This window comes from Stegodyphus dumicola, chromosome 11 (assembly GCF_044657685.1).
Source record: "Stegodyphus dumicola isolate Sdum_Otavi_A_Nest chromosome 11, ASM4465768v1".
Classification (NCBI taxonomy): Eukaryota; Metazoa; Arthropoda; class Arachnida; order Araneae; family Eresidae; genus Stegodyphus; species Stegodyphus dumicola.
Genome location: NC_140778.1, coordinates 20,321,409 through 20,465,587, shown reverse-complemented (window position 1 = coordinate 20,465,587; position 144,179 = coordinate 20,321,409). Strand labels below are relative to the sequence as shown.

Genomic DNA, 144,179 nt, shown 5'->3' with positions numbered 1-144,179 from the left:
AATAAAATAATGTGCATGTTTCAGATGTGCAATGTCAAAAAATTAAAACTGGTAAATTTGAGAACAAATATCCTCAAAATGTTTGACAACGAAAGTCCTCCGGACAATGCAGAATGAATGTCCTCAGGATGTGAAATTGGTGAACTCTTCAGGACATCTGAGAATCAACATCTTCAGGACATCCTGTCATATCCCGGGACATAGCGACTTTCAGGATGTTAAATTACGATCTCCTCAGTGCATCTGAGAATCAACATCCTTAGGACATCCTAAGTATGTCCCGGGATATTGCGACTTAAATAGGACATCCTGAGGATGTTTTGTGCTATGGGAGGAAAGGAGGTGTTGTGCAGTGTCACAACTGCCAACACTTCCACCACTCATCAGATGTTTGAGAATCGCTTTCACCAGACGATACTTTGCTCTGGAAAGCAATCTCTAGTTACAGTGTAAGCCACAAAAATATTCCGCCTCTTAACGGCCCCTCAATCGCATACACAGATATTGAGAAAGCTGAGTCCCTTGCGGATTACTACGCATCTCAATTTACACTAAACAACATCTCACACCCTCAAACAGAACTCACAGTCTCACAAACCCTTACACATTATTTTACAAATACACCCGCAATTCTAGTCAACCCCTCGAATGTCTTTGGCTATATCGAAAAGATGAAGAAAAAGAAAAGCCTGGAATTGACAACATCAGCATCAGCATGATAAAGAAACTGAGACCACTAATGTTCTGCAGACTTGTCAAAATTATTCAATTCATTCTCAAACTTCGATATTTTCCGAAGAACTGGAAAATTGCAATAATATCTGAAATTCTGAAAACAGGAAAGCCACCTGACCACGTGACATCCTATAGACCAATCAGCCTGCTCCCTATTCTCAGCAAAATCGCGGAAAAAGTTATATTGGACGCTATGAGCAACTACATGCACGAGAATAATATTATCATCCCAGCCCAATATGGTTTCAGGAAAGATCATTCAACTACCATGCAGTTATACCGTGTAATTGAAACAATCTCCTGTGGCCTACAAACCAACCTCCAAACACCTGCAGTCTTCTTAGATATAGCCAAAGCATTTGATCGTGTCTGGCTGGAAGGCCTACTTTACAAACTAATTACTCTGGAATTCCCAGAACACATCATTTCCATCATTAAATCCTATCTTGCAGATAGAACATTTGTCGTTCGCATTAACAAAACAAACTACAATAAAAGAAACATCAGAGCGGGCACGCCTCAGGGATGCCTCCTCTCGCCAACATTATTTAACATTTATGCTAACGATATCCCACACGCACACAACACTACTCTTGCCATGTATGCAGACGATACAGCGATTCTCACACAAAGTGCTACACTTAGCTCAGCAATACAACAGATACAGGAACACATACTTGCTATTGAGTCTTGGCTTACTGCCTGGAAGATCCAGATCAACGTAAGCAAATCCGAAGCAGTATTATTTTCAAGGAAGAGAAACATCAATGCCAGCATAACCATGTTCGACGAAAGAATCCCCTGGGTCAAGCATACCAAATACCTACGTGTTATTTTGGATAGGAGACTCACATTTTTGCCCCACATTAACCACTTAATTACAAAGTTTCGAGGTAGTAGACATACACTTGCCCCCTTAATCCCTCGAAACAGCGTTTTAGACTTAGACCATAAATTACTCATTTACACGGCCGTATTGCGTCCCATTTTAACTTATGCCTGCCCTGCCTGGGGATATCTATGCAAAACGCACTTAGAAAGACTAACATCACTTGAAAACAATACATTACGAATCATTGCAAAGGCACACTGGTATGTTAGGAATGAAGCCATCAGAAGAGAACTTAATGTCATGTACATTAATGATTTTATGAGAAAAATTTCAAAAAAATTCTACAGAAATCTTCATAAATCTAACAATCCTAGCATACCAGCCCTCACATACGATGTTAAGCTTACCGTCAATTACGACCCAGAGCTATATTAAGGACTGTGCCTTAATTTAAAATATTTAAAAAAAGTGTAAAATATGTAAAAAAATGTCAAAAAAAAATATTATGAAAAAAAGAAAAAAAAAAAAAGAAAGAAAGAAAGAAAATTGAAAACGACTGAAAAGGAATAAGAAAATATAACTGACTGAAAAAAAGATTGTAAATAATTAAACTTCTACTAAATAATTACATTTTCACTATTCCCACCCATCACACACACACCTACCAATTAACACTGCTTGCATGTGATATCCCTCAGCAAAAACAGAATCTCTCGACTCCAAGACCAGCTACTGGATATCCAGCATCACGTGACCGCCAGCCCACCACCTGCTGCAAGGTTCTTTAATATACTAAGGTTATCACTTCATACTGATTCACTTCAGATTTTAGCAGAAGTGCGTATATTTTCAGTATAATGTAAAAGTACTCTTATAATCCCTTACACTCAACAAGATTTCTATATAACATTTATCCTGACGTGATTATTTGCTATAGTAAATAATCTTCGATATTGGCATCCTATTCTTCCTTCCATACATTAAAAATGGAACAATTAAAATACATTTTCTTACACATATACGCACAATTATAATAATAATAAATTTGCCCTACATCTTAGTTTCGGCCCACCAGCGGCCGAGCGGTAAAGTCGCTGAACACTGGTAGTTCGGTCCGAATCCCGCGAATGGGCTGGCTGCATGGGTGTTTTCGTGGTTTTCCTCATGCGTAACGTGTATACGAGCCAGTTTCCCTGAGAAGGTCCTCCACGAAGGCATCACACCTATTATGCAGATAGCCCTAGTGTGCTTTGCCATAATTAAATACACCACCACATCTTAATTTCAATTCAGCCTGTACACAAATTAAATATTTTTAATTACTAATGTATTTTTATCAGGTTATTTCTTAAAATACTTTTGTTATACTCGAAATATGTGTTCAATATTGAATTATTTTTCTTTCTCTTATAATTAAAAACAAGTTATATGGAATCAAAAATAAAACATATGCAGCAGTTAAATAAAACTGAACCGAATATCTTACTTACTCTTTCGCTATTTGTATTCTGGCATTATACACAGATTTGTTTTCCTTCAGGTTCAAGCATGTGTAAGTTATATCAATTAAATTACATCACACATACCTGTATGCATCAGTTAAATAACACTGAAGGAAATATGTCACTCACTCATTCGATGTTTGCATCATAGTGTGGTCGAGAAATTGTTCTTTCCTCACGGTGAGGCATGTATCAGTTTACTTAGTTCGCAAAGCTTAACCCAGACGCTGCTTCAATGCATAGAATTACGTTTGGGATGTAAAGAAAGTAACCAAAACATGTAAATGAAGTTGCATACGCGAATTTATTAACTAATCATTCAGGTACTCAGTATTGGTAAACATGACACTGAGTTTAAATATCTCACTACGATGTAAGTCTCATACACAAAATGATGATTATGATAAAAAATGATTTAAAATGAGAAATTTTTCAATTTAAATGTAAAATAGCAGTAAAATGAAAAATAAATGTAAAATTACATCACATTTATGTATGAAAATTACATAAATTCATTAAAAAAATAGTTATTTTATCTGGTTGTAAAGAGTGTTTTCCGCCAAAAAACGTATTAACGTGTATAATTCTGACACAACGCTATAGCACAATTTGCCACTTCCGCCTAGGTATAATAGCAAATTAACAACACAAATCAAATCAAACTGTTGATGCAACGAAAGTAAACAAACGCCAAGAACTAACGCTGTCACCCACATGACGTCATGCGCATGTGGCATAACTTTCTCCCTGCACTGCGCATCGCTCTTGGGCCCCCCCCTGCACCTGCTGCTCCCAGTTCCAGCCCAGAGCTCGCAGTTCAGCCCAGAATCCACCGATAAAAGACGCTAGGACACTGGCTATCGCACGCCGCCGTGAAAAGCTGCCTCTACGAATTCGACCTCCGGCTTCTAATTGCAGTTGCTTTTTATCATCCCAAATCTCGATAACATGCCAAAAATCGGACAAAATTGCTACCATATATTGCTTATCAAAAAGATATGCCTTTCTCAAGCTACCATCTCAACAGTCGAAAAGTGTCTCAACGTAGATGGGGATAGGACACTTCAGGCCAGGCGCCAGAAAAACAGAACGTTTTTGTTCAAGGATGATACATAGGCTTGTTCGCGATGTAGGTCTTATCGACTGTTTACAATTGCAACAGCCTATTTCACTTACTTACAAAACTTCATTTGACCTTTAATTCAGTAATTTAAACCAGATTTAAACCTTAATTTGTTAAAGTATATATATGGTGTGGTGGTAGTAGTTTTATGGCGCAAAGCTCAATTGGCCATATGCGCCAAACACAGGATTCTTTTTTAACATATAAACTAAAGGAAAAAAATATAAAGACAACAGCACACTTTTAAAATCGAGGCAAGTAAAAAGATATTTAAATGATGGGATGAAAATGCTGATTATGACTTTAATAATGAGATATGCAGTATAGATATAAAATCCTAAAACATCTGATTAATTAAAATTCCAACATAAAATCTCAGGACAAAAATCAAATTAAATAATGGAAACCTGTTTCCTTGAGGTAGTGAAACAAATTATTATTGACCTCTCTTCCGATTAAACGGTCGAGAGGCAGGTCGCAGCTATTAAAATACTTCTCACAAAGGTTATTAAAATATGAACATTCGATTAAAATGTGATAAACTGAAAGACAAACATTACAAGTTGCACAAATAGGCTCGTTCTCAGCTTTCAGAAGGTAGTTATGTGTCACTCTACTGTGACCAATTCTAAGGCGAGTCAAAAGAACTTCTTCCCTGCGATTGCTAGTAGTATCCCAATGCTCTATTTTAGGCTTCACCCTTCTCAACTTATTATGAAGTTGAGTGTCCCAAAGTTGCTGCCATTTCTTTCGGATCTTCTTTTTTATGACACAACGGATATCTTTAAAAGGGATGAGGCGGCCAGACATTTCAACAGCAGATTTCGCTGCGATGTCCGCCAGCTCATTGCCCTTTATTCCTGTATGTCCGGGGACCCAGCAGTACAGAAGTTCAAATCCACGACATGTCAATTTAATATTCAACTTGAGAACAACCACTATCACAGGATTCTCAGTGCTAGAAAAGGATTCTAAAGCTTTTAATGCACTGTAGGAATCCGTATATACAATGAATTTTCGATGGTGCAGCGTTGAGATGTACAAAAGCGCATAATATATGGCAGTCAGTTCGGACGTTAAGACAGAGGAAGCGTCGTGTAAACGTCTGCCTTCCATGAGGTCACCAATTATAAATGACATGCCAACATGGCAAGCTGACTTAGAGCCATCCGTATATATGGGAACATAACTCCTGTAACTCTGCCTGTGCTCAGAAAAAATTTGTCTGTAGATGCTCTCATTAGTAGTTGCTTTTCCGTAATTGTGGAAAATGTCAAGAAGGTGGATTTGTGCATTTTCCCAAGGTGCAATTTCAAAATGCTGTACTGCCTGTGGGGAAATATCAGACAGGGAGAATTCTTCAATGAGGGGACGAACTCTAACAGGAAAAGAAGGCACACAGGATGGACGTGCCTCAAATAAAAGGTCACAGCTATTGTCACATATACACAAGTTATAAGGATGGTCAGGTTGAGATAAAATATTAAAATACTGTAAAAGAGACAACTCCTCACGCCTCAAACGGAGTGATGGTTCAAACAGTCAACATAAAGGCTCTGCACAGGAGACGTCCTGAAGGCTCCAGAACAAATCCGTAGAGCCTGATGATGAACAGGGTCTAGTTTTAACAACACTGAAGACCGAGCGGATCCATAAACAGCTGAGTCGTAGTCTAGTCTAGAGCGAACAAGAGCTCTGTAAATGCGAAGCATGGAGCAACGCTCTGCACCCCAGGAGGTGTTCGCCAGGACTTTTAAAATATTCAAAATTTTTGTACACTTTTTTCTCAAGTTTAGGACATGAGGAAGGAAAGTCAATTTTTGGTCGAACATCATCCCTAAAAATTTTACCTCAGATGCTACTGGAATCACAGACCCATTAAGGTATAATTCAGGCTCAGGATGGAGACCTCGCTTTCTACAAAAGTGCACACAGACAGTCTTCTGTTTCGAAAACGTAAATCCTTGTCTTTTTGCCCATTCCTGGATAACGTTCAAAGCGATCTGGAGCTGTCTCTCTACATGTTTCATATCTACACCTCTACAGCTAATTTGTAGATCATCAACATATAAAGAACCTGAAATGGTGGGAGGAAGTTGTTTTAATACAGAATTTATTTTTAGGCTGAAAAGAGTTACACTGAGCACACAGCCCCGAGGCACACCCTCTTCTTGTTCAAAAACATCAGACGAAACAGAGCCAATCCTTACTTGAAATGTTCTAGTATTCAAGAAATTCTGAATAAAAATTGGTAGGTTGCCGCGCAAGCCACTCTCGTTAAGATCCCGAAGTATACCGCATCTCCATGCCTTATCATATGCTTTCTCAATGTCAAAAAATACGGAGACAAGGTGACTCCTTCTTACGAAAGCTTTTCGAATGGATGTCTCTAAAAGGAGCATATTATCTACGGTAGTTCTCCCCCTTCGAAACTTCTTCGAAAACCGCTTTGATAAGGCGATATAATTTTATTCTTTTCCAAGAAGTAGACGAGGCGGCTGTTTACCATCTTTTCAAAGAGTTTGCAAACACAACTGGTAAGGGCAATTGGCCGATAGTTGGAAGGATTTCTTGGATCTTTCCCTGGCTTCGCAAAGTACGCTCCTTCCACACTCTATTGTAAAGTGTGAGAAGGGCAGTCAGTGACTTATAGGACATATGCTTTAGCATTTCATAATACACGCCATCCAGACCCGGATAAGACCTATGTGTCTGCAACAAAGCTCTCCTTAATTCCAGCATAGAAAAGTCTCTATTGTAAGGCTCAGAGTTGGAAGAGTTGAATGCGATGGGATTTATTTCAGAGTGATGCTTGATAGAGAGAAATGCACGTGAATAGTTTCTGCTGGAAGAAACGGCAGCAAATGTCTTACCAATAGTATTCGCAATTTCTTCTATGGAGATAATCACTTGGCCATCTTTTTCCAAAAAGGAAAGTGAGTGGTCTTTATATATGCCGCATGCTTTTCGAACTCTTTCCCAAACTCGCTTACTAGGCGTGGAGGATGTTATTGACGACACATACGAAATGCAAGAATTCTTTTGGCTCTGCCTCCTTACTTTTCGTGCATTTCCTTTGGCTCTTTTAAATGCTATGAGGTTTCGCAGAGTAGGATATCTACGAAAAATACCCCATGCCTTTTTCTGTTTTTTCAGTGCTTCATGACAGTCGCGATTCCACCATGGTTTCGAATATTTAAATATTTTTCCTGATGTTCTAGGAATGCAGAGCATAGCTGCCTCAATAATAGTATTTGCAACAGCATCAACAGCATCATCGATATGCGCATCGTCTACCATTTCATCTGTCAGCTCTGCAATGGAAGAGAAGAGTTCCCCGTCTGCCCTATCTAGTATAAACCAAGGGAGTCTAGACATGGGGTTTGCTCCTCTTCGTGCAAGAGACACAAAAATGGGATAATGATCGCTGTTGTAGAGATCACTTCCGACACTAAAAGTGCAAAATGGCAACAGAGATGGTGAACAGATGGCAAGGTCGAGAGCGTGGAATGTCCTTGAAGGCTCATGGAAGTACGTATCTTGCCCATTATTTAGGAGACAAAGGCTATGATCTTCGATCATCTGCTCTATTTGTCTTCCTCGGCAATTTGTATCTTTACTTCCCCAGAGTGGACTATGGCCGTTAAAATCTCCTATTATGATAAAAGGCTCAGGCAGCTGCTCTATTAGATTATTTAAATCTTGCTGATAAATGTGCTCATTTGGAGGCAAATACAGAGAAACCACTGAGACAACAGTATGAAATTTGGCTTGAGTTGCGACAACTTGGAGGGATGTCGTCAAAGAAGTGCATTTGATGGATAATCCAGTGAGGTGAGGAGGAATTTGATTTAAATCATATCAAAGACGGATTATATCGAGATGAAATACTACATTTAGTAAGGAATTATAAGCCGAATAAAATAAAAACATCTGCCCTAAACATAAGGAGGGTGCTGACAGATCAACTTCCAGTTCCTTACCTCTGCAGAGCAGCGTGAAATTGATAAACATATTTCGGAATTGTTAGAGAATTAAAGGATAATGTTTTATTCATTTTTTGCAGCAATTCCACTTTTTGTTTGATGGACATCGAAAAGGAACAACGCAATCTGCAACATTAACTGAAATAGATAATTAGATAATTTTAGCTTAGCTTATACCGTCCGTTATACATTAAACGTGCATGCATAAACGTATTATGCACATGCGTCAACGCACATGCATAATACGTTTACGCATAGAATGTTTGTAGCTTTGAGGTCCGGATTATACATCATTCCGGATTAAAGACTTTTGACTGTATAAAAAGTAGTTACATATGAAAAGTCCTTACAATAAATTAAAAATATTTAGACGTGCTTTTGTCAGAGTACCGCCGCCCCTGATTTTCACTGCCCGTGTACTTTCATGTGGTACACGTGCGCCTGCACAAAACTATATTTACATTTTGTGTTAACATACAAACAACCAAGTTTAATAAAATGCACTTGCAAGCTATAGCATGCATATGGTGATTAAATATTTAACCATTCTTAAGAATTTCAGAACAAGAAGAATTTGAAGGTGGTAAAATGAAAGTCAGCATACTCCACAGGAACCAGATGCCAAAACTGAATACTTAATAATAAGCACTAAACATGGACATATAAGTATAAATGGTAAAACTGGGTATTAAAGTCGAATTTGCCGCACTTTAAAAAAGTTGCCAAATCGGTTGTTTTCGCTTGTTTTAGAAATTCGCTAACTCATCATATTGCCATATTAGATGGTTGCGAATTTGAATTAATCCTGGAAGCATGCAAAAAATAGATCATGTTAGATGTAAATATCTAAACAGCCTGCAGACATGCAAAAATATGTAAGAAAATAACAAAAAAGAGGGAAGTGCAGAATCACCCACTGCTTGAGGCATTTTAAGAAATATACATACTCCATATCCATGTACACATCGACATATTTTCACTTAAAAAAAAATTCCAGAATTGCACAAAAATGGCATTGTGCACTTCCTTTACTTTATCCATGTAGATTGACCTATTTTCACTTAAAAAGTCAAAGAAAATTGACAAAAATCGAATTCTTCTTACTTTTGTATAAAGCGCTAAACATATAAGTGGGTGATTCTGAACTTTATCCAAAGTATTTGAAAGTTAATTAAAGCCCTTATCTTGCAACTGAATTAAATAAGTAAAATTCACACACTCAACTCTTTCAACGGCAGCAATTTTGCTCACACAATCCACGAGAAGCACAATGGTAATGACGAAAATTTAAAAAGTCCACTTAAATGCTATAAACTGTAACCTTAAATCCTAATAATTTTCATGACACCAAGAGCTTACTGGATTTCGCATCATTTGGCGACTGGACCGTCATCTCCAGTTCAGCCGTATAAACATATCTAAAATATTTGCATGGACCCATGAGCAAGAAAAAAGTATATACATGAAATGTAGAATCTCATACATTATTTGTGTTGTGCAGCAGTGGCAACAGGAATGAGACAAATTTTGGAATATAAAGTGATATGCTTATTTTAGCATCCATCTAACAAGTGTTCCTCCTGTACATCGATAAGAAGCTCTATTTATAGATATGTGTCCATCATGGAGCTCATCCAATCAGCGATATTAATTGAAATCATGAGGTGACGCTATCTCCTCATCAGGAGTATTCTTAAGGACTTTATGTAAAATGACAGATTTATCAGTTTGGCGATTTTGTGGGTGTGAACAGGTTAATATAATATATAATAAAGATAGGATTTCACCAAAATTTACGAACAGGGATGCAATTTAGGTAGAGAATCGCCAACACATTATTAAGCAATATGATTAGAATTTAATTTAACCAATTGATTTAAAAATATCATTACATATATATATATATATATATATAAAGCAATAACCTTGACATAATATTTTACAGATGAAATGTTATAAGTTACTTATCAGTTGCAAATTGGTGGTTTTCATGCCTTTATTTCAGAAAGATATCAAACTGTCGATATTTATTATAAATGTGTAAAAATTATCAACATATTGAAAGAAAATAAACTTCAGAATAGAAATTTGAATTAAAAATAAAGATTGCGTGATGAATTAAAAAAAAAAAAAAAAAAAATTCTTTTTCAAATCTTTGTCTTATAATTTTACACTTTTCTCCCTTCTCAAACACACAGCTATCTGTTTTTGTAAAAATAAATGGGAAAACTGGGTTCATGCAGCACTCGGCTAATGAGAAAAAGCATTTCCTCATTGTTCCATTAACAAAATTTTCATCAAAATTCTGTGTTCTTGCAGAAATTTTATCACAGAATTGTGGAAAAATTGCTTGCAAATTCTGGAAGGACATATTTTAAAACTAAGGAAAAAAATATTTTGATTTGTTTTAAAAAAACCATTGGACTTTGGAATAAAACAAAAAAGAATGCCCACAAAATGGCTTGATTGAAGGATTATTATAAGCATGACTGCTGGAAGAATTGTTATGCTCAATATTGTCAGAGTTTGGCATGTACTGAAATCGCAACTTGTAAGAAGGAGGCTGCATTAACACATAAACACCACAAAAAACAAAAACAAAAAAAAAAAAAACCATTAGTTCCTGAAGAAATTTTGAACTATTTCAAAGACATTACAAGCTGCATAGTGGCTTCAAGAAGAGAGTTCAAAATTAATGTTTTAAACATTCGATACTGAACATGCAAGCTTGCAAAAATCTAAATTCTATGCATTCACAACATTAAAAATGCTAATGAGGAGGGGAGAAATACTTAAATGCTACAGTACTAAGGATACCACAAAAATATTTATTTTCTATTTTTTTAGAAAAAAATAATGAAAATGGATTGCAGTGCAAAATGTGAATGAAATTTCCATTCAAATGAAAATGTTCAAGATTTCTAACGGGTAAAGTCCAGAATCACCCACTGCTTGGCGCGTTTCTAAGAATTACACATACTCAGTAACCATGTACACATCTATCTATTATCACTTGAAAAAAATCACAGAATTGCACAAAAATGGCATTGTGCACTCGCTTGACTTTATCCATGTACACATCGATCTATTTTCACTTAAAAAGTCAACAGAAAATTGACAAAAACCCAATTCTTCTTACGCTTGTACAAATCACCAAACAAATAAGTGGGGAATTCTGCAGTTTACCCTTTCAAACAATTTATAACATTATCTGAATGAAAGGAATGTGATATCAATAAAATTTTCTTATTCAGAATAATATAATGAATTTCTAACTCTTCATTGTTCGAATACGCTGTTTTAAATTTTCATTAATCATTAAATATTAAGGATAAGAACATGTTGCTTTAAATGAAGAGCACTTTAAATTGACTTGTGGCTTTTCTCCAAAACATCAGGTTTTTCTATTGTGGAAACAAATAAATGGTTTATTAACAATTGAAATGAAATGACAGGTTGAACATACCACATAGAAAAACATTTCTTTATAGCTTGGACAGGTCTGTATTGCACACATAAGCAAAGGTCCATATTAATCTAACTTTTCCATAAAAAACATTAGCCTTTTTATTATATGTAGACATGAGTCTTTCAATTTTTCTATAAAGCAAGTGATCTGTTACACATGTACCTTATAGAATTCCTTTCTGGTGTGAATAAGTATATGCTTTTTTAAACTAGAATTTCGAATAAATAACTTATTACATACGTTATACACATAAGGTTTCTCTTTTTTGTGTGAAGTATATGCTTGTTTAAAATTTTCTTTTGAGCAAATGACTTGTTACATTCCTCACACATACGAGGTTTCTCTCCTGTGTGAAGAAGTATATGTTTATTTAAATTAACTTTTTTAGCAAATGAATTGTTACATACCTCACAAACATGTGGTTTGTTTCCTCTGTGAATAAGTGTACGTTCGTTTAAATAACTTATCACATACCTCACACACATGAGGTTTGTGTCCTGTATGAATAAGTACATGCTTTCTTAAATTTGATTTTAGTGTAAATGACTTAGCACAAACTTCACACACATGAAATTTCTCTGGTGTGTAAATAAGTATATGTTCATTTAAACTAGGTTTTTGAGTAAATGACTTGTTACATATCTCACACACATGAGGATTCTCTCCTGTGTGAAGTAGCATATGCTCATTTAAATTACCTTTTTGAGTAAATCATTTATTACATACATCACACAAATAAGGTTTCTTTCCTGTGTGAATAAGTATATGTCTGTTTAAATCACATTTCTGAGCAAATGGCTTCTTACATACCTCACACGCACTAAGGATTTTCTCCTGTGTAAAGAAAGATATGGTTGTTTAAAGTACGTGTTTGAGTAAATGATTTGTTACATACCTCACACACATGAGGTCTCTCTCCTGTGTGAAGGAGAGTGTGTGAGGTATGCTTGTTTAAATCACCTTTTTGAGCAAATGACTTGTTACATAACTCACATATATGAGGATTTTCTCCTGTGTGAAGGAACACATGTTTGTTTAAATCACGTTTTTGAACAAATGACTTGTTACATACACACATGAGGTCTCTCTCCTGTGTGAAGAAGCAGATGCTTGTTTAAATTAACTTTCTGAGTAAATGATTTATTGCATACATCACACACATGAGGTTTCTTTTCAGTGTGAATAAGTATATGTCGGTTTAAACCGCTTTTACGAGCAAATGCCTTCTTACATACCTCACACACATGAGGTTTTTCTCCGGTGTGAAGAAAGATATGGCTGTTTAAAGAACGTTTTTGAGGAAATGATTTGTTACATACCTCACACACATGAGGTCTCTTTCCTGTGTGAAGGAGCATATGCTTGTTTAAATCACCTTTTTGAGCAAATGACTTGTTACATACCTCACACACATGAGGTTTTTCTCCTGTGTGAAGAAACATATGTATGTTTAAAGCACTTTTTTGAAGAAATGACTTGTTACATACCTCACACACATGAGGTCTCTCTCCTGTGTGAAGAAGCAGATGCTTGTTTAAATGATTTTTTTGAGTAAATGATTTATTGCACACATCACACACATGAGGTTTCTTTCCTGTGTGAATAAGTATATGTCTCTTTAAATTAGGTTTTCGAGCAAATGACTTGTCACATACCTCACACACATGAGGTTTCTCGCCTGTGTGAATAAGCATATGTTTGTTTAAATCACTTTTTTGAAGAAATGACTTGTTACATACCTCACACACATGAGGTCTCTCTCCTGTGTGAAGAAACAGATGCTGCTTTAAATGAATTTTTTGAATAAATGATTTATTGCATACATCGCACACATGAGGTTTCTCTCCTGTGTGAATACGTACATGTCTCTTTAAATCATATTTTTGAGCAAATGACTTGTTACATACCTCACACACATGAGGTGTCTCTCCTGTGTGACGGAGCATATGCTTGTTTAAATGAATTTTTTGAGTAAATGAGTTGTTACATACCTCACACATATGAGGCTTCTCTCCTGTGTGAAGAGGCATACAGTTGTTTAAATTACCTTTTTGAGCAAATGACTTATTACATATCATACACACATTTGATTTATTTCCTGCGGGTATACACATACTCATGTTTTTTTCCTGTATGTACAAGCAGATGCTTGTCTGAATGACTTGCGGTATACATCATACACGAGGTTTCTTTGGTATGTCAATACGATATGATTGTTTAAAGAACGCTGCATGCACATATGATATAAAACACACATTTTGAATAGAAGACACATCTGGTGCGATAAACACATGGCATGATTGTCAGGAAAAACAAGTTTGTTTATTTTGGACTAACATGATTTAGTCCATTCAACAACCTTGGAGACAAAGTAGACAGATGTCTTGTTTTGCACCGTCTAAGTCTTTCTGCAGGTGTGGGCGAAAAATGAGGCTTAGCTGCGAAGAAAAGGGGCAATTTTATATTCACACAGACACAAATCGAGTGTCAAGATGTAGAAACAACGTTTTACTCGACTTCTGATAAGAATCTGGAAGGAGGAGAAAGAGTAATATGGAAGGAGGTGTTTTATATTCAGAGGAAAGTAAAAAGGAACTTCGTACATTTTTGCACAAGTTCAAAAGGCGAGGAAGAAAAGATGGAATCAAATAAAATTTTAAATAAGTAGCTAAAAAATAATAGCCGGAAAGAAAAAAAAAAGAGAGAGAGAGAGAAGGGGCTTATATAAAGAAAAGGAAAATATTCTAAAATACAATTTGAAAATATCCTAAACTACGATTGTGTCCATGAGTGTAGTCAAAAGCTCTTTTCATTTAGGATAAATAGTGTCTCACAGGTATGTGTAGTGAGTGTGCTTAGAAAGGCTAACTAGATGTTAAAATGGGGGACGGGAATAAAATATTTATATATATATTTGAAAAAAAAGGACAGTGTTGAGATGCTTCGTATCAAGGTATTTAGCATGGAATACAAGGCAATATGTGTGCTTTCATCCTTAGATACGACAGCTAAAGACCTATAACATCAGACAAAAGTATATATTGTATTAACTAAGTAACTTTAACTATTATCGTTTCCTACATTTTTCAAAACACAGCAACAGACAAAAAACCTAAAGCCATACATAAAACAAGGGGTCACGTTCTTAGCCTGGCATCTTCTCACTCCTCCCACTAAATGGCACCCTCTCATTGGTTAAAATAGATGTCAACCACGCATGATGTTCAGATGAAGAGTTTAGGCTCCGGGTTACTAGAAGAAGAACTTTATGTTTGTTATACAGTCAAATGTCTTTAATCCGGACTAGTCGAGACTTTGGCGATTACGGATTATCAGTTTTCCGGATTATAGATCATCAGTTTAAATCTGGTAAGATGGCATGCAGAAATTATAAAATTTAAAATATGAAACCGTAATTTATGAAATAAAGAGCAATTATGATCTAAAGGGTATCAAAATTTACAAAAAAAAGCTTGCTATTTATTTGTTTACGTTATTAAACATTTCTGCTAACGCGCGCATGCGTAAAGCATACATTACGCGTAGTCGAAATTAGAAAATTGCAGCCAGAAGACTGTTTGATATGTATTCGTGATATTTAAAATGACAAGGAATTTGATTTAAATATTTAATGATATGATATCATATCAAAGATGGAGTACATCGAGATGAAATACTATTTTTAGTATAAGATATAAGTTGAGTAAAATAAAAACATCTGCCCTGAAGATAAGGAGTGCTGACAAATGAACTTCCAGTTCATGTTCCACTTTTTGTTTGATGGACATCGAAACATGCTTTCGCTTTGTAGATCCTTTGGCAGCTCCAGAATCAGAAATTCTTTTTGACATAATCTAAAGTTCAAGCTTACTTTTATAGAATTGCTTTAACAGTCTGCAAAAAATAATAAGCCAATAAGAAGATTGAGGAACAATGCAATCTGCAACATTAACTAAATTAGATAATTTTAGCTTAGCTTATACCGTCCGTTATACATTAAACACGTATGCGTAAACGTATTATGCGCATTATTAAACGCATATGCGCATGCGTAAAGGTATTATGGGCATGCATGCAGAAAGATTGTAGCTTTGAGGTCCGGATTATAGATTATTCCGTATTATGAACGTCCGGATTAAAGACTTTTGACTGTAGTAATGAAGAGCAACTCAAATGTCGCCAATATGTCGTGATTTTGGAATCTTCGCGCATTTTCTTTGTTCTTTAAACTTTACTGAAATTTTTTGTTCGTTGTTGTTCATATGCAGACAGAAATTTTCCATAAGCTAATCACTGATTTTAATGCTTTAACGTATTAAACGCTATTTTATAAGGAGAAGCATTTACAGTATACTCTGAAATATTTTTTAATCACTTAATACTGTAACAATAATTCGTAGCACTGAAATAATTTTTCAGTATTTCCTGAATTAATTTTTATCAGAATCACCAAAAGTTCTTCGATATGAAGCATGGTGTACGTATCCAAATGATCAGAAGGTTGTTGATGCGTGTTCCTTGAACTATTGCACCAAGATATTTTACTGTACATTTATTTACAATTTATTTACAAGTCGTATGCCACCTGGCATATTTACAAGCGTTATGCCTCCTGGCATGTACATGATAGACATATTCTGCCACCTGGCATGTGAATTGATACATCATACTAGTTTTCTGCCACCTGACAGATACGATGCAATTACCTCAATTAGCGGTAATACGCCCGACATTTTGGCGTGTCCGCTTCCCTTACGTTCTGTAACGCAACTAACTTTTTGTGTGGTGCGCCCTCTGGGCACAAATCACCGCAATCACCGAGGAGGCCAAAACATCCTTCCCCCCCCCGATGAATTACATTCATCTTAATACAATCTTCAATATATGCAAACAAGTAAATGAAAAATATAGAAACTGAAAACATACAAAAACCTTCAAAAAGTATAAAATTACATATCACACTTACCATTCTTCTAGCAAAACATCTTATATCTTACTATATTGAAACGTTAACTATGAGGGTTAAACTAGAACAAACAAATATAATTATTAGTACAATAAGAAATAAAAAATAATAAAACATATTCAATATAAACCAAACACTTAAGTTAATGTTCTTCAACTGGTAAAAGACACAGTTTGGTAATAGGACGTTTAATGTTCCCGTGCACAGTTTTTAGTCTAACCACTCGGACATTATTGTCTCTTCCAGGAAACACTTCTATTACTCGCCCGAGTTTCCAACGTAATGAAGGCATATTATCTTCTTTAATGAGAACCAAGTCATTTAGGCGAATATTTCTGCTAGGCTGTCTCCATTTGCTACGCTGCTGTAGTTGGCACAGGTACTCTTTAGACCACCGCTTCCAAAACCCTTGGAAAATCTGCTGTGTTAGTTGCCAATTTTGCAATGGAGACACTCGTACTTCGGTTAAATCTTGTTCCGGAACAGCTGTTAAAGAAGTCCCTATAATAAAGTGTCCAGGAGTCAAAGCTGTCAAATCATTGGGATCACTGGAGACCGGTGTTATTGGCCTCGAATTTAAGCATGCTTCAATTTGTGCAATTAGAGTTAGAAACTCTTCATAAGTCAAAATTTGAGTTCCAACACATTTCTTTAGATGCAGCTTCATAGATCTAACAGCTGCCTCCCATATACCACCATGATGTGGAGCAGCTGGCGGGTTGAATATCCACCTTATGTTTTCATTTGCTAACCACCTTTGAAATTCTGAGGTTGACTGGACAGATGAAACTGCTTCCTTGAGGATTTTATTTGAACCTATAAAATTAGTTCCACAATCACTTCTTATTTCTTGAGGTTTTCCTCTCCTCGAAGCAAATCGTTTTAGAGCAGCTAGGAATGCTTCACTTGATAAGTCGCTAGCAATCTCTAAATGGATAGCCTTTGTAGCTAAACAAACGAAAATACAGACATAACATTTAATTGGTGTTATACCTCTTCCCCTTTTCATTTTCACAGAAAATGGGCCGGCATAATGAACGCCAACCTTTGAAAAGGTTCTACTTGGAATCACTCTACTTGCAGGTAGTTCTCCCATTAATTGAATAGATGTTACTGCTCGTACTCTGCAACATTTTATGCATTTCCAAATGCATTTTTTAATTTCATTCTTTGCACTTATTATCCAGTATTTCTGTCTTATTGCGGATAACATTAAATGCAACCCTCCGTGTAAATGTTTTTCGTGATAATGCTGTATCATTAATTTTGTGAAGTGATTATTATTTGGCAATATAATGGGATGTTCACTTTCTCTGGTAATTTCTGCGTTTCTTAATCTACCTCCTACTCTTAAAATTTCGTTTTCATCTAGAAATGGATTAAGTGAAATTATTTTGCTTTTAGTTTTAATCGGTTGTTCTCTCTTTAAAGCCTTAATTTCTTCTGAAAATTCATTAAGTTGAACATTTCTTATAATAAATTCTGAAGCCTTCCGTAACTCATAGGCGGTAAGCACACCAGATTGCTTTTCACGAGCGGATTTACAGTTGTTCACGAAGCGCAGAACATAAGCCATTATTCCCAGTACTTTGGTTAAATTTCCGTACAGTTCAAGATTTAATAACGGTTCTGTAGATTCCACAAGTGTTTTCAAAGTAACACATTTACGTTCTTCACTAACGTTTTGCAAGTCAGCTTCAGTATTCATTTCGTTTATGTGATGCCGAATATCTACTTCTGAAAGTCAGGGTGGCCCAGAAAACCAATCACTATCATTAATTAGAGCTTCAGCATCCATCCCCCTCGTAAGTTTATCAGCAGGGTTTGTCTTCCCACTGCAAAAGTACCAGTTGTTTAAAATTGTTTTCTCCTTGATTTCTACCACACGATTTCTAACAAATTGTTTCCACTCGTTGGCAGATCCCTTGATCCAGTGAATGCAAATTTGGGAATCAGTCCAGTAAAATATATTTCCCTTATCCAACTGCGGAAATATCGATTGCAAATACGAAACTAATCTTGCAGAAATTAATGTTCCCAAAAGTTCAAGCCTAGGGAGTGTTACCCTTTTTAATGGAGCCAAACGGGATTTCGACACTATGAAACTTGTTTTACATTTATTTTTCTTCTTAAATCTAAAATATGCTACGGCACCATAACACTTGGGACTGGCATCAGAAAATATGTGAACTTCTATAAACTTCCAACACATATCACTGAAGTACTGTCTGGGAATTTCGAAAAACTTTATTTTTTCAACTTCTTTTAACCATTCCTGAAATATGAATTCTGTATCAAGGGGAACACTTTCGTCCCATTGAATACCCTTTTCCCACATAGTTTGCATTAAAAGTTTAACTCGAACAGTAAATGGATTCATAATTCCCAAGGGATCAAACAGCATACCACATGCTGCTAAAATGATGCGTTTAGTTACTTTGAGATTTTGTAACTTCTCAAACTGAGATACATCTATTTTCAAATTATCATTGACATTGTCCCAGATAAGACCTAAAACTTTCAACGGTACCAAAGAGTCTTCAGATGTTTCACGAGAGTCAATTCCATTAAGTTTCCATAGTTCATTCAGCTCAGGTGAGTTTGAAACCCATCTACGTAAATTCATACTGGCCTCGCTAAGAATGAAAATCATGTCCTTGCTTAAATGTAAGGCCTTTGCTACATTAACTGTCCCAGAAATTAAATCATCTACGTAAAGCTCTTTTAACATACTGCATGCCTCTTCGTAGGCATCTTCATACTTTTTTAAATGCAGTCTTATTGTAGCTGTTAATAAATAAGGTGAGCACTTGACCCCGAAAGGAACTCGATTGTGTTGAAGAACTTGTAAGTTGGGATTACTGTGATCGAGATTTGACCCTTCTTCATTTATCCACAAAAACTTTAAAAAATCCCTATCTTCTTTAGCTAAGCCTACATCTAAAAATGCACGCTGAATGTCGGCACAAAACGCAATTGAATGTACCCTGAATTTAATGATAATCTTTAGCAAATAAGGATTTAAATTAGGTCCGCTTTCCAAACAATCATTAAGTGATAAATTTCCCTTACTTTTAGAAGAAGCGTCAAAAACTATTCGAACCTTTGTTGAATCCTTCTGCTCGCGCACTACCGCGTGATGAGGCATGTAATACCCCGTTTTCAAATTACCATTTAAATACGTATCTACTCGTTCCACTATACCATCTCTCAAGTGTTTATTAATTATCTCATTATATTTTAAATATAGCTCGCTATTTTTCTGAAACTTATTTAAAAATTGTAAACGCTGTTTCGCGATTTCATAATTGTTATTTAAACCTTCAACACCCTCTTTCCACAATAATCGAGTTTCATACCTTTTATTCTTGTAAGTTGTGTTTCGTTCAAATGACTCTAAAATTTCTTTATCTGATAGAGATATTTCTTTATTCGAAGTTATCCCAATTGCTTCTAATTCCCATAATTTTTTAACTCTTTCATAATCTAAGTCCTCATTTATAACGGTTATATGATTAACTCTTGCGTCCTTACACTTTGATCCTTCGTCCTTGCCTTGAATCACAAAAACGAAAGTGCTTTCTGTTGCAACTAATTTTTTACAAATCTTGACGTTTCGTTCTCCTAAAATTTCCCAAATATAATACGAACCTATTAATACTTGAATTTCGTCACTCGTACCAGCATCTGCTAATTCTATTCCCTTCTCAAACGCCATCTTTCGTATCCACCGAGAAGGAACTTTTATTTGCCCTAGTGTTATAGAATCAATGACTATTGCGTTAATTTTTATCTTTTACTGGGATGGCTTACATTTTGCAATACGATTTCTACGATATCATACAAGCGCTCTTTTGCATCTTTGCATCCAAATGTGAAAATAATAAGCGCTTCTTTATTAATAATTTTCAACCCCAGTGAATCAACCACTTCTCGTAAGATGAATGACTTTGTTGACCCTGAATCTAGCATACAACGTAATACCTTTTCGTTCCCCCCTTTACACCTAACTGCTGCCGAAAACGTCTGTAAAAGAACGGAAGTCGGTAGTTTAATTTTGTTATTATTTTTATTACATAAGAGCGAAAGAGAAGCTTCAGGGATTGGCGTTTGTTTTGTCTGATTGGAAGTATCCGTCTCTAAATCTTTCGATGCGGCGTCACATATTAACGAATTATGTAAACCTTGGACATTGCACAGTCTGCACTTTTCATCTTTATGAGCACAGAAACGCCTTGGATGCCCTTTCGAAAAGCAAATAAAACATAAACCTCGAACCATTAATGCCTTTCGGCGAGCCTTTAAATCAAGTGCACAATCATGATTCATATGATAAGCAGATAAACAAAATATGCAGACATTTTGATTCTCTTTCTTAGGCGGGGTAGAGAACTTTCGATTTGGATTAAAATGTGATTTTTGAAAGTATTTAGAGGGAGTTTCGCTTCGACTAGTTAATACTGAAGCACCTTGCTTATTCGTACTGTAATCATTTCTTTTAGAATGCATGTAAGATTTATTTTGATAACCTTGATGGGAACTTTTGTTTCGTATTGATGTTTCATTTACATCAAAATTCTTAGAACGCGCTAACATCATTGATGTTTCCCTACATTCCACTACCGTTTTCAAGAACGTTAGTAGTTCATTAACATCGAAATTTTGTTTATCACTTCTTTTCCTAGTGAATTCTAGAGTTAAATTCTCGGGTATTAACTTTAACAAAATAGGGGATAATAAATATCCATAAGAACCACTAGTAACATTTAAAGAATTTAAATTCCTTATTTGTATTTCTATATCGTCACAAAGCTTTCTCAAAGAAGCCGTATTTCCGGAATATTTTACAGGTTCTAAACTCAACAATTTATTCATATGCGCATTAATTAGCAGGTCATCTCTGCCGAAACGGTTTTTTAGTATATCAACAGCCACCGTATAGTTTTCACTAGTAAATGTTAATCCACTAATAGCATTTAAAGCTAAACCTCCCAAAAGCGATTTTAAATAACAAAACTTGTCAACCGAACTGAGACTTTCGTTTTGATGAATGGAATTACTAAACTGATTCCAGAATTCAAGCCAAGAACAAGGATCACCGTAATATTTTGTAATCGTTAATTTTGGCAATTTTAAAGTATTAACTTCACAAGTTTTCAACTTCGGAGATATAGTTTCCTCACTAGAATTTCTAGATTCAACTTTACACGCGTTTTTTCTTAATTTTTCCTGAATTTTACATTTAAAACTTATAATTCTTTCCTGATATTCCTGCGCGGAAATTACTTCTGTTTCCAACTCCTGTTCCGTAATTATAAGTTTTTCAATCTCAGAATCGTATTGTTTCAACAACTGCGATTTTTCAAGTAACATTTCGAGTAATTCTTTTAATTTCTCATCCGCGGTTTCCCCTCTTCTAACAATGCAGAATCTATTTTACTCATCAACTTGGTAGTTAAGTTACGCGTCACCGTACGCAACTTCTTTGCCTTATTCATAGCCTCCATTTTACCATTAGATTCTATCAACTATAATAATCACCAAGATTTTTATTCAACAATTCTATTCAAAACTGGAAAAAAATGAAAAAGGGCCTACCTCGAATTTCTTCGCGTTAAATCCTGGCTTTTCAAGTCACGAACTCACTAATTTTCTTCGTCCACTCTTCATCTCCACAAATCAAGTCCGGTGTCACCAAAAAAATTGTACGTATCCAAATGATCAGAAGGTTGTTGATGCGTGTTCCTTGATCTATTGCACCAAGATATTTTACTGTACATTTATTTATAATTTATTCACAAGTCGTATGCCAACTGGCATATTTACAAGCGTTATGCCTCCTGGCACGTACATGATAGACATATTCTGCCACCTGGCATGTGAATTGATACATCATACTAGATTTCTGCCACCTGACAGATACGATGCAATTACCTCAATTAGCGGTAATACGCCCGACATTTTGGCGTGTCCGCTTCCCTTACGTTCTGTAACGCAACTAACTTTTTGTGCGGTGCGCCCTCTGGGCACAAATCACCGCAATCACCGAGGAGGCCAAAACACATGGTTTATTAATTTTTGAACAAATGTAGTTTCAAAACATTAGTCCTAATTTTATTTTCTAACATCTCGTAGTTAGATTGTTCTTTTATAATTTTGAACATACGTTATCTTTTCTCAAATAAAATTCCTAAATTGTGAATGATCAGAATAGCTCTTACTCTACACAGATTTCAGCAGGTTTTTATAACACAAAACAAGTATAATAATAAATGTTTAATAATTTTAATTTATCTTAATTTAATTTGATCCTGTTTTTATATTGTAACAGATATGCAACAACAAAATATCCTTGATTCAACTTACTTATGTAAACTTGTCATTGTGATATGTAAATTATACTTTATAATTGAGATTTTCATCAAATTTCTATGCACCTCATACAATTAGTTAATAATAAGTAAATGGTGTATCACGTTGTATATGGTTAAACTTTGTAAAGAATTAAGAAATCATATCGCATGGTTTCAAATTTTAAATAAACTGTTTAAATCTCCTTTAACTAGCAAATTAAAATGGTTTGGATCAATTTATGTTACTTTTCTTTTATATAAGTAATTATCGTTTCTTTTAGAATTTTCACTTCAATAACTCGTTTTAATAATTAAACATATGTTTGATTTGGATCCCATCAGTGGCCAAGCATTAAAGTTACTGAATACTAGTAGTTTTACTTGAGTTGCATTCCAATCGAAACGGTTGGCTACATGAGCATTTTTGCAAATTTCCAATGTGTAACTTGGATACCAGCCAGTTTCCTTTAGAAAGTCATCCATGAAAGCACTCCTCCCTTTTGACAAATAGCACATGCATGCTTTGCTGAAGAATTCTCTGTTGAATAGCTGCTTCATTTATAAAGCAAACTGAACTATGTTTGATTTGAGATTAATTAAAAAATGAAAGGCAACTACAATCTAATTATCATTTATTTTAATTTTTTAATTTTTCTCTTCCAGTTAAACAGAAAAATACAACTAATAAGTTAATATAGTATAAAAACTAATACATAATTATCATACTGGATATTTTCTGGGCACTTGATATAAGAAATACAAAAATAAACTGTTGATTGACTCCATAAAAATAAACAGATTTAAAGATTTTATTCCAGTTATTAAAAAATTAGTATATATATTGATTAAATCTGTGCAAATTAAAGATTAAAACTTTCATGTGCAAATGATTTAATAGCAGAGTAAGTAACACTGATTTCTTGAATTTATGGGTTCCTGTGCTAGGTGAGAAAATGCTGACATCCTTAGATCTTTGTATAGTTAATTTTCTTTTTCACAAATGTACATTAAGATGGTAAATAATGATTTAATGTTTCTACTGGGTTACTAGAACTTGTATTTTAAGGGTAGTAATGAAGATCATCTCAAATATTACCAGTTTGTCCTGATATATTCTTTGTAGATGTATTCTGTTCGTTTCAAAATGTTGTTGATCTTGTAAGATAGTTATAAAGTATTTTCTCCTGTCCTTCCACACGTCTTTATGGTGTAATTGAAAACATACTCGATGCTTATTCGAGAGGTCCAGGGTTCCTATGAGCATTGAACATTTTCCACACCTCCTGCTTCAAAATAATCCAATGATGCCTCATAGTAATAAATTGTTCAAAAGTAGTCAATAATTTTAATGCTTTTGCCATTTTTTAGGGAGAAACATTTATATTATAATGAGAAATATTTTTATAATCACTTTAAATTATTGAAAAATTAGTAATTATATTTGTTATTTAATAGCTGATTTAATAACAGAATTGTTAGTGCTGTGGTTTCGTTAATTTTGGTTCCATTTCCAGCTGAGGAGATGATGTCCTTAATTATTTATAATTCATTCTAAAAAAGCATTAGATCTCTGTATAAGCAAGTTTCTTATTCAAAAATGTACATTAAAATGCTAAATAATGATTAAATGTTTCTGAGTTAAATTATAAAAATAATCCAATTTCTCTGTGATGATCTTGCATTTCATTATTAGCTTAAAATGTATTATGACATGGATATGTCATAACACATTTTACTACACACACATTTAAAAAATAAATACCTTAAAACTTCGAAAGAGTTTGATATAATTAAAAGTTTAAGATAGTGTGGTATCTTGATATTGTGCTTACATCAAAATTTTAACTAAGCTTTACACATTTGAGCAATATAATCACAAATTAGATAACTGACCTAAATTTTTGTAACAAGATTTAATGATTATGAAAAAGCACACGAATGACTGAACTATCTAAAGATAAAAATTACCTTTATGGCTTGTATTCTATTTAGGACCCAGGAAAGATACAAAAGCACCTGTACGGCTATCCCATTTCTAATGCTTACAATGTGTTTTGAACTATTAGTGTGTGGATGGAGAACCCCAACATACTGATTTTTTTTAACCCAAAAGACTTCTCCTTATCTAAGAAATTAAAATTTTCTAAGAGACATATATTTCATACATAAAATATCAATAAAGAAACATTTAAGGGTTTTTTTTGCTGTTGTTGTTGTTTTTTGTTTAATATTAGATTTACTTAAAACATTTTAATGAACACTATATAGTTTTATATTTAGGTTCAAGTCATAGAATATCTAAATATTAATTCTGATTATTGATTTAGTCCGATATGTAGCTGAGTAGTTAAGACTGCTGAATGCTGAAGTTTGATCATAGTTGAAGGTACTGGCTGTATGATTTTTCCTGTGTGTAACGTAAATGTGAGCCATTTTTCCTTAGGGAGGCAGATAGCCATCATGTTCTTTGCTGTATTCAAATATCCTAACCTAAACTTTTATTCATTTTTTTAGTGAATATGGCAGATACAGTTATAATTCTTATGTTTTACAGTGCAAGGATAAATTGTTGGTAATAAAAATAAACTTTACAAATAAGTTTCATCTCCCCCCCATGTGTTTGCGTATGCATGCGTAAAATTTTGATTTTTCCATCTAAATTTGTTATTGCGCTTAATTATTAAACTTAAAATGTCAGTTTAATTCCACATATGTAACTCAAGTGCATCTTTATCAAACCACGACATTTTTTTAACTACAGTGTGTGTACAAAATTTATTTCATATTACTTTGGATACACTAAAATTTTTAATTCTATACTGACATTTTACCTCTGCAAGATGATTGTTTTCAGAGATAATCAAATGTTGAGCTTATGAGAAAACAAATCACTCGCTGTGTTTTAGATTAAGGAACTATTTAATAAAAAACATGAGCATTTCTTAATCTTTGTTTTTCTTGAACCTTCATTGGGCTACATTTTGTTATTCTACTGAAGTAATAATAATTGCCAGTTTTCAGAAGTATTTCAGAAGTTATAATTGAGTGTAGTGTAATATTTCATTTATCTTTTACATTAAAACATCAAAAATAATGAGCATCCTTTTTTATATCTTTATTTCATTTTGATAATGATTAAGAGATAGAAGTCTTCAAAGGAATATAACTGCAATTTGTTTTTAAATTTATTAAGATCTATAAAGAAGGGAATACAATATCATATATGCATAGGAATTTTGATGCTTGTTCAGTAGCAAGAGTTTTAAAAAAGGAAGCGAACGTTTTGACTGGCTTCCCAATGTAACTACTGCATAATATTGCACTCACTTCACCTTTCGAGGTTGGACGTCTACGTACTGAAATTGACATCGAAACAGCGGCACATGTTTTCACCACCAAAATTCTAGATTACATGTAACAAGCTGCCGTACCGTCAATAGCTCCTATACCCATGTACAACTTCCTCTTTATATACGGAATGTTGTTACCCAAAGAAATAGACTACGAATATCGTTCAAAAGAACATGTGATCCTAACACCAAAACCGACATCAAGAGGCTCGCACGAAGAATCAAAAGTCTTATCCAGGAACACAGAACTGAAAACTGGAACGCAAAAATAGACAACTTAAACTTAAAGAATGGTTCCTTCTGGAATTTCCTCTGTAGACAAAAAGGTACCACGATCACCTCTCATCCAATCAGAACTTCAAATGGATATGCATACACGAATCAAGAGAAAGCGGAGGCATTCGCAAATTACCTGACCCACCAATTCAATCCGAACAATTTTTCCCGCGACAAGGACTCGGAAGCACGTATTGAAAATTTCGTTCAGGAATGGATTAATGCTCCAATCTCAAGAAATGCAATTAACCTGGATCCCCCGTGAGAGGTAACCGATATTATTAAAAGACTTGGCTCCAAAAAAGCACCAGGAAATGATTTCGTTTTAAACAAATTGCTCAAGAATTTGCCGCACAACGTAATATGCAAGCTAACAGGCATCTATAAAGCTTGCTTAACGAATGCCTACTTTCCTGTGAAATGGAAACAGGCTAACATTTTTCTAATTCAAAAACCAGGAAAAGCAGCAAAGGAACTTTCAGGCTATCGGCCTATAAGTTTCCTCTCGTCACTGGGAAAAATATTAGAAAAACTCATTTGCAACAGGCTTCAACCTCATCTGAGCATCCTCCCTAAAGAACAGTACGGATTTAGAAAAGGACTTTCTCCGACCCGCCAGCTCATCAGAATTTCAGAGTTGATTGGTGCTGCTCTCCGTATTACGTTAAGTATTGCCATCCTTATGCTAGACGTGGCCAAAGCATTTGACCGTGTCTGGCACACAGGACTTATTTACAAATTGATTCAACGTAGCCTGCCCAGAGATTTAATTCTAATCCTAAAGTCCTTTCTTGAAAAACGAACTTTCTCAGTGAAGCAGGGCGACTACTGCTCCTCCCCGTGTTCTATCCAAGATGGTGTAGCTCAGAGCTCTATTTTAAGCCCCATTTTGTACTTGATATATGTTAATGATTTTCCAACTTTCTCTCAGGATCATAACTTTATGCTTGCATGTTACGCTGATGATACGGCGCTCATTGAAAGATCCCGGAGACCTAGCCACACACTACAGAAACTGTAAAATACAATCCCAGACATCGAAAAATGGTGTGCTACATGGAAAACCAGCATTAATCCTACTAAATCGCAGATTCTGCTCATTAGAAAATACAAGCTTAAAGACACCATCAACACCTCAGTAACCCTTTTCGGAGAGCAAGTACCGATCAAATACTCAGCAAAGTATCTCGGAGACATCGAAAAATGGTGTGCTACATGGAAAACCAGCATTAATCCTACTAAATCGCAGATTCTGCTCATTAGAAAATACAAGCTTAAAGACACCATCAACACCTCAGTAACCCTTTTCGGAGAGCAAGTACCGAACAAATACTCAGCAAAGTATCACGGAGACATCGAAAAATGGTGTGCTACATGGAAAACCAGCATTAATCCTACTAAATCGCAGATTCTGCTCATTAGAAAATAGAAGCTTAAAGACACCATCAACACCTCAGTAACCCTTTTCGGAGAGCAAGTACCGATCAAATACTCAGCAAAGTATCTCGGAGACATCGAAAAATGGTGTGCTACATGGAAAACCAGGTTTAATCCTACTAAATCGCCGATTCTGCTCATTAGAAAATACAAGCTTAAAGACACCATCAACACCTCAGTAACCCTTTTCGGAGAGCAAGTACCGATCAAATACTCAGCAAAGTATCTCGGAGACATCGAAAAATGGTGTGCTACATGGAAAACCAGCATTAATCCTACTAAATCGCAGATTCTGCTCATTAGAAAATACAAGCTTAAAGACACCATCATCACCTCAGTAACCCTTTTCGGAGAGCAAGTACCGATCAAATACTCAGCAAAGTATCTCGGAGACATCGAAAAATGGTGTGCTACATGGAAAACCAGCATTAATCCTACTAAATCGCAGATTCTGCTCATTAGAGAATACAAGCTTAAAGACACCATCAACACCTCAGTAACCCTTTTCGGAGAGCAAGTACCGATCGCAAACTCAGCAAAGTATCTCGGCGTAACCATTCAATAGGTCATTTACCTGGAGCACTCATATCAGAATCACCCGAGGCAAAGCATATTGTACTTATACGAAACCTTTACTTTCTTCTCTCGGACTACTCAGGCCTAGATCTGGCAAGAAAGAAAAGAATCTATACAGCGATTATAAGACCTATTCTTACTAAGGCTACTATAAAGGGGAGCTGAATCATCATCCATTTTGAAGCTAACTTGTTGGTAATCGCTATTGGATTTGCACTGATTTGTTGACATATTTGTGGATCGATTCCGACCTAATTTTCAGAAATATGGGTGGTTATGCTGCACCAAATTGTTCGAATCAGTCTCAAAATAACTTTAGGATATTTCGTTTCCCTAGAAATGAAGAAAGACGAAGAAAATGGATAGTTAATTCTCGTCGAGATCAATGGATCCCGGGCCCAGGAGCGTATCTTTGTGAGGTAAGTTCAGCTTCGTATTTTTCCATAGAATGTTAGAAAAATTACTCTTCTTGGTACTTTAAAATATGTATTTTCATTTAACTGTCACTTATTGACGATCAACTGATTTTATAAGTACAAAATCAACTGCGGAATGTGTATGTGTTTGTGCAGTAAAATATCGTTGTTTCTTTTGTTATCGTGAAAAGTTTATATCGTTTGTAAAATTTGTATCATACATTTCATGTAAACTTTGTGCTCAGTTAGAAATGTGATGTGCCTTTTTCTTTTCTTTAATTTTACTGTACGATTGGTTATTTAAAGTAGCATTCTATGTTTTGATTCTGATGTATTGTCGCCAAATCGGATATTTGGCGCCAACGTTAAAAACTGGATGGTATGATCCAAATAATAAATGATTTTGTTTTTTCTTTATAGTAAGGTAAATATATTCTGTATTTTTAGACATTTTTAAGAAGTTAAATATTAATTTAAATATTCGATGAATCGTTTTGATCCCATTATTATCCTTTATTGTAGTAGTAAATCTTAATGTATTTTTAACTATAGGTCCTTTAAATTTATTTTCAGTGTGTGAGCAGGAAATATGTTTTAAGTAGTTTTACAAACATGATTACTTTTTAAAAATTTTGTTTTATTTTCATAAAAAAATTAAATTTATCAGAAAATTACATTCTTAAATTAATATAATATATGTAACTGTAATTAAATACTAGTGCTTTTGATTTTAATGTTAAATTTCATACATGCTTGTGTTAAATATGCAGGTACATTTTGAAGAAAATCAATTTGAATGCTCTAGGCAAGATGGGCGTAAAAAACTCAAGCCCAATGCTGTGCCAACTCTTTACAATGTGCCTAATCCCCCACAACTGTTGACCCCACAGCGTCTAAAAGGCATTGGTTTACCAAAGCACCGTTCAGTTACATCCAATTTTTGTAATGTATGTGTTTTTTATTTTTATAGTTTTCATAAAAAAATATGTTTTTATTAAAAATGAACTAAGTTGCTTTATAAAAGAATCAAAATACTGAAATTAAGGCATTATGTGATAAAGCTGTAATTACAGTCCCTAAGATTAGATTAAAAAAATTAAAATTTTGCTGTTGTTATATATATAATTAAGTATGTACTTTGTTATTATAAATCATATATTGAAAATTAGGCATAAAACCTCAATTTGATGTAGTTTTTGGATAAAGTTTTTGTAGTGTTTCAAGGACAGTCATACATGGGTCTGGTTTCTTCAAATTTGCTTCTAAAAGAAAGAAACCTGTATCTGATTGCCTTCAAAGTCAAAAGAGTTTAAATCAAAATTTGTATTAAACTAAAGTTGCTTTTTTGCTTAATTTTAAATTCCAGATAAATAGAGAGAAATATGTATTCCAGATAAATAGAGAGAAATATGTATTCCAGATAAATAGAGAGAAATATGTATAAGTAAAAGAAATAATATTGAAATTAATAACTTTAATCTTGAGTAATACAATAATATAGTTATAATACATTGATTTAAATGTATATTTTAATGTCTTATATGTCTTGTCTGAATGTTGTTATTTTTTGTTTAAAGATTTACAAAACTTATTAGGATTATTTATATTATTTATTATTAAAATTACATTAAGTATATTTTATTTATCAGCATTTTCAGGTATCCTTACTTATATGTGTTTCATAATTTTTGCATCTTCAGGGTGGCTTGCTGCACAGTTTACCTTTATCAACTGAAGCGATTTCTGTTGCTGAACCATCTGTTGTAAGTCTTCATTTGAACAGTTATTAAATATTTAGTATTATAAACTTTTTCTAAAAAGCATTAACACTGTTTCTAAAATTTAAAAATATGTTAACGTAATATTTACTTATGTTTAAGAAGTATGAATGCTATGAACAGTCCAATGTATTTATGCTTTTTTATAAGTTGAAAGTTACTTTTAAAATGGTAATGATTATTTGTATTTATTTTTATCCGATCAGAGTTTATAATTTCTTTCACTTCCACATATTTCATATATTATAATTTCTTTTAGATTCATTTGCAACAACCTTCAGCTTCATATTTTGGAGAAATAAATTTTGCTGCCGAAGTATTTGATGTAAATTGCCATTTTGCACTTCTAAAAAATTTCAATAGTTTTTTAACATCTATTCGTAAACTGTACTATGTTTCTTTAAATGTTTCCATCTTCATAATCATGCACTTTGTTTCATTTCACCAGTGGTTGCAAATGTGTACATTACAGTACATCTCAGGTGTGTTTGCAACAACATTTAGCATTACCTTCTGATTAAATAACAGCTGCTAGTAAAGAATCTATGCTATGTGATCATTTGAGCAGCTATTAAATGTCATATGTTTTACATATATTGATGAATTTTTATACGATTTCTGAAATATGAAATTGTTTGTCTTATGGTTCCTAAACAGCTGTACTATATCTGGCTGTTGTGCTATGGAATTATTTTTGAATTTTGAGTGTTAACAATTTATTATATATTTATGAATTATAAAATGTTATGTAAAATAATTATTTCTTAAAATGAATGTAGTTTATATTATCTGTATTTCTAAATTTCTTATATATATATATTTCAGGTTTGTTTGCAAGAACAAGCTTCAACTTTATCTTGTGATAAAATGCCATCTATTTGTGAAGGATCTCATGTAAGTAGATAATTAGTGTATTATTAAATTGCTTGCTTATACAAAACGTTTCTATAAACTTTTTTGGGGGGGTAAAAGGAATGTAATTAATTTCATCAGCATTTACAAATTCTTTGTGTACATTTCAGGTTTGTTTGCAAGAACAGCCTTTAGCCTCATTTTGCAATAAAATACCATCTATTTGTGAAGGCTCTGATGTAAGTTGATAACTAATGTATAATTAAATTGCTTCCTTATATACATTTAAAATGTTCTATAAAGTAATCTTTTGGTAAAAGGAATGTAATTAATTTCATCAATAGTTGCAAATTCTCTATGTAAATTTCAGTTTTGTTTGCAAAAACAACCTTTAGTCTCATCTTGCAACCAAATTGTAATTAATTTTAATTAATTTCATCAGCATTTGTGAAGGCTGTGATATAGGTTGATAATTTGTGTTATTAAATTGCTCATGATTATGGAGTGTAATACTTCTTTGGCGAAATGAAGCAACTCCAATGATGGAACACAGCAATAACTTTTATTTAACACTAAAAAAAAAAAAAAAAAAAAAAAAAAAAAAAAAAAAAAAAAGGCGACATACAAACAAGAAGAGAAAACATATTCTGTAAACTTATTTAAAAAAAAATAATTACATGCTTCGTGCGAAAAAATGCATGCAGCTCTCGAACCTGCATTTCAATATTGCCAGTAATCTGTACATTATTTATTATTTATCTATTTTATCTATTTCAAATGCACGAGAGATTAATAACGATATTAAAGCTGTTACAACCTCTCCCCCAACGGAGAGACTTTTTCCGAAGGGAAAAGTTCTGTAAAATTTGACAGTTTAATAAGCTCGGCTTGCTCAAATGTTTAAAGAGAAAAGGTAATTTCTCTTATAAATTTCCAAATTTTCAGACCGAAAATTTTAAGTTTTAAACAAATATTTTTACACCACATTTAAATAAGAAGAAAATGGACAGTGTTCAAATTAGTCTTCCTTTTTTTTCTTGACAGCACCTAGATCTCTTCCATGGTGGACCAGTTCCTTGGCTATAATTCACAGCAAAGCCTTTCCTCAGTTCATGTGTGCCTTTCGGATAATATTCATTTGTCATTTGCTTTCGACAATTGTTTTCTTCGTGTATTAGTATCGGCTTTGATATTAAATCAAAAGCCGAAAGATGATGATAACGCTGCATTGCAAAATGATTCTCAATATTAATTTCTTTATCATTTTTCAAATTTTCGTGAACATCTTCCACGTTTAATTCTGGTGATTTAACTTTTTCTTCAAATACATCTCTGGATGCTTTATTTTCTTCCTTCATCGGTTCCAAGATCTGCTCTTCAGCTATTTTTCTTTTCCTTTGAGCTCTAGTAGAAACGGCATTAAAATGGTATCACTAAGTTTACATTCAAGTGATAAACTAATAAAATAAGGCAGTTCAGTGTTAACAGGAAGTAATAACCTGATATCACTAATTACGTTCAGTGATGAACTAATAAAATAAGGCAATTCAATATTAACAGGAAGTAATAACCTGGTATCACTAATATTATGTTCAGTGATGAACTAATAAAATAAGACAATTCAATATCAACAGGAAGTTACGTTCAGTGATGAACTAATAAAATAAGGTAATTTAATATCAACAGGAAGTAATAATCTGGTATCACTAATATTACGTTCAGTGATGAACTAATAAAATAAGGCAATTCAATATCAACAGGAAGTAATAACCTGGTATCGCTAATATTGCATTCAGTGATGAACTAATAAAATAAAGCAATTCAATATTAACAGGAAGTAATAATCTGGTATCACTAATATTATGTTCAGTGATGAACTAATGAAATAAAAATATGCACGATTATTCGATCTCGGTCGGTGCCTCCAAAATAATTAAGACTGTGATACTTCTTTGGCGAAATGAAGCAACTCCAATGATGGAACACAGCAATAACTTTTATTTAACACTAAAAAAAAAATGGCGACATACAAACAAGAAGAGAAAACATTCTATAAACTTATTTAAAAAAATAATTACATGCTTCGTGCGAGAAAATGCATGCAGCTCTTGAGCCTGCATTTCAATATTGCCAGTAATCTGTACATTATTTATTATTTATCTATTTCAAATGCACGAGAGATTAATAACGATATTAAAGCTGTTACAGGAGATAATCGATCCCTTGAAAAGCTGGAAATAAATTTTAAAAATCTATTTTTAAGTGAAATAAATTTTAAATATTAGAAAATAAAACAAAAATAATCTAGAAAATGCTGAAAACAATAGAGCCAAATTTAAAAACCCACCACAGTATAGGGAAAGAGACCTGGAAGTTTCATTTTTATTTTGTGGATTTATTATCTGTTTAAGTTTGGCATTTAATCCAAAGGGGCTTTGTCCCTGAAGGACTATTGTTTTCGTTTTGTATTGAAACACTATAAACGGTTGCATCACTTTTGAAATTATTGCCACCAAATATTATCACCCTGTACTATATTTAAAGAAATTATATAGTGAAGAATCTGCATAAATGCATGTATGTTTTCGCATTCTGATAAAACAACGGTACCTAGAGCCATCAAATTTTGAATGACTTAATTCTACTGTGAATATGGACATCTGGAAGTCCGAATTTGAAATTCGGAATTTGTTTTAATATAGATTTTATATGTTGCAAAACTTTAACGAATTTTTGATTAACAAACTTGAGTATTTCAAAGCGAGCAATGGCAGTGTTGTACAGAAAAGACACTTTTATCTCCAGCGCGTGAGACAATGAATCGGGAATTCTGAAGATATGCTCATTTTAAAATTATCTTGCAATATTGCTGTTGAACTGAATTTTATAGTTTAAGTGCGAAAAACTTGATATTTAATAAATAAAGGTAAAACACAAAATGTTAAAAAAAGCCCCTTTGGGTGTAATTTAAAATCTGAAACCTTTCAGATCTTTTTTGTTTGTTGTGTTCCCCCCTTCTTTGATGATTATTCATATAGATTTTTTCTTTATTCCAGGATGTTCTTTTAAAGAATTTTATAAAACAGCAGACTGAATTGATCTCGCTTCTGCAATGCCAGAACAAAATATTACTGAAAGAACTTACAGCAACCAAAAAAAAAAAAAAAAAAAAAAGAAATTAATGTTTTAAAAAAATGGCATAGCACTGAAATTCAACTTCATGACCTTCAAGTACAGCATGAGGAATTGCTGAAAGGAGTGAAAACATTTCATTCAGATGAACAAATAGCAATGTTGAAAATTCCTCGTAGAAGCATTGCAAAATGGTCTAACGAGGGAATAATAAAAGGCCTCAAAGTTAGATTTGCCTTGGGCAAGCATGGTTATAATTACTTGCACAGAATAGGTTTTCCTGTGCCTTCATACAGCACTTTAAATAAAAGACTTCAAGGTCTTGAAATGAATTTTGGAGTCATCAGTGACATGATTGAACTTTTGAAAATTAAAGGAGAAAAAATGAATGCTAGTGATAAAGACTGTATTTTATCATTGGATGAAATGGAGATTTCTGGCAATCCTGATTTTGATATTTCAAAACGTAAATTTATTGGTAAATGTACATTAGGAAATCAAAAGGATGCAGGAAATCACTATTTAGTTATTTTACTAAGAGGTCTGAAGCTGAAATGGAAGCAAGTGGTTGCCCATGAGATAACTGGACAGGTAACAGGATGCCAGCTGAAACAACTTGTTGTCAATGTTATCGAAGCTGTCATTTCTGTTGGATTTAATGTTGTTGGTATTGTTAGCGATATGGCAGCAGTAAATAGAAGCCTGTGGAATTCTTTGGGAATATCTGTTTCTCGAAACCAAAGAAATAATTTCACTACTGAAATTAAGGAAAAAAATTATTTATGTATTTGCAGATGTGCCACATCTTTTAAAAAATCTCTGGTCTGCAACTCTTAATCATAGTATAAAACTGCCCAGTTATGTTTGCAGTAAAGAAAATTTCGTTACTTTGCATGTATCTGCAGGATTTATTAAAAGATATCTGGTTTACTGAAACAAACCAAAATTGTGGTTTGAGAACTATGCATCATCTCAGTAAAGAAGACCTCTTCCCCTCACATTTTGATAAAATGAATGTTGCTTCTGCTGTGAGTTTTTTTAATTAAAACAGCTGTGGGATTGGAGAAGGCAGTAGCTTTAAAAGAGATAAGCCCTAATGCTCTTACAACAGCATGGTGGATAAGATTTATATGTCAGTGGTTTCAAATGCTATCCTCTAGATGTAGAAAGAACTCAATTTCTGTGACAAATAAAAGCAAAAAAATTGAGTTACTTTTTGAATTTATTAATGTTATACAGCTTATAGAAATTGGTAAAGGGTGGAAACCATTACATACTGGTTTGATTCTCTCTACTTTATCAGCCATACAGTTAGCAGAGGCATGTTTTCTGAATGATTTTCAGTTTATTTTGACGAGCAGATTGACACAAGATGCTCTAGAAAATGTATTTTCTCAGATACGCAGAAAAGCTGGTTTGAGGCCAAGTGCTTTGCAAGCTCTGAAAGCATTAAAGCTTATCTGTTTATCTCAGTTTATATCTGACATTAAGAACTCCAGTTATGCTGCTGATTCAGATATTTATTTATTAAACTATGCGAAAGATGAATTTGAATTTCTGAAGGAGAAAAAAGCTTTAGAGCCTGTTACCATACCAGAAGTTTCTGATGCATCTCTACAAAATCTCACCCTTAGTGAGGAAAATAACGTCTGTTATATTGCAGGAGCTGCAATAAATTCTGTTTTGAAAAATGCTTGTAATTCATGCTCACAGTTTCTCTTAGTTTGTGAGCAAAATACTCCTTCCATTGATGAAAATAAGCAATACATAATTAATTTTGCAAATTTAGGTGGGCTTAAATGTCCTTCTCCAGAAATTTTTAAATTGTGCCTTCTGTGTGAAAAAATAATTCAAAATTTTCGAGACGAAATAATACATGGAAATGTAACTATGGATGTGGAATTTGTTGATATGATTTGTAAGAAAGCAGGCGAGGTAAATATTCCCTCCTGTTGCAATATCAAAACAAAGATAATAAAATATTATTTGACTGCCCGTGGAATTGGTCTCAAGAAGCTTCTTCAAAATAAAAGGCAGCAGCTGCAAAGTTTTGCATCTCCTTTTAAAAGGAAGAAAGTAAATTAGAATCTAATCAAGAGTTTAAGAAGTTTTTGCTGTTTAGATCTGTCTGTAAAAAAGTAGAGTAGTTGTCACTGAAAAATTGCTGCTTGTCTCTTCGAATAATAATTAGGCCCACCAACAGCTGAATGGTTAAAGTTACTTAATGCTGGGAGTTCCATCTTCTGTTCTATTTCCGAACAGGCTGGCTGCATGGTTGGGTTTTTTTTTTTTTTTTGTGGTTTTTACCCATGTGTAATGTGAATACAAGCCAGTTCTCCTTACAAAGTCCTCTACAATAGAAGATCTCATAGTCAGCTAAATCGGATTTACTTTTGTGTGACCTTAAATGAGGCATCAATTGTGAATCTGTTTTGGCATGTTATTAGGAATTTTGAATGAAACATTTATTGCTGTTGTGAAAGAATGATCAACTGATGTTTACCTTACTAATGAATGTCTTATAGTATTGTAATGGCTTGCAGGATTTTTCATAATGTGATGTTGCATATGTTTTACTCTTCTTTGTTACCAAATAAATAGAGTATGTTCCTAATCCGACATTTCTTCTTTTGTACCAGGGTTATGTAGTATGATGTGATAATTTGGATTTGTTTATAGAATACATAACAGTATTTTTTGACATTCTAATAGAACCAGTGTATTTTATTTATTTACTTATTGCTTTAAAACAGATTTTGAATCAAGGCTTACTTCCCACCCCCTTTGAGTATGCACATCAAACATGTTTAAGCTATATTTATAATATATCAATGAGATATATATAAATGAAATAAGTCTCTTAGGTTAGCTCCTTTAATGGAAAAAGAACAAAATAAAAATGATATACCTTGAAAACAAGAATACTATCTGAATAGTGTTGGCTAAGATTTATTCAGATGGTTTTTTGCATTTATTCAGACATCTTGCATATAAATGACAATTAATTATATTATATTAGTTTTAAAAGTAAAACTAATATAATATCATTCTATATAAAGCTGTTTGATGTATAATGGAAAAAATTCAATTACTGCAGTATGTTTTAATAAAATTTGAATATAATAGACTGAATTGCACAACATTAGACAAAAAAGCAAAACATTTTTATTTATTTATCTTTATTTTCACTATATGTGTTTGTCATATGTTTGTTACTAGAGGACTTATTTTATAGATTTGAAGCTAAATAATATTTTTATGTTTTTACTTATGCAAATTAATTAATAAAAAGAACTGTGATTTAAGTATTGTCTTTGCTGTGATATAGATTGAATCTTATTATGTTATGGAATTATCATTTAAATATTCAGATACGTGTAATATTAAGAGCATATGTATGTAAGTATAATTTTTCCAAGTGTAATAAAAAGTAACTATCAACAACAAATAAACTTATAAGTAAATAGTATCTGTAAATTCTGTATGTAAAGGTATTATTTTTATTTTTATTTATTTGTGTGTGTATTATTTTAATATTGTTTTTAGCTAAATAAAGAAAAAAAATATTTAATGGAATTTTTTACTCTATTAAATCTATGAATCCCACAGTCATCTGAGCATTGAAGTAATTTTTATAGCATTCTGCATTTCATTCTAAAAGCATTATAATTTAAAGGTGTATATCTTGAATCAGTATTTAAAATCATAAAGTGTTTAGCAGCTTTTTTTGGAAACACACACAAAATAACATTTTTAACAAATTTGCTACAGTAATAGACGTTTGATTCCATGTGAGCAAAATTCAAATAACATATTAAAAATAAAAAACAAGAATTAAAGATTAAATCTTGTCCTAAATTAATGGAGGTTGAGGGATTTCCCTCAACCATATTAAGAATGTGGTTGAGGGAAAGCTCTTGTCAAAAAATACATTTTGAGATGAATAACATTATGCGTGTATTTAAAAGAAAAAATTGAAAATTCAATAAAGGAATTCAAAAAGAAAGTATTTTTAACTAAAAATACAAATTTGAAATATGATATGTGAAAATGTTTTAGAAACTTTTAAAATAACTTGAATCATACGAGAAATTTGGCAATTTAAAAAAAAAAAAAATACGAGAAAGAATCTGCACTTCAGACAAAAGAAGGGGAAAAAGCCACAGCCACACATCTTTATAGGAGTGCAGAAAAAAGCTGAAATTCGGATTCTCTAGAATGTTAAATTTTAGCGGACAGCGCTAAAGAGCCAAAGTTGCCGCTCCACACCTAAATTGCAACCCTAAAGCTTAGATTCAAAATGGCTGACGAGTCAGCCTGTATCTCTAGTAGCTCTAATTCTTACCTATGCTTCACTCTTGTGGGCAAACGCTACCAAAAACGTAAGAACCTTCACAACGACTTGAAAATAGAATACATTCAAGATCATCTCAATAAGTTAAATGAAAGCTTTTACAGAAAAGCCGAGCAAAACTTAACTGCAGACTTCGCGGATTTATTGAATTACGAGAAAATAGAAGATGACTATTTTAGAAAGCCGTACGTAGCCCACTTATTGAATATTCATAATCAGCTACCTTAATAATAATAATAAAAAAGAGGTTCATTATAGCAACTTATTCTCACTCCGCCCTCCTACTCCTTATTGGCTCTCGCTCGCTTCTGGCTCAGCCTCGAAGTGATTTCTTTCAGAAAATACAGTTCAACAGCTACTGCAAGAAACTTGACCGGCAGATGGCGACACACCTGCGGTTTACTTCATGATTTCTCTGAACATTGAATTCTTACTGAAACAAAGTGTCTCAAATTTTGCGCATACACGTTCGTGTTTCGAGCGCTTCACTAAGGAATATTTAACACAACGCACATTGTGGACAAAACTGATAGAACATGAAAGTACTGTCTAATGCAGTAGAATGCCTGTACAAAACACATAAGTATCCAAATGTAATCTATATATCTTCAAGATTTTGATATCAAGTAACTTCCTGAATTCTAAAAATTATGTCACCTATACTTCACCAGGTGACTAGTCCTGTGTTTTAGACACCATACACTGACACTGAAAGAGAAGTGTCATTTCATTAACCTCCAGATTTTATGAATGCTGTTTTCAACTTTGAATTAAAAATTTATTTTATTAATTTGATCTGAAGTGTATGAAATCGGGAAGATTTACCTTATATTAAAATAAAAAAAAGTAAAACAATATTTTTATTTGCATGCATAAAAGACCTAGGCAGTTTTGAAATGTACACTAAAGTTTTAGCTTTTTCCTAAAATATGATTAAGTAAAAATAACCTCGACTTGACAATATCCTGATTTAATGAAAAATTTCATGAATTATGTCGCATTTTGATTACTATTAATTGTTTGAAATGATATTTTTGCATCCTTAGGTAACAAACTTAATGACTAAGTAGCACAGGGAATTAAAAAATTACTGAATTTAATTCAATGAACTTTTCAATAAGTCTGTTATACACTCGTAGGCAAAATTAAGAGAATTTTGCAAATTATGTCTATTTTTAAGAAACGTTTTGAATCTAAGGTACTAATTATGCCGCCAAAGAATTATGCAAATATTCCAAGTCGAATACATAATCGTACATGTGCATATGTGCGGAGCTATGATCGTGAAAAGAATGTAAGCGCACGAGGGGTTTCAACAATTCATTACAATACTGCATATTAATCTGCGTTGTGATTGCACCTGTATATATTTGTGTATATTTGATATCTTCTTTTTTAATATCTAAATTGTATTACACTTCATTTGTATTCTTATTTCATTGCCTCTTTGCTGTGTATATCAGAGACTTCGAGGATTTTTCATCTTTCGATTTCATGCATTCTACAGCCACTAGTTGGCACCACATTATAGTAAATCACCTATCTGCATGTTGGAAAATTTTTATCACCAGTTCGGACTAGCGTCCACTTCTGCGATGAAACCAAACAGTTAAATGCAATGGTAGCCACAGTAATTTGCTATAAAGTTTCGCCGATTACGGTGTGTATGTGTAAAGGCAATGGCCTAGAGAGTTCTCCCAGATTCGGGTAAAAACCAGTTAGTTTCATACTTGCTTCAAAGCCACGGTCGACGATTAACGGTAGATTATCGCCAGATTAATCAGAAGCGCAGGTAGTTACAGAGCTCATTGTAACACCCAGTGATGTCAGCAATTTATGGAAACAGTTTTAGGACATTGAAAAGTTCGACCAAGATCCACAACCAAAGTCCAAAGTCGATAAAATCCACAACGACGATTGAAGATCACTATTTGCCTCTTTCAGCGCTGCGACACAGAACTGCTACAGATTCACAACCCTCACGTGAGCTGTATGCTGCAGCTGAAATCCGAGTTTCAAGGTTTACAGTTGTCTGAAGGCTTCATGAGATAGGGCTGTATGCCAAAAGACCTGCTATTTGCGTCCCGCTCACTTCAACACACAGACTTCAGAGCGTGCTTTTTACACGAGTCGAGATAAGCCTGGCCAATGATTCTTATTGTGTTTGCAACTGGAAAGAGCCTGGAACACGCTACCATCCCTCCCCTCATCATGGAAAAGGATCATTACGGTGTTGGAGGTGTGGAAGAAGAAGGTTGGGTAGGTATTATGCTGAAGGGTCCCCCACCCCCTGCATGTGTTTGACAAAGGCTTTCTGATTACTATGAGGAATAGAGAGGTAATCTTAGATCGTATATTTCAGGAGCGCAGTTGTTCCGGGGTGATTAATGGCAAACCGCACATTGAGTTGATCAATGTTAACGAATTTCGCTTACTGCGCATGCTCAATGGTGTACCGCTGACTTGGGAGAAAATACTGCCGACTAAACATAAGCAACCCTACACAAGCTTGTTCGCTATGTAGGTCTTATCGACTGTTTACAATTGCAACAGTCTATTTCACTTACTTACAATACTTTAGTTGACTTTTAATTCAGTAATTTAAACTAGATTTAATCCTTACTTTGTTAAAGTATATATGAATGGAACGTATGGTAAATACTCAATTGCTTTTATTCCTCAGAAGTATAATCAGCTAATATATCTTGTAATGTTTCCTGTTTTGTAATCCTTTTTAAAAGAAAATTTGGGTAGTTTACAATCGACATTTACATTCCTCTCTGATGATCTGAAAGCCATGAATTCTGAATCTATCACGAGCTCGCAGATGTGTTTCATTGACTAACATGACATCAATGTCATGTTTTTGGAGGTCGGACATCATCATTCGTTTCGACCCGAAGGCCTTTACCACTACATGTTTATCAATTCCCTAAGGACATGTAAAAGATGTTTTTGGAGGTAAGAGATGAGCTGAAGTTGTTGCTTACGGATACCGTTAGCATTGAAGAAATTAATTTTTAAAAAGCTTTTGGTAGCTGCAATAAGATTATAAATCTGCTTAAAATTCATAACCAATATTTGACAGATAATAATATACGGCCATGTCGACCTCTAATTTTTCAAATATTCCTTTAGCATTTTTAAATTTCTGGAAGAAATCTTTAATTTGTAACTTTAACCTCTCGAAAAATCCTAATTGCCTAGTTTTTTATCCTTTCGATTGGTTTTCATCTCTGAATGGCTGTTGCCAGGCAGGACTACGTTTAGGGATCTCCTTCGGATTGAGTGCCGGGAATTCATTTTTGTCGTAATGGAATTGATTCTTCGACGCTTCTATTTTGGCTTTAATTTCTTCAATCTGTTTCTGTATATTAAATGGGTGCTTAGAGCAACCTTTAAAGGAAGAAACGTCATCTTCTCCGCAGAGGGCACAGACTGGAGGTTTATCTTTATCATTTTTTGTTTGGGAGCAAGTATAGGTCTCGTGAGGTTTTGCACATTTTAAACAGCGGGCTTTGTATTTGCAACGATCCCGTGTACGCCCGTACCGCTGGCACTTATGGCATTGGATGGAGCCGGGGCGAGATTTGTAAGGTTCCACGAACACGTCGAGTCCTTTTAATTTCTTTATGTCCAGCTGGCACTTATGGCATTGCATGGGCCTGGGCCGAGATTTGCAAGGTTCCACGAACAAGTCGAGTACTCTTAATTTCTTTATGTCATATATGTCTTTACCTTCTTTATTGCGGGTGCATTCAGCTAAGTATACAGGTAAATGGACAATTTTCCCCTCAATAACATGAGGTGATTTGACGGATTTTTTGGATGGGTATTCCCATTTCTTTTATTTCAGATTTGATAGTTCAATATTAACTGTCTTTGGCAGTTTCTCGATTATAGCTTTAATGAGTTTCTCGCTGATCAATTTAAAACTATGGTAGGGGAGTTCTAAAAAATCAGTGAGCATTCTGTAATGTTCAGAGTGGTAAACTCTGATGGTAAGAGTTCCACCGGATAAATTTCCGCGGAATGTTTTTATTTGTAACTTTTCTTCAATAGCATCTTTTAATTTTTCCCAGTCGCCGGAAATTCGGCTAGGACAGTGGGAGGGGGGATATGCCCTGCAGTTTTTGTTGGGGCTATAAAATCATACTGATCGTTAGTAGAATGCATATTATCTTCGAGATTTAGTTCCTGGAATTTGTTTTTCTTTGCTGGCTTATTAACCTCTGAGCCTGAAAGTGTGCGTTTGTGTGTTATGCGAGGTGTAGTAAAACCATCTTTATCCGTTATGTTTTTCTTACGCTTAATTTTAGCGTTAGTAGATTCGGTAGATTGATTAGTTTCCATGGTAGCTGGGGAGTAATTAGTGGGTTCATCCTCAGTTTGACTTTCAGTAACGTACTGGTTTAGTGCTGAGATTTGATTATTGCAATCATTAAGATAAGCTAATTGTTCCTCGGACTGACTGGGAGCATCTCTAAGTGAGTAATATTCTTCCTCTAGTTTTTGCATAATCAGCATAAGTTTAGATGGATGTAATTCTATGGTATGATTTAAAAACCATTGCTCGGTCCTTCTGAAAACCTCCTCTCTCTCTCCATGATAATCTGTTGATCCATTCACCTAACCAAATGGCTAAGGTTGAATGAAAAACATACTTCTGAAACTTAATAGCCCTTCTGGGCTTTTATATTTATTTTATTTTGTGCTCCAGAAAAATCTTGTTTACAGAGTAGGTTACATTATAACATAAAAATCAACTTGTGTTAAGAATCACTGAACTGTTGTCTCATCGTACATACCAGGAGCACCAGTATGCCTGATTGCGATATAAGGTGGGATTGCGATATAAGGTAAAATAAGGTGGGGAAGAGCACATATGGTGTAATTTTCTGTAATTTCTACCCGAAAGAAATCACATATCATAGTGCAGTCAAATTGTCTTTCTACTATGACATCAATGTAAATTATTTTAAGATATAAAGTCTAACATGTTGTATGTCTTTAAAAGTTCTTATGCCTTATGTAACTGCCAGCAGTTAGACATATATAGTTGCAATTACAAACATGTTTTGAATAAGACAAATATTCATGTTTTAGTATTTTTAAATTTAAAATATCAATTTTAACTCATGAAACTATAAAACCTATGAAATTAATTTTGTAACACTTGCTTTCTTTGACTTTATTTCCAAATATCAGTTAATAATAATCAGTAAAATGACTTTTCTTTCACATATACTATTGTTCATTATTTTGGAAAAAATAGTCTAAGCGTCTTTGGTTAAAAAAAAAGATATTCAAAATGTTTTGAAAATGAACTCATATAAGTATTCGGATAATTTGAAGAAAGAGTCAATAAAAAAATAAACAAATAAATTAAATTAATAAAATAACGGGACATTCAATACTCATAATGGTTAGATATGTTTTAGCTAAAATTACACTTTTCACATGCATTTATCTCCATTTTTTTAGTAACTGTTGTTCCATTCCTTCACAAGAATACCTTTAAATAGAACTTTTGAAGAAATGTCACGTTTACTTATTCTTTTCTCCAACTCACTAAATACATGTTCAATCTGATTCAAGTCTGAAGACTAAATGAAGGAAGAAGTTGTGATAACTTTCAGACAGTTGTATAAGAACCACAAGCGAACATTTAGGGCTGCATGTTTAGAATCATTATCCTGAAAAAACTTGAATGTATTTGGCATTCCAATTTTCTTGCAGACGATTTAAAATTTTCATAATATTTATAGAGTGGTACCTCGACATACGAGTTTAATTCGTTCCGTAACCTTGCTCGTATGTCAAATTGCTCGTATCTGAAAGCAATTTTCCCCACTGAAATTAATTGAAATGCCATTAATCCGTTCCAGCTCCCAAACTACCACCTCAGTTGTCTTTGTAAGTGTTTTTGAATAAGAAAAATGTATTTACAAGAAACATTTATTATAATAATAAATACATATTCTATAATAACAAATATATATTTTATAAAAACATAATTAAAAGAAAAAGAGCTTACGGAAGCGCTTAACTTTCGTCACTGGTCTTCGCTTTTTCATCACGCTTTGCTCATTTTAAACTGCAGATCGTTTAAAAAAAAACTGTCCAAGGAGGTTTGTTTATTTCTTCCTTTCAGGATATTGCGGAAATGAATTAGGCAAGTTTCGTTAAACAACTCCGATGCACGACCAGTTGCAACTTTATCGGGGGTATTTTTATCCACGAACTCTACTACAACGTTCTCCCACATTCACAAGTTCTTCTTCATATCTCTTGTAGGGATAATCTATCTCTGGCTCGTCTTTAAAACTAATTTTTCGTTGAACCACTGTATGCTGCTGCGAATGTAGATCGTGTAACTGCTCAGTTGTCGGCTCCTGAGACATCCTCGACGAGTTCCTTCACCTCTCTCTCATTCACCTCCAGACTCATAAATTCTCAGAGACTCCAGACTCAGAGAAACAATCTCCTCTCACACTTCGGGTTCCAATCCTTCGAAGGCCCTTTCAGCTACAGCCTCAGCCCACAGCTTCTTCCATGCAGAGGTTAAGGTCCTCGTTATAACACACAGCCAGCACTGATCAATAATTCTTAGGCATAACACGATGTTAAACTGCTGATCCATGGGCTGCAGGATAGGAGTGGTGTTGGGTGGCAGGTAGAGAACCTTTATAAACTGGAACTCTTCGAGTAAATCATCTTCGAGATTTAATGGGTGAGCAGGGGCATTGTCGAGAACGAGAAGGGCTTGCACGGGTAGGTTGTTTTCCTGTAGATATTTTTTAGCAGAAGGACCAAACACCAGGTTCATCCACTCGACAAAGAATTTCCTGGTGACCCACGCCTTCGGATTTGCCTTCTATATAACTGGCAGTTTTTCTTTTAAAATCTTATGTGACTTAAAGGCTCTGCGATTTTCCGAATGGTATGCTAGCAGAGGCTTGATTTTGCAGTCGCCACTCGCATTGGCGCAAAGTGCTAGAGTTAATCAATCCTTCATAGGTTTGTTACCTGGCATCGTCTTCTCCTCTGCAGTTATGTAAGTCCTATTAGGCATCCTTTTCCAGAAAAAGCCCTGTCTTGTCACAATTAAAGAATTGCTGGGGGTTGTATCCTTTGGCTTCTATCAGTTGGGAAAACATTTTGATGTAAACCTCAGCTGCCTTCACATCCGAACTTGCTGCCTCGACATGCCTGAGGACGGAGTGAAAGCCGGTCCTTTCCCTAGAGTTGTCAAACCAGCCCCAACTGGCTTTAAACGAGTCTTCCGATTCCTCGTTCGTGGAAGTGTGTGGGATCTGCTTCAGCAAATCACCGTAAATCGCTCGTGCCTTTTCACATATGATGCTTTGTGTTAAGGTTCCTCTTTGAAGCTGCTTCTCTGTCACACACACCATCAGTAGTTTCTCCATCTTTTCATGGAGAGAAGTCCGAAGATTATAAATTATTGTAACGCCCTTAGCTGGCGTTACACTCTATATCAACTCCTTCTGTTTAAGCACAGTACATATCATTGATGTGCTACGCCAAGTCAATTACTCGCACACCTTGCTCTCGTTTTTCTATGATTTCATGCTTTAATTCAATAGGTATCATCTTCATCGGAACCATGGTTATAAAAATAAATGTGATAATGTTTTGTAAATGCACAAAAAGCAAAAAACGCGAACCCAACTTATCAAAAATGCTTTGAAAACGAAGGAAACAAGTAACACAGACTGATGTTTATTCAGAGGTGGGAGAAACTGTTAGAAGCTGCACACGACAACAACATGCGCGCGCATGTTGCGGTCGTGTGCAGCGGTGTGCGATTCCTCGTATTTCAAATCTTGCTCTCAAAGCAAAATATCGCTCGCTCGTATCTCAAAACACTCGTATATTAGAGCACGCGTATATTGAGGTACCACTGTATACTGATCTATATAATTTTCCACTTTAAATGATATAAGATTCTAGTAAAATTGGTTGCTTTTTGTATCTAGAATACTTGAGAATTTTGTAGCGACTATTCATTGACTTCTAAAAGGCTATAGTGACAAGTCCAAAGAAGGGTTTAAATATCCTTTTATTTAACTTGAGACTATTCACAGTTGGCCTATCTTGGGCTTACGTGAAGTCTCCACTTGGACTTAATTTAAGATAGAAAATAAGAAACTCATGCTAACTAAAAACTAGCCGAAACTGTACAGAAATAACTAACAGAGTTGGCCCTTAAAATCTCACTGGCGAATATTAACAGGCACGTAACAATAGGAAGTGACACGGAAGTCACTTCCGTAGAAGAAAAAAAACTGACGTGGTCATTATTTTTCCATGGGACTTCTTATTAAATACTGGTTCCATCTCGTTTATATAAAGCGGGATTCTGAAGATTCATTTTGGTAGAAAGTTGTAACTGGGAAATAAGAAAATACAGGAAAGCTGTTTAAATTTAAAAATAGTTATTAGGAAATTAAAATAAATCCATACAAAGGTAAATTTTCCATCCCAAGAGCAGCGACAAATAGACAACCATTTTGCTTCCAATTTCGTACTTAACAGTATGCAGAACCAGATTTAGACTTAATAAGGTCCTAAGCTATTTGAGATATGGGGCCCTTTATAAGTCTGTTATAATATATTTTAATTTTTGCCCCCACCAAGAAAGTGGGGGCCCTCAGCTATAGGTCGTGTAGTTTATACATAAATCCGACTCTGACAGTATGCAGTAAGATTTTAAGCTAAAAAAATTTAAATTAGGAAACACTTCTACAGAACAACAAGCAGCAGACTGGTTTCAAAGTTATGAAATCCAACATAAAAAAGTGTAGATTTTTCTATACAATATGCTCAACAAAAAAGTAATAGATTGGAACAATTACCTGCAGAAAGTCTGCACTCATAGCGTTCTAAACAGAGCTTCAAGTAAAATCAGAAATGAAAAAAAAAAGGGTTTTGACAGCTCCAGATTTGATTTAAATCATATCAAAGACGGAGTACATCGAGATGAAATACTGCATTTAGTAAGGGATTATAAGCCAAATAAAATAAAAACATCTGCCTTAAAGATAAGGATAGTGCTGACAGATCAACTTCCAGTTCATTGCGTGCCACGACTTCCCCCCATCCGCAGAGCAGAGTAAAACTGATAAACAGATTTCAGAATGGTTAGAGAAACAAAGGATATGCCTTTATCCATTTTTTCCAGCAATTCCACTTTTTGTTTGATAGACATTGAAACATACTTTCGCTTTGTAGATCCTTTGGGACCTCCAGCATCGGAAATTCTTTTTGACATAATCGAAATTTCAAGCTTACTTTTATAAAATTGCTCCAACAGTCTGAAAAAAATGATAAGCCGGATCCAATTAGAAGATTAAGGAACAATACAATCTGCAACATTCACTGAAGTAGATAATTAGATAATTTTAGCTTAGCTTATACTGTCCGTTATACATTAAGCGCACATGCACAAAAGTATTATGCGCATGCATCAATGCATTGTGCGTTTACGCATGTGCAGAAAGTTTGTAGCTTTGAGGTCCAGATTATAGATCATTCCGGATTCTGGACGTCTGGATTAAAGACTTTTGACCGTGTATAAAAGCAATACCCTTCGCACAATTTTTTACAGATGAAATGTTAACAGTTAGTTATCGGGTGTAAACTGGTGGTTTCCATGCCTTTATTTCAGAAAGATATCAAACTGTCGATATTTATTATAAACTGGTAAAAATTATCAACATATCGAAAGAAAATATGCTTCAGAATAGAAATTTGAATTACAAAATAAGAATTGTATGATGAATTTAAAAAAAAAAAAAAAAAAACACATTCCTTTTCAAATCTTTCTGTTATAATTTTACACTTTTCTCCTCCCCAGATACACAGCTATCTGTTTTTGCCAAAACGGCTAATCTTTGGAATATGGTAACAGGTAGTTTGGCGACATTTTGGTAAGGCAATAAAGGTTACTAGCTAGGACTTTAGCAGTGTACATGGATATAGTCAAGAGTGTGCGAAATGCCATTTTTGTGCAATTCTGGGCTGTTTTTTTAAGTGAAAATAGGTTGACGTGTACATGGATGATACCGTGTATGTGCAATTCGTAAAAACGCGGCAAGCAGTGGGCTATTCTGCACTTTCTCCCAATTTTGCACCTAATCTTCATCATGATTAAGCACTTTTGTTCCAAAAAAGTTCTAGCATAAGCGTAATTCGGCTAGCAGATTGTTGGAAAAAAATATTGGAAATGTTGAGTAAAAAAAAAACATGCCTTTACTTCGTGAAAACAAAATAGCATCCAAACATAAACTAGCAGGTTGCTGTAGCAGGGTTGGTCGCCAAATTTTCGACAAAAAAACGCCAAGTTACCATAATCCAAAGATTAACCGCGAAAACAAATGGGAGAATTGGGTTCATGCAGCACTTGGCTTATGAGAAAATGCATTTTCTCATTGTTCAATTAACAAAATGCTCAGCAAAATTCTGTTTTCCTGCAGAAATTTTATCACAGGATTGTGGAAAAATTGCTTGCAAATTCTGGAAGGACACATTTTCAAACTAAGGCAAAAAATAATTATGATTTGCTTAAAAAAAACATTGGTCTTTGGAATACAACAAAAAAGAATGCTAATAAAATGGTTTGATTTACACAAAATGGTTTGATTGAAGGATTATTATAAGCATGATTGCTGGAAGAATTCGTATGCACAATGTTGTCAGAGTTTGGCATATACTGAAAATATCGCAACTTGTATTAAGGACGTTGCATTAACACGTAAATTCCACCAAAAAAAAAAAAAAAAAAAAAAAAAAGAACTTAACTTCCTGAAGAAATTTCGATTTCTTTCTGACATTACAAGCTGCATAGTGGCTTCAAGAAAACAGTTCAAAATTAATGTTTTAAACATTCGATACAGAACACATACGCTTGCAAAAATCTAAATTATACCCATTCTCAACATTAAAAAAGCTAATGAAGAGAGATCTGTAGAATTTAAATGCTATAACACAATATATATATATATATATATATATTCTATTTTTTTAGAAAAATGTAATGAAAAGTGGATTACAGAGCAAACTGTGAATGAAATTTCCATTCAAATGAAAATGTTCAAGACTTCAGACAGTGAAAGTGCAGAATCACCCACTGCTTGGCACGTTTTCAAGAATTGCAGATACTCGGCAACCATGTACACATCGACCTATTTTCACTTAAGAAAAATATTCTAGAATTGCACAAAAATGGCATTGTGCACTCCCATGACTTTATCCATGTACTTATTTTCACATAAAAAGTCAAAACAAATTTTGACAAAAATCCAATTCTTCTTACTCTTGTACAAAGCGCCAAACAAAGTAGTGTGCGATTCTGCACTTACCCTTTCAAACCATTCATAACATTACCTGAATGAAAGGAATGTGATATGAATAAAACTTTTTTATTTATAACAGTATAATCAATGTCTTAAATCTTCAGTGTTCGAATATACTGTTTTAAATTTTCATTACTCATTAAATACTAAGGATAAGAACATGTTGCATTAAACTAAGAGCACTTTAAGGCAGCGGTCGGGGAACCGGGGTAAATCACTCCAAATGGGGTAAAAATGAAACTTTTGTAAGTAAAAAATATCTATTTTTAATTTGCTATTTTATAAACCTGTTAGTATTTTTTTCAACTTAAAGAATTTAGCGACATATGCAGGCCACGGCATCTCACTCCCCACCACTAGAGTGTTCTCGAGTTATATCTTTGTGCAGTAAAGCACAGCCACGGCTACATGCTCAGTCTGTGCCATGCCGTCAAAATATAAATACATTGACGAGTCAGAGAGCGAGTTTTTACTAGTTAGTTGCTGACAAGACCAGCATTTTATCATTAATCATCGATATATCGATCAAGGTAAGCCGCAATTTGAAAATTAAATTCAAGCATATTACAACTATTATTTTCTGTCTCCCTTCAGATGGCAGCAAATAGAAAAAGAACATACCAAGACGAATTCCTTAATTACGGTTTTACACAAATAGAAGACAACGGTACAATGAAACCACAGTGTGTTGTATGTATGAAGGTACTGACTTCAGAATCTTTCAAAAAAAGTCAATTGAAGAAATATTTAGATAATTTGCATTAACATCTGTCTTCCAAACCACGAGAATACTTTGCAAATTTAGAAATATCTGTTAAAAGACAAAGATTGAATAGCAACTTGTTTGGTAAATTTGATCAGCGTTCAGCATCAAGGGCTAGCTTTGAAGTAGCCTGGTTGATTGCTCGAAATAAGAAACCATACACTATTGGTGAAGATTTGGTTAATTCAGCTGCTGTAAAAATGGCAGAGATTGTGTGTGGTCAAAAAGAAGCGAAGAAACTGAATTCAGTGCCCTTGTCTGCGAGAATTGTGAAAGAACGATTTCTATATTAGCAGAAAATGTGAAGGAATAGGTTATTTTCGCATTAAAACAGGCTAAATATTTTGCTATTCAGCTTGATGAGACAATTGATTTTAGTAGCAATTCACAGCTAATGGTATATGTTCGCTACAAAGGTGCAGATAATTTTGAAGAGGAATTGCTGTTTTGTTCTCCTCTCGAGTTGAGATCTCGTGGAATTGATGTCTATAATAAAGTAAATGAATACTTCAATGCGCAAAGTTTAAAATGGGAAAACTGTATTTCTGTATCTTTGGATGGAGCTCCAGCTATGCTGGGTCATATTAATGGTTTTTCGGCTTTCGAAAAAAAAAATAATAACCCAAATATTGAAGTTACTTACTGTATGATCCATTGCCAGGCCCTTATGGTCAAATATTTAGAACCTACACTGGAAGCTGTCATGCATGATGTCATCAAGATTGTAAATTTTATCAAGGGACATGCACTAAACACGCGGCTATTTCGTGAATTATGTCAGGACGGTGAAGCTGAATATACGGACCTACTTTATTATATAGAAGTAAGGTGGCTCTCTCGCGGAAACGTACTAAATCGAGTATGGACTCTCAAAACTGAAGTCGAAATTTTTATGGTTGATCAAAAAAATATTCTCGCAGATAAGTTTAACAACTCTTCCTCGGTTGCATATCTCGCATATTTAGCGAACATTTTTGAGAGTATAAATATATTAAACAAAGAATTGAAAGGAAAGAATATTAATATCATTTCAGCAAGAGAAATAGTGTCAGTGTTTGGATTAAAGCTGCAATATTGGAGACAGAAAGTAGAACAGAAAAAGATAGCTTTGTTTTTGGAAGATTGTGAAAATATTACTTTTGCTGACATCAAGGATACAATTGTAAGACATCTTATCAAACTCAGAAAGCAGTTTTCAGATTACTTTCCAGATCTTGATACACGTACTGTCAGATGGACTGTAGATCCTTTTAAATGTGAAATTGCTCTGATACCAGAAGAACCTTCAGGTTTGGCAGAAGCAATTCTTGAACTTCGATCTAATATTGAAGCACGTATTCAACTTGAGAGTAAACCAAATCTGTCGTCTTTTTGGATGTCAAAAGCTGCAAAGGCTTTCATAATTGCACATGAAGAGGTGGTTAAAAAATTGCTGCCATTTCGAACAACATATTTGTGCGAACAAGGCTTTTCCACTCTGATGAACATAAAAACGAAGAACAGAAATCCATTAAATGCCGAAGACTGTATTCAAATCGCTCTTACATCAAAGAGTCCCAATTTTTAAGCAATTGTATCGAACATGAAACATCATTTCTCCAAAACGTGAAGGAAGAATGTTTTCAATTATTCTTTTTTTTTCTAATTTTTGTTTGTACCACCATTATTATTATTATAATTTGTTACAGTACCCCAACTTGTCAACCCTCAATTGTACCCCAATGGGTTTCAATTTGTTATATATATTACTTATATTACTATTATGTATTTACTAGATATTACATTGATAAATTGAATAAATGATGTTTAAATTAAATTTTTAGTTATTGTTTTCTTTTCAAAATTATCATGAGGGTCTATAATATGAAAGATGCTAAAAAAAGGCAATTTCGTTTTTTTTTTCTTTTTTTTTTTGCTCTTCCGCCATGGGCTAATATCAACTTACACAAAAATATTTTGGGGTAATGATTAAAAAAGTTCCCCGACCACTGCTTTAAGATGACTTGCGGCTTATCTCCAAAACATCAGGTTTTCTCTTGTGGAAACAAATAAATGGTTTATTAAGAAATGACAAGTTGAACACATCACATAGAAAAACATTTCTTTATAGCATAGTCAGGTCTGTATTGCACACATAAGCAAAGGCCCTTATTAATCTAACTTTTCCACAAAAAACATTAGCCTTCTTATTATGCGTAGACGCGAGTCTCAATTTTTCTATAACCCAAGTGATCTGTTACACATGTACCTTATGGAACTCCTCTCTGGTGTAAATAAGTAGATGCTTTTTTAAACTAGAATTTTGAGTAAATCACTTATTACATACATCATACACATAAGGTTTCTCTTTTGTGTGAAGAAGCGTATGGTTGTTGAAAGTTTTCTTATGAGCAAATGACTTGTTACATACCTCACACACATGCGGTTTCTCTCCTGTGTGAAGAAGCAAATGTTGCTTTAATGCACATTTTTGAACAAATGATTTATTACATACCTCGCACACATGAGGTTTCTCTCCTGTGTGAAGAAGCAAATGTTGCTTTAATACACTTTTTTGAACAAATGATTTATTACATACCTCACACACATGAGGTTTGTGTCCTGTATGAATAAGTATATGCTTCCGTAAATTAGATTTTAGTGTAAATGACTTAGTACATACCTCACACACATGAATTTTCTCTGGTGTGTGAATAAGTATATGTTCTTTTAAAGTAGCTTTTTGAGTAAATGACTTGTTACATACATCACACACATGAGGTCTCTCTCCTGTGTGAAGAAGCAGATGCTGCTTTAAATGAATTTTTTGAGTAAATGATTTATTGCATACATCACAGAAATGAGGTTTCTCTCCTGTGTGAATAAGTATATGTCTGTTTAAAGCACCTTTACGAGCAAATGAGTTCTCACATACCTCACACACATAAGGTTTTCCTTCTGTGTGAAGAATGATATGGTTTTCTAACGTACATTTTTGCGCAAATGATTTGTTACATACCTCACACACATGAGGTCTCTCTCCTGTGTGAAGAAGCATATGCTTGTTTAAATCACCTTTTTGAACAAATGACTTGTTACATACCTCACACACATGAGGTCTCTCTCCTGTGTGAAGAAGCATATGCTTGTTTAAATCACCTTTTCGAGCAAATGACTTGTTACATACCTCACACACATGAGGTTTTTCTCCTGTGTGATGAAACATATGCTTGTTTAAAGTATGTCTTTGAGCATATGATTTGTTACATACCTCACACACATGAGGTTTCTCTCCTGTGTGAAGAAGCATATGGTTGTTTAAACTACCTTTTAGGGCAAATGACTTATTACATATCACACACACATAAGGTTTCTTTCCTGTATGTATACACATATTCATGTTTAAGGTGCTCTTTCGTTGAAATGAATACTTACGTACCATATATACACACTTTTTCTCCTGTATGTACAGGCTGATGCTTGTCTAAAGAACCATACAGTCTAACTGACTTGCTGTATACATCATACACAAAGTTTCTTTCCTGTGTCAAAACAAGTACGATTGTTTAAATAATGCTTTAGTCTAAATGACTTGATACACACTGCATACACTTTTGTTTGAATAAGCATATGGACTTCGAAAATAGAGTTATTTGCAAATGATTAGTTCCATACCTCACATTGTAATTACATGTTATCCTGCATTAAAAAGGATATGTAAGTTTTATTGTGGCTTCCATGTAAATGACTTTTACCTACCCCAAATAGGTGAGGGTTTTTTTTTTTTTTAATTTTTTTTCTGATGGGTGAGTAGGCATGAACTCATTTAAGAAATTTCATTTTCCACATGAAAATTCCCAATACAAGTTGGACTCAAATATATTCCAAAAACTGACATCCTGGGAGATGCTACACTTTCAGGACTGAACCTGCTGGAATGTTTAGATTAAGCAAAGTATTTAGTCCATGCACACATGATATAAACACTATAATACATTTTGAATAGAAAACATATCTGGTGCGAGATACACATGTCAGGAAAAATAAGTTTGTTTATTTTGGACTAACATGATTTCTCTCATAAATCTTAGTTTGTTCATTCATTTCTCCAAATTACATATAATACATTTTAAAACTACGACAAAGTGCCAAGAAATATTCATGGCATATCAAAAAGAAATTAGTGCCGTACGATATTTCCCGCGTTGTATAAAATTCCACCACTTCTTTCTGTGGAAACTTAATTGCCATTAGAGCTGGAGCAAATCGCATGTATTCGTTACCGAGTAACGGGTACATCGGTTGACTCGAAGTACCGATTCGGTACTCACAAATTCATTTCGTTACTCGCATCTGTCCTATGATGCGGTTTATTCGAATACGCATGATGGGGTTGCTATACGAATACGAATGATGCGGTTGCTGTTCGAATACGAATGATACATTTGCTAACAATACCCGTGTGCCACATTTTTCATTGATAATTTCGAATTTTTTTGGTTAACTCATCGGGCAAACTCTTGTTTACATTATGTGTTTTAGTTGAAATATTGTTTAGTTATTGATATTTAAGAAAATGATCAATTTTGATAGCGTGAAGCGTTATTTGTATTTGTTTTTCACATTTATAGTGCACATAGATTTATAGTGCATATTATGTTTGTAATTTGAAAATTTAGATGATTATTGATTTTTTTCTTGAGCGTGCCATAGGGAGATTTTATTGATTTGAAATATTTATATACTGCACTTAGGTATTGTTTAAATAAGAATATGTAGGTTAATATAAGTTCTTTACTTCCTTGTACGAAATAAAAAGGAAGTAAGTATTGTAATCGAGAAAAATTTTTGGGTATCATATTTCAACGGAAATATCCATTTTTGACGATTACAGAATCCATGTGAATTATTTTTTTGGATGACGTCTGTACGTACAAACAATTTTTTTTTTTTTTTTTTTTTCCAGAAACGGATTGTTAAATGTAATCCCATTTACTCTAAGCTGATACTTATGACTAATGATTATGACTCTAAGTTGATACTTGAAAGGGATTTTTTCGTGATGTGTAAGTACGTATATATGCATTTCGCATAACTCAAAAACGATTAGTTCTAGAATGTTGAAATTTTGTATATGGGCCCGTTATAACATCTAGATTTTCACCTCCCTTTTTATTGCAATCGGTAATGCTACAAAACTTAAATATGTATATTGTAAAGAAATTATAATTAAATGTAAAGTACATATATATATATATACTTATAATTAAATGTAAAGTACACACATATACATATAAATATAAAATAAAAGCCAAGTAAGGCGAAAATAAAAGCCTTGGTTTTTATTTTATTTATTTATCACTAAGTAAGTTACTTGGCTTTTATTATTTTACCAGAGTATGGATAGAAATTTGGTTATGTAGCCTATTCTTCTAAAACGACGTTTCGTCGCTGCCTTCGCCCCCCCAATTCCCTTTTTTTTTCGGTTTCGGGTTATTTGGTTACGGCAATGCACACTAGGGCTGTTGCCTAAGGAAAGGGATGCCTTCGTGGAGGACTTTTTAAGGGAAACTTGCTCATATGCAAGTTACACGTGGGGAAAGCCACGAAAACGCCCGTGCAGCCAGCCGTTAGCCGGGAATTGAACCCCGGAACGAAATATTAGTCTTCAGCGACCTTACCGCTCGAGCGCTGGTGGGCTCTTCGTTGTTTGCAAAATAGTGTTCACTTTACGATAAAGCAAGCACCTGTTTTCTTTAATTAAAACAGGTTAGACGATATGACACTTACTACTTCATTCTCACTTAGCTTTTGATTTCTAATATTGATTCAATATTTTCTGTAGACATTCTGATTAGAATAATGGATTTCAAACATGTGCAAAAGGTGTGTATCTGAATATAATTAGGTTTTTATAACATAGAGCCCATTTTATTAATTTATAAAACAATATTATCGCTGTTTTGAAAGAAAGCAAAAATGTGACAAATGTATAATGAACATTAATATACATGCTTTACTAGAAATTCACCCTTTCGTCATTAGCGGTTCTGATGAAAGGAATGGGGAAAAGCAGCAAACGAAATAACGAATAACGGACAAATAACGAAATCTAATCTTTAATGCCGTCTCCCAGTTTCTTTAGCCCACCAGCGGTGAAGCGGTAACGTCGTTGAACACTGGTAGTTCGGTCTGAGGTTCAAATCCCGCGAACGGGCTGGCTGCATGGGTGTTTTCGTGGTTTTCCCCATGTAAAGTGTATACCAGCCATTTCCCTTAGAAAGTCCTCCACGAAGGCATCCCCCCTTTAGGTATATAGCCCTAGTGTGCTTTGCCATAATTAAATACACCACCAACCCAATTTCTTTATTTGTATTTGGGAAAGTTTTATTGTCATTATGAAAAGTGAAATTTGATATGGATAACTTTTTAAATTATGCTTATTTTTGCTGCACTTCATTTAAACTTATTTCCTCGAATTATTCTAACTTAATTAAGCGATACCCGAAGGCAAGTTAAAAATGGCATCAAACACTGCAAATTTTGAAATTAAATTTCCCGGTCAATCTCTGTCTACGGGACTCAAACTTCTTGTATTTTTATTTTTTCATAACGAGTATAAAACTTTGCCAGTTATAAATATAGGAACCAGAAGACAACATTAAAAATTAGATTACATAATTTGTCCAAAATTAATTCTTTTTAAAATTTGACAATGAAAAATATGAATAGTTTCGTCATTTAAAATACTTCTGTATTTTTATTGCACTGCATTTAAAATTGCTTCTTCGAGTTATTGACATTAAATTACATTAATTCCGTTTATTAGAAAATAATTATATCAGATCATCTAATTACGACATCTCTAAGAGGTCACTTTCTAAGAGATCTGTATTTTTGAGAACATAAACAAACATTGGTAGTGAACATCACCTTTTTAAGACCACGACATGTAAAATCCTCTAAAAAGCATGAATGGTTGCATTTAAAGAGGACTCATTGCTTTTAATAAAGAATGTAACATTAATGTTAATTATACATGTTTTTGGTGTGTGTGTGCAAAATAGTGATACCGTGGTTCTGTTGCTTTAAAAATATGTGAAATTAAAAAAATGGATACTATATAACAAAAATGTTGTTATATTTAGATACAACACCTTCTGAACACGTCTGAAATTCATTCTTCTGCTCAGCATAATTCGTCTGCATAAAATAATAAATAGTATTAGAAATCAAAAGCTAAGTCGAAGTAGAAACAGATATCTCTTCTAAACCATTTTAAATGAAGTACAGACATTCGTCTTATCGTAAAGTAAACACCTATTTTTCAAACAGCGGATAAAACGGAAAAGAGGGAATTGGTGGGGGAAGGCAGCGAACGAAATGACACTTTTTGGAGCTGGAATGAAATGAGAAAGAAGGAAAAGTACTAAACCAATAAGATAAGGTCTGGTATTTTACTTTATAATTTAACTATTCATCATAAATTTAAGAATTATTTTAATTTTTATTTTTCTTTACATTTTTGTTAATTACTTAATACAGTTACTAATTATTATATTAATTAATTATTATGTTAATTACAGTTACTAATTATTATATTACTTTAATTATTCATTATTTTAATCACTATTTTTTATTATTTTAATTAATGAGTTTTTTACTAAGTAATTTTTTATTATTTTAATTATTAATTAATGTTATTATTGTAATATTTATTTTATTTATTTATTTTTTATTTTATTTTTTCCTATTTTCCTGACGGCCTTCCGTAGGCGCTTCTGACTTCTGACTTTTGTGACACCACAAAAAGAGGTGAATCATTTCCATTCAAAAATACGACGTAAAACTCCCTATCTCATGGGGCAGTATACCGATTCCTAGGGCGGTATACCGATAAAATAGGCTCAGGATACGAATACCGATGAATTTTACCGAAAGTAACGAGTAACGATACGATAGTAACGAGTACTGGTTCACCGAGTAACGAATACATACGGGTACACAATTTCTCGTTACTTCTACAGCACTATTTGCCATACACAACTTTCATATGCGTCTAGCCTCTCAGATGTTAGTTTCCTCTTGATTCCTCCCTGAACATCTGCGCAGATCACTGCGCATGTCGTCATTTTCCTGAAGGCGCCTCGTATTTGCTATTATTTACTCTGCTCTTTGACTGCTGTGGTAGCGTGTGATCGGTGATGCAGCTCCCTTTTTTATTTTGCTTCGATTATTATATCTTCTGCACAAAATCAAGAAAAACTCTGTTTCCTCAGAAGGTGTTTTTGATTCTAAATCGATTCAAAATCAGGAAGGAGTAACCGTGTGCGGTAATTCCAATTGTGGTATGTGTGATAATTATGATTGTTTTGTGAGTGATATGGTTCATTGTGAAATTATGATTTTAGTATAGCTGAGAGTTATTTTGTTTGCCGTGATTGCTTAAAACTTTCAACTATAGATACAATTTGAAACGCCATGCATATAAATTTCATTAGAATAATACTACATGAATTAAGTCTCTGAAAACTAAGTTCTAATAGTATGGTTGATTGTGCAAATAATTTTAGTGTGGGTGAGAGTAATTTTGTATGCTCTGATTGCTTAAAAACGTTCCAAAATAAATGCAGTTTGAAACGCCATACCAACACATTACACTCTAATAATACTACATTATTGATTCTTTAAAAAGTGGCCGATGACCAAGTTACAAATGTGAGGACTGCTATCTGAAATTTAGTGACCTAAAAAATTGGAAATATGATAAAAATAAAATTGATACTTCTAACAGGTAATTATGTGTGTCCTGTACGTTATGCTAATTTTAAAAAAGCGAGAAATAATATTTCATTTCAATAATGTTCTTGATGTTGATTTGAATCATACTGAGCTAGAATTTAATTGATTACCTTTTGCATTCGAATCATAATGAGAGGCACAAACTGTGGCTGAAACGTCCTTAGGACTCGTTAATTCATCTCTTTTAGGGATAGATTGGGTAGGCGGAGATATACTGTTTAACTGAGTTTTATTCTTTGAATTATTTACAATGTGCAAAATACTGTGATGCTTCTTAAAGCAATGTTGACATGTATTTAAACTCTTGCATTTTTTGAGCAAGTGCCTATTAGATAAACAATTAAAACAGTAACGATTAGATTTTACAAATTCTATCCTTTTCTAAACCGATAAATTTAGAAATTTCGAACATTTGGCTAAACTATGATCTTCTTTACAATAACCACAACCCAAAGTAGCACTCAGAACATTATTCTTATTTTGAAACACAGATTTAGGTACCTTATTACTTGTTGATTTGCTATTTTGAAGTGTTCTTACATAGTTTTTTAGGAATTCAATTAAAGTTTTGGAATCTCATTAGATTTTAACCGAAGCTCCCACCATAATTTTGTAGAAGGGTCTAATTTTTGCAAAATTAAATAAGTCATTAAAGTGTCACCAAAATTATCAATGGTTTGATTCAATACTTCTAAATAACGAATTACTTCATTAATATTGTCAACTAAATTTAAAATAGCAAATGCTGATTCATTTTGAATAGTTGGTAAGCTTAGAAAACGTTTAATATATGCAAAAATTTGTTCTCTCTTATTTGAATATCTTTCGTCTAACGGATTCCATGCTATTTCAAAATTACAATCCGAAATTTGAATGGTTTGAGTAATGCGATATGCTTCACCTTTCAACGAAGCCTTCAAATATTGCAATTTTTGAGCATTAGATAAATTTGTATTATTTCTTACACAAGCACTGAAAAGATCTTTAAAAGCTATCCATTCTGTAATATTACCACCAAAAGTCGGTAATGTTAACTTGGGTAATTTAATATTGTCAAGAACCTGCTCTGAAATTACACTATTAGAATTATTTTTACTATTTTGATTTTTTAATATTTTTCACCTTTAAATTTCCACAAATAAATTTTATCTGTGTACTCCTGAACATTATCTATTTCGTTTTCTAATTCTTTAGTATCTGTAATTAAACTTTCGATTTCAGAATCAAGCTTTTTTAACTCAATTTCTTTTTTTTCAATAATTCAACACATTCCTCTAGTTCTATTAAATTAATTTCATCTGCAGTTAAAATAGTTTCAATTTTCTGTACATAATTAGTAACGCTCCTGCGTAAAACCGTTCTTTTTGTTTTAAAAGTTATAAGTTCACTCATAATTGATCAATTCAAAAACAGAAATTGTTCTTAAATCAACACTATTATTAAAATGAAATCGAATTCTATGCTGTATTAAAACATTCTTCTTAAAATTTAACAACAAATTAAACGAATTTTTGTTCAAAATCCACTTACCTCACAAAGTGGAGTAATTTTTTACCAACCATATGCATATTTGCGTTGTTAGAATACACTTAGAACACTATCTTCACTAGCTCTCCGGCTATATTGACCAACAATAAATGTTATTTACTTAATATGTTTCACAAAAAATAATCAATCAATAAATGGACTGTATTCCTACACTTTTATTTCATTACACTAATTATAAATAATATGTCAGAGATGCGAAATAATTGATACAAAATAAGCGAGCCATTCTACATGACTGTCACAAACACAATTCTATCAATCAATTATCTTGTTGCCACACATAAAGTTCAAAACTAAAGGAAGAAAAACAAAAGGAATTTACGCTGTTTGCAACAATAAAATGAAGCAAACGATACTCACATAAACAACATTACTTACATCAGCACACTAGAAATACTGCTACTTATTAAATACATTACTTACATCAGCACACTAGAAATACTGCTACTTATACTACAACTACAATACATAATGAATCCACTTATTATAGATGATGAAAATGAATTTTGAATTAAGTAGCCGAAAAAAAAACGTCACAGACCCTCTCACTGGAACACAGAAAGAATGAACTAAAACAAACATGTTTAGAATTAGTAGATTCATTAAAATCTGACAAACAATGTGATGTGTTAAACAGGATTCTAAAGTCAGCACCACTACAACTAGAAACTGCTGATATGTTAAATGCACAAGAAATACATTTCCCAACTGCTGATAAAGATATTCCACCTAATAAAAATATAATACCCAAAAGATTCTCAAATACAAAACGAAAAGGAAACTGACAGAAACTTCTATAGTAACTTCACAGAACGAAGACAATAATACAATTCTAAAAATTATTTTGGATCACAAAAACTTTACACATAATTCGACTGAAGAAACTTAACAAATTTAGTGAAGAATATATATTTTAACAAGTCATTAGTACCTATTCACAATTCCTTTTGTCCATTTTTATCATCTAAAACATCTTTCAACTGCCTGTAAGTGTTTTATATGTGACAAATGATATTTTTTTCTTATTTATATAATATCTCTCTCATTCTTCAGAACTTATCTTTAATAATAAGATAATTCCCACTCTGATCCTTAAAATGATCAGGAACAGATGTAGAAGTTCAGAACAGGGTTTTAAACCTTTATCTCAGGTCCTCGTGATAGGTTGATGTATTCTGTGATTAATGAGTAAGTCTTATTTTTGTTCATCCTCCTTGCATTACTGTCTTCCTTCCTCCCCCCCAAGTCCAACAGTACCAAATATTGTCCATACAATCAATCATTCATTGACTTTTATACTGTTCAGTCAATAGATTATTACCAAACGTTTTAATGTTGATAAATATATTTTGGTGAAACTGAGTCAATCCCAAATTTGAACAGTAAGCAATATTTTCTACTATTTAATATTTGTCAAGTTTTTTTTTATTTTCTAATTATTCAACCCCATGTACATTCACATGTTGTGCACTGGCCATTTTATTATGCGTAGAATTGTTTAAAACTAACTGAACATTGTAACAATCTCATCACAGTTTTGTGAATTGCCAATTGCTGCTACATTTTTATTTTGGGGCTTTAGTTATTAATAACATTAAATAGTAGAAACCTTAATTTTTTTAATGCTAACTAGCTTTACATACCTGGTAAAGGTACCTGATATTCCTGTACCTTGAATAAGGCTTACTTGTACATTATGTAAACTTGTATTTTATGCCAATCAATCCCCCTCCCCACACATGTTGGTGTCAGCATTTATTCGTATTCCTTACATTTTACAGCAATAATTCATACGTTTGTTTTATGGATATCTGAGATATGAAGGAATATGTAAATAACACGTTCCCCCCTTAGGGGCCGAATTTTGAAAACGCTTGAAATTTGTTTTTAGGTATTCATATTCCATACATTTTAAAGCAAGAATTTGATGTACATCTCTTTCTTCCTTATATGAAAAAACATAAAAACACGTTTTGCCCGCCGAATTTTAAAAAATCGCTTCTTAAATAACATCTTCGGTACAAAAGGAATAAGCTCCTAAGGTTTGATATCTCTAATAGCTTTGGGCGATGATCTGTAGGTGAATAAATCAGGAATTCTTCCTTTATGTATAGATTTATAATAAAACATCTGAACAAATAAATATGTATACTAATTAAAAAGAAAACTATTTCAGAAAAACTAATAAAAGAGATTAATTTACACTCAGTAATGCGCACCAAGTTCGCAACGTTTTAAAAAAATCGGCTTTGACCACGCCGAGCTTTTTGGAGTAAACACGCTGCGCTTGAATCTGCGCAAATGATCAGGGAGGAAACTAGCACCTGAGGGGCTAGACGCTTGTGCCTCGCGCCAGTAGTGTGGTTGCAGTGGTCCAAGATGAAAGCTCTTATTCCTTCTCCTGCCGCCTGCGAGGTTGGGTCAGCGATAAAGTTCTTGAATGCAAGTACTGCGCCAATTGAAATTCATTGTCAGGTCTATGGGACAAACATCATGAGTAAAGCAGATGATGCATAGTTGGTGTAGGCAGTTTTCAGAAGGTCGTCAAAGTGCTCATAATGAAGAGTGCAGTGGCAGACAGTCCCTCATCAATGATGATCTTGTTGAGCTTGTGCGGCAGCTTGTGATGGAGAACCGTCACTTCACGATTACGAAGCTGAGCAGCCATTTTCTGCAGATATCACAATCCTTGTTGCAAGAGATTGTCACTAAGGCCTGCTGTTCAAAAAATTGTGTGCCAGGTGGGTGCCGAAACACCCGACATCTGAACACAAAATTGAACGCTTAGGAGCAGCACTGACATTTCTGTAACGGTATCACGATGACGGCGACACGTTCCTCGATGGGATCGTCACGGGCAATCAGACTTGAATTTTGCACTTCACCGCGGAAAACAAGCAGCAGTCAATGCATTGGCAGCATAGTGGATCTTCAGTCGGAACGAAATTCAAGCAGACGCTATCGGTACGCAAAGTGATGTGCACGGTGTTCTGGGACAGGAAGGGCATTCTGCTCTTTGAGTTAATTCCATGTGGTGAAACAGTAAACGCTGACCGTTACTGTGTAACACTGTGGAAATTGTGACGCGCCATTTGAAACAAGGGGCGTGGAATTCTTACTGCAGGTTTTGTGCTCCTGCATGGCAATGCTCGTCCACATACGGCTCAACGCACAGCAGCGGTTTTGAAGGAATATCTGAATAAAGTGTTACCTTTACAGAAAAGTAACACTTTATTCAATATTCAAATAAACTACAAACAATAAATAAAAGTGACTAAATAATATATAAACAAAACAGCCGCTAATTCATAATAAGCCATTTAAAGATTTTTTAATTCCATGTGCCTAGGCAAATATTTCCCCCATAATATCTTTAATTTTTGCTTTTCTATGTTCATCAATACTAATGACTTCAAATTAGCTTGCTTCATTGCACTCCTTAATCTACTTTTTACAATTTTTTATTTTGAAAAAGTTATTTCACATTCATCGTTATAGATAGGCGAGTACAAACTATAAGCAAAAAAGACATTGGCATACACAATACTACATAAATTAAATTTCAAGAGTAATTTATATGCACACAAGAAATTGCATTTAGCTTTGGATGAATGTATGAACGCTCATGAATAGATAGAGCTTTTTCTCTTTCTGACTCAATATTAGATTCAGAATAATGATTTTCAGTTGAATTTTTTATTATTTCACATTTAATTACTATAGGTCCTGATATTCGTCCTTAAGAATTTTAACCAGCTGTTACACCTGCATAATGCCCTAATAATACAGAAAAATAGTCGAAAGTGTTCGGCGACAATGGCTTCGAAACGTTTTGGGGATCGAGAAGTGATATGTCTTCATAAAACTTCCTATGCCCTTTAAACCTACTATTCATCGATCAAATGGCGTTATCCAATATAAAAGTAAAGACAATAACTTGTTTGATAGAGCAATTTAAATTATACTCGGCCGATTCTTCATAGTCTATTTGTTTGACTTTTGGTATCTTCTAACAGGTAGCTCTTCTTTTATATCACAAACAAGCCTTTCTAGTTTATTATTGTAATCCGTTGCAAACAATCTTGATGCTTTAAATGTTAAATTGAAGTTTCTAGAAATGGCTTTTAAAGAGCTTACAGCCTCCCTAACTATATTATATGCTGGCATGTAATCTAATCCTTTAGTCTGCAAATATTTCATTACTGGCTCAGTATATTGGAATAGTTTCAAATGAGCAGACAAAATTATTCTAAACGTTGATATTTTAACCAGAAGATTTTGCCATTTGTCATATGTGTGCATTTTGTATACCATTGGAAGATATACTTTTCAGAGAAAGGATTAACTCTACGCACATACCCTCCCTCGCATGGCTGTTTCGCCGAGTCATCTGTATCAATTCGATTGTTCGAATTTCTTGATAAGCCCATAACCGCACCAGCCCACCAGCCTTATCCACCACTGAATCTTACGAATATCTAAAGTGTGAAGAAATATGTGAAAAACATGTTTTGCCCCAGTGGCGACTTGCCTATTACAACGCTGCCAGTCTGGTAATCCATAACAATGAAAGACAAAATAATATTTATTCTATTCTATTGTTATGATTATTAACGATCTTTCTCAATTATTGTACTACCTTCATAAAAATTGTATTACCATAGCCCCCTACCCCCTTAGGGGCCGAATTCTCAAGGGTAGGTGTCCTTGAGGGGGGTCGAACTTCTGAAACTGGTTTCTAAGTATTCATGTTCCATACATTTTAAAGAAAGACTCTTGTGTACATCTGTTTCTTCCTTATATGAAAAAACGTAAAAACATGTTTTGCCCTCCCTCCTTGGGTGCCGAATTTTCAAAAGTCTCTTAAATGACGCCTTCAGTAGACAAGAAATGAGCTCCTAGATTTTGATATCTGCATCTGTAATAGCTTTGGGCGATGATGTAGATGAATGAATGAATAAATATCAGGACTTCTTCTACATATAGATTTATAATTAAACAACTAAACAAAACGGCGCAAAAGGGAAAACACAAATCAAAATAATATACTATTTGATAGAAAATGAGAAACAACCAAAAATCAATATCAAACATGTAAATATGTATGCGACTTAAAAAGAAAAATACTGTAGAAAAACTAATAAAAGAAATTAATTTGCACTGAGTAATGCGCAGCACTTTCGTAACTTAACGGCATGGCGTCGGTGCCAGCTGATTCCTTTCTGCATGCCGAGGCCGAGCTCCCTGACATAAACACGCTGCGCGTGAATCTGCGCAAATGATCAGGGAGGAATCAGGAGGAAACTAGCATCTGAGGGGCTAGACGCTTGTGTTATTTGCCATCAACTTTCATATGCGTCTAGCCCCTCAGATGCTAGTTTCCTCCTGATTCCTCCCTGATCATTTGCGCATATTCACGCGCAGCGTGTTTATGACAGGGAGCTCGGCATGCAGAAAGGAATCAGCTGACACCGACGCAACGCCATTAAGTGTTGCGCATTACTCAGTGCAAATTAAATTCCTTTATTAGTTTTTCTACAGTATTTTTCTTTTTAATTCGGATACATATTTACATGTTTGATATTGATTTTTGGTTCTTTCTCATTTTCTTTCAAATAATATATTATTTTGATTTGTGTTTTCCCTTTTGCACAGTTTTTAGTTGTTTAATTATAAATCTATGTATAAAAGAATTTCTGATATTTATTCATTCATTCATCTATACATCATCGCCCAAAGCTGTTACAGATGCAGATGCAGATATCAAAACCTAGGAGCTCATTTCTTGTCTACTGAAGGCGTCATTTAAGAAGAGATTTTTGAAAATTCGGCACCCAAGGGGGGAGGGCAAAACATGTTTTTACGTTTTTTCATATAAGGGAGACACAAATGTACACAAGAGTCTTGCTTTAAAATGCATGGAACATGAATACCTATAAGCCAATTTCAGAAGTTCGGCCCCCAAGGGGGTAGGGGGCTGTGGTAATACAATTTTTATTAACGTAGTAAAATAATTGAGACAGATCGTTAATAATAATAACAATAGAATAAAATAAATATTATTTTGTCTTCATTGCTATGGGTTACCAGACTGGCAGCGTGGAGTTGTAATAGGCAAGTCGCCACAGGAGCAAAACACGTTTTTCACATATTCCTTCATAAGATATCCGTAAGATTCACGCAGTGGCTAATCGCACCGACGGTGCGAATAGCTAACAGGCTATTCACACCACCTACGTTCGCGCATGCGCACAAGCAGCCCAGGTACCAGCATTTTAGGCCGAAAACCGTAAGGCAGGCGGTAGTGAGAGCAAAGGTTGTTACCTAACTCAGCAATAGAAAGGGTTGTTAATAGTTCACCAGCAAGAGAATAATTTGCAAGTAATAATATTAATTACAAAGACGAGGTCAATCTATATACATGATAATGTTTAGGAAATGATTAGATAAAATAGGGATTTAATGATGGTTCTAATTGCAAGCGAGGACGAGTAATTAGTTAAAAAATCTTTAGTGTATTGACAAAAAGGTTACAGAAATTTCTTAAATTCTTTTATTTAACAGAGGAATTTTTATGCAAACTTAGACCCTATTCTTATAGCATAGGACTGTCAGAATTTATTATTCAATAAGAAAACTTACTGAAAATGATAATATTCTTATATATTTATCACATTTTCAGTATCCACATAGGTTTATAGGTTCAAATGCCATATATCAAAATCAAAGTTATTTATGAAATAAAACCTTACAAAATCTGATAAATCATTTGTGTGTGCAAATTTTTAAATCTAAATCTCTTACATTAAATTATTTCTGTCTTTTAAATCATATCCCATTATTTATTTCAATTTAATTGATTAATGTGTTTGTACTAATATTTCAAAGTTCGGATATGGTTGAAGCACTTCTTGTGTCCTGAAAATGCCGAGTATTTCCATAAAAAAAATAAGCAGGTATACAGAATAGTTCATTTAAGAGTTCATATTATTGCTTTTAACTTATTTCATGTCTAAATTTTCTACACAGAAATTCTCTGTCTAATTTTTAGTATCTTTTATCGGACGAAATTTTTCAAAGGGGAATGAATTAAAGGCTTGATTGCGCAAAACACATCTTTAAAGCTAAATGTATTCTAGGAAGTACAAAAAATGTCAACACCGTTTTACCCCTACTTAAAATCAGTCATTTAAACTATTCAAACTGTTCAGGAAAAGGACAAACATTGCGAACATAAATATCTGCCCTTTTTACTGTTAGATATTAATTACTTTGCTTGCCGTTAGATGGCAGTGCCTCTAACCTGACTAGCTAGGCGAGTGCACGGTATTTGTGCTGCGTCACACTCTCGTCACTTGCCGCCCACTACGTAGCATCAATGTCTCTCTTATGTATAAGTAATCTTATTTAATCTTATAAATAAACAGTAATTTATCTATGTTTGATGATTCAACGTATATAACATGGTGTCAGAGTAAACCATGCTCACGAATTTAATGCATAAATTGATATTTTAAGGATTACGTGCATTTGAAAAACTTGGAATCAAAAATGGCGCATAACCTGCCCTCGTTGTCACCGTTTGACGCTGGATCGAACCCTTCTGAAACTTGGAGACACTGGAAGGAAGACTTCGAGGACTATAGCGAGGCATTAAGATATAGCCAAGAGTCGGAAAGCACAAAAACTGCGCTTTTTCGACATGTTTGTGGTGACGAATTAAAAAAGCAATATCGATCGTTTGATTTGAAGCCAGAAGCGGGCAGCAGTGAAGTGTCCTTGAAACAAGTGCTACAAGAATTCGACAAATATTTTGCAGATTATAAGAATGAGGTTTATGCATCATTCAAGTTTCTCGAAATAAAGCAAGTGAAAAGAGAGAAATTCACGGACTTTTACTCAAGGCTACGATGTGCAATAGTAGATTGCAAGTATGGGCAAGCGCAAGATAGAATGCTCCATGATAAAATAGTGAAAGGCATCTCAGATAAAGCGTTACAAGAACGGCTAATACGAGAGACAAAAAGAGCGAAAAAGACGCTACAGAATATCATCAGTGAATGCAAGGCAGCGGAACATAGCAAAGCTCAAGCCACTGAAATGAACGAGAACAAAATCTCCGTAGACGCTCGCAGAAAAAACAAACATCGATCAAATCCCGCGCAGATAACGCAAGTAAAAGAGTGCAAGCGATGTGGAAAAAAACATGAGCCAAAGAAATGCGCTGCGTTCGGAACGGTCTGCCGAAAGAAAACCGAAACCTTATGATACAATCTCACCTCGTCTTCAGCGCATGCTCCTCAAACTGAACAGGTATGATTTGAAATTGGAATATGTCCCAGGAAAAGAATTGCTAATAGCTGATGCCCTGTCCAGAGCACAGTCAAGTGTTGACACCTTCAGTCAAGAACCTACTGTTAATGTAAGTCTATTAACACAAGCCTCTCCTACAAAATGTCAGGAAATAGTAAATATGACAGGAAAGGACCCTGAATTGCAAGATGTGTTATTTCATATCAAAAATGGATGGCCAGAAAGAAGTGTGATACTTCTTTGGCGATATGAAGTAACTCCAATGACGGAACACAGCAATAACTTTTATTTAACACTCAAAAAATGGCGACATACAAAACAAGAAGAGAAAACATATTCTAATATTTAAAACTAAATTACATTCTTCGTGCGAGAGTCGCACGAGGCACTCGAGTCTGGTTTCAAATAATGCCATTCACAAATACCTTAATGTTCATCTATTTAAATTATTTAAACTACAAGATTTTAATATTATTTAAATCTGTTACAACCTCTTCCCCAACGGAGAGACTTTTACCGAAGGGAAAAGTTCTGTAAATTTCGAAAGTTTATAAGCTCGGCTTGCTCAATTGCTTAAAGAGAAAAGATAACTTCTCTCATAAGTTTCCAAATTTTTAGGCCGAAAATTTTAAGTTTTAAACAAATATTTTTACACCACATTTAAATAGGAAGAAAATGGACAGTGTTCAAATTAGTCTTCGTTTTTTTTCTTGACGGCGCCTAGATCTCTTCCATGGTGGACCAGTTCCTCGGCTATAATTCACAGCAAAGCCTTTCCTCAGTTCATCTGTGCCTTTCGGATAATATTCATTTGTCATTTGCTTTCGACAACTGTTTTTTTCGTCTATTAGTAGCGGCTTTGACATTAAATCAAAAGCCGAAAGATGATGATAATGCTGCATTGCAAAATGATTCTCAATATTAATTTCTTTATCGTTTTTCAAATTTTCGTGAACATCTTCCTCGTTTAATTCTGGTGATTTAACTTCTTCTTCAAATACATCTCTGGATGCTTTATTTTCTTCCTTCATCAGTTCCAAGATCTGCTCTTCAGCTACTTTTCTTTTCCTTTGAGCTCTAGTAGAAATGGCATTAAAATGGTATCACTAAGTTTACGTTCAAGTGATAAACTAATAAAATAAGGCAGTTCAGTGTTAACAGGAAGTAATAACCTGATATCACTAATATTACGCTCAGTGATGAACTAATAAAATAAGGCAATTCAATATCAACAGGAAGTAATAACCTGGTATCACTAATATTATGTTCAGTGATGAACTAATAAAATAAGACAATTCAATATCAACAGGAAGTTACGTTCAGTGATGAACTAATAAAATAAGGCAATTTAATATCAACAGGAAGTAATAATCTGGTATCACTAATATAACGTTCAGTGATGAACTAATAAAATAAGGCAATTCAATATCAACAGGAAGTAATAACCTGGTATCACTAATACTGCGTTCAGTGATGAACTAATAAAATAAAGCAATTCAATATTCACAGGAAGTAATAATCTGGTACCACTAATATTATGTTCAGTGATGAACTAATGTAATAAAATTACGCACGATTATTCGATCTTGGTCGGTGCCTCAAATAATTAAGACTGTGATACTTCTTTGGCGATATGAAGTAACTCCAATGATGGAACACAGCAATAACTTTTATTTAACACTCAAAAAATGGCGACATACAAAACAAGAAGAGAAAACATATTCTAACATTTAAAAATAAATTACATTCTTCGTGCGAGAGTCGCACGAGGCACTCGAGTCTGGTTTCAAATAATGCCATTCACAAATACCTTAATGTTCATCTATTTAAATTGTTTAAACTACAAGATTTTAATATTATTTAAGTCTGTTACAGAAGCGAAACAAGGCCAGCAGCACAACCTTACTGGCATTGCAAAGAAGAGCTTTATACAACAAAGGATGGAATAATTTGTCGAGGACAACGACTAGTTGTGCCAGCATCTCTTAGAGAAGATATTATGAAAAAACTGCATGTGTCTCACAATGGTATAGTTTTTAGTAAAGATGGAGAATATTTTTACTGGACGAACATCAACAAAGATGTGGAAGAATATGTTTCTAAATGTGCGATATGTCAGAAATATCAACAGGCTAATCAGAAAGAACTTCTTTTAGACTGTTATCTACCAGAGAGACCCTGGCAAAAAGTTGCCTGTGATTTCTTTTGCCTGAAAGGACAACAATATCTGTTAATGATAGACTACTTTTCAAAATATGTAGAGCTGAAACCACTGAAAAGTATAACTGCTCAAGCTGTAATGATTGTTATGAAGTCTATTTTTGCAACACATGGAATAACAGAGAAGCCCATCATTGATGGGGGACCACCATACAACTCGGAAGCATTGCGGAAATTTTTTGAAGAATGGGAGTGTTATGCATAACATCCCATCACCACATTTTCCTAGAGCAAATGGGCAAATTGAAAGACCTGTCCAAACTCTCAAGAGGTCTTTGAGCAAAGCTGCGGAAGAAGGAAAAGACTTGTATATTGTTTTGCTAGATTATAGAAGTCAACCTGCAAAAGATTTGCCATCCCCGGCGGAATTATTAATGGGAAGAAGACTGAGATCTTTTCTGCCATCACATCCTAAAGCATTGCAACCAAAATTTCAAATAAAAGGTGCAAGTAGAGCATTAGAAAAACGGCAGATGGTGCAAAAGAAATATGCCAATAAACACGCAACCCAGCTTCCAAAACTTCTTGAAAATGATGAAGTGTGGTTTAAATGGAAAATTAAAGAGCCTTGGAAACAGGGTATGATCATGAAGACAGGTCCTCAACCAAGATCGTATGCCATAAAAGTAAATGATAGAACTCTGTATAGGAGAATTCGACATCACATTCGTAAAGACAAGTCTACGTGGGGAATGACAGAGTGGAACAGAACAGCAGATTTGTTTGGACTTGATCAATCAACACTGGATGAACCTGTTCTTGTAGATAATGATAGGCAGGATCTATCTAAGGAACGGGAAAATGATTCTATTAAACATCCTCAAATTCCAGGAAATGTGTCAACTGAACCAATGTTAAGCCGATCAAGTAGAAATAGAATAAAACCCTCTTCGATATAGAGATAATTAGGAAGAACTTATTGATGCTAAAAACTTATACTTTATTTATAGACTAATTATGGAAATTAATGAACTGTTTAGAACTCTAAAATATCAGTTTAATTAGTAAGTCACAATTTTAAAGATTTAAGTGAGTCATCCAGGTATGTAATTTTGCTAGGTTCTCTAAAGTCAACTGTTATGTAATAATTCAATGTCAAAATGTTTTCTTAACTTAACAGCTAAGTAAGTAATGATGTAAAATAATTATTGTACTAAGTTAGTAACATGCACTAGTCTTGTTCTAAATGTTTTCTTAACTTAACAGCTAAGTAAGTAATGATGTAAAATAATTATTGTACTAAGTTAGTAACATGCACTAGTCTTGTTCTATAAATAAAAAGGGCACGTTAGATATTAATTACTTAGCTTGCAGTTAGATGGCAGTGCCTCTAACCTGACTAGCTAGGCGAGTGCACGGTATTTGTGCTGCGTCACACTCTCGTCACTTGCCGCCCACTACGTAGCATCAATGTCTCTCTTATGTATAAGTAATCTTATTTAATCTTATAAATAAACAGTAATTTATCTATGTTTGATGAGTCAACATATATAACATTTACTTCCTTGTACGAAGTAAAAAGGAAGTATTGTAATCGCGAAAAATTTCAGGCAGCATATTTCAACGAAAATATCTATTTTGACCGCTATCGAATGCAATTTAACGATGTTTTTGCGTGATATCTGTACGTAAGGACAGAATAAAAGACTCGTTTCCTCCAAAAAAATTATAACTGCTTTAAAATTAATTCTGAAGAGAATTTTTCGTTGCGTCTGTATGATCGTATGTACGTACGTGCATACGTATCTCGCATAACTGAAAAACGAGTAGCCTCAGAACGTTGAAATTTTGTATATAGGATTGCTATAACATGTAGATGTGCACCTCGTATTTTGGTTGCAATCGGCCACACCAAACGTATATAAATATATTTATATATATATCCACTCTGTTACCCGGCTCAGTGATCCCAATTTCTTTACTCTTATATGTTTGTAAATTGCACATTTTTTGCTTTAAAAATGATTGAATTATGTTATACTTATCTTCCGGTTAAGGTTTTTATGCCTTTAGTATGCAATATTTTTAGTATTATCAACAGTTTTAAAGTTGTTTAAGTGCCGCTAATCCTTTTTTTTATGGCGGCCATTGATTGTTTACAATTGAAACAGCAGACTAGTGGATTTGTTGCCAATCTAGAGAAGCTTCGCAACAACAAAGATAACGCATTCATTTATTATTGCCAATTAAATAATGCTTAATTCTTTCTGGAATTTTTTCGAGGAAATAAGCGTTTGAGATTTACTTCGTAATTTTTAATATAGAGATATTGAGTTTTTATGTATTTTTGCCTTCTCGCGAAGTGAGAACTGAATGAATTAAATGAGAAATACTCAATCGTCTGTGAAGAACTGTTTCTTTTTTGTTTTGTTTTCTTAATTTCTTTTATACATAGTTCTAGCTTTATTATAGTATTTGAATAGAACATGTGGCAACGATTAGATAATTCTTTAATGATATACATTCTGTGCTTTCTGAGTTATAATATGAACGAAATATAATACTGTTAAGTCAATCTAGCGCCAGAGTGCCGCTATGATAAACAAATATTAGAGTGAATTTTAAAGAATGCATTTATTCTATTGTGGTTTATGCGCCGTCGGCGAAGTAGATTTAATTGAATACGATTAGTTTAAATGAAATGCAAGAAAAAATGCGTATAATTTAATATTCCGTACAAGGAAGTCATGTGGTGTACACATCAGATTTTTTGTATATACTTTAATAAAAGGAAATGTGTTCCTTCTTTTTATATAAGAAAAGGAACCCATTTTCTTTTCTAAACTTTTGAAAGTCACCAACGCTTAAAAAAGGATAAATTACTCCAAGGTAGAAACCCGTCTTTGAGAACTCAATGCGCATGCGTGGTTAATGTTGGTGCGAATAGTTTGAGGTCGGTGGTGCGAATAGCATCGGTCTAAGATTCAGTGGTGCACAAGGCCGGTGGGCTGGTGCGGTTTCGGGCTGATCAAGAAATTCAAACAATCGAATTGACACAGATGACTCGGCTAGACAGCCCTGCGAGGGAGGGTATGTGCGTAGAATTAATACTTTCTCTGAAAAGTATAACTTCCAATGGTATTCAAAATGCACAGATACGACAAATGGCAAAATCTATTCTGGATAAATATCAACTTTTAGAATAATTTGTCTGCTCACGTATACTTGAAAATATTTCAACATACTAAGCCAGTAATGAAATATTTGCAGACTAAAGGATTAGATTATATCCTAGCATATAATATAGTTAGGGAGGCTGCAAGCTCTTTAAAAGCCGTTCTAGAAACTGCTATTTAATATTTAATGCATCAAAATTGTTTGCAATGGATTACAATAATAAACTAGAAAAGCTGAGTTGTGATATAACTATAAAAGAAGAGCTACCTGTTAGAAGATACAAAAAAGTGAAACAAATGGGACGATGAAGAATCGGCCGACTATAATTTCAATTGCTCTATCAAACAATGCAAAGTTATTGTCTTTAATTTTATATTGAATAACGCAATTTAATCGATTATTATATTTATTCGCCATTTAATCGATTATTATTCAGATGTTCATTATGGAAAATATTTAGGTATTTTGGAACTAAGTAAGTTTGATCCATTTTTGGATGAACATATCAGAAAGTATAGCAATTCTAGAAGTCATGGCATCAAAAGTCCTGGCAACTATCACCACTGAAATACCAAAAAGCTAAGTATTACTCTGTCACTGTTGATTTTACCCAGATGCCATTCATGTCAACCAACTAACATTGGATACAATGTTAGATTGTATTCAATGTTAGTTGGTTGACATTACGTAGCCTCAGACTGTCTAATTTACAACACACAAAAATGCAGTAAAAAATACAAGGAGGTATTTGAACTGTTTCGGTTTTTGTGAAAATACCTGCAATTTGGATGAGAGCGAAATTAAAACAGCATGCGAGAAAATATCGAATTTTTATATAACAATGTTCATGGGAAGGAAATGAATTTGGAATGTCAATATTTCAAGTCACATCTAATCAATGATGGTGAAAAAAACTGAAGGAAAACCAAAGAGAATCCATGGAAAAAGAAAAGTAAGTTTAAAGGGCATAGGAAGTTGTATGAAGACATATCACTTCTCGATCTCCAAAACTTAGCCATTGTCGCTGAACACTTTCGACTATTTTTCTATATTATTAGGGCATTATGCAGAAGTAACAGCTGGTTAAAATTCTTAAGGACGAATATCAGGACCTAGTAATTAAATGTGAAATAATAAATTCTATTGAAAATCATTATTCTGAATCTAATATCGAGTCAGAAAGAGCTCTATCTATTAATGAGCATTCATCCAAAGCCAAATGCAATTTCTTGTGTTCATGTAAATTACTCTTGAAATATAATTTATATAGCATTGTGCATGCCAATGTCTTTTTTTCTTATACGTTTATACTCGCCCTATCTATAACGATGAATGTGAAAGAAATTTTTCAAAATAAAAAATGTAAAAGGTAGATTAAGGAGTGCAATGAAGCAAGCTAATCTGAAGTCATTACTATTGATGAAGATAGAAAAGCAAAAATTAAAGATATAATGGAGGAAATATTTGCCCAGGCACCTGGAATTAAAAAATCTTTAAATGGCTAATTATGAATCAGCCACTGTTTTGTTTATATAATTATTTAGTTACTGTTATTTATTGTTTGTAGTTTATTTGAATGCATATATGAATAAAGTGTTACGTTTCTGTAAAGGTAACACTGTATTCAGATATTCCGTCAAAACCGTTGCTGTACGTTGAGCCCATATGTGGACGAGCATTGTCATGGAGGAGCACAAAACCTGCAGTAAGCATTCCACGCCTCTTGTTTCAAATGGCGCGTCACAATTTCCACAGTAACGGTCAGCGTTTACTGTTTCACCACATGGAATTAACTCAAAGAGCAGAATGCCCTTCCTGTCCCAGAACACCGTGCACATCACTTTCCATACCGACAGCGTCTATTTGAATTTCGTTCTGTCTGGAGATCCACTGTGCCGCCAATGCATTGACTGCTGCTTGGTTTCCGGGGTGAAGTGCAAAATCTCAGTCTGATTGCCCGTGACGATCCTGTCGAAGAACTTGTTGCCGTCATCGTGATACCGTTGCAGAAATGTCAGTGCTGCTTCTAAGCATTCAATTTTGTGTTCAGGTGTCGGGCTTTTCAGCATCCACCTGGAACACAATTTTTGGAACAGCAGGTGCTTAGTGACAATCTCTTGCATTAAGGATTGCGATATCTGCAGAAAATGGCTGCTCAGCTTCGTAACCGTGAAGCGACGGTTCTTCATCACAAGCTGCCGCACAAGCTCAACACGATCATCATTCATGAGGAACTGCCGGCGACTGCGATCTTCATTATGGACACTTTGACGACCTTCCGAAAACTGCCGACACCAACTATGCATCATCTGCTTTACTCATGATGTTTGGCCCATAGACCTGACGATAAATTTTAATTGGCACAATACTTTGTGCATTCAAGAACTTTATCACCGACCCAACTTCGCAGTCGGCAGGGGAAGGAATGAGCTTCCATTTCGGACCACTGCAACCACGCTACTGGCTCGAGACGGGAGCTGTCCGGCCGGCATATGATTGATATGTCATAGATTTGTTACACACGTGCAATTGACACGGCTAATTACGTTTACTTTAAAGGTTGAAACTTACTTTCTGGATGTGCTTCGTATAATTTTATTATACAACTCTGTTTTCAACACAGGTATAAAATAATTTAAAATTTAAATATAGACTTAGTAAAGTTTTATAGTTTTTGTTATTAAAGATTTAGTTTTATTTAATTAAAATGTGCTTACGTTGTTCGTGTAGCTATTTTATTTAAAGGACAGAAAAATTAAAGAAAAGGAAGTGCCATTTCAACAATCAGTTGAAGGTTGAATTTCCATTTCTCGTGTCAAAGAAAGACACCATTGTTTTCTGCAATATTTGCAGAGGAGAATTTTGTATTGCAGTTGGAGGCAAAGCAGCCCTAACTAAACACCAACAAACATAAGCAATCATTAGATGCATCAGCTTCTAGTAGTAAAGTAACAATTTTTTTTTTAAACTTCTAATTACTCCGAAGAAGAAAAACAGTTAGCTGTAATGGAGGGAACATTTTCATTTCATACAATAATTCATAATCAAAGTTTTTGTAGTCTGGATTAAACAACGAAATTATTGAAAAACTCTCACAATCCTAAATTTTCATGTGCCAGAACAAAAGGTAGGCTATTATTAAATCAGTATTCAAAAATTACTGTGAAAATATACTTGCAGAAGACTTGAAAAATGCAGCATTTGTAACGGTTTTATCTGATGCATCAAATCATCATGAAACAAAATTGTATCCAATGCTAGTAAGATGATATAATATTAACAAGGGCGTTCACGCAAAAATTTTAAATTTAGTCCATTGAGGGCGAAAACGCTGTGAAATTTTGGCGAAACACCTATACAGAGTAATAAATGAAAACAATTTGAAATATATATTAAAAAAAAAAAAAAAAAAGTTGTCGCACTAACAGCAGATAATACAAACACAAATTTTGGTGGGTGAAGAAGCAAAGGAGTAAATAATGTCTGTAAAATTACCAGATTCACTCCAAAAGAAAATACTAGGCATAGGTTGTAAGGCACATATTTTCTCAAATGCAATATACACAGTGTCATCTGCCATGCCAATTGTTGTAGAAGTAATAATAACGACAATTTATATGTATTTTAGTCATTTTACAGTTCGTGTGAATGCTTTAAAAAATTTGTGAAGATTCAAATGTTGAATACAAGAAACTTTTAGGATATTCAAAAGTTAGATGGCCTGCTTTAACACCTGCTATAGAGCGTGCTTTACAATTACTTCAGCCTCTCTGTTCATATTTTTTTTTTTTTTTTTTCTTTTTTAAAGTTTAGAAAAATTTCAAAAAATTCTGGAATCTTTTTTCAATAATGAATTATCGGAGTTATTAATGTATTTTGTCCATAATCAGGCATCTGTTTTCCACAAAACGATTCAAAAGATTGAATGTGAAAGTGTTTCAGCTACAGAAGTCTGCCTTATTTTGAACGATTTTATCCTTCAATATAAATCACGATTTGAAGAAAAATTCATTCCTTTAACAATAAAAAGGGAATTGTCGAGGAATCAAATCTGGGTATAATGGAAACGTTTACCAAAGAAGCACAAAAGTTTTATGAAATGTGTTTTCAATATGTCTAAGAATGGTCAGAAAATAATATCACAATAAATAACAGTTTTAAATGGTGCTTTTTGACTTCAGCACAAGTCAACTGGGCAGATATTTGAAAATTGTTTTGAGTTTTTATTGAAAGAAATGATTGATATTAAAATCGATGACAATCATGTGTTTGAAGAAATTAGAAGATTGAAAATATATTTAAGAACTGATAAATTACAACAATGGGAAAATCAACATATTGAAATTGATAAAAGATGGGTGGAAATTTTTAACCATTTTAAAAATGAACACATTTTATATGAAAATTTAGTTATTCTTGATGAATATTTGTTTTGTTGCCCTGGAACTAATGCAGCAGTTGAAAGAGTTTTTTCAATTGATCATGATTTTGGACAAGTGAGAAATCAAGATTGAATGTTGATACTTTAGCTGCAGCACCTACCGTAAAATTCAATATGAAGACTATTTCTTGCTTCCATATTTCTTGTATTTTGTTAGAAAATGATCTATTGACAAAAAATATTCATTCAATGGAAAAATATTCCTTTAATTAAATAATTAAAAGAGATGTAAACATAATTGTTGTATTTTTGTTTAAATTAATGAAACGTTTCATTTATTTGAGATTTACTTTTTTCTTAAACTTTTTGTTCTCATTTTCATTGTAAAAAAATTGGTCACCTTAGTAATTATCTTATTATTAAAGAGAAGTTTTGAAGAATGAGAGAGAGAGTATTATATAAATAAAAGTATCACCAGACACATAATAAAATATAAAACACAGGGGCAGTTGAAGGAAGATGTTTAGATGATAAAAATGGGCAAAAAGAATTGTGAATAGGTACTAATGACTATTGTTAAAATATATATTTTTCATTAGATGTGTCAAGATTCTTCAGTGGGACTACAGGTAAAATTTTTGTGATCTAAAATAATGCTTAGAATCGTATTAGTGTCTTCATTGTGTGAAGTTACTGTACAAGTTTGGTCAGTTTCCTTTTCTTTTTTTTGTATTTGAGAATCTTTGGGGTATTAAATTTTTATTAGCTGGAATATTTTTATTAGCATTTGGGAAATGTATTTCTTGCGCATTTAACATATTAACAGCTTCTAATTGTGGAGGTGATGATTTTAGAATCCTGCTTAACACATCACACTGTTTGTCAGATTTTATTGAATCTACTAATTCTAAGCACATTTTAGTTCATTCTTTCTATGTTCCAGTGAAAGGGTCTGTGACTTTGTTTTTGCTACTTCATGCAAAATTAATTCCTTTTCGTCATCTATAATAAGTGGAGATTCATTATGCGTTGTAGTATCCGTATACATAGCAGTATTTGTAGTGTGCTGATTGATGTAAGTAATGTATATGTTTGCACATATTCCACCTAACTGAAGAATCAATACAGCTGCATAGATATTGGTGAATGCATATATTGCACTCAGTGCACTGTATATGACATGTACAAGTTTTGTTATTTTCCTGTATAGTGTATATTTCTGTATTCTGTGTAGATGACACAGACCACCCATTCTCATTTTGTATTACTTGTAAAGATAGTGTTTCACTTGTTTTATGTCCGATTCTTAAATCTCGTATCTTGCTTGTCAATTTACCTTTGTTTGCTGTAATTAAGCGATCAATCATTTTATCTCTAATAAATCTCATAATACCATGTATAGCCTTATCTCTTAACATTTTCCCCATGTAGATAGATATATTTTAATGTTCGGTGCATTCGTTCGATGTGCATGTTTGTGTTAATACCACTGTGAAGTCTGTAACAGTATGCCCAGCTGGATGTATTTTGTAAATAATATGTTTCAAAGTAATTTGCAAATTCAATAGTGTCAGGATCTTCTTTAAGTAATTTTACTGCTGCTTCTGTCAGCATATGAAAAGTATGAATGTCTTGTTCTTCTAAGAGAGATCTAATAATTTTATGTGTTTTTGCCTGTTTTTCAGCACCATTGATTTTTTTAAAATTTTTTCAAGCTCTATCAATATGCCATGCAAAAAAAAGATGTTTCTATGGTAAACCCATTTCAGCCTTCCAAGCATTAAAAAAAGATTCAGCCATATCAGACATAAATATTTGTGGTTGTATTTGCCCAACTTTTTCTTTAATACACACACAAACAAAAAAAAAAAAAAAAAAAAAAATTTGATAGCACAGGTTGGTCACATCGATTAAAAATTAAAAAAGCACATGGGAATCCTTGGCGCAAATCATCTATTGTAAGTAAAGTCATGAGTTCAAATCCGTATCCATTCACCCCATGTGTACCATCAATACATAAACAGTCAGAACTAAATTTTTTCAGTATCTCTCCTCGTACTTCTGTCATAATTATTAAAACAAAATCATTTTCTTTCAGGAATGAATATTGCGCACATGTTGATTCCAGGGTTTTATAAAATAAAATGCATGGATTTTCAGAATTTTGCATTTCTTGTACCCACATATCTACACTGACCAACACTGACACTGACCTCTATCATTTTCATGTTTCACAGAATTAGTAGACAAACTGAAAGATTTTTCAATGTTATGTAATTTTTTTTTTCATAAGTAAATGAACCCTCTCAAGCCCAGTATCTGGTATAGAATTTCTAATTTCATCTAAAATATTATTCAGAGGAATTTTTGCTGCTATCTTTGACGCAAGATTTTTTCTTTCATCTGTTGTTAAAAATAAGTGACCTAAACCATTCTGATGCCCAATATGTATTTTCTGATATGACACTACACATTTACCATCTGTATGTTCTATTACTTTTAATGCAGCTGGGCAATATGCATTTATTTTATTGCTACCAAGGATTTTTAACTGACGCAGACCCTTACTTTCTGATATAAAATTTCCTGAACGGTGGCATCTGAAATTATAATATTTTACACCATGTATATTACTATGCTTACTACCATAAGAAACAAATTTTGACTTCATATTATTTTCAATTTCTGCCTTCCATGCCAAAAAATCATTAAATGAATTAAATTCTATCTCAGTATGATTCTTATCAACATCATGAACATTCTTGACATGAAATATTATTTCTCGCTTTTCAAAATTAGCATAACATTAACATAGAGGTCACACATAATTACCCGTTTGATTGACTTTCAAACTATGAATTTTATTTTGATGATATTCCAAACTTTTTAGGTCACTAAATTTCAGATGGCAGTCCTCACATTTATAGCTTAGTGATCGATCACTTTTTAAAGAATCAATTAATCTAGTATTATTAGAGTGTAATATATTTGCATGGCGTTTCAAATTGTATTTATTTCTGAAAGTTTTCAAGCATTCAGGGCATACAAAATTACTCTCTGCCACACTAAAATCATTTGCACGATCAAGCATACTACTAGAACTTTCCTTATGACACACAACAGAACTTTGATTTTTTAAAGATTCAATTAATGTAGTATTACTATGATGAAATTTATATACGTGGCGTTGTAAATTGTATTTATATTTGAAAGCTTTCAAACAAACAAAGCAAACAAAATCATTCTCAGCCACACTAAAATCACTTTCACACTCAACCATATGAGTCACAACAGAATCAGAATTATCATATATACTAGAATTGGAATTCTCCCACACGATTACTCTTTCCAGATTTTGATTCCATTCAAAATCAAAAATTCCTTCTGAGGAAACAGAAGTATTTGGCTGTAAAATACTTCTCTCAGCCACACTAATATCATTTGCACAATCGTGCATACCGCTCACAATAGAATCAGAATAATTGGAATTATCGCACACCTGAGGAAACAAAATTCTTTCTGAGTAAAGAGAAGTATTTGGCCCTGAAAAGGGCCGTTTTCCTTGATTTTGTGTAGAAGACATGATAATCAAAGTAAAATATGAAAGAGAAATGTTTCAGCAATCACACTCAATTAGAGCAGTGCAAAGAGCAAGAATGAATAACAGCTTTGAGGAGAGGAATAGGCTTCAGGGAAATGACGACATGCACAGTAATCTGCGCAGATGTTCAGGGAGGAAACGTCTGAGGGGCTAGACGCTTGTTCCACTTTCGGCTTCCCGAGGATTTCAAGAGGCAGGTTCTTCCACGGGCGGCTAAAACCTGCCGGGAAATGGAGAAATTTAACCAATCAGAGAGGACCGTTGCGCCAGGAACTTTTGGCATCATTTTCCGATCTCCAAACACAATTTTTGGGCAAAACTGGTATACAAATACGCACTTGTTAATTTTATGGTAACTTGTTCATACTTCTTGGGTAGAAGTAGTTACATTTGTTTTGGTTATTTTGTGGTACGCTAATATGATTTAATATTTAATCTCAATTTCGAAAACCAATACAACTTTATATTCTACTCAATTTGCTATCTCGATACCGAATAACTTTTTGATACACTTTGAAATAAAGAGTAAAAATAATAATTGATAAAAATTTTTGTACTGTGAAATTTCATGGGCTCTTTTTCGGATGCTCACATTTAAAATATTTGTATCATCTAAAACAATGCAATTTGCACTACCTGATGTCATTATATAATGGTGAACATATGCTGCTTTAAATTGTTTTGCAGTAGGGTTGTTGTTGTGACCACCTTTTGTGCATATAGCACTGAAAAATAACTCAAGGTGGTCCTGTGATAATTTGTATGTGAGGAAAAAGTTTAATGGGTGAGGTGAAATTTTACACAGCTCAATATATAGCGATTTAATACTATTGATGCAAACTAAAAATCCTGTTTTCCTGTTGCTATGCAATATGTATTCTCCAATTTTACTCGTTCTTAAGTTTTTTATGTATTCCTGTGCTGTATTTAAGAAATTTAATATAGTATCTTTATTTTGGGATTTAATTGGAGATTTAAAATCTTTACTTAATAGGTTTTTGCTGTTTAAGATGTCAAAATGGCTATTGAATATTTTTAAAAATTTTATGGTTGGAGCACAGCCAATGAATGTGGGTGTTTTAAATTGTTTTCTAAATATAAAAGAGCATCAACACTATTACTGAGAACCTGGGCTGCAAGTTTAACCTTCATTTTTTCACGATACCATTCTATGTGCCATGCCCATAACTTTGTTGCAGCATGAAGGCCTTGCTCCTTTTGAAATTTTTCTAAATTGGTTATATGCTCTCACAAAATGAAGCCACTGTCACCATACACAATGGATCCTTTTGATGCCAAGCAATTTCTAACAAGCTTCAACATATGGCAAGGATCATTATATCTTTGTCTTCGGTGACAGGGTGTGGAAAATATTTGATCAAATTATTGCTTTGTAAATTTGCACCTAATGCATTGCTAAAAGTAGCAATATTGCAACTGTAACCATCAAATGTCAGTCTCATGAAGATAATGAAGGGCCTCATTAATAAGATTGGCTCTTTCTAGAGCATTTAACCCATTTATCAAAAAATACGAAACTGGAACCTTCTAGCTTCCATTAATGGCATTCACCATGAAAACTAAAGCCTCTTTTGCATGAGGCAGCTCATCATCATCTATGTCAGTACCTAAGTCAACATATCCAGTAAAATGAGTTCTATCCCATTCAATATGTTATCGTATTGCCATTTCATCGACAATAAGAGCTCCATAAATGGTTTTGTTTATCTTTAAAGCTTCTTCTGCTTTAATTTTCAATGATTGTAGGGCTTCCTTCGTAAATCCAGGAGAACCACTCATTTTACTATACCACCTTCTTAAAGTAGAAGGATGGGGAAGACTGTCGTTGAACGTTTGTCTGACATACATAAGTATATGCTTTTGCTGAATAAAAATTTAAAGTCATGGCAAATGTTCGGAGGTCTTCTGAATATTCAGATCTTGAATTACTACATTCAAGGTTCTCTATGATATCCCCTGCAGCTCTAGACAACTAGAGGAAGGGAGCAAAAAAAATTAAGATTTTAATATAATATTAAACATAAAAATTTTAAATATAATATAATAAAACAAACATAGATGAGTTTTAGCATTAACTTATAACATTTTTATGTAATGGTCACCTCAAAGATATTTAAAAAAAAACCTACAGATGGAATATTTTCATGACACTAATGGAAATACAATCTGTGACATTGCACCCTGCATGTCATTTCCTTAATCAAAGAATTACTTGATTAGACATATTTTTCTGATTATTACATTTTGAAAATTCTCAGCAAGTATTCATTATATCTTATGGTGCATAATAAGGGGCCATCCAAAAATGATGTCATGCTCTGAGGGCGGAGGGGGTTTGTGCAATTGTCACAAGGGGGAAGAAGAGTAATAAAAAGTGTGACATCACACACATTTTGGTTAAAAAAAGCATTTAATTCAGCCGATTAAATTTTGAAATTACAAAAATTGAGGGTATTTCTTTCCATAGGGGCTAAAACAACTTTCCTGACATTAATAAAAATTCTACTGATCCTTACTAAATGATTTAGATCAGCATTTCCCAGCTTTAAATCAGAAGTATATGTTTATGTAATAGCCTGACATTTGGTAAGGGAAGGAGGATAAAAAATGTTATGAAAAAGTGCAACATCATTTATGGATTACCCCTAAATTAAGTTATAGTTAAAAAACAAAACAACTGATAAAAGCACAATTTCTCTGGGAAATGATAGATAAAATAATTGTAAGAGAGATACAAAACTGAATATTGTAAAAAGTTGTTAAGCTTACCCCTAAAATTGTTGACGCTGAATCAGATATTAAATTCTGAGTTTTTAACTCAGTCAGCAGCTCGTCTAATGAGGCCACACGCTTCTTCAGTCAGTCTTTTGTTCTGTTTATCTAACAACTTAATTTTTCTTTTAATGCTGATATTTTGCTGCTGAGCTAGTTCAAGAACTTTTTTTGCTTTACTTGGAGATGTAACATCCTCATCATTAAAATCTCCCAAGTAATGCAGCCATTTCCTTCTTTCAGGAGTTACAGATGTTCTTGAACCTAAAACAGATTTCAAGACGAAATATTAAATATAAGTGTTACATAATTAATAATTATTATTATTTATAAATCATACTCAGCTGGAGCTCAATAACCACATTTCAGTAATTTTATTGCTGATAATTTAATTTTGGTGTGGAGGAAAAGGATTATTTTATTTGTGTAATGTCTTTCTGAGAGGATACAGAATTAAAAGTTATAAAACATGAATATTTATAGCAAGCAAGGAGATTCTGAGGGTAATTTGCCACCTTAAATTAGTAAAAAATAAATAATGGTTTTTTTTTCTTCACAAGCTTTTCACTTATTTTATACATATTCAAAAATCCACAAAACCAAACACCATATATAGCTCAATAATTTTGGCTAGAAGCCAATCAGGGAAGGAGGGCTGAATATTCCCTATGCTTCATGTTTGTCTCAGTAAATTTTCTGCTTTGACACTTTTTTAATTTTATTGCTTTTATCACTGTAGTTGTGTATCATTATCTTCCCTCAGTACCTGTTTTGTGAACAGAGAGTCAAACTTTCAGTATTCTGTGCATTGATTCTGTGTTTCAAAATTGTTTAAATTTTGTTAAACTATCAAATTCTTTCCCTCCGACTTTTTAAAAATGCATTGTAGTATGTGTGTGTAAGTTATTAATACCAATCAGTCATCTACTGTTTAATTTTATGTCATGCTGGAGGTGAAATCATCCTGATAACTTCTGCTATGATTGCAATGAATTGACTAAAAGTACAATGTGAAACCCTTTCACCACTTCTTAAAAATGATTTTTATTTTTATCAGGACAATGACTGTACTCCTTGCTACACTCTAGTACCTATTTACATGACGTCTGTAGAACACTCTGGAAAACTCCAACTGGGTGGTTGATAACTATGCGGTAGGACAGAACCCCGGACTTTCACACTTCAGCAAACTACCACTGTGATATCATCCCTTCTTCATCCACCGCCTCATAGAGAAATAACTCCACCTTCTTGTATTTTTAAACATTTATTTTACAAACACAAACTAATACTAAACTATACTACTAATAATTGAAATATATAAAGTAATAAAAAGGAATTTCGGTTTCATTAATGGCTCCCACGAGCCTTCCGTATGACCTCTTTGTCGGTCTCCCTCTTGGAAACTAAACTTTTGGCGCCTCTCCAGACTGAGAGTTAGCGCCCTCTATACATCTTGTTGGTTGGCGTCAGCCATACATCACACCCCCCATCCAAGATTGAAATAGGATGAAAGCCTATTGAAATATGACAAATTATGGTGACATCAAACAAAAGAGTTACCTACTAAAGTCTACAAATTAATCAATACTGAAGTTGAAAGATATATAACACAATACTTATACAGGTTAGTTCTACACCTACTACAAGACTTCTTCTAAAACTGTAATATATAAATGATTAAAAATTAGTATTCAAACAATTCTAATGCAATAGAATACTTAAAGCGTCTATGATATACTTAAAAGTCTCTAGGAGAGTAGCTGAAAAAGAAACACACACATAAAAAAAATAATAATATTAAGAGTTCATAAATGTCTATGAAAAGTTCTTTCTTTCACACAAGTCACTCAATAGTCTCTAGTCTGGACAACGCATCAGCATTGCTTAACTTAGCACCTGGGCAATGTGAAATTGTAGTATCATACTTTTGTAATGCTAAAGCCCATCTCTGTAACTTAGAAGATTGTGGTGCGTTCTTTGTGATGAAAGTTAACGGATTGTGATCAGTTATCAGTTCCACAGGTGATCCAAGTTTCAAACGTTTTCAAGCTCCAAATAACAGCATAAGCTTCCCTCTCGATAGCTGGCCATGCTTGTTGTGTTTTGGTAAGTTTCTGGCTGCCGTAACTAATCGGGTACAACTTTCCGTTTTTCCTTTGAGATAAGCAGGCTCCAACACCTGTTGAAGATGCATCACATTGAATTATAAAAGGTAACCCTGGAACAGGGGTATAAAGACTAGATGCTTCCATTAGGCATTTCTTTAATTTAATGAATGCTTCGTCGTGTTTTTCTGTCCAGCACAGCTCTTCAGGACTTCTTCTTTTGGTGAGCTCGGTTAATGGATAAGCTGTTTCGGCATAATGTGGAATGTAGTCTCTGTAATAATTACATAGGCCTAGAATGCTTTTCAATTTTTTTTTTTTTTTTTTTTTTTTGTTTGAGGTCTAGCTAATTTCTGGATAGCCTCCACTTTCTCTGGATCTGTACGATGACTGCCGGAACCGATGATATGTCCTAGATACTTAATATGAGTTTTAGCGAAGGAACATTTCTTGAGATTTACGGAAAACTGTAGTTCTAACAGTTTTGAAAAATATGGTGTCAAGATGTACTAAATGTTCATTCCAATTATTTGAATAAACATCTATGTCATCGACGTAGGCTTGAGCAAAATCTTTGTATTTAGCAAGGGCCTGGTTCATGACTCTCTGAAATGTTGCAGCGGCGTTGCGTAGCCCGAAAGGCATGACTTTAAATTGATACTGAGCTCGATGTGTCTTGAAACATGCTAATTCTTGACTCTTTCTTTCTAATGGTATGGCCTAATAGCCTTTGAGTAAATCAATGCTGGATATCACTTTGGCTTTTCCAATGTAGAATAAGAGCTCTTTAGGATTTTCCATAGGGAAGTCATCTGGTTTCGTTACTGCATTAAGGGATCTAAAGTCAACGCAAAGGCGAATATTACCGTCTTTCTTCATAACGCATACAATAGGGTACGAAATTTCAGCATTGGTTTCTTCAATCAATCCCATTGATAACATTTCTTCGATTTGTTTATCTACTTGAGGCTTCAATGCTTCTGGAATTCGATAAACATATGGCTTCTTCCTTTCATTGTCACTTAATCTTATTTTATGTTCTCCTACTTTGGCAATTTGTACCTTATTTATAAATAAGTTTTCATATTTTCTTAACAAGTTCATCATTTCATTCCTTTTATCATCATCTAAATGGCTTAAATTTACTTTGCTAAGATGAAAATGATCGGACTTGTCACTCACACTGGGTGTGGGATGGACTTCTCCTAGTTCTTCTTCGTTCTCAAATATTACACCTACTGCCTGTACTTTTGGATTATATTTTTGAATTTTATTTACATGTATTCTTCTTATTGTACCATCTGTCAGTCTGACTCTGTAAGAATCTGGATTACAACGAGATACTATTTCTGCAGGTCCTATCCATCTGGCATATAATTTATTACTGGAATCTGGAATCAGCAGGTACACTTGATCTCCAGGGTTGAATTCTTTATATATAGCCCTTCGATTAGCATATCTTGCATATGCACCTTGTTTCAATTCTGCAGTTATAGATGCTTGCTCTGCTGCTATTTCTAAATTCATCTTTAGCTCCTGTAGATAATCAACAGCACTTTTACCCAATTTTATTGGTAATGGAATTTCTCCTGACCATGACGATTTTAATACTGACAACAGACCTCTGGCCTCTCTTCCATACATTAATTTAAATGGGGATACTCCCGTAGTACAATTTGGAATTTCGCGGTAAGCGAAAACAGGTATGGTATATGTTTGTCCCAATTTTTAGAGTCGTTTCTAATGATATGATGAAGCATACGTTTTAGAACTTGGTTATACCGTTCAACTAATCCCGAACTTTGTGGATGTCCTGGTGTTGCAAATCTAGGACTTGCTCCTAATCTAGCATGGAATTCTTGTGTTAATTCTGCAACAAAATTGGTACCTTGATCGCTAGCTATTACCCGAGGTATGCCCGTTCTCATAAAGATTTCTAATAATGCGTCGCATGTTGATTTTGCTGTAATAGTTAGTTCTCAAAGGGACAGCTTCTGGCCACCTAGAATGTTGGTCGACTAAACATAGTACATATTTGTGTTTACGTGCTGATGGAGGTTCAATTGGACCGATTATATCTACATTCACTGTGTCAAATGGAAATTCAGGCCTCTGAATTGGAACTATGGGTATACGATCGTTAGTTCTTTCTCTACTTTGTAATTGACATTCCTTACAAGTTTTACAATATTCTTCAATATCTCGTGACATATTTGGCCAATAAAATGAATAATGAATCCTTTCTTTTGTTTTTCTCATCCCTAAATGATTTGCAAAAATAGATTTGTGAGCCAATTTTAAAATTTGTTCCCTTCTAACTTTAGGTAATACCAATTGACTAACTTGTTCTCCAGAAATTCTTTCAGTATGATAAATCAAGTCATCCATTAAAAAATATTTATTTTTATTTCTTTGCGCGTTTTTATAGATACTGCATAATGTCTCACATTCCCTTTGCTGTTTAAAAATACTAGCATCTGAATGTTGACCCACCCCACTTTCGTTTTCGCCCTGAATGCAACTTATGACTAAATCTTGCTCTCCTCCTGTCATAAATAAATCAGCGCGGCTTTCGCCTTCGAATTTTTTTGACTCATGACTCCTCGTTTTCGGTATCTGCGATGGAGACACTGTGTCACAATCACGATTCGCGCTAAGCAGGTGAGATTCAGAGGTCAATAAATCATAAACATTTGGAGTAATTACGCAGGGAATATGAAGTTTTTCTGTTAAAGCTACTAATACTTCGAAAGTTTCAATAAATTAGGATTAGCAGTATTTTTGATGGATAGAGGAATTCTAGCCACTTTAGCTGATATGGTTTCTCCGAACGCAGAAATTAAGTCAATATTACAGTTGTTCTCAATAGAGAAATTTGATATGTGTTTTGGATTTATAACACAAATTTCAGCACCTGAATCAGTTAGGGCTTGGATTTCGTTACCTGCAACGCAAATATTTACTTTTTGCAATGGTTGCATAAAAACTTTCATTTGACAAGCATGAAGATCCGATTTTTGCTATTACTTTATCACTAGTATTTTTCTCTGGTGTTTCTTTTTTAGAGGATGGTTTTGTGTTACCGATTTGTTTCTTTGTGGACAAGATTTAGCGAGATGCGTTAATTTTCCACATATGTAACAGTCTTTGGGTGGATATTTATTTTTATTTATGTTGCTTCTCATATGAGGCGGAATATATTTCGATTCTCTTGAAGAGTGGTTTCGTTTGATTTAGCTATGTAGCTATGTTCGTTTGATTTAGCTTGATTTAGCTATGTTTTCATCAGTGTTAAAAGTGGTTTCGTTTAACGACTTGCCTTTGTTTACAAAATACAAGTTAACTTCTTTAGCTAAATCCTTAGGTTTTAACCAATTTTCTCCGGTTTTAATATTAATGTAAGTTGCCGTTTCTTTGTCTAATGTTTGGAAAAGTTTGTCGGAAATCATTAGTTGACAAAGTGCATCAAAATTATTAACTTCACGTAACTGACAGTAATACTGGAAATTTGCAGACAGTCTAGAAGCGAACTGAACATGTGACTCTTTAGGATCGCGTCGTGCTCTTCGGAAATTCATTAAACATTCATAAGCAGTTGGCTGATATTCTTTTAATACTAGTTTTTTAATGGTTTCATAACATTTTAGTTCTTCATCATTAGTGTAAAATAATATATTAGTTGCCTTATCCCCTAAAATGTTAATCAAAATTTCGGATTTGAGCTCCTGTGGTACATTTTTAGTTATGAATGCTCTCTCTAATGTTTGAAAAAACAAATTGAAATTTTCCGATCTTCCCGGAACAGGAATAGTTAACGTTTTAACACTCTTTATCAAATTTTCTAAATAATTTCCCGAACCTGTAATCATGTCTTTATCTGCGCGAGATCCATCTTTAACTGTATTCTGACTTCTAACTTTTTCTAATTCTAATTCTTTCTCTAGCTGCGCTAATTTTAATTTTTCAAGTTCAACCTTTTGAGCTTCTAAGGCTAACTGTGTATCCCTAGCTTTTATTTCATTTTCTTGTCTAATTTTTCTTTCCTCAACTATTGAGTTTAATAATCCAATTACAAATTCTGGATCATCTTTAAATATTTTACTGTCCTCAATTTTACCTTTTAGTTGAACCACTGTTAAACCAACAGTTTGTGTATCTTCAATTTCACCAAGAAGGTTTACTAAGTCTTCTTTTTTAGTATTCTTATACATTTTAATTTATATATATCTTACACATGTATATATATATATCTCCAATACATCTATACTTTGAGTAAATAAAATCAAAAGCTTCCTACCTGCTTCTCTTGAAGTTTCTCTACTGTCATCTAAAGCTCTGGTTCTCGAAAGAGAGCGTGTGATATCATCCCTTCTTCATCCACCGCCTCATAGAGAAATAACTCCACCTTCTTGTATTTTTAAACATTTTTTTTTTACAAACACAAACTAATACTAAACTACACTACTAATAACTGAAATATATAAAGTAATAAAAAGGAATTTCGGTTTCATTAATGGCTCCCACGAGCCTTCCGTATGACCTCTTTGTCGGTCTCCCTCTTGGAAACTAAACTTTTGGCGCCTCTCCAGACTGAGAGTTAGCGCCCTCTATACATCTTGTTGGTTGGCATCACCCATACATCACAACCATGTTCAGTGGCTTTACAGTAGCTTGAATGAGGGACTCTTGGGGGTCCAGGGCACAGAGACTTTCAGCCCCCCTCATCCTTAGCACTGAAATACCTTAAAAAATATTAGAGTTCAGGAAAGATGTTGTAGATATAAACTAAATTAGTTTTAAAAGTTTCATAATCTCAGATTACTTTATCGTGTAACAGTTCAAGTGTTTTTAGTTGCTTTAATTAGCAATTGCATGAAATTTTCAAGCTAAGTTTATTAAATGTAATTTACAAATGAAACTGAAACATCAACATAAATAAAAAAGTAGGCTAAAAGTAAATTATAAACATTCTGGAAATTCTAAACTGAATATAAGTCTAGAATGCAACAAAATTCACCTACTTACAAAACTATTTTTCTCTCTAAAAATGCTATTTAACATATTGAAACCAATACAATTAATAGAATTCATAGAAAAAATTACTAAATCACAGCATGTTATGTTAGACTTAATAAAAGTAATTAAGTAAACATTTAATCAAAGTACAATTTCTTCCTTGACTCTCTGTCACACACGTAAATAAATATGTTAAGTACATGATACTAAAATTGAAAATAGAGCATCACTTACTTTCTGAATAGTGCATAGACTCTTCTTGATTGGGGTAAAGTGGCGTTTTTGGTGACTTTCGGTTGTAAAATTTTTTTTGTAAGTGAGAAGGGAAATTAAATAACGTTGGAATTGCTGTGGCCTTTAACCAGGTGCCACCAAACTTTGTTCTATCAGAGCAGTCTGATGTAAAATGTTTGAAACTTTGAATACTTGGTTAACTCTAAAGTTTTCCCGCCAGAGTTGTACTTCCCATTGTTTTTGTCTTTCTGGATCTTTAGGGAAACTATAAATAAAAAACAAAACAAAAAAACTTAATTGTACTAAAGTAGCAAATGAAGTATTAAATTACACACATATATGTATGCCAGGTCATACAGGTATACTGCAGAAGAATTTTTCAGAATCGGTAATTTTTCAGAATCATTTAAGAATTCTTTAAGTACATGCTGGAAAATAATATGAAATTTTAAAAGTGTAGTAATTTTTTATTCGAAAAAAATGTAAATATACCTAAAACTAGAGTCAAAACAATCATATAATTGTCTGTATATGGAGGCTGGCATTTTTCCCCTTAACCTTTTATTACATGAGAATTCTTATTTCGTGATTCTGTATTGGAATGGAAATCAAAAGGGTCCTTTTGGACCACCTCAAAGTTCTCTTAAAATTATTTTACAGTAGTACATACATTCAAAAACACAATTTGTAATACATCAAGTTACAGGTCAAAAGGTGCCTTCTGGAGAAAAGAGAGTCAAATGAAATTTAAAAGAAAATGAGTCACTTTCAAATTAGATTCCTAATGATGGGAAAAAATTTGTGCTCAAGGCAATGTTGATCAAAGTTACTTTGATTTTGCCATCAACAATTCTTTCTTCATAAAAATCTATTAACAAACTCAATTATATTTCACTGCATGTAGGTTAAACTTCTAAAATGAACACCACCTCCCTTTTCTTGAGATTATATTACTGGAACAAAATAATGCAATCTTAATTACTGATTTCCACACTCACGTGTATGTCATGGGGGGACCAATACATCTTATTAACTATAACAAATATTTTATATTGAATATGTATCAAACGGTAACAAACTTCAACTCAGTACAGTCAAAAGTCGTTAATTCGGACCTCAAAGCTAAAAACTTTCTGCGGATGCGCCGCGTTGGCACATGCGCACAGGCATTTTACACGTGCGCGTAAGACCTTGATTACTGCGCATATGCGTGTGCGCAAGTGCAGAATACGTTTTCGCCTGCGCGTTTAATGTATAACAGACGGTGTAAGCTAAAATTATCTAATTATCTATTTCAGTTAATGTTAATGATTGCGTTGTTCCTTAATCTTAGAATTGGATCCCGCTTATTATTTTTTGAAGATTAGAAGAACAATTTTATAAAAGTAAACTTGAAATTTCGATTATGTCAAATAGAATTTCCGATGCTGGAACTTCCAAAGGATCTACAAAACGAAAGTATGTTTCGATGTCTAACAAACAAAAAGTGGAATTGCTCCAATAAATGGATAAAGACATGAAGAATGTGACAGAGAGGTTAGTGAAAACGAAAAAAATTTCGATTGAAAAGTTAGTCGGTATTCTCGGCACAGCAATTAAAGGGACTTGAACAGTGTTGGAGGTTGCCATACGCTCTCTACCAGCATATATCTCATTGCTTGGAACCAATGCATTTTTTCATCACCAAGGGCAATGGTTTCAGTAGTATGTGGTTAAGTTAGCAGATAAGGCATGATACACATACGTAAGTAAATGTGTAAGTCAAATTTACCCAAAAGTCAGGAGATCAAAAATTACAATTATTGCTATTAAATTCAGGCTAGTAGAAAAGCCCAATATTAATCAGATGTAATCAAAAATTAGCTTATAACATTAACACTGCAATAGATTTCGAATTAATTCTATTATAAAACTGTTTAAAACAACTCGCATACTTTCATATAGCAATATATTATTTACTTTTTATCAGAACAAGTAACTGAACAAGAAATTATGTCTGTTTATAGAATTAAAGAGAAAGTATAATCACATAAAATGAAGCAACTTAAACAACTTACATTGAAAGAAATGTTTAATAAAGTAAACAAATAAATATTAAGCCTTTCTTTTTTTTTTTTTTTTTTTTTTTTTTTGTAAATTTTGGTACCCTTTAGATCATAATTGTTCTTTATTTCATAAATTACGGTTTCATATTTTTAATTTTAGAATTTCTGCATGCCATCTTACGAGATTTAAACTGATGATCTATAATTCGGAATCGCCGAAGTCACGACGAGTCCGGATTAACGACTTTTGACTGTATTTATCATTAGAATCAAAACGATATTATAGTTAAAAATTCTCTCACTCTCCTTTTTTTTTAAATACTACTTAAAATATGGTAAATTTTTCACATCATATCTTTTCAATTACGATAAATTTCTAACAGCATCGTAGATGAGACAGAATTATAATTCAGATTATTTTTATTTTAATTGATTTTATAGAAAATAATGATAAAGCACTGAGCTTTATAAAAGTAATCTGATTTTTTAAATAATGCTGTTTAACTGTTTATGTTCAATATTGCATGAATCAAGATTTTCAGCTTTTTTTTTAACAAAGTAAACATATCGCACAATCTTTTCTCAATAATTTAATGCTAATAATAGCATTTTTCTTTTTTTTTTATCGCAGGCAGTAATTGTTTACGAAATCAAAACGCGTACGACTTGGCGAAAAAAGGTTAACGCCAATTGGCGCAGCTTTCTATTTCAACGGAGTACATGGAAAAACATATAAAATCAATTATTTGTAAACGGTGATTCCAGTAAATAGTATCACAGTATTTAATACACTTTGTGTGTGATTATGGCAAAGCCTCGAGGGCTATCTGCCTAAGGGGAGGGATGCCTTCGTGGAGGACTTTCTTTCTAAGGGAAACTGGCTCGTATACACGTTACACATGGGGAAAACCACAAAAACGCCCATGAAGCCAGCCTGTTCGCGGGATTCGAACCTCGGACCGAACTACCAGTGTTCAGCGACTTTACCGCTCGGCCGCTGGTGGGCCCCATTAATACGCTTTGATGCTAATAATACATGCTGAAAATGTCATATACAGTGGCAATTTTCTTATACAATATGGATGAAACTTTCCAACCAATTCAACAGACATAGTAAAATGACAAAAATACTGGAAATAAAATAATAAATCATGCAGTTTTAACTTACCTATGAAAGGTTACAAGTCCTCCTTCCTTTCTTTATATCTATAGGCGCTGCAGCGAATAACCATTTTTTTTTTTCTTAAATTTTATGTGACCAAGCAGAGCAGCAGTCTTTCGTCCCATAGAAAACAATGTAAAGAATTTCCGGACTTTCGGAATTTGACCAGCAGTCACGTGACACTAATGTTGGAACAAGTTGGAGGTTGCGATACGCTCTCTACCAGCATATATTTCATTGCTTGGAACCAATGCATTTTTTCATCACCAAGGGCAATGGTTTCAGTAGTATGTGGTTAAGTTAGCAGATAAGGCATGATACACATATGTAAGTAAATGTGTAAGTCAAATTTACCCAAAAGTCAGGAGATCAAAAATTACAATTATTGCTATTAAATTCAGGCTAGTAGAAAAGCCCAATATTAATCAGATGTAATCAAAAATTAGCTTATAGCATTAACACTGCAATAGATTTTGAATTAATTCTATTATAAAACTGTTTAAAACAACTCGCATACTTTCATATAGCAATATATTATTTACTTTTTATCAGATCTTGTATGGACCTGAAAAGGGCCTCTTCTTCCAATGTGGGGATGGTGTCATTAAGGAAATTGTCATACACATATTACCCTAATGGAAAGAACTCTTTAATCACAGTTTAAAAAAATTTTTCAGTGGTTCATGGCCATTCTAAATAACTTCATGCTGAAGGTGATGAGCTAAATTTTGCTGGTCACTATTTTTTTGTAATTTTAATTTCAGAAGCCATCACATTAAGTAGATTGGGTATGTGCACTATTTGCAGGATTTAACAAAACTTACGGGATGATTAATGACATGGGTTGTGGATTGAAGGGTGCCCCTTGTATTATCATGAAGTTGTTTCATATGAATTTCCTTTTTTAAGTTATTTTATTGTTTAATTTAAAATGTAGTGTATTGAGATTATGCATTTTTTGTTTGACTCTACTGTATAACATTTGACTTTTTAAGCGAAAAATGTCATATATTGATCGAAATATGTTGATCGATGTGTATATGGACAAAGTCAAGGGAATTCGCAATGGCAAGTTTGTGCAATTTTCTATTGTTTTTTCAAGTGAAAATACGTCAATGTGTACATGGTTAAAATCAGAGTGTGCAATGCCAAATTTGTGCAATTCTCTGATATTTTTTTGTTGTGAAAATAGGTTGATGTGTACATGGATAGCGACTTTGTGCAAATCTTTGACTTGTTATTTTGGTTTTGTGGAGCGGTGATTTATGTGCTGTTCGGTATCCGTGTACTGCAACAAATCGCCAATTGGCATCAGTAAATATATTTTTATCATGATATAATGCAAATACTACCCATGTCTGTTTAAGAATGAGTATGCCCACGTTAGACTACTTGTACCCTCTGCTTCGTGGTTCTTAATCAGCACTGTCAACGTCTCCACTGAACAGTAATTTGCTGGACATATTTCGAGGCGAATGTCTTTCATTTTCATTGAAACATTCCCTTTCATTCCATGTCTACTTAATTACTCTTCCTACTTTGTATCTGCTATTGTAGTTTTACATCCGCAGACAAATATTCCTGTTGCCGACAACATGCTTTGTTATGTGAAAATAACTCCATCTATTGCTTGATAAAAAATTCGGAAAAAGTAGCGTCAAAAACCATAAAAACAGCCGCAAATAACAAACATAAGAAGAATGCTTACTACTTCTATACATGAATGAACGCATGAGGTCGTGACATTTGCAGCTATGAACATTTAACTATATCAGTTTTTTTTGTCTTCCAAAAAATTTTAGACTTAACTTTTCTATACATGCTTAAAGTGAAATACAAGAGATAAAAGCAATGCCAAGAATAATAGAACCCTACATAGTAACCCTAAAAGACTCCACATAGTAGCAAAAAGGTTTTAAAGGGATATCAGAAACACGAACGTTGAAATCTAGAAAGACATGAGCTCTGTTTGTTTACGTTTTGCTTTCCCGCCTTCCCCCAACAGCTGACACCTATGTTACACAGAATGTGATCAAACTGAAGGTCAGGATACTAAAACAATATTCAATTAAAAAGTAATGGACACACGATGCCATCTGGCGGTCCTTTAGCTTAAAATGCATATATGCATCACCCGTTCCTTCATTGATTCTCCAGTGATGCGTGGGTGGGATACCCGCTTATGCGAAACATTTGTAGGGAATGCATAAATGAGTAATGTCCTGAGAGGGTTAAAATAACGGATCATTACACATATAATTTATGATGTTGATTCTAAAATGATATTAAGATAGTTATATATTGAAAGCTACACAAAACATATGTTTTGTACCAACAACATACAGTAAAATATTTACATGCCTACATGTAAATATTTTACTGTATTTTAATCTGAAAACTTTCCTAATATTTTAGCTAATTTATAGTTCCCTTCTTTTAGCACATTTTCTAAGTTTGTTTGTGTCTATAAATAAATTAGTGTTCCTATTAGTTTCTCATTTATCTCCTAACTTGTTAATGTTCTAACAATGTATTTCTGAAGAACAATTTTCTTTCGTTTTAAATAATATTTTCTTTCTTCTCCTTCACTTTAGAATTCTTAAGCTTACTTATATAATAATAAACTCAATCCGCCAAGAAAAAAAAAAAAAAAACACATTTTCAGTAGCAGAAGGTAAACTCTTTGTGTTTCCTTTGCTAAGGAGATCAAAATTACCATGGTCTAAAAATACTTTTTTGCCTCATATTGGAACTATAGGGATGTGTAATTGCATGAATTCATAGGTTCAAATCAGGACCAAAATTATTGCTTTTATAACATTTTTATAATTTGACTGACTATAAAAAATATAATGTTGCTTAGATTATGGAATATATTGCTTATAATTTACAGTTCTCAAATTTTGTAAATCTTACAACCTAACAGCTGTATACGAATAACCTTCACAGAGTATTATTACTTTTATTAATAGTATGTTGACATAACAGTCGACTTTTTATTTTAAATTTTATGCCAATTTTCTACATTACTTAAAATTTTATCTAACAGAAATCTGAATTTTTTGTAATAAAAACTCTATAATAAAAGTAAGAGTACAATTTATATATAAAAATTTGACTACATGTCAAGCACTTAGATACTGATTTCAATGTCTTTAAATATTATTATTATAAAGTTTAGATATATTCTTATTAAGTTAAGATATACTTTTATTCTCTTATAAAGTTTAGATGTACAGAACATAAGGCACACTTTGTGCTTACAACTCAGTCAATCAGTTGAGGCAAGATAACTTATGATAACAATTAAGTTCAAATGTAAAATTTAAATTCAAATAAATTAATTTAATGCAAAGTTGGTTAAAAAGTTAACTGACACGGAATTCAACTATCAGCAATTACAATGCAAGACTGAAGACTACAAATCTTATCTTATCTAGCAACCTAGTAACGTGGCCTCGAAAGGAAAAACACGGTTTGTTTTACAAACTAAAAACTTCATTTAGATTCTGGTGGGAAAATGGATGGAGGAAATTGATAGTAACGATCCCAAGCATAAAATAACTCTGGTTACAAAATAAAGAATGTTACATTATACTTTGTGCCCTGATTAATTATTCACTACATGAAATAGTGTAATGCATTTTTGTTTGCATCATATACAAATTATTTATTTTATTTAAATGCTGTCCAAGACTGAACAGGATTTTGCAAACATATTGACCATATTTTTCGACCTATAGACGCAACACTTCTTCACTTCAGAAGTAAGATTTAGAATTAAGAAATAAGAAAATAAGAGAGAATTATGAATAGAAAATAAATACATATGCTGGCTAGCAGAAGAAGGGTGCCTTCATAAAGTACGTTTTAAGAGAAACTGGCTCAGATTCACATTACATGTACGAAAAACCACAAAAACTCGTACGAAAAGCCAGCCTGAACTACCACTGTTCAGTGGCTTATCACTCCAACACTAGTGGATTCCAATGACTGTTCGAATTTTTCACAGAAATCATCATTTATGATGACTGTTGTATTATTACCATTGGTACAAAATTTACTCATTATGATAATTTAATTTTAGCTTTTAAATTATAAACATAAATTACTTGTAATAAATTTAGGGAATTAATAATTTAGCAGAAGAAGGGTGCCTTCATAAAGTACGTTTTAAGAGAAACTGGCTCAGATTCACATTACATGTACGAAAAACCACAAAAACTCGTACGAAAAGCCAGCCTGAACTACCACTGTTCAGTGGCTTATCACTCCAACACTAGTGGATTCCAATGACTGTTCGAATTTTTCACAGAAATCATCATTTATGATGACTGTTGTATTATTACCATTGGTACAAAATTTACTCATTATGATAATTTAATTTTAGCTTTTAAATTATAAACATAAATTACTTGTAATAAATTTAGGGATTAAAAAATACACATTTCTTAATATTTTAACCATTTACAATATGTAATCATAAAAAATACTTCTAACACTGGTACAAAACTTGCCCATTATAATTGAATTTAATTTCCTTCACTTTGAAATATTTTTTTATTTTCTTTTAATAACAGAATCTAAGAAACTAAAGTAACATATACTAGTTTGAAATGCATTTATTAACCTTTTGTAAATTTCATTATTCATAAACATAAAAATTAACCTTTTGAAAATTTAAAATATTAGCTAAGTACTAATATAATATAAATATTAACTAACTACTTAAAATATTAATGTTTAATACATTAATATTATTGTAATTTAAAATATTAACCTTTTGTAAATTTCATTACTCATAACATAATCACTGCCATAAACTGGCAGTGATTATGTTATGAGTGATTATGTCTATATCGGATTTGTTGACAATCCGCCATTTTTTTCCAATCTTGAAAGCCGGGTATACATTGGCGACTGAAGTTTGTCGCCAAATCAAAAAATCGACAAAAGGACCAATACTAAACCTGTTCCTAATTTTGTTTCCAATGTTCTTCCAAAAATCCTCCGAAAAGTAAGATATTCATCAAAATTTCTCACAAAATGTGTCCATTAAACACTAACACCAAGAAGACTTTATCATTTTGTCACATTTTTTAGGAATCACATGCCTCTAAATACTGAGGATGAAATTTCTAAAATCGAAAAGACATCACTACAAACTTTCTGCGAGCAGACAGACACAAGATTTTCAAAATAAATAAATAAAAGAAATCAGAAGTGTAAACAGAATTTTACAGAGAAAACTAAGACAATTTCACAGGATATAATTATCATAAAAAACATTAAAGAAGAGAAATGAAAGTGATCTTAAAATAATTACAGTAACATTTTTGCTTTCGCTCAGTACTTCCGAAATTTCGTACTTTCCAAAGCACCTAACACAAAAGCTACCAAGTATGGTATTTATAAAATTGCTTATTTTTTTTAAAATAAGTGCTTTATAGCATTTAGTATTTTTTTTTTTTTTTTTTTTTTTAATATTTTAGAGCCAAAATATTCCTCAGTTCCCAAAATGGAAAATAATTTCATCTTATAATATGATAGCAGAAAATAAAATTATATTATTTTATACTTTTTTCACTATCAGATGAAGAAAGAATAAAAGTTTTCAAAATAAATATCTATTATGCATAGATAGATTTCTTACTTGCAGAGAAATGATGTTTCCCAAATTTCTTCTTATTACGAACTTGGAAAATGTCGGAGATTTCATTTTGTCTTTCTAACACTGTTATGGAACACTGCACCGATTTTGTAAATTTTATACACTGACAAATTTGATACTAGACCTGAATAAGAATGGTCTTCAGTACTTGTTCATAACAAGTGGAAATAAATAATACAGTTTTCATGAGAGGCACCAATGGTATTGCTATCTGTAATGGCAGAGTTGTTATTTGTAATTTATGAAATACAAAAACAGTTTAAAGCAAAACACATATAATTTACAACATACATATTGGATGAAACATTTAGCCACCTTTTAAAATTTCAGTTTTTGAAGTTCTTATAGACTTCATTATCCAGCAGATAAAAACATTTATTATCATGTAAAAATAGCTTGAAAAATATTTCATTTATGGATACAAATAAATGGTTTATAATTTATTTTCTTCAAATGAGAATTTACATTTCTCCTACAGCATCACCAGTATGCTTTATGCTATTCAGATTTGCATATTTAAATTCTAAGAATTTTGCTGCACCTCAATTCTCTCAACTGCTGAGAAAAATCCAGACATGACTTCAAATGAGGTTTTCTAGCTGCAAGCGGTTACTGCAAAACTAAGTAAAAGTTATTTCTAACAAATGTTCAAAACACTGGAGGCATCTCTTCCGTGTAGATAGGACATACATTTTCTTCATCGCTCTAAATGGCTTGTTACATATGCAACTTATAACATTTGTCATATGTTTATACCCATATTTAAAACCTCTTTATGAAAATGAATGAATATTTACGTAACACGCATACAAATTTTCTCTCCAGTGTGAATGAGCATATGCAGTTTCTCTCCTGTGTACATACCACTATGCATGCTTAAATGACTTTTCTGATTAAATGGATTTCACACATATAAGGTTTCTCTCCTGTTTGAATAAGTAAATGTTTGTTTAAAATATCCTTTACACTAAATGCTTTTTTTACATACTTAACACATATAAGGCTTCTTTCCTATGTGAATAACCATATGGCTGTTTAAAGACCATTTTGTTGAAATGATTTCTTGCATACGTTACACATATTAGGTTTCTCCCATGTGTGAATAAGCTTATTTAAAATACCCTTCTCACTAAACTAGTTCTTACTTTACACATATAAGGTTTCTCACTTGTGTGAATATGCATATGTCTCTTTAAAGTAGATTTCAGATTAAATGATTTCTTACATATTTCACACATATAAGATTTCTCTTCTGTGTGAATAAGCAGATGCTTGTTTAAATTACCTTTTTCATTAAAGGTCTTCTTACATACTTCACACATATAAGGTTTTTCTCCTGTGTGAATATGCATATGCTTGTTTAAATGCCGCTTTATACTAAATGTCTTCTTACATACTTCACACATGTGAGGTTTCTCACCTGTGTGAATAAGTATATGTTTATTTAAATTATCCTTTACATTAAATATCTTCTTACATACTTCACACATATACGGTTTCTCTTCTGTGTGAATACGCATATGCCTGCTTAAACGACCTTTTACATTAAATGATTTTTTACATATTTCACACATATAAGGTTTCTCTCCTGTGTGAATAAGCAGATGCCTGTTTAAATAACCTTTTTCACTAAACGTCTTCTTACATACTTCACACATATAAGGTTTCTCTCCTGTGTGAATAAGCAGATGCCTGTTTAAATAATCTTTTTTACTAAACGTCTTCTTACATACTTCACAAATATAAGGTTTCTCACCTGTGTGAATACGCATATGCACAATTAAATGAGCTTTTTGATTAAATGATTTCTTACATACTTCACACATATAAGGTTTCTCTCCTGTGTGAATACGCATATGCACGTTTAAATGATCTTTTTTACTAAACATCTTCTTACATACTTCACACATATAAGGTTTCTGTCCTGTGTGTTTCTCTCCTGTGTGAATAGGCATATGCTTGTTTAAATTAGATTTTTGATTAAATGGTTTCTTACATACTTCACAAATATAAGGTTTTGCTCCTGTGTGACTAAGCATATGCCTGTTTAAACACCCCTTTTTCTTAAATGACTTCATACATACTTCACACACATGAGGTTTCTCTCCTGTGTGAGTACGCAGATGCCTGTTTAAATAAACTTCTTCACTAAACATCTTCTTACATACTTCACACATATAATTTTTATCACCTTTGTCAATACGCATATGCGTGTTTAAAATAGATTTTTGAGTAAATTGTTAAGCTTAGAAGAAAAAAGTATTTTTTCAGCTTTCAGCACTTAAAATCATAAATCAAACTTCAGGACGAAGTAGCCTTTAATTAAAGACTCGCATCATAGAATTAAAAATAGTCTCTATCATTAAAACACTATAACTGCGGTGATTATTTAAACAATAGAATCAGTGTCAAAGAAAACAAAATTTTATTATCACCAGAGCTGGAGCAAACCGCATCTATTCGTTACTGAGTAACGGGTACATCGGTTGACTCGAAGTACCGATTCGGTACTCACAAATTCATTTCGTTACTCGCATCTGTCGTACGATGCGGTTTGTTGAGTACGAATGATGCGGTTTCTATGCGAATACGAATGACAGACAGACAGACAAAGTAGACAGATGTCTTTTGTTGCACCCGCTAAGTCTTTCTGCACCGATGGGCGAAAAATCAAGCATAGGTGCGAAGGAAAGGTATATAGAAAGGGGGGGGCAATATCGTATTTCAGAGGAGAGTAAAAAGGAACTTCGTATATTTTATACGAGTTCGAAAGGCCAGGAAGAAAAGATGGGACAAAACAAAGTAAAAAAATAAATGGCCCAAAAGTAATGGAGAGGAAAAAAAAAAATTTTTATTTATAAATTAAAAAAAAAAAAAAAAAAAGGGCCTATGGAAAGAAAAGGAAAGGAAGTAAGAGAATTTTGTTAAAAAAAAAAAAAAAAAAACCCACGATTGTGTTCATGGGAGTTTGAACAATTATGTACAGACAAACGCCAAATGTTTACGGGAAAGTGTACTTTGCTGTGATTGGTTGGAGGGTTATCTTTTTCACGCCAAACTGGATACTGGCGCCAAATACGTAAATCTAGTAAAAATAGAAATCGTATTCCGCCATTTTCGTCGGTGAGTGTTTTTACTGCACGTGCTAATTCTTAATTTGATTTTGTTATTTGTATTATTTTTATTATGTCTTTGTCTAAGCAAACAGGAAAAATGAAAATACTTATAATCGGAGATTCGATGATAAAATATTTAAAAGAATATTTATTGCAGAATTTACTGGATTATGAAGTTCATTTTCATTGTTTTCCGGGTGCTACGATTGAAAGGTTGACACCCAAGATAACCTTGATAGACAATCAATTTGAGTTAGTTTTGGTTCACGTTGGTACCAATAAATCTTGTGACACTTTGGATGACATTCATCATAAATATGATTGTCTGTATAAGGTTATTGAGCGTTTAAACCCGAAGATCATTCTGTTTTCAGGTATCTTCCTGCATGAACGAAATTTATTCGAGAATGGTTTCAACCCGTACAGTTTAAAGAAGCTGAACAGAAAATTAGCTCGGATAAACACTAATCTCTTCGAAGCATTCAAAGGCCGAGAAGCTTTTTCTTTTTGCAGATCTGGTGAGTACTGTTGGAGTACTTGTCTGTCAAGAGACGGATTGCATCTGAACCGCTTGCACAGCTTGGGAGAATTTTTGTGAAGGACATAAAGAGCGTTTTGAATGTGAAATCCCTTCCAAAGGTAAGTGCTACATGTTTTTCCTCTGTATCTGCTATTGAGTGTCCAGCTTTATCCATTGTTTCAGGAAAACATCCTTCTGTACCTATCACGATTTTGGATAATTATCCTCGTGCTTCTGTCATTTCGGATACTTCAAGCACTCACTCTAAACCTCTTTATTCAAGTGTTTTGAAACGGGTTTCTTCTGTTTGCAGCACTTTGGATAGTCATCCTGATACTTTAGGCTTATCAGATTCTAGTGTTTCAGTTTTGTGTGCTCCTTCAAGTGTTTTGAAACTTTCGCATGTCTGTACTACATTGGATAGTCGCCCTAATGCTTTAGCATTACCAGGTGTTTTGACTGATTTGGATAACCATCCCAGTATTTCAGTATTGTTGGATTCTCCAGATTTTCTTTCTAAACCTCTTTATTCAGATGTTTTAAAATGTGGTTCTACCAACACGTCTTTGGATAATCATCCCAGTGGTTTCTTGTTATCGGATTTTCCAATTCTTGAGCCTATAGTCGACACTGTTTCGAGTATTCTTGACATCACTGCCAGTTTCTCAGAATTCCAGTACTCCATCTGTTTCTCATTTTTCTGCTGATCCAAGAGTATCTGTTTCACAGATTTCTGGTTCTTTGTATCCTGTTACAGTTGCTTCTGAGCTTGCAATTAATTCCATTTCATCTGCTTTATCAGATTTTCCATTTCTTGAAAGTGCTGTTAACATTGGTCCAAATAATGTTGATGCCATTGCATCTGTTCCTCAATTTTCTGTTGCTTGTGTGCTCAATTCTGAATCTTCTGCTTTTCAGGTTCTCACCTATTTTAGTTCTCCTGTTTCAGACTCGGCTTCTTTCATCTCATCAGATCTTACAGTTGTTGATCTTCGATCTGTCGGCTGTTTTTCAACCATTTCATCGATTTTACTTTTTGAAGATGATAATGAATGTTCAAACTTTACGTTTGGGGGTGCTAAGAGTCCAAATAAATCTGAAAATAACAATAAAATTGAACTCGTGAGTAATTATGATAAAGAAAAGGTTGATCTTTACATTATGGTAACTTGGCGATTTTTGGCGAAAATTTGGCTACCAACTCTCCTACAGCAACTCTCTATTTTTTTTTTCACGCCGCCATTTTGTCTTCACGAAGTAAAGACATGTTTCTTTTCTTTTTATCTACTGAACACTTCTTCCAACAATCTACTAGCCGAATTACACTTATGCTAGAAATTTTATCTAACAAAACTGCTTAATCATGACAAATATTCACTGCAAAATTGAGAAAAAGTGCACAATACCATACTCCTTACGCGTTTTTCAAAATAAAACATACACATAAACCATGTCAGGTCGACTTATTTTTACTTAAAAAAAATCCCAGAATTACACAAAAATGGCATTGCGCACACTCTTCACTATATCCCTGTACACTGCTTTTTTCTCATAAATTAGAAAAATTTCACGAAAAGACATGACAATTTTCTGAATCTTTAAACCCGGTAAAAAAAACATATATGAAATTACCTGATCGCGAAAAAGTATATACCCTTTCCAAATATGAACATTTCCACATATAAAATAAATAAAATATCCATAAACTTTTGCCTCTAAATCATCTATTATATAATAAACATCACCAACGAATTCATACCGCAAGCATTACAAATTCTTAGTGTCAAATATTTAAATTATTTCCATGCACGTTTACTTCAACTAAAACGTATACCAAATTCCTACAAACATAAAATTCACAAAATAACTATCATTTAATTAAAATATCACTAAACCATGTACATGTCGACTTATTTTTACTTAAAAAAAATCCCAGAATTCCACAAAAATGGCATTGCGCACACTCTTCACTATATCCATGTACACTGCTTTTTTCTCATAAATTAGAAAAATTTCACGAAAATACATGACAATTTTCTCAATCTTTAAACCCGGTAAAAAGAACATATATGAAATTACCTGATCGCGAAAAAGTATATACCCTTTACAAATATGAACATTTCCACATATAAAATAAATATAAATAAAGTATCCAAAAACTTTTACCTCTAAATCATCTATTACATTATACACGTCACCAACGAATTCATACCGCAAGCATTACAAATACTTAATATCAAATATTTAAATTATTTCCATGCACGTTTATTTCAACTAAAACGTATACCAAATTCCTACAAACATAAAATTCACAAAATAACTATCATTTCATTAAAATATAATTAAATTCAAAAACACTACTTAAAGTATAAATGAGCACATACATTAAATTAATAAAAATTACCTTACAATCCTAATTACTTTAAACTAAATCATTGCTAATAAAAATTTTCCCAATAATACCAAATTCCTTTCCACCTTACATTTAGAACAATGCATAAAAATAATATCCTTAAATAATTAAAAATACTAACTTACCTAATCTTCTTCAGAATCTTGATTACGTGGCGGATACACTTTTCTAATTCATTCAATAAAATTATTGAAAGATTTTTTTCTGCGAATTTTTCCTCCATACTTCCTCCGCTAAATAAAAAGCAAACTTCTCTTTATCACAATGCCTAAATACCCATTTCGAATTCACTTTAGTTAGGGCCATGGGATCCAAAAATTAAACAACACTGTTTCACACAACACAGAATAAAGCTAAATACAAAATTTCCACATTTTTTCCCGATTTCCCCCCTTTTCCGATTAAAGAACCGTAATTCGTCCATTAATATCACATGACATATCCCATGATCTCTCATTTCTCTCATGCAAAATAATGCGTAATCGGAACTGAGTACTGCTCACATTATTACCAAAGTCCCAGGTAGTAACCTTTATCGCCTCCAAAATGTCACCAAACTACCAGTTACCATATTGTAAAGATCAACCAAAGAAAATTGTGCTCCTAATGGAAAATCTAAGATTTGCCCTAAATGTAAGAAACCTTTTTCTTCTAAACAGTCCTTATCTAATCATAAACGTAACTGTAAAGGTATTGTAGAAATGAAATATCCCAGAGTGTGTGAAGTTTGCATGAAGTCGTACTCCACTAGACAATCATTTTCCAATCATAAAAAATGTTGCAAAGCACCATCAGCTGAATGTATTCCAAAGGCATATATTTGTGACTGGTGTGAGAGAGATTGTAAAAGCCACAGTAACCTCTTTCATCATAAAAAGATATGTAGTATTAAAAATCCTACATCTAATAATTCTAAGCCATGTGTTATTCCTGATTGTAAGGAAACATTTTGTTCTGATAATGAATGTAATAAACATTTGGCTGAATATCATGATTATGAGATGGCTGTGCAAGAACTTACATTTTCATCAATAGGAGAATTTCAATTCTGGTTAGAATCGCATAGTAAGCAGACATTCAGTTTTTATAAAAAGTCTGCTGGATGTAGATGTAGGAATGATAAAACTTTTCATTATTACTGTTGTCAATTTAATGTAATGCATAAAAAGAAAGTTTCTGTTTCTAGTAGAAAAAATCTAAAAGATACTTTACCTTCCAACTTTAAGTGTCCGTCAAAAATTTTAGTTTGTGAAGAATCGCACCTTGTCACAGCTATATTTTATTCGAATCATAATCATGAATTGTCTTTTGAAAATAGCAGGTTCCACCAACTTAGTCAGAGTTGCCGTAATAAAATTAAAGCTTATGCACAGTTAGGTGTATCCACGGATCAAATTCAAAAATTTATCAGAGATGGAAGTGGACTGCGGGATAATAGGGAAGGCATATATGATAAAGATGTCTTTGTAACACGAAGAGTGATAAACACTTACAAAAGCGGTTAGTATGTTCCTTTCCTGGTGATGATTCACTTTCAGTTGCCACAATAGTTGAAAAACTCAGGCAAGAATCATATGATCCAGTACTTATTTATAAACCACAAGGAAAGCCAACATTGTACGGTCCAAAAGGGCTTGATAAACTTTCTTCTACAAATGAGTCTTTTGCATTAGGATTGCAGACTAAACAGCAGAAAGATATGATGATTAAAGGTTGCTCCAGGATTGTATGTATTGATTCTACTCGCAAAACAAATCAATATGATTTTTATTTATTAAAGTTAATCGTTCCTCATGAGTTTGGTAGTGTTTATCCTGTAGCGCATTTCATTACAAATCAGTTAGACCAGGATACAATGTATAATTTATTCCTTAGTATCAAATGTGTAATACCGGAACTTTATGTCAATTGTCTTATGACAGATGATGATAAGACTACCCATCCTGCATTTGATAAAGTATTTGGTCCTGGTATCAGGGTCAATGTTCCTTCTAACCTTCTTCGGGAACATACAAGGACCTGACTCGGAACAGAGAGCTTACTAAAGCTATGTTCACTAATTGTGGTAAGTAGACAGGATACAGACGAAGGGTATACAAAACCCTTTATTTTTCTCTATATACAATAACTTTCGTACTTCGGAATACAATGACCCGCCACTCGGGGTCTAACGTAAAAGTATAAAAATAAAACTAAACTCTAATTTAACTTTAGAATAATACACGTGGAAGATTGGCCTTATAATAACAGGAAGCGTATGTAGCACAGAGACTGTGAACACTACAATACGTTTAATTTATCAAGAGGATTAAAACTTCTGGCCTGGAAGGCAAACAAGCAACTGCGTAACTTCTAAGGTAAGCGGCTTGCGTTGACTCACTGCTTCCTCTCTCTCGCTTGGCAAAAAGGCCACACTTAAATACTTGGCGTTCGCCAGACAAACTTTGCATAAAAACCTTCACGCTTATAATTCTGGCCGGAAGTAGAAAATAAGAAGTGATAGTAAAGATTTAAAATAAAATAAACGTTAGTAAAAGTTAAGATCCTTACATACTTCCAGCCAGAGTTAATTAGTTTGAAACTGAGGTCTAAAACGACCTTGTTGAAAACTTTTAGCTCTAGAATCTAACGCGAGGCCAATCTTTACAAACATAACTTCGCTAGAAACTAGAAATTTAAAAGAAAGAAATTTGTTACAATAGCAGCTCCCAGGATATACAACAATCTTTTTTTCATCTGTACTGCATCTAAACAGGAGCTTTTATTTAATTCTGGTTCCTTCCAGAGATCTGGAAGGAAAACTAGTTTAATGAAATGTTACACAATGACATGGCAAGTAACATATACAATTATAGTGCTCTTAATATTCTTATTTCATTCATGACTATTTTAATTATCTCTCCCCGTGCTCTCTGACATGTGTTGTAAAAGAACACCAAACACGAATGTGTTTCTGTCTACGTGTGCCACACTTCGTCCTACAATCAAAACACTAACGTGTTAAAATTCAACATAACGAGACTTCTTAACACACCCTAATTTCAACTCTAAACCCTGAGGTACTATTCTAAAAGTGGCTAACTCTAAAGTGTAGCGTCAGAGAGCCTAACTACATCATTCAACCTTTAACACATATTCGCCATGATTTAGTCTTTACAGTCACACGAATAACAAATTTTTAACATTACTTTCACTTTTACCATATCACGGTATTTCTTAACATTTAAAATAACAGAACATATCAACATGCCGTTAATTTTACAGATTTGAAAACATACATTAGTAGTACATTGTTAACTTCTATTCTTTTCAAAGCAAGTGCCAATTCTTTCTACATTGAAATACTACATTTCAAAAAAAGTCTTTCAGACTAAAACTTCTCTCTTGCTAGAATGTTTTAAATAAAATTTATACAATAACTTTTTACAATATTTAAGTTTTTACACAACGCTATTATACATCAACTTTAGGTTTACGCACGAGTAATTGAAAAACATAATACGAAAATCGGTCACAACTCATTTCTCGCCCTTTTGGCGATAAAGGTAGACCTCGCATGAGGTAAAACTTCTTGAAATCTGCCACTTGCAGTAAGAATGAAAGATTAACTTAAGTTTGCAAAGTAACATAAAATTTTACTTATCTTTGTAATATTCGGACATCCTTTTCTGGGCCCAGTCTTTAAAGGTACTGCAGATAGTAGCTTGATTTATCCTCCTTCTTGTACGGGCTCGCCCTTCAGTGCTTTCCTCTGGAAGCTTCCGTTTTTCACCAGTTCGGCCACCCTTGAACACCTTCCTTTTCTCCTCTGCTTGTAGTCTTGGCCGTTTGAAGGCAGCTGGTCTTGGCGGAACCGGGAAACTTCTGTCGTGATCCTGCTTGGACCTCGTTGTTGGCCGTTCAAATTTTCCTTGTACTTTTTCCTCCGCCGCTGATGGCCCTTCTGCAGTTCAGCGACTTTTGCTGCGGAGAGTTCTGTCGGATGAGTAGATCTTCCGTTTTAAAGCCGGGTTATAGTTGCCGTCATTTCTCCTGGTGCTCTTCACATACGTCGTCCTTCTCCCTTCTTCATTCTGGGGGTGTTCGTGAACTCTGTTTTCTGGACGGTGGAACGGCTTCTTTTTCTTGTTACCTTCAATTTTTCCGCGGGGCAATTTTCTTTTCACTTGCTTCTGTCTCTCATTGGCTTGCCCTTGTACTTGTCGTTTTTCCACCTCTGGAACTTGTACCTGCGGTGTCTACCGTGCCGGATCCTGCAAAAGATCTGAAAAGATTTGCATTTTATTACGATCGAAGTAGGGCTTGATTTGATCAATGTTTGCGGAACAGGTTTCACCATTGCTGGCTTTTAACACTACAACAGCGTGAGTTATTTTTTCTATAACATATGGTCCTTCAAATCGTGGAAAAAATTTGGCAGTTTTATCTTCTGGTGCTGAAGAAAGTGAATGCTTAATTTTTAAAACTTCATCCCCTACTTTATAAGTTACTCCCCGTCGTTTCAAATCATAATATAGCTTCTGTTTTCTTTGTGCTACTTCCGTATTCTTTTTTGCTTCTTTTATTAGTTTTTCTATATCACCCATTTTAAATTCTGGGGCTCTTTGTTGCACATAAAATAATTTATCTAACGGTGTTATAATCTTTCTGCCTAGAAATAACTCAGCAGGAGTTTTGCCCGTTGTATCATGTTTTGCGGTCCTAAGGGCGAAAGCAAATTCATTGACATAGTTATCCCAGCTTTTATGAAAATTTTTAACATAACTACGGATAATTTTCACTATATTTCTATTGACCCATTCCGCTATATTTGATTGCGGCCGATACGGGACCATTTTTAAATGACGTATGCCCAGCTTTTGGCACATGTCTTCAAATATATTACTTACAAATTGAGGACCATTATCCGATATAACTTTTAGGGGCGCCCCGTATTTTAAAATATATTTATTTAAAATAGAATCAGTAACTAATTTCGCGGAGGCTCGTTTTAAGGGAACAATTTCGGTCCATTTACTAAAATGATCAACCATAACAAGGAGATAGCGACTTTTATTTAACTGACTTTTTGGGAAAGGGCCCAATAAATCGATGCCAATTATTTCATTTGGAAATTCGGATTTAATACTATTTAGAAACCCGGCCGGGCGGAAATTAATATAATTAACGGCTTGACATGTTGGGCAGGACTGGACATACGCCCTTGTTAACTTTTGCAGTTCAGGAAAGTAGACTGCCTCGCGTACGCGTTGGATAGTTTTTCGAATACCAGCATGAGAAGCTAAAGGGCTGTCATGGAGCTCCTGCAGGATATTTAATCTAAGACTAGCTGGGATAACTGGTCGAAATTCGTTGTTGGAATTCGTAGTTTTTGTATAGAATAATAGACCATCTATTAGTTCGTAATGGGCCGCCCTATTTCTTATCGCCACAATATCTTGGTGGCTAAAATTTTCAGGATCCTTCAAATACTCATAAATACTTCCAAACTCAGGATCCTTACCCAGTTCGGTTATTACAGTTTCTCGGGAATTTATTGTACACGCTGTAAGCATAGCCATCTTTACGGTATTGCCTTGTTCGTCTATTTTAATCCTTGATAGGGCATCTGCTACGATATTTTCCTTTCCAGGGGTATGCTTGATTACCAGATTATATTCTTGCAGCTTGAGTGCCCATCCTATTAACCTTGGGGATAAATTTTTCCCTGAGTACAATCTAGTTACCGCCGCATGATCAGAGTATACTGTTATCGGCGCCTTTCCAAAATAGACTCGGAACTTTTGCACTGCTAACAGAACTGCAAGTGCCTCTCTCTCGGTCGCGGAATAGTTTCTTTGTGTTTGATTTAAAGTTCGGCTAAAAAATGCAACGGGCTGCTGATTTTGCGAAAGTACCGCTCCTACCGCATAATCCGAAGCATCCGCTGAAATTTCTAAATTTTCATCCTTTTCAGGAAATTTCAACACAGGGGCTTGCGTTAATGCTTGTTTTAATTTTTCGAAAGCACCATTGGCTTCTGCCGTCCACGAGAATCTTGCCTTTTTCCTTTTTAATTTTAACAATGGCTCAGCGATAGCCGCAAAATCTTTTATAAAGGACCTATAATATGAACAAAGTCCTAGAAAAGAAGAGAGCTTCTTTGCCGTGTTTGGAGTCTGATACTTTTGTACAGCGATTATTTTTGATTCATCTGTCTCGATTCCTTTTTGAGATATTTTGTAACCTAAATATTTTAATTCAGGGGCTGCAAATTTGCACTTTTCGACATTAACTTTTAGACCGGCCTCATTTAATAAAGAAAACACCTGTCTTAAATCCTGTACATGTTGGTCTAGATTATCACTAGTAATAATGATATCGTCTAAATAGATAAATGTGGACTTTCCAAGAACAGGTCTTAACACAATGTCCATGCATCGCTGAAATGTTGCCGGGGCGCCTGAAAGGCCAAACGGCATACGCAAAAATGCATAAGTGCCAGACTTGGTTATAAAAGCAGTCTTAGGCACGTCCTCAGGCCTGATCCCTATTTGAAAATAACCATTCGTTAAGTCTAAAGTTGTCATAAATTTGGTTGATTTTATGTTCCTTAAAATTTCTTCTATAATCGGTAACGGATATACCGGATATTTCGTTATGGAATTTAATTTACGGTAATCAATAGCGAATCTCCACCTTTTTGGATGCTCCAAAGGATAATCATTATTTTTCTTACATAAAACCACCGGGCTAGCATAACTACTTGAGATGGGCGTTATGATCTTTTTACGTAGCATATCGGTAATATGCCATTCTATAATTTTTTCCTTATTCTTATCATACCGGTATGGTTTTTGACGAACTGGCAATGCATCTCCGGTGTCAATACTATGGTTAGTAACCTGAGTAAATCCTGGAATATCACTAAATAACGAAGCAAATTCACTTACCACTTGTCGGATTCTATCTTGCTCGTCATTAGGCAGGTGGTCAAGATTTAACCTTGGCGGTTCAGCCTTTTCTACACGCACTGGTTTCATTGTCAGCTTAAGGGACGCTTCATTAAAATCCAGTGTAGCTTGTGCGTCTGAAAGAAAATCTATCCCTGAGATTAAATGTGCTTGCAGATTCTTTACTATAAAAAACATCACCTTTATTTGTTCGTCCTTGATACGGATATACAAAGGTACTTTACCTACGCACTTACATTGTTCTCCTTGCGCCGCTAACACTGTTGTATTATCCGCATTATATATGCGGTATTTGCGAAAATACTTTCTAAAAAAGACTTCTGCCACACAGGAACACTGCGCGCCGGTATCCAGGAGTGCGGTGGCTGGGATATTATTCACCAAGACTTCAATCTTCAGAAGAGTCAAATTTTTCACCATTACTGTATTTAACTTGTAGGAAGAGGGGTTTTCGTGGCCTTCGGATTTCCGCACCCTCTCGTCAGCAGAAATCCGTTTTAGTTTAAATTATTTTTCCTTTCCGTGCTTTCCTTCTTTTCCCACTGGCCTTGAGACTTTTTTCCTGGGTTGCTATTGAACTGTCGACGTTCGCCGGCTGTTTTTGAATGCTCGGGTTTCCTTGCCCACTGATTCGCTTTTCTCCGTAGCCGTATGCTTGAGTTTGCTGTAGTCTTGGCGTACCAAATTGGCTTCGCTGTTGATATTGGCGTCTTCTTTCGACGTCCGCCGTTCTTCTACTTTCAAACTGGATTGCTAGCTCAAATAACTTTTCCAGTGTAGTCGGATTTCTTAATTCAATAAAGTCTTGCACTTGGGGCAGTAACCTCGGCAAAATCACTTGAATTATTTCAGGATCTGGACGGTTTCCATACAAGAGCTTGAAAACGTGAATTTTTCTTAAAATAAAGCTCGAGAGGTTTTCGATTCTTTGTTGATATATACTGAAAAGTTCCGTTTCTAATTTCGCACGATCCCTTACAACAGGGAAGGCTTTTAGTAGGGCAGTCTTGAAATTTTCGTAAGTATAGGTGGGACTTCCTGCTTGACCCAAGAGACTTCTGCCGATACATTTGAACCAGTTAAGCGCTTGGCCCCTCAAAGCGCCGGTAGCTAAGGTAACCTTTTGAAACTCGTGCATGGGGTAGAGCATGAAGTATTCATCCATTTTTCCAAAAAACTGGTTACCGGTGAGTTTCCATTAAACGTTGCTTCTGGTTTCATCGAAGCGCGCATGGTCTGGACGATGTAACCGAATCCTTCCAGGGCGGCAGCTGGCATTTCTGGATTCTGAGCCGTTTCTGCAGGCAGCACAGGTTCTTCTTGAAACTCGGCCATGGTTATTCTTCTTCGTTGGGCGCCACTATCAGGGTCAATGTTCCTTCTAACCTTCTTCGGGAACATACAAGGACCTGACTCGGAACAGAGAGCTTACTAAAGCTATGTTCACTAATTGTGGTAAGTAGACAGGATACAGACGAAGGGTATACAAAACCCTTTATTTTTCTCTATATACAATAACTTTCGTACTTCGGAATACAATGACCCGCCACTCGGGGTCTAACGTAAAAGTATAAAAATAAAACTAAACTCTAATTTAACTTTAGAATAATACACGTGGAAGATTGGCCTTATAATAACAGGAAGCGTATGTAGCACAGAGACTGTGAACACTACAATACGTTTAATTTATCAAGAGGATTAAAACCTCTGGCCTGGAAGGCAAACAGCAACTGCGTAACTTCTAAGGTAAGCGGCCTGCGTTGACTCACTGCTTCCTCTCTCTCGCTTGGCAAAAAGGCCACACTTAAATACTTGGCGTTCGCCAGACAAACTTTGCATAAAAACCTTCACGCTTATAATTCTGGCCGGAAGTAGAAAATATGAAGTGATAGTAAAGATTTAAAATAAAATAAACGTTAGTAAAACTTAAGATCCTTACACTGGTATTACACATTTGTTATGTAAATGGCATGTGCATCATGCTTGGCAACGCAATTTGTGCCGAATGGTTTCTAATCAAAAACTTAAAGATGAAATCTATTTTAATATGGTAGTATTATCAGGTTCAATGTTTCTTCTAACCTTCTTCGGAAACATACAATGACCTGACTAGAACAGAGAGCTTACTAAAGCTATGTTCACTAATTGTAGTAAGTAGACAGGATACAGACGAAGGGTATACAAAACCCTTTATTTTTTTTTCTTTATATACAATGACTTCCGTACTTCGGAATACAATGACCCTCCACTCGGGGTCTAACTTAAAAGATATGAAAATAAAACTAAACTCTAATTTAACTTTAGAATAAGATTGGCCTTATAATAACAGGAAGCGTATGTAGCACAGAGACTGTGAACACTACAATACGTTTAATTTATCAAGAGGATTAAAACCTCTGGCCTGGAAGGCAAAGTAGCAACTGCGTAACTTCTAAGGTAAGCGGCCTGCTTCGAACTCACGGCTTCCTCTCTTCTGCTTGGCAAAAAGGCCACACTTAAATACTTGGCGTTCGCCAGACAACTTTGCATAAACTCCTTCACGCTTATAATTCTGGCCGGAAGTAGAAAATAAGAAGTGATAGTAAAGATTTAAAATAAAATAAACGTTAGTAAAACTTAAGATCCTTACATACTTCCCGCCAGAGTTAATTAGTTTGAAACTGAGGTCTAAAACGACCTTGTTGAAAACTTTTAGCTCTAGAAACTAACGCGAGGCCAACCTTTAACAATCATAACTTAGCTAGAAACTAGAAAATTTTAAAAGAAAGAAATTTGTTACAATAGCAGCTCCCGGAATATACAACAATCTTTTTTCTTTTTCATCTGTACTGCATCAAAACAGGAGCTTTATTCAATTCTGGTTCCTTCCAGAGATCTGGAAGGAAAACTAGTTTAATGAAATGTTACAGAATGACATTGAAAATAACATATAGGATATACTTTTCTTAACATTCTTATTTCATTCATGACTATTTTAATTATCTCTCCCCGTGCTCTCTGACATGTGTTGTAAAAACACCAAACACGAATGTGTTTCTGTCTATGTGTTCAACACTTCCTCCTACAATCAAAACACTAACGTGTTAAAATTCAACATACGAGACCTCTTAACACACCCTAATTTCAACTCTAGACCCTGAGGTACTATTCTGAAAGTGGCTAACTCTAAAGTGTAGCGTCAGAGAGCCTAACTACATCATTCAACCTTTAACACATATTCACCATGATTTAATCTTTACAGTCACACGAATAACAAATTTTTAACATTACTTTCACTTTTACCATATCACGGTATTTCTAAACATTCAAAATAACAGTTCACATGTATACAAGAACATATCAAGATGCCGTTAATTTTACACATTTGAAAACATACATTAGTAGTACATTGTTAACTTCTATTCTTTTCAAAGCAAGTGCCAATTCTTTCTACGTTGAAATAATACTACATTTCAAAAAGTCTTTCAGACTAAAACTTCTTTCTTGTTAGAATGTTTTAAATAAAATTTATACAATAACTTTTTACAATATTTAAGTCTTTATACAACGCTATTATACATCAACTTTAGTTTTACGCGCGAGTAATTGAAAAACATAATAAGAAAATCGGTCACAACTCATTTCTCGCCCTTTTGGCGATAAAGGTAGACCTCGCATGAGGTAAAACTTCTTGAAATCTGCCACTTGCAGTAAGAATGAAAGATTAACTTAAGTTTGTAAAGTAACATAAAATTTTACTTATCTTTGTAATATTCAGACATCCTTTTCTGGGCCCAATCTTTAAAGGTGCTGCAGACCGTAGCTTGGTTGATCCTCCTTCTTGTACGGGCTCGCCCTTCAGTGCTTTCCTCTGGAAGCTTCCGTTTTTCACCACTACGGCCACCCTTGAACATCTTCCTTCTGTCCTCTGCTTGTGGTCTTGGCCGTTTGAAGGCAGCTGGTCTTGGTGGAACCGGGAAACTTCTGTCGTGATCCTGCTTGGACCTCGTTGTTGGCCGTTCAAATTTTTCTTGTACTTTTTCCTCCGCCGCTGATGGCCCTTCCGCAGTTCGGCGACTTTTGCTGCGGAGAGTTCTGTCGGATGAGTCAATCTTCCGTTTCACAGCCGGGTTATAGTTGCCGTCCTTTCTCCCGGTCTTTTCCACATACGTCGTCCTTCTCCCTTCTTCATTCTGGGGGTGTTCGTGAACTCTGTTTTTTGGACGGTGGAACGGCTTCTTTTTCTTTGTACCTTCAATTTTTCCGCGGGGCAATTTTCTTTTCACTTGCTTCTGTCTCTCATTGGCTTGCCCTTGTACTTGTCGTTTTCCCACCTCTGGAACTTGTACCTGCGGTGTCTGCCGTACCGGATCCTGCAAAAGATCTGAAAAGATTTGCATTTTATTACGGTCATAGAATGGTTTTATCTGGTCAATGTTTGCGGAACAGGTTTCACCATTTCTTGCCTTTAACACTACAACAGCGTGAGTTATTTTTTCTATAACATATGGTCCTTCAAAGCGTGGAAAAAATTTGGCAGTTTTATCTTCTGGTGCTGAAGAAAGTAATTGCTTAATTTTTAGTACTTCATCCCCTACTTTATAAGTTACTCCCCGTCGTTTCAAGTCATAATACAATTTTTGTTTTCTTTGTGCTACTTCCGTATTCTTTTTTGCTTCTTTTATTAGTTTTTCTATATCACCCATTTTAAATTCTGGGGCTCTTTGTTGCACATAAAATAGTTTATCTAACGGTGTTATAACCTTTCTGCCTATAAATAACTCAGCAGGAGTTTTGCCCGTTGTATCATGTTTTGCGGTCCTAAGGGCGAAAGCAAATTCATTGACATAGTTATCCCAGCTTTTATGAAAATTTTTAACATAACTACGGATAATTTTCACTATATTTCTGTTGACCCGTTCCGCTATATTTGATTGCGGCCGATACGGGACCATTTTTAAATGACGTATGCCCAGTTTTTGGCACATGTCTTCAAATATATTACTTACAAATTGAGGACCATTATCCGATATAACTTTTAGGGGCGCCCCGTATTTTAAAATATATTTATTTAAAATAGAATCGGTAACTAATTTCGCGGAGGCTCGTTTTAAGGGAACAATTTCGGTCCATTTACTAAAATGATCAACTATAACAAGGAGATAGCGACTTTTGTTTAACTGACTTTTTGGGAAAGGGCCCAATAAATCGATGCCGATTATTTCATTTGGAAATTCGGATTTAATACTATTTAGAAACCCGGCCGGGCGGAAATTAATATAATTAACGGCTTGACATGTTGGGCAGGACTGGACATACGCCCTTGTTAACTTTTGCAGTTCAGGAAAGTAGACTGCCTCGCGTACGCGTTGAGTAGTTTTTCGAATACCAGCATGAGAAGCTAAAGGGCTGTCATGGAGTTCTTGCAGGATATTTAATCTAAGACTAGCTGGGATAACAGGTCGAAATTCGTTGTTGGAATTCGTAGTTTTTGTATAAAATAATAGACCATCTATTAGTTCGTAATGGGCCGCCCTATTTCTTATCGCCACAATATCTTGGTGGCTAAAATTTTCAGGATCCTTCAAATACTCATAAATACTTCCAAACTCAGGATCCTTACCCAGTTCGGTTATTACAGTTTCTCGGGAATTTATTGTACACGCTGTCAGCATTGCAACTTTTACGGTATTACCCTGTTCGTCTAATTTAATTCGTGACAGGGCATCTGCTACGATATTTTCCTTTCTGGGGGTATGCTTGATTACCAGATTATATTCTTGCAGCTTGAGTGCCCATCTTAGTAACCTTGGGGATAAATTTTTTCCAGAGTACAATCTAGTTACCGCCGCATGATCAGAATATACTGTTATCGGCGCCTTTCCAAAATAGACTCGGAACTTTTGCACTGCTAACAGAACTGCAAGTGCCTCTCTCTCGGTCGCGGAATAGTTTCTTTGTGTTTGATTTAAAGTTCGGCTAAAAAATGCCACTGGCTGCTGATTTTGCGAAAGTACCGCTCCTACCGCATAATCCGAAGCATCCGCTGAAATTTCTAAATTTTCATCCTTTTCAGGAAATTTCAACACAGGGGCTTGCGTTAATGCTTGTTTTAATTTTTTGAAAGCACTATTGGCTTCTGCCGTCCACGAGAATCTTGCCTTTTTCCTTTTTAATTTTAACAATGGCTCAGCGATAGCCGCAAAATCTTTTATAAAGGACCTATAATATGAACAAAGTCCTAGAAAAGAAGAGAGCTTCTTTGCCGTGTTTGGAGTCTGATACTTTTGTACAGCGATTATTTTTGATTCATCTGTCTCGATTCCTTTTTGAGATATTTTGTAACCTAAATATTTTAATTCAGGGGCTGCAAATTTGCACTTTTCGACATTAACTTTTAGACCGGCCTCATTTAATAAAGAAAACACCTGTCTTAAATCCTGTACATGTTGGTCTAGATTATCACTAGTAATAATGATATCGTCTAAATAGATAAATGTGGACTTTCCAAGAACAGGTCTTAACACAATGTCCATGCATCGCTGAAATGTTGCCGGGGCGCCTGAAAGGCCAAACGGCATACGCAAAAATGCATAAGTGCCAGACTTGGTTATAAAAGCAGTCTTAGGCACGTCCTCAGGCCTGATCCCTATTTGAAAATAACCATTCGTTAAGTCTAAAGTTGTCATAAATTTGGTTGATTTTATGTTCCTTAAAATTTCTTCTATAATCGGTAACGGATATACCGGATATTTCGTTATGGAATTTAATTTACGGTAATCAATAGCGAATCTCCACCTTTTTGGATGCTCCAAAGGATAATCATTATTTTTCTTACATAAAACCACCGGACTAGCATAACTACTTGCGATAGGCGTTACGATCTTTTTACGTAGCATATCGGTAATATGCCATTCTATAATTTTTTCCTTATTCTTATCATACCGGTATGGTTTTTGACGAACCGGCAATGCATCTCCGGTGTCAATACTATGGTTAGTAACCTGGGTAAATCCTGGAATATCACTAAATAAGGAAGCAAATTCACTTACCACTTGTCGGATTCTATCTTGCTCGTCATTAGGCAGGTGGTCAAGATTTAACCTCGGCGGTTCAACCTTTTCTACACGCACTGGTTTCATCGTCAGCTTAAGAGACGCTTCATTAAAATCCAGTGTAGCTTGTGCGTCTGAAAGAAAGTCTATTCCTAGTATTAAGTGTGCTTGCAAATTCTTTACTATAAAAAAAATCACCTTTACTTGTTCGTCCTTGATACGGATGTACAAAGGTACTTTACCTACGCACTTACATTGTTCTCCTTGCGCCGCTAATACTGTTGTATTATCCGCATTATATATGCGGTATTTGCGAAAATACTTTCTAAAAAAGACTTCTGCCACACAGGAACACTGCGCGCCGGTATCCAGGAGTGCGGTGGCTGGGATATTATTCACCAAGACTTCAATCTTCAGAAGAGTCAAATTTTTCACCATTACTGTATTTAACTTGTAGGAAGAGGGGTTTTCGTGGCCTTCGGATTTCCGCACCCTCTCGTCAGCAGAAATCCGTTTTAGTTTAAATTATTTTTCCTTTCCGTGCTTTCCTTCTTTTCCCACTGGCCTTGAGACTTTTTTCCTGGGTTGCTATTGAACTGTCGACGTTCGCCGGCTGTTTTTGAATGCTCGGGTTTCCTTGCCCACTGATTCGCTTTTTCTCCGTAGCCGTATGCTTGAGTTTGCTGTAGTCTTGGCGTACCAAATTGGCTTCGCTGTTGATATTGGCGTCTTCTTTCGACGTCCGCCGTTCTTCTACTTTCAAACTGGATTGCTAGCTCAAATAACTTTTCCAGTGTAGTCGGATTTCTTAATTCAATAAAGTCTTGCACTTGGGGCAGTAACCTCGGCAAAATCACTTGAATTATTTCAGGATCTGGACGGTTTCCATACAAGAGCTTGAAAACGTGAATTTTTCTTAAAATAAAGCTCGAGAGGTTTTCGATTCTTTGTTGATATATACTGAAAAGTTCCGTTTCTAATTTCGCACGATCCCTTACAACAGGGAAGGCTTTTAGTAGGGCAGTCTTGAAATTTTCGTAAGTATAGGTGGGACTTCCTGCTTGACCCAAGAGACTTCTGCCGATACATTTGAACCAGTTAAGCGCTTGGCCCCTCAAAGCGCCGGTAGCTAAGGTAACCTTTTGAAACTCGTGCATGGGGTAGAGCATGAAGTATTCATCCAATTTTTCCAAAAAACTGGTTACCGGTGAGTTTCCATTAAACGTTGCTTCTGGTTTCATCGAAGCGCGCATGGTCTGGACGATGTAACCGAATCCTTCCAGGGCGGCAGCTGGCATTTCTGGATTCTGAGCCGTTTCTGCAGGCAGCACAGGTTCTTCTTGAAACTCGGCCATGGTTATTCTTCTTCGTTGGGCGCCACTATCAGGGTCAATGTTCCTTCTAACCTTCTTCGGGAACATACAAGGACCTGACTCGGAACAGAGAGCTTACTAAAGCTATGTTCACTAATTGTGGTAAGTAGACAGGATACAGACGAAGGGTATACAAAACCCTTTATTTTTCTCTATATACAATAACTTTCGTACTTCGGAATACAATGACCCGCCACTCGGGGTCTAACGTAAAAGTATAAAAATAAAACTAAACTCTAATTTAACTTTAGAATAATACACGTGGAAGATTGGCCTTATAATAACAGGAAGCGTATGTAGCACAGAGACTGTGAACACTACAATACGTTTAATTTATCAAGAGGATTAAAACCTCTGGCCTGGAAGGCAAACAGCAACTGCGTAACTTCTAAGGTAAGCGGCCTGCGTTGACTCACTGCTTCCTCTCTCTCGCTTGGCAAAAAGGCCACACTTAAATACTTGGCGTTCGCCAGACAAACTTTGCATAAAAACCTTCACGCTTATAATTCTGGCCGGAAGTAGAAAATATGAAGTGATAGTAAAGATTTAAAATAAAATAAACGTTAGTAAAACTTAAGATCCTTACACTGGTATTACACATTTGTTATGTAAATGGCATGTGCATCATGCTTGGCAACGCAATTTGTGCCGAATGGTTTCTAATCAAAAACTTAAAGATGAAATCTATTTTAATATGGTAGTATTATCAGGTTCAGTGTTTCTTCTAACCTTCTTCGGAAACATACAATGACCTGACTAGAACAGAGAGCTTACTAAAGCTATGTTCACTAATTGTAGTAAGTAGACAGGATACAGACGAAGGGTATACAAAACCCTTTATTTTTTTTTCTTTATATACAATGACTTCCGTACTTCGGAATACAATGACCCTCCACTCGGGGTCTAACTTAAAAGATATGAAAATAAAACTAAACTCTAATTTAACTTTAGAATAAGATTGGCCTTATAATAACAGGAAGCGTATGTAGCACAGAGACTGTGAACACTACAATACGTTTAATTTATCAAGAGGATTAAAACCTCTGGCCTGGAAGGCAAAGTAGCAACTGCGTAACTTCTAAGGTAAGCGGCCTGCTTCGAACTCACGGCTTCCTCTCTTCTGCTTGGCAAAAAGGCCACACTTAAATACTTGGCGTTCGCCAGACAACTTTGCATAAACTCCTTCACGCTTATAATTCTGGCCGGAAGTAGAAAATAAGAAGTGATAGTAAAGATTTAAAATAAAATAAACGTTAGTAAAACTTAAGATCCTTACATACTTCCCGCCAGAGTTAATTAGTTTGAAACTGAGGTCTAAAACGACCTTGTTGAAAACTTTTAGCTCTAGAAACTAACGCGAGGCCAACCTTTAACAATCATAACTTAGCTAGAAACTAGAAAATTTTAAAAGAAAGAAATTTGTTACAATAGCAGCTCCCGGAATATACAACAATCTTTTTTCTTTTTCATCTGTACTGCATCAAAACAGGAGCTTTATTCAATTCTGGTTCCTTCCAGAGATCTGGAAGGAAAACTAGTTTAATGAAATGTTACAGAATGACATTGAAAATAACATATAGAATATACTTTTCTTAACATTCTTATTTCATTCATGACTATTTTAATTATCTCTCCCCGTGCTCTCTGACATGTGTTGTAAAAACACCAAACACGAATGTGTTTCTGTCTATGTGTTCAACACTTCCTCCTACAATCAAAACACTAACGTGTTAAAATTCAACATACGAGACCTCTTAACACACCCTAATTTCAACTCTAGACCCTGAGGTACTATTCTGAAAGTGGCTAACTCTAAAGTGTAGCGTCAGAGAGCCTAACTACATCATTCAACCTTTAACACATATTCACCATGATTTAATCTTTACAGTCACACGAATAACAAATTTTTAACATTACTTTCACTTTTACCATATCACGGTATTTCTAAACATTCAAAATAACAGTTCACATGTATACAAGAACATATCAAGATGCCGTTAATTTTACACATTTGAAAACATACATTAGTAGTACATTGTTAACTTCTATTCTTTTCAAAGCAAGTGCCAATTCTTTCTACGTTGAAATAATACTACATTTCAAAAAGTCTTTCAGACTAAAACTTCTTTCTTGTTAGAATGTTTTAAATAAAATTTATACAATAACTTTTTACAATATTTAAGTCTTTATACAACGCTATTATACATCAACTTTAGTTTTACGCGCGAGTAATTGAAAAACATAATAAGAAAATCGGTCACAACTCATTTCTCGCCCTTTTGGCGATAAAGGTAGACCTCGCATGAGGTAAAACTTCTTGAAATCTGCCACTTGCAGTAAGAATGAAAGATTAACTTAAGTTTGTAAAGTAACATAAAATTTTACTTATCTTTGTAATATTCAGACATCCTTTTCTGGGCCCAATCTTTAAAGGTGCTGCAGACCGTAGCTTGGTTGATCCTCCTTCTTGTACGGGCTCGCCCTTCAGTGCTTTCCTCTGGAAGCTTCCGTTTTTCACCACTACGGCCACCCTTGAACATCTTCCTTCTGTCCTCTGCTTGTGGTCTTGGCCGTTTGAAGGCAGCTGGTCTTGGTGGAACCGGGAAACTTCTGTCGTGATCCTGCTTGGACCTCGTTGTTGGCCGTTCAAATTTTTCTTGTACTTTTTCCTCCGCCGCTGATGGCCCTTCCGCAGTTCGGCGACTTTTGCTGCGGAGAGTTCTGTCGGATGAGTCAATCTTCCGTTTCACAGCCGGGTTATAGTTGCCGTCCTTTCTCCCGGTCTTTTCCACATACGTCGTCCTTCTCCCTTCTTCATTCTGGGGGTGTTCGTGAACTCTGTTTTTTGGACGGTGGAACGGCTTCTTTTTCTTTGTACCTTCAATTTTTCCGCGGGGCAATTTTCTTTTCACTTGCTTCTGTCTCTCATTGGCTTGCCCTTGTACTTGTCGTTTTCCCACCTCTGGAACTTGTACCTGCGGTGTCTGCCGTACCGGATCCTGCAAAAGATCTGAAAAGATTTGCATTTTATTACGGTCATAGAATGGTTTTATCTGGTCAATGTTTGCGGAACAGGTTTCACCATTTCTTGCCTTTAACACTACAACAGCGTGAGTTATTTTTTCTATAACATATGGTCCTTCAAAGCGTGGAAAAAATTTGGCAGTTTTATCTTCTGGTGCTGAAGAAAGTAATTGCTTAATTTTTAGTACTTCATCCCCTACTTTATAAGTTACTCCCCGTCGTTTCAAGTCATAATACAATTTTTGTTTTCTTTGTGCTACTTCCGTATTCTTTTTTGCTTCTTTTATTAGTTTTTCTATATCACCCATTTTAAATTCTGGGGCTCTTTGTTGCACATAAAATAGTTTATCTAACGGTGTTATAACCTTTCTGCCTATAAATAACTCAGCAGGAGTTTTGCCCGTTGTATCATGTTTTGCGGTCCTAAGGGCGAAAGCAAATTCATTGACATAGTTATCCCAGCTTTTATGAAAATTTTTAACATAACTACGGATAATTTTCACTATATTTCTGTTGACCCGTTCCGCTATATTTGATTGCGGCCGATACGGGACCATTTTTAAATGACGTATGCCCAGTTTTTGGCACATGTCTTCAAATATATTACTTACAAATTGAGGACCATTATCCGATATAACTTTTAGGGGCGCCCCGTATTTTAAAATATATTTATTTAAAATAGAATCGGTAACTAATTTCGCGGAGGCTCGTTTTAAGGGAACAATTTCGGTCCATTTACTAAAATGATCAACTATAACAAGGAGATAGCGACTTTTGTTTAACTGACTTTTTGGGAAAGGGCCCAATAAATCGATGCCGATTATTTCATTTGGAAATTCGGATTTAATACTATTTAGAAACCCGGCCGGGCGGAAATTAATATAATTAACGGCTTGACATGTTGGGCAGGACTGGACATACGCCCTTGTTAACTTTTGCAGTTCAGGAAAGTAGACTGCCTCGCGTACGCGTTGAGTAGTTTTTCGAATACCAGCATGAGAAGCTAAAGGGCTGTCATGGAGTTCTTGCAGGATATTTAATCTAAGACTAGCTGGGATAACAGGTCGAAATTCGTTGTTGGAATTCGTAGTTTTTGTATAAAATAATAGACCATCTATTAGTTCGTAATGGGCCGCCCTATTTCTTATCGCCACAATATCTTGGTGGCTAAAATTTTCAGGATCCTTCAAATACTCATAAATACTTCCAAACTCAGGATCCTTACCCAGTTCGGTTATTACAGTTTCTCGGGAATTTATTGTACACGCTGTCAGCATTGCAACTTTTACGGTATTACCCTGTTCGTCTAATTTAATTCGTGACAGGGCATCTGCTACGATATTTTCCTTTCTGGGGGTATGCTTGATTACCAGATTATATTCTTGCAGCTTGAGTGCCCATCTTAGTAACCTTGGGGATAAATTTTTTCCAGAGTACAATCTAGTTACCGCCGCATGATCAGAATATACTGTTATCGGCGCCTTTCCAAAATAGACTCGGAACTTTTGCACTGCTAACAGAACTGCAAGTGCCTCTCTCTCGGTCGCGGAATAGTTTCTTTGTGTTTGATTTAAAGTTCGGCTAAAAAATGCCACTGGCTGCTGATTTTGCGAAAGTACCGCTCCTACCGCATAATCCGAAGCATCCGCTGAAATTTCTAAATTTTCATCCTTTTCAGGAAATTTCAACACAGGGGCTTGCGTTAATGCTTGTTTTAATTTTTTGAAAGCACTATTGGCTTCTGCCGTCCACGAGAATCTTGCCTTTTTCCTTTTTAATTTTAACAATGGCTCAGCGATAGCCGCAAAATCTTTTATAAAGGACCTATAATATGAACAAAGTCCTAGAAAAGAAGAGAGCTTCTTTGCCGTGTTTGGAGTCTGATACTTTTGTACAGCGATTATTTTTGATTCATCTGTCTCGATTCCTTTTTGAGATATTTTGTAACCTAAATATTTTAATTCAGGGGCTGCAAATTTGCACTTTTCGACATTAACTTTTAGACCGGCCTCATTTAATAAAGAAAACACCTGTCTTAAATCCTGTACATGTTGGTCTAGATTATCACTAGTAATAATGATATCGTCTAAATAGATAAATGTGGACTTTCCAAGAACAGGTCTTAACACAATGTCCATGCATCGCTGAAATGTTGCCGGGGCGCCTGAAAGGCCAAACGGCATACGCAAAAATGCATAAGTGCCAGACTTGGTTATAAAAGCAGTCTTAGGCACGTCCTCAGGCCTGATCCCTATTTGAAAATAACCATTCGTTAAGTCTAAAGTTGTCATAAATTTGGTTGATTTTATGTTCCTTAAAATTTCTTCTATAATCGGTAACGGATATACCGGATATTTCGTTATGGAATTTAATTTACGGTAATCAATAGCGAATCTCCACCTTTTTGGATGCTCCAAAGGATAATCATTATTTTTCTTACATAAAACCACCGGACTAGCATAACTACTTGAGATAGGCGTTACGATCTTTTTACGTAGCATATCGGTAATATGCCATTCTATAATTTTTTCCTTATTCTTATCATACCGGTATGGTTTTTGACGAACCGGCAATGCATCTCCGGTGTCAATACTATGGTTAGTAACCTGGGTAAATCCTGGAATATCACTAAATAAGGAAGCAAATTCACTTACCACTTGTCGGATTCTATCTTGCTCGTCATTAGGCAGGTGGTCAAGATTTAACCTCGGCGGTTCAACCTTTTCTACACGCACTGGTTTCATCGTCAGCTTAAGAGACGCTTCATTAAAATCCAGTGTAGCTTGTGCGTCTGAAAGAAAGTCTATTCCTAGTATTAAGTGTGCTTGCAAATTCTTTACTATAAAAAAAATCACCTTTACTTGTTCGTCCTTGATACGGATGTACAAAGGTACTTTACCTACGCACTTACATTGTTCTCCTTGCGCCGCTAATACTGTTGTATTATCCGCATTATATATGCGGTATTTGCGAAAATACTTTCTAAAAAAGACTTCTGCCACACAGGAACACTGCGCGCCGGTATCCAGGAGTGCGGTGGCCGGAATATTATTTACCAAGACTTCAATCTTCGGAAGAGTTAAATTTTTCACCATTATTGTATTTAACTTGTAGGAAGAGGGGTTTTCGTGGCCTTCGGATTTCCGCACCCTCTCGTCAGCAGAAATCCGTTTTAGTTTAAATTATTTTTTCTTTCGGTGCTTTCCTTCTTTCTCCACTGGCCTTGAGACTTTTTTCCTGGGTTGCTATTGAACTGTCGACGTTCGCCGGCTGTTTTTGAATGCTCGGGTTTCCTTGCCCACTGATTCGCTTTTTCTCCGTAGCCATGTGCTTGAGTTTGCTGTAGTCTTGGCGTACCAAATTGGTTTCGCTGTTGATATTGGCGTCTTCTTTCGACGTCCGCCGTTCTTCTACTTTCAAACTGGATTGCTAGCTCAAATAATTTTTCCAGTGTAGTCGGATTTCTCAATTCAATAAAGTCTTGCACTTGGGGTAGTAACCCCGGCAAAATCACTTGAATTATTTCAGGATCTGGACGGTTTCCATACAAGAGCTTGAAAACGTGAATTTTTCTTAAAATAAAACTCGAGAGGTTTTCCATTCTTTGTTGATATATACTGAAAAGTTCTGTTTCTAATTTCGCACGATCCCTTACAACAGGGAAGGCTTTTAGTAGGGCAGTCTTGAAATTTTCGTAGGTATAGTTGGGACTTCCTGCTTGACCCAAGAGACTTCTGCCGATACATTTGAACCAGTTAAGCGCTTGGCCCCTCAAAGCGCCGGTAGCTAAGGTAACCTTTTGAAACTCGTGCATGGGGTAGAGCATGAAGTATTCATCCAATTTTTCCAAAAAAACTGGTTACCGGTGAGTTTCCATTAAACGTTGCTTCTGGTTTCATCGAAGCGCGCATGGTCTGGACGATGTAACCGAATCCTTCCAGGGCGGCAGCTGGCATTTCTGGATTCTGAGCCGTTTCTGCAGGCAGCACAGGTTCTTCTTGAAACTCGGCCATGGTTATTCTTCTTCGTTGGGCGCCACTATCAGGGTCAATGTTCCTTCTAACCTTCTTCGGGAACATACAAGGACCTGACTCGGAACAGAGAGCTTACTAAAGCTATGTTCACTAATTGTGGTAAGTAGACAGGATACAGACGAAGGGTATACAAAACCCTTTATTTTTCTCTATATACAATAACTTTCGTACTTCGGAATACAATGACCCGCCACTCGGGGTCTAACGTAAAAGTATAAAAATAAAACTAAACTCTAATTTAACTTTAGAATAATACACGTGGAAGATTGGCCTTATAATAACAGGAAGCGTATGTAGCACAGAGACTGTGAACACTACAATACGTTTAATTTATCAAGAGGATTAAAACCTCTGGCCTGGAAGGCAAACAGCAACTGCGTAACTTCTAAGGTAAGCGGCCTGCGTTGACTCACTGCTTCCTCTCTCTCGCTTGGCAAAAAGGCCACACTTAAATACTTGGCGTTCGCCAGACAAACTTTGCATAAAAACCTTCACGCTTATAATTCTGGCCGGAAGTAGAAAATATGAAGTGATAGTAAAGATTTAAAATAAAATAAACGTTAGTAAAACTTAAGATCCTTACACTGGTATTACACATTTGTTATGTAAATGGCATGTGCATCATGCTTGGCAACGCAATTTGTGCCGAATGGTTTCTAATCAAAAACTTAAAGATGAAATCTATTTTAATATGGTAGTATTATCAGGTTCAATGTTTCTTCTAACCTTCTTCGGAAACATACAATGACCTGACTAGAACAGAGAGCTTACTAAAGCTATGTTCACTAATTGTAGTAAGTAGACAGGATACAGACGAAGGGTATACAAAACCCTTTATTTTTTTTTCTTTATATACAATGACTTCCGTACTTCGGAATACAATGACCCTCCACTCGGGGTCTAACTTAAAAGATATGAAAATAAAACTAAACTCTAATTTAACTTTAGAATAAGATTGGCCTTATAATAACAGGAAGCGTATGTAGCACAGAGACTGTGAACACTACAATACGTTTAATTTATCAAGAGGATTAAAACCTCTGGCCTGGAAGGCAAAGTAGCAACTGCGTAACTTCTAAGGTAAGCGGCCTGCTTCGAACTCACGGCTTCCTCTCTTCTGCTTGGCAAAAAGGCCACACTTAAATACTTGGCGTTCGCCAGACAACTTTGCATAAACTCCTTCACGCTTATAATTCTGGCCGGAAGTAGAAAATAAGAAGTGATAGTAAAGATTTAAAATAAAATAAACGTTAGTAAAACTTAAGATCCTTACATACTTCCCGCCAGAGTTAATTAGTTTGAAACTGAGGTCTAAAACGACCTTGTTGAAAACTTTTAGCTCTAGAAACTAACGCGAGGCCAACCTTTAACAATCATAACTTAGCTAGAAACTAGAAAATTTTAAAAGAAAGAAATTTGTTACAATAGCAGCTCCCGGAATATACAACAATCTTTTTTCTTTTTCATCTGTACTGCATCAAAACAGGAGCTTTATTCAATTCTGGTTCCTTCCAGAGATCTGGAAGGAAAACTAGTTTAATGAAATGTTACAGAATGACATTGAAAATAACATATAGAATATACTTTTCTTAACATTCTTATTTCATTCATGACTATTTTAATTATCTCTCCCCGTGCTCTCTGACATGTGTTGTAAAAACACCAAACACGAATGTGTTTCTGTCTATGTGTTCAACACTTCCTCCTACAATCAAAACACTAACGTGTTAAAATTCAACATACGAGACCTCTTAACACACCCTAATTTCAACTCTAGACCCTGAGGTACTATTCTGAAAGTGGCTAACTCTAAAGTGTAGCGTCAGAGAGCCTAACTACATCATTCAACCTTTAACACATATTCACCATGATTTAATCTTTACAGTCACACGAATAACAAATTTTTAACATTACTTTCACTTTTACCATATCACGGTATTTCTAAACATTCAAAATAACAGTTCACATGTATACAAGAACATATCAAGATGCCGTTAATTTTACACATTTGAAAACATACATTAGTAGTACATTGTTAACTTCTATTCTTTTCAAAGCAAGTGCCAATTCTTTCTACATTGAAATAATACTACATTTCAAAAAGTCTTTCAGACTAAAACTTCTTTCTTGTTAGAATGTTTTAAATAAAATTTATACAATAACTTTTTACAATATTTAAGTCTTTATACAACGCTATTATACATCAACTTTAGTTTTACGCGCGAGTAATTGAAAAACATAATAAGAAAATCGGTCACAACTCATTTCTCGCCCTTTTGGCGATAAAGGTAGACCTCGCATGAGGTAAAACTTCTTGAAATCTGCCACTTGCAGTAAGAATGAAAGATTAACTTAAGTTTGTAAAGTAACATAAAATTTTACTTATCTTTGTAATATTCAGACATCCTTTTCTGGGCCCAATCTTTAAAGGTGCTGCAGACCGTAGCTTGGTTGATCCTCCTTCTTGTACGGGCTCGCCCTTCAGTGCTTTCCTCTGGAAGCTTCCGTTTTTCACCACTACGGCCACCCTTGAACATCTTCCTTCTGTCCTCTGCTTGTGGTCTTGGCCGTTTGAAGGCAGCTGGTCTTGGTGGAACCGGGAAACTTCTGTCGTGATCCTGCTTGGACCTCGTTGTTGGCCGTTCAAATTTTTCTTGTACTTTTTCCTCCGCCGCTGATGGCCCTTCCGCAGTTCGGCGACTTTTGCTGCGGAGAGTTCTGTCGGATGAGTCAATCTTCCGTTTCACAGCCGGGTTATAGTTGCCGTCCTTTCTCCCGGTCTTTTCCACATACGTCGTCCTTCTCCCTTCTTCATTCTGGGGGTGTTCGTGAACTCTGTTTTTTGGACGGTGGAACGGCTTCTTTTTCTTTGTACCTTCAATTTTTCCGCGGGGCAATTTTCTTTTCACTTGCTTCTGTCTCTCATTGGCTTGCCCTTGTACTTGTCGTTTTCCCACCTCTGGAACTTGTACCTGCGGTGTCTGCCGTACCGGATCCTGCAAAAGATCTGAAAAGATTTGCATTTTATTACGGTCATAGAATGGTTTTATCTGGTCAATGTTTGCGGAACAGGTTTCACCATTTCTTGCCTTTAACACTACAACAGCGTGAGTTATTTTTTCTATAACATATGGTCCTTCAAAGCGTGGAAAAAATTTGGCAGTTTTATCTTCTGGTGCTGAAGAAAGTAATTGCTTAATTTTTAGTACTTCATCCCCTACTTTATAAGTTACTCCCCGTCGTTTCAAGTCATAATACAATTTTTGTTTTCTTTGTGCTACTTCCGTATTCTTTTTTGCTTCTTTTATTAGTTTTTCTATATCACCCATTTTAAATTCTGGGGCTCTTTGTTGCACATAAAATAGTTTATCTAACGGTGTTATAACCTTTCTGCCTATAAATAACTCAGCAGGAGTTTTGCCCGTTGTATCATGTTTTGCGGTCCTAAGGGCGAAAGCAAATTCATTGACATAGTTATCCCAGCTTTTATGAAAATTTTTAACATAACTACGGATAATTTTCACTATATTTCTGTTGACCCGTTCCGCTATATTTGATTGCGGCCGATACGGGACCATTTTTAAATGACGTATGCCCAGTTTTTGGCACATGTCTTCAAATATATTACTTACAAATTGAGGACCATTATCCGATATAACTTTTAGGGGCGCCCCGTATTTTAAAATATATTTATTTAAAATAGAATCGGTAACTAATTTCGCGGAGGCTCGTTTTAAGGGAACAATTTCGGTCCATTTACTAAAATGATCAACTATAACAAGGAGATAGCGACTTTTGTTTAACTGACTTTTTGGGAAAGGGCCCAATAAATCGATGCCGATTATTTCATTTGGAAATTCGGATTTAATACTATTTAGAAACCCGGCCGGGCGGAAATTAATATAATTAACGGCTTGACATGTTGGGCAGGACTGGACATACGCCCTTGTTAACTTTTGCAGTTCAGGAAAGTAGACTGCCTCGCGTACGCGTTGAGTAGTTTTTCGAATACCAGCATGAGAAGCTAAAGGGCTGTCATGGAGTTCTTGCAGGATATTTAATCTAAGACTAGCTGGGATAACAGGTCGAAATTCGTTGTTGGAATTCGTAGTTTTTGTATAAAATAATAGACCATCTATTAGTTCGTAATGGGCCGCCCTATTTCTTATCGCCACAATATCTTGGTGGCTAAAATTTTCAGGATCCTTCAAATACTCATAAATACTTCCAAACTCAGGATCCTTACCCAGTTCGGTTATTACAGTTTCTCGGGAATTTATTGTACACGCTGTCAGCATTGCAACTTTTACGGTATTACCCTGTTCGTCTAATTTAATTCGTGACAGGGCATCTGCTACGATATTTTCCTTTCTGGGGGTATGCTTGATTACCAGATTATATTCTTGCAGCTTGAGTGCCCATCTTAGTAACCTTGGGGATAAATTTTTTCCAGAGTACAATCTAGTTACCGCCGCATGATCAGAATATACTGTTATCGGCGCCTTTCCAAAATAGACTCGGAACTTTTGCACTGCTAACAGAACTGCAAGTGCCTCTCTCTCGGTCGCGGAATAGTTTCTTTGTGTTTGATTTAAAGTTCGGCTAAAAAATGCCACTGGCTGCTGATTTTGCGAAAGTACCGCTCCTACCGCATAATCCGAAGCATCCGCTGAAATTTCTAAATTTTCATCCTTTTCAGGAAATTTCAACACAGGGGCTTGCGTTAATGCTTGTTTTAATTTTTTGAAAGCACTATTGGCTTCTGCCGTCCACGAGAATCTTGCCTTTTTCCTTTTTAATTTTAACAATGGCTCAGCGATAGCCGCAAAATCTTTTATAAAGGACCTATAATATGAACAAAGTCCTAGAAAAGAAGAGAGCTTCTTTGCCGTGTTTGGAGTCTGATACTTTTGTACAGCGATTATTTTTGATTCATCTGTCTCGATTCCTTTTTGAGATATTTTGTAACCTAAATATTTTAATTCAGGGGCTGCAAATTTGCACTTTTCGACATTAACTTTTAGACCGGCCTCATTTAATAAAGAAAACACCTGTCTTAAATCCTGTACATGTTGGTCTAGATTATCACTAGTAATAATGATATCGTCTAAATAGATAAATGTGGACTTTCCAAGAACAGGTCTTAACACAATGTCCATGCATCGCTGAAATGTTGCCGGGGCGCCTGAAAGGCCAAACGGCATACGCAAAAATGCATAAGTGCCAGACTTGGTTATAAAAGCAGTCTTAGGCACGTCCTCAGGCCTGATCCCTATTTGAAAATAACCATTCGTTAAGTCTAAAGTTGTCATAAATTTGGTTGATTTTATGTTCCTTAAAATTTCTTCTATAATCGGTAACGGATATACCGGATATTTCGTTATGGAATTTAATTTACGGTAATCAATAGCGAATCTCCACCTTTTTGGATGCTCCAAAGGATAATCATTATTTTTCTTACATAAAACCACCGGACTAGCATAACTACTTGAGATAGGCGTTACGATCTTTTTACGTAGCATATCGGTAATATGCCATTCTATAATTTTTTCCTTATTCTTATCATACCGGTATGGTTTTTGACGAACCGGCAATGCATCTCCGGTGTCAATACTATGGTTAGTAACCTGGGTAAATCCTGGAATATCACTAAATAAGGAAGCAAATTCACTTACCACTTGTCGGATTCTATCTTGCTCGTCATTAGGCAGGTGGTCAAGATTTAACCTCGGCGGTTCAACCTTTTCTACACGCACTGGTTTCATCGTCAGCTTAAGAGACGCTTCATTAAAATCCAGTGTAGCTTGTGCGTCTGAAAGAAAGTCTATTCCTAGTATTAAGTGTGCTTGCAAATTCTTTACTATAAAAAAAATCACCTTTACTTGTTCGTCCTTGATACGGATGTACAAAGGTACTTTACCTACGCACTTACATTGTTCTCCTTGCGCCGCTAATACTGTTGTATTATCCGCATTATATATGCGGTATTTGCGAAAATACTTTCTAAAAAAGACTTCTGCCACACAGGAACACTGCGCGCCGGTATCCAGGAGTGCGGTGGCCGGAATATTATTTACCAAGACTTCAATCTTCGGAAGAGTTAAATTTTTCACCATTACTGTATTTAACTTGTAGGAAGAGGGGTTTTCGTGGCCTTCGGATTTCCGCACCCTCTCGTCAGCAGAAATCCGTTTTAGTTTAAATTATTTTTTCTTTCGGTGCTTTCCTTCTTTCTCCACTGGCCTTGAGACTTTTTTCCTGGGTTGCTATTGAACTGTCGACGTTCGCCGGCTGTTTTTGAATGCTCGGGTTTCCTTGCCCACTGATTCGCTTTTTCTCCGTAGCCATGTGCTTGAGTTTGCTGTAGTCTTGGCGTACCAAATTGGTTTCGCTGTTGATATTGGCGTCTTCTTTCGACGTCCGCCGTTCTTCTACTTTCAAACTGGATTGCTAGCTCAAATAATTTTTCCAGTGTAGTCGGATTTCTCAATTCAATAAAGTCTTGCACTTGGGGTAGTAACCTCGGCAAAATCACTTGAATTATTTCAGGATCTGGACGGTTTCCATACAAGAGCTTGAAAACGTGAATTTTTCTTAAAATAAAACTCGAGAGGTTTTCCATTCTTTGTTGATATATACTGAAAAGTTCTGTTTCTAATTTCGCACGATCCCTTACAACAGGGAAGGCTTTTAGTAGGGCAGTCTTGAAATTTTCGTAGGTATAGTTGGGACTTCCTGCTTGACCCAAGAGACTTCTGCCGATACATTTGAACCAGTTAAGCGCTTGGCCCCTCAAAGCGCTGGTAGCTAAGGTAACTTTTTGAAACTCGTGCACGGGGTAGAGCATGAAGTGGTCATCCAATTTTTCCAAAAAACTGGTTACCTGTGAGTTTCCATTAAACGTTGCTTCTGGTTTCATCGAAGCGCGCATGGTCTGGACAATATACCCAAATCCTTCCAGGGCGGCAGCTGGCATTTCTGGATTCTGAGCTGTTTCTGCAGGCAGCACAGGTTCTTCTTGAAACTCGGCCATGGTTATTCTTCGTCGGGCGCCACTATCAGGTTCAATGTTTCTTCTAACCTTCTTCGGAAACATACAATGACCTGACTAGAACAGAGAGCTTACTAAAGCTATGTTCACTAATTGTAGTAAGTAGACAGGATACAGACGAAGGGTATACAAAACCCTTTATTTTTTTTTCTTTATATACAATGACTTCCGTACTTCGGAATACAATGATCCTCCACTCGGGGTCTAACTTAAAAGATATGAAAATAAACTAAACTCTAATTTAACTTTAGAATAAGATTGGCCTTATAATAACAGGAAGCGTATGTAGCACAGAGACTGTGAACACTACAATACGTTTAATTTATCAAGAGGATTAAAACCTCTGGCCTGGAAGGCAAAGTAGCAACTGCGTAACTTCTAAGGTAAGCGGCCTGCTTCGAACTCACGGCTTCCTCTCTTCTGCTTGGCAAAAAGGCCACACTTAAATACTTGGCGTTCGCCAGACAACTTTGCATAAACTCCTTCACGCTTATATTTCTGGCCGGAAGTAGAAAATAAGAAGTGATAGTAAAGATTTAAAATAAAATAAACGTTAGTAAAACTTAAGATCCTTACAGTATTACTTGAAGAAACCAATTCTGCTCGATTCATAGTGATGATGGATAATTTCCTTCAGAAGTTTCGAACTATTGCACCATCTTTTATACAATATTTTGAAGAACATTACTATAGCCGTGCTATTCTTTGGTCAATGGCCCATAAAAACTTCCCTCATGCGTTCACAGATACCAATATATATTGTGAATCGTTTCATAATAAATTAAAAACAACATATGTTAGACGAAAATGTAACAGGCGTTTAGATAAATTAATTGAAGTACTTTTAAAAATTGAAGAGGATACATACATGGCTCACAGCTATAAAATTAAAACTAATTACAAGCAGAGTACTTGTCCACCAACATATAATAAGCGTCATGATTCGGGAATAAAAATTTTAGATAGTGATGTAACAGGGGCTGGTTTTTTGTTGTGGACTGTAAAATCACAGACTTCTAATATTCAGTATACAGTTAAATGCTTATATGAGTATATAATGTCCTCAAACTGATCACTGTTACTCTAAATTATTAGCTTATCTTGCCTTAATTTGTGTAGTCATTTATATAGTTGTAATTGTCCAGATTTCAGTCCATTATGTAAACACATTCATAAAGTACATTCAGTCAGACAAAGAGATCCATCCTTCTTCGTAACAGATACTCATAAAAGCGAAAGCTGTTCATCAGCCATACAAACAGGTACAAAGTCTGTTATTTCGAATGCAGTAGCATGTAACTTAGAACATAAAATTGATAATTGTAAGACTTTAATATCTGAATTACAGGTTATGCTGCCTAATCCAACAGTTAAAAAAATATTGTTGCCTACTATAACAAAAAATTTGAAAGAAATTATTTCTAATTGTAAAGGTGTAATAGAGTCGAACTATCTGAAAGAATTTCCTGACAAAATGCCATTTGTCAGTGTTCCCCCAAATTTAAAATTAGCCCGTCAGACTTTGTTTCGTACAACTGCTTCAAAAAGTGCAAAGCGTAAAATTTCAACTTATCTGAATATTCAGAATAAAAAAACCGTTAAAGAAGATTTATTAGGCATTAATTTAGCGTGCACAGTTACTCCCAAGTACTTTACTCCCAAGCTTATTGATGAGGATATTTCAAAATGCATTTTATATGTTGGAGAAACACCGCTAACATTTTTGGATGTAAAATCTCTGGATTGATACATACCATGTGAGGAAATTCAAACATTAAAATCTGCATCTTTAAATTTTCAGCCTGGTTGGCTCAGTGACAATGTTATTGATGCTTTCCTTTTTATTAGCCTTTGTGGTTCTTCTTCAGTAGCAGCCAAGTGCTATCATACACCTTTCTTTCAATCAGGTAGTAAAGATCAAACTGTATGGCAAAAAGAGGATTTAGCTTCTGTTGATTTCTTTTTTATTCCAGTTCTTGTAAAAAATAATCATTGGGTTTTACTGGTAGCAAGAATTAAAGATAAAATGTTTCAATTTTATGATCCGCTTGGTTTTAACTCGGTTCAAAATTCAGTATCTTCATTAATTCAGCTGTGGCAAAAAGTCATAAATAGTATTTTAAACATTAGTGATAGTTGGTGTGTTTCCATTTCCAAGCCACACTGTTCAAAATGATGGTATGAGTTGTGGAGTATTTATATGCTATTTTGTGCATCAACTTAGCCGACATTTGGATATTGATCAGCCTTTTAATACATATGATTTCAGAAAGTTTATTTATACTAGTTTAGGTGGGAAGATAAATGAAGGAAAGTAAGTTCAGGAAATAATTTTGCATGTTTTAATGATAAGAAACAAAAGACCAAGATTTTTGAGTTTTTATTCCTACACCAAAGTACATTAGTCAGGTTATATGGATTCATCTTACACAGTTTTAATCTGTTTTATTCATTTTTAATACCTTCATTATGTTGAAATAACAGTGGCTTTCTGAAGCTTGCCAAAATCTTCTGCAGGTCATGATTTAAAATGTTTAATGATTTTTTTTAGTACAATTTAATATTCATGTAATAAAGTTTGTTTTAAGAAAATTTATTTTTGCTTTATTTGTATAAAAATACTGTGTCTGTATAAAAAAACCATGAATCTGTTTAATCGTAGTTCTATTGTTTGTAACCTTTGTGTATAAAATTTTAGTGTTTTGTAATTTTTTGCCAAGCCATTGGAAATGATAAAAAAATTTAAAGATTGAAAACTCAAGTAAATGGATGTGTCTGAGATAATGAGAGCTAAAGTTTTAACTAGTCTGGTTTTGAATGATATATTTAGTATATTTGTTTTTTAAAAATTTTAATTCTCTTGTAGTATTAAATTTATGTAAGTGATGTATTTTATCCTGTTTTTCATATTCAAAATAATTAATATGTCCTTAACTTATTTTTTTGATTAGTATTTTATATCATTTAAGTAAACACTTTGTAAAAAATTTAAACAGCTTAATTTTTTTTTTCTGAAACTTTCATTGTAATCCATCTCATGAAGTTAGTTTATTATAGGCCTTTAACAAACATTTTTACTTTGGCTAGCTACAAACTTTACTTTTAAAACCTAAATTATAGTAATTATGTAGAACTGATTATAAAAATGCAAGTTTTGGGGAACCATTATGGAGCTGACACAGTACCTCCTGGGTGGCATGGAAACCTGTGTATTTTTATGCTATGCTATTTCTAAACATTAAATTTTGTAAGATCTATCTACTTTTCTACATACACTGACTTAGATCCTACAATGAACCTGGCAAATTATCGCACAGGCGTGAAATAAATACCAGCACAGTAGAAGGGTGCAAAATAACCCTTTATTCACCTTCTAAAACTGGGCCGAAATTCTCATAATATAGCCTTCAGACCGGCGTGATCCGAAACAGTTTTGCCTCCTCTTTGACATTTTCCTAATGAGAAAAGTCGTTAGTCCCCCTCCATGGATACAGTAAAATTTACATGTTTGTTGGACGCTGTCCCATAGTGGATGGGTTGTTAGATTTGTGATTTTTTCAATATTTATTTTGCTTTCATTTAAATGAAGTTCTAAATAAATATGCAGTACTGGATGCATATCTAGTGCACTATTTATTTAGAACAAAATGTATGCAGTATTTCACTCACTATTTCTGATCAATCTCGTAAATAATTTGTGAATTTTTTAACCTTGTTTTCACTCTTCATTTATATTTGCGTATTTTCGTATTAGAAATAAGAAAACAAGAGAAAAATTTAACAAAACATAATAAATACAAACTAGCTTTGTAAGTCTGCAGGCTGGAATGTGATTTTTAATAACATATTTTCGTTAACAAAATAATGGTAATGACTAATTTAATGAAATAATAATAATAATATTTATTACCATTAGATGATTAGAATGAGATTCAATACAATTAGATTTTGAGATGAACTTACAGCAATAATAAAGCTGTACATAACAATACAGAGCTTTAAATCTGCTTTTTTTCGATAATTTTGTTATTATAAATCACAGAATTCTAATCAGTGTGATACTAAACGGATAAGGCCAAAAGGCTTACTCGAGTGACCGCGAAATTACGAGACATGTGCTAAGCTAGCGAAACACGCTCTGAATAAACTGATATAATCACACGTTTAAATAGCACTTCACTTAATTTTAAATTTACGTCCTGGCGAGAGAATGTGAGGGGAAATTTGAGAAGTTGAGAACAGGAAAACTTAAAATAAATATGTTATGCAAATTAAGAAAAACCCTACAATTTGATGCATTCAAAATTTTATATATTGAAATTTAATAATTAAATTGCTGTGATGAATCTTGTTTCTATTTCATATTTAGGCACATCATTTTTTTTTACATAATTTTTTTTTTTTTTTTTTTTTTTTTTTTTTTTTTTTTTTTACATTCTGACAAGGAATTGCAGATATTCCATTTTAAGTGAAGACAGTTTTTTTAAGATTGCTTGGATATGATTTGCTGTGGATCTTTGAAAACCCTTTGATAACAGCTGTTCTGATAAGAGAGATTGGATTGATGTGAAGGTGCTAAGATTCTTGGTGTAATGAAATGAATGGCTCAGGACATTATTAACTAAGGAATAATTTTTGTTGTACTAAACAATAGTCGCAATGTCCGAGTCTAGTTATGAAGAAAAAGTGAATCCTGTTGCAACTGTCGAATGTCGTGTTGGTGATCAATATGATATTAATAGCCAGTCATCTAATTCGTGTAAAAGGTACAATGATGGCTTGCTGGTATGTGGCTGAAAAGCTGCAACTAATCACATTTCCCTGCTTTCCAGTTGCAAATAGCTGTTCTACAACAAGGTAGTGAAATAGCATCTAATGGAAAATATTTGTAGGACTTCATAAATCTCAAAATGTCTGGCATACTTTCTGTATAATCTAGCAAATCACAATACATGCTTTTGATCAATTTGCGTTAAAATCTGTCTTGTTCATTCACAAATGCTACATAATTTTTCCTTTTATTTCTTTCCTTTCTCTTTGAATAATTTTCTCCCTAAATTAATTAATTTTCTTGTTTTTAGAGCAGAAAATGCCTTAACTAACTACTCATTTTCCTATGCTATTATTTTTTGAAAGAACTGTTAGTTTTCCATCATTTGTTGAAAATCGTGAATATTTTTTATTGGCTTCACAAAACTGCATTCTTCTGAGGCTTTATATATTGGGATGCACTGATACGCACCGGAGAAAAAGTTTCCCAAATTATTTTCATATTTGTAATGTAGTATAGTTAGACAGCTGCTGATAATTTATTGAAATATTGGGGAAAACAGCCTTAATTCATGTGCAAAATCTGATACATTTTGGTGCTATGTTTTTGTTTTTTGTCTTTTATGACCAGGGTTTAGTTTCTAAAATGCCGGAGCCCTATGCAAGACCATCAGGAAAGAGGAACAAAATTAAATATATAAATAAAATGGCTATGAGAATCATTAATAATTTAAAAACTAAGTAGTTATAATAATAATATAAAATAGCCCGGATAAGCTGGACCCAACCAGAATTTTTGGTTATAAATTTCGATAGAAAATCTATAAATAGTTTTGTGGAAATAATCCACGCCTCTCACCTGCACATCCATGTTCATATTGTTTGTCTATATCAAATATGCGGCTCCGGGTGGTAAGAGTGGGATGACAACTATAATGAGTCTTACATCAGGAAGCAGGCAGATGAATTAGACTACAGACAGTACCTTACCAAATATGTAACACGACACAAACATTATGAATAATGGAGTGTGGACTGCCAGAAAAACAAAACGATAGATTACTGTACTGGTTTGCAAGATAGCAGATAGTAGTGAATGAGGTAAATTATTAGTAGTAGTAGTACCAGCAGAGCTACCCGTTCTGAGAATGGATTTTATAGTATTCATCTTTAAAAGTTTTTTTTTAAGTATATATATTTCATAAAAGTATTGCTTCTTTTAATCTGGTTACAATAACTCCTTGTAAACTACATTTGTAATATGTTCTTTTGAATCTACGGGCAATGCGATTTTTAAATTGTATCTATTTCTTACTCTACTTAATGTGACAAAAGGTTCAGCTAAGTATATACCTACACTTTTTTGAATGATTGTCCTTGTGCTTTATGTGTAGTCATAGCAAATGCTGGTATAATTGTTTTATTTTTTTTTAAGAATACTGTTTATTTTTATATATATTTTTACAATAAAAATTAAAATTTTGTTTCATTTGTTATCGCTCCTCCTTGGATCTGCCAGTGCCAAGGGGCCCCCTAGATCCTCTGCGCACAGCGCCGGAAATGAGCTTAAACCAGCACTGAAATGTACAGAGATGAATTAAAATTTAATAAGCAATTTTTAAT

The 144,179-nt window shown here is 34.3% G+C and overlaps 3 protein-coding genes across 7 annotated transcripts; 1 reads left to right on the top strand and 2 right to left on the bottom strand.

Moving 5' to 3' along the window:
* Positions 1-49,962: 49,962 nt before the first annotated feature.
* LOC118198617 (uncharacterized) lies at positions 49,963-55,526 on the bottom strand. The gene has a single exon (XM_035370346.2). It carries the CDS (start codon positions 54,697-54,699, stop codon positions 53,590-53,592), a length of 1,110 nt encoding a protein of 369 aa, XP_035226237.2. The 5' UTR covers positions 54,700-55,526; the 3' UTR covers positions 49,963-53,589.
* Positions 51,673-52,845, top strand: LOC118198618 (protein FAM200C-like). Its single transcript, XM_035370347.2, has one exon. The coding sequence runs from the start codon at positions 51,673-51,675 to the stop codon at positions 52,843-52,845; it is 1,173 nt and encodes a 390-aa protein (XP_035226238.2).
* Positions 55,527-78,747: 23,221 nt separating the features above from the next.
* LOC146993826 (uncharacterized) lies at positions 78,748-104,861 on the bottom strand. 5 transcript variants are annotated; one of them, XM_085826556.1, is made up of 4 exons: positions 102,251-104,861; positions 93,391-93,655; positions 86,030-86,296; positions 78,748-85,232 (listed from the first exon to the last, which is right to left on the bottom strand). In XM_085826556.1, the coding sequence occupies exon 1, from the start codon at positions 104,473-104,475 to the stop codon at positions 103,381-103,383; it is 1,095 nt and encodes a 364-aa protein (XP_085682682.1). In that variant the 5' UTR covers positions 104,476-104,861; the 3' UTR covers positions 78,748-85,232; positions 86,030-86,296; positions 93,391-93,655; positions 102,251-103,380. The 5 variants fall into 5 exon arrangements, with proteins under 5 accessions (XP_085682682.1, XP_085682686.1, XP_085682683.1 ...); XM_085826560.1 differs by lacking the exon at positions 102,251-104,861 and having other exon boundaries at positions 86,030-92,882; positions 93,391-98,116; XM_085826557.1 differs by lacking the exons at positions 78,748-85,232; positions 86,030-86,296 and adding an exon at positions 89,792-92,882.
* Positions 104,862-144,179: the final 39,318 nt, after the last annotated feature.

Coding starts and splice junctions, on each gene's coding strand:
- LOC118198618 (XM_035370347.2), top strand. CDS start 51,673: ATGGTATATGTTCGCTACAAAGGTGCAGATAATTTTGAAGAGGAATTG.
- LOC118198617 (XM_035370346.2), bottom strand. CDS start 54,699: ATGGTACGTAAGTATTCATTTCAACGAAAGAGCACCTTAAACATGAAT.
- LOC146993826 (XM_085826556.1), bottom strand. CDS start 104,475: ATGCGTATTGACAAAGGTGATAAAAATTATATGTGTGAAGTATGTAAG.